A 136,822-nucleotide genomic window follows, 5' to 3' on the forward strand; every position below is an offset into this window, starting at 1 on the left:
ATCCAGAAGATTAGAGAAGGGACAAAGCCAAATTTGGAAAACCTTGGTAAGATGAAATAACAGAAACCAATGAGGCCACTCAATGTTTATAGGGGGCAGAGAAGGATGAACACAGAATAACGCAGAGGAGTTGGGGATGGAGAAACACAGCTCCCTGAGCACTGGCTACGCTAAGAGTGATGAAGATATGAGAACGTAACAGGAATAGTGTCCTCCAGGGCACAATAAAGAGGCAAATAAATCACTGATCTAATTTACATTGAAAAGTCATTTCTTTGGGGTCTACTGCAGGAGACAGTTCCTACCGTTCTCATTCCAATACAGATTTCCTTTGGCATTACACAGCTGAGATGTCCTGAATGGAGGTTTTCACCTGCTGTAAACATCAGGACATCCAGGATGTACAGCAGTGTCAAAAAATAGTGATATCCCTGTGGTCCAGCTCTAGCACTCAGGAAGACTTAGCTCTTCCTTTTCATTAAGCAGATGAAGCTCCCTGTGGTGAACAGCTACTCTACAAATATCCTCAGAGAGAAATGAAAAAATAATTACGTCTTTGTGCAGACATGCAGTGTAAAAACCACAGGTGCTTTTGTGTACCTGCCTGAGGGGGTCAGATCCTGTGGGACAGATGCAGCCATTCAAGGGCTCTGTAAAGCCTGCACAGCATGTGGATGTGCTCTACTGACATATCCAAACCGGAGTGACCATGCAGATAACCTGGAACTAATGTGTATCTCTCTGGGACAGAGACACCCACTGCGTGGCTACATACGTTTGTAATAAAATCTTTGTAGATTCCCTATATGCTTCAGTCTTGAAGATTAAATGCATTCTCCCAGCCCCATCAAATGACATTGCAATTCTTCATGCTCTTACTTAATTTTCCATTGGAAGGCACAAGTATTTCACAGCATGTTACAGTTCCTTATGCATAATACAGCATGAGAAAGAAAAGGGGCTTTCCCAGGAACTTGGCATCCTTTTTAGTTACCTCGGTGAATGATATCCCAGATAATGTTGATATGTTCCAGGTGTCATCAGGCTGTCCTAGAAGTACTGGTTATCAGCCATGAGCTTCAGTTTTTAACACATTGTGTTTAAAGAATATGCTCAGAATCATCAATCCTAATTGCAGGAGTGTATTCCCCACACAACCAGTGAAAAGATCGAAGAAAAGGAGACTGAAAAAAGGTAACTAGTCTGAGGTACCACTGGGATTTTGAGCCCTCTTTGTATTTGTGAGTGTATAAATTAAGTCTGGCTTCCCAGAAAAGTGTCCGTATTGCTGCAGGAAACTGAACAGAGAGTCACCCTCAGCTGGCCCAGATCAGGCATGCCTTTACAGCACTAGAACCCTGAGTATTTATACATAGCGTAAGTTAGTAAACATTTCAGCAAGTCAGCTACTGTGGGGAAAAGTCCTATAAATTTCACCAGGCTAACGTGTTATATATTCATTGTTAAAATCTCACAATGTCTGCAGCAGTTCTTAGAGATTTTACTGAGAGGGAACTCTGTGAGACTGGAGAATTGATACTGAAATAACTTGCTCTAAAATAAGGAGACTTAAATGTAAAATGTAAATGTAAAACTTTACACTTTTTTGAAATCCACGTTTCTTATTTTATCAGGTGCATATTTTCAGTTTCTGTTTTAGACTTAGAGTACGCCATCAGAAAGATCACGCTCAAAGTTGAAGTGGAAAAACGCACATACATTTTTACTTAAGCACTTAAGAATGTGTCGTTCCTTTTCATGGTTTCTTTCTTCTCTCTGCCAACTATCAATTAGCGCATATTGATTGCTACAAACCTGGTAAAAATGTGCAATAAGATAGACTGTCATGCTCACAGCCATTTTCAATCTGAGTCACAAAGAAAAAGGGTTTTCAAATCTTGTTGTGCTTTAGGTGAAAAAGATTCCTATAGAACCGCATGCTTCATATATATTTTTCCAGTCCCATGCATGCATATATTTAGTCCAAGAATTTCCGTAAGTTTCAAGCAGAATTCTCTGGCAAAATGTGCTTTGAGGGAGGAATCAACAATTCCCTGTTTCTAAAGCCTCTGTTACTGACTGTTCTCTCAACTACAGAGCTCTATTAAAGTAAGAGTCCTTCATCATCTGCAATCTGAGAAGGTCAGATACATCATAAAGAATGGTGTTGTAAATGTAAATGCAAGATCATCAAATTTATTACTAAAGAAGATAGTATTATATTAATATCTAAATAGCATATTGCAATAACTGTATATTAATATAGATACTGTGTATGTAAAAGGGGTTTTTTTAGAAATAATTGAGGGGTTTAAATACCATTAGTGAAGGGAACATATGATAATTTCAAGGCTAACTAAAAATGTGTCCTCAGTTTGGTACCTTCAAAAGCAATGCTCATCTCCTTCATTTCACTTGCAATCTTTCTTTGAGTGTGATTACTGTTTGTTGGAGATTCACTCAATAAAATAGACTGAAAGTAAATGGCTCTGAAGGTTTTAAATTACGGCAATTTAGCATTTTCTGTGACTGCATCTACCCTGTGTTCTTGGTCATATGGATTCATCTACTGTCGCTGCCTGCTGCACAACGTTGCAAACATAAAATCAAAATGAAACCCAGACATAAAGAAATACTGTGAAGCATGACTTCACCACTCTGATTTTAGATTGAATTACTGAGGATAAGGAAGGAGAAGGTTGCTTCTACAGTTTTATGGGCAAAGAAAAATTCTGTATTTGCCACCTTATTTTCGCACCAAGGAAAACAATAACACTTTGTTTCAATTTACTTCAAGATTCTCAACCACCCAGCTAACAATGTTGTTCAGAAAAGGAAGGACTGAAACTGGATAGCTTTAAAACATTAGTACTAGTAATTCACACTTCTTGTCTAGTCATTAGCAGAATTAGTAAGTTATCTAGGTTTATTCCTTGGTTAGGTAATATTTTTTGTATGATAATGATTTTTCAGGATGTTATTCTTAATGTCTGTTAAACAAAATGATGCTGTGAAAATTGTTCTTTATTGTTTCATAAATACAGTCCTATTGATTATTTTTTTAACTACATAACTCACATTAAGTCTCACACTAAATCTAGCTGGACTCTTAACTCTTCCTTATAAAATGGTAAAAGAAATTAAGTTATTTTATTATATATTTACACATTGCAAGTAAAACAGGAAAATAATTACTTTCACACAAGGTCATTTTTAACTAATCTCTGTGTAAACTCTCTAAACTGTGTACTCCACTTGTCAGTAAATAGTTGAGAATTTCTCCTGTTTGTAATTTCTTGTTTTCTGTTTGATGATGTATGGGACTGTAAAGGGTGTTAGATAACTGCCTTTTTAAACAATAGGCCATGAAAATACTTGAATGCAAGTAAGCATATAGCCAAATAAAGAATCAAATAAGAAAGAGGGAATATGCTATTATGGAGCAGGCATTATTTCTTTCCTCTCTAGAAACTACTTTTCTCTAGTGTTTTAAGTATAAAACAAATCAAAAACCCCACATCCTCAAAAATATTGTCTTGAAGTTTCCCCTCTTTAATCATATTTTAATGAGTATTCTAAAAATTTCTTTCTTTTTCTAACTATTTTTATTTTCTCAAATTGGAGTGTGATAGGAATAAATCACAAAAAGAAATCCTCATGTTATGGCATTCAGCTACAAATGCCACACCAGTGTGTGCAGATATGCACACAGTTATCCACAGGGTCAAATAACATGCACACCAAATCTACATTTAAATACAGAGAATCTTAGTTCCTGTCACAGAGTATTCTAGATGCATAAAAGCAACTGAAGACAATCCCAATGCAATTCATATTTCACCCAGAAAAGAGAACCAGTATCCTGGCCAATTTCTGAAATGAATTTTCAGCATCTCATTCTTCTATTGATCTCTGAAAACTCTAGCAGAGGGATGCCTGGAGAAACTGCTCCTTGCAAAAAGATGAATATCTCACCTCTGTGAAGGGCAGCAGGTATCTGATCAGCTATACTTGTCTTCTGCCAACACATCTCTTGGCTTTAGCAGCCTAAACTGAGTCCCACACCCAAAGAAGCTGGAAAGCCAAGACAGGACGCAAAATACGGTGGATTGAGTTGATATGGGATAGCAGCTCCCAGTATATCAGACAACTGCAGGCCTCATATTGAGACCTGCTGGGAAAGAGTACAAACATACACAGAGTAAGAAAAGTGCCAGGAAAGATTCTGTGGTGACTCCGGAATTTATTTAGAGTCTAAAGAAAATAAGCGTCAATTAACAGTGGTTAGACTTGGTACCTTATTATCCAAGGTTCCACAAGTATGATCTCTGGCCTGGTCTTTAGTGCTCGGTAGATCTCCATACGAGATAAGTTAATGCAAATTAACTGTGAAGCTATCTGTTAAACTGTGAATGTTTGGGAGAGGAGTGCTACAAAATTATATTTTTGCAGAGAAAATGTGGTAAATGGCAACTATAACTTGTGTTTGCATGGCACTGCCTGCAACAGTCAAAATTACCTGACAGGTAAAAAAAAAAAAATCCTGTCCAGAATTCATATTTGTTTATATGATGGAAAATGAGATATGGAAATGCATTTACTCTCACAAGTCTTTCATGAAACTGTGACAGGACTTTCTGTAACAGCATTTCCAAGACAGTGGTTCCACTACACGTACTTCTTTTAAGCACACACAACTCTATTTATTACTAAAATGCCTTACAATTTAAGTGTTAAATATTGTTAGGTTTCTGCTGAATTCTCAAAAGGCAGAAGATGAAAGGAAATTAATTTTTACAACAGGTGGAATATAAAAATAAAGGCACCATCTTAATTCAATTTTACTGCTTTATTAGTATTTGTTTTTACCCTTTCCTGTAATTATGACAATTACTTTTTTAGTTTGTCTGCTCATGTGTTTGTTAAGTCTGCTTAAGAGCTTTTATCATGGATCAGGAAGCTGTAAACTTGAGAAAAAAAAAAGCATCTGGTAGAAGGAGTGGAGGCTGGAATTCACTGGATAAGGAGTTTCAGGCTGAGCACAGAGGAAAACTAGGAGTGTTTTTGCAGGGTTTGGGCCTCAGTCATAAAAACTTCAGCAAGAGAAAAAATGTTGAGTATTTATAGTTTGCATGTCATGGCCTATGGTGGTTTTGCAAGTGTTCAAATGGCAGAACCAAATGTGTTCGAAGGAAAGGGTGCGTTTCCTTTCTCAGACACATTTACATGTTGTCCAAAGATGAAGGTATCAAGGTTGCATCAGGACCAGCTTAGAGCACAGGAACTAGGCTCCGAGCAACTTTGTGTTCAGCTTTGCAAGAGTTCTTTATACCTCACGCACTAGCATGACATTGGAGAGTCATTCCAAAACACAATAAGCAGCGTGACTTCTTGCTTGTTGCATGCTGTTTGTTCTCTCCTGCTCTTCCCAAGGGAAGATGTTTGGGCAATGAAGTGTTGTCTTTTGGTAGAGTTGGTTGATTATAATAATTTTCTGTTGCTTCAGTGTTTTACTAGGGGAGGTCAAATAAACGTGTGTCGTACTTTGAAGTTCAGGTTTGTGACCGTACTTAAATCCCAGGATACTCATTTCACAGTCTCAAAGTGGTCTCCAAGAACATTCTGTCTCCTGATCAGACAACTTGTATGACAGCATTAACTCCTGCTGAGGTGGAGATAGGGAGTAAAGGGAATGGTCTGCAGGGACAGATGAGTGCAGTTGTCAACACTAAGCTCTGGATGGGTTTTGGCCATTGAGGGAGACCCCATCGTGATGAGAAGGACCCAATCTTGCTTTTGACTTCTTTGTGGGAAGAAATTGTAGACAGCTGAGGACAGGTCTGATGATACACTCAAAATAAACAGCATAGCTGAGGGCTTTTTATTCTAGGTGGATTGTTCTAAGTGCTGAAAAGCCTGGTGACCAAATACATCAGACTCTTGTAGGCCAGCCAGGAAGCAAGTGAAGCATGAATAACTGAGTAACGTGTCAGTGTTTGCCAGCATGGGATGGGGTCTTCTAGCCAATCAAAGCTTACAGAATGCATTACTCATGGGCAATGCTATGTCCGAACTTAGCACAATCAAGGAATGCACAATCAAGGAATGCAAAAGGACTTCTAAATTATAGATTCAGTTGATCAATTACAGATGTGGATCGACTAACTCCAAAGAAGACTGCATTTTGCACTCCTCAGAAAGGCTTTCCTCACATCATGATTCTTGCATGGGTTCTGTTTCACACAGCTGTTTTTCATCGTTGGGCTAACTTTGTCCAAGTACAAAGCCAACAAGACAGAAACAGCAGCATGGTTGTATAGAGTAAGTAACAGAGCTGTGTATCATCTACCTTTCTTTAGTATTTGACTTTATGCCACCTGATGAGTTTATCTTGATGACAAAAAAGATCCAAGAGAGATTGTTCCTGAACTCCACATGTGAGCAGTCTAATAGTATCTAGCAATTATTCGTCACTGCAAGCCTGCAGAGAGGACTCAAAGCAACTTAGTACATTCTCCAGTATCCTTCCCTTTCAGAAGAAACAACTTATTTTCATGGCTGACTATCTCAAGTGCTGCAGGAGGACATGGGAGGGTGTGAACATGCCAGTTGTCTATAAGCAGTCACTTCTATTAATGTTAGTGACATTTAGCCACTCAAGCTAAGTATGTCTGTAAGTCAATGGCCAGGCCTGGGGTCAAGTAATCCAGTTTCTTCTGTAGAGTAAGTTGCTACTTGTTGGAACCCACAGGGGACTGACATGTCGCCCACATCTGAGCTGTGTAATGTCTGCCATTTCATTGTCTTCACTTAACTGATCATAATGAAGACTGACAATTTAGTGATTGGAACAGTTAAATACAATGAACCTGTCAGGATTTTTTTTTTGTTCTAATTCTTTTTCAGCCATGAGAGTCCATTACTTTCTTATTTGCAGCACAGAACTAACTAGTGTTTGGTCAACACAGATATTCTGCAGTATTGTTTTATATTTTGCATATCTTCATTGCAATGGAATAGGAAAAAGTAATAGTATCTGTTTACTAGTGGGTAGTTGCCTCTGCAAAACTACTCAGGAAATTTTTAATGGGAAAACATAACTTGCATCAGCAATATTTCTTAATTGAGGAAAACTGTGAATGGTTAATATGTGATGTATACATTGTTGCAATTCTGTCAGATTATTAAAACAATGCAAACAAAGCAAACAATTATATATTCCAGAAATATTTTTTCTGCATGGTTTCAGGTGTCCATTTCCATTCATATCATTCAATATTATCTCTACCTATACTAAAGGAGGGGCAATATCTGTTTCCTGCAATTGACTGGCACCTCCAATATAGAACAAAGATAAAATTTAATGTATTTTTGAAAAGTTACTACATTGCCTTACAGATCTGTTGTTCTCTTTGAAGGAACCAAGAAGCCTACAGATAAGGGAGAAGAAGTTAACATATTCTATACAGATTTTAAAAATACATTTGACAAGATTAAAAACAAAATACACAAGCAAGCTAGCAGGAAAGGCCCTCAAGTTATTACAATTCTTAAAAAAAAAACTAGGATACATAGAAGTAAATGCCAACTGTCACAGACAACAAGGAGTATCTCTAGGACCCATGCATAGATCCAAAGTGTTCATCATATCCGAAATGACCACAAAAAGGTGTGACTCAGAAAGAGACATGGTGTGTCGCTGATGTGGCTATGCAGCATCACCAGGGCTGAAAATGAACTGCAGAAAAGCCTCAGGAGACTGAGTGACTAAGTATGAAAACAGCAGAGGAAATTACATTTATGTAAACAAATGTAAAATGATACATGAAAACACAATCCTAACTTTGCATACAAATCTAATTATGGTCCCAAATTGGCTGTTACTACTAGGATGTGAGATTTTAAAGATATAATAGGTAGTTATATAAAAATATCAACACAGACATCAAATATCAGTGTTGAATAATGATATAAACAAAACAAAACAAAACAAAAAAAAGGGTGGGAAATGCTATGAATATTTAGGAAATGAATACTGAACAAGACAAAAAATGTCATTATGCCACTGGGTAAAATCAGCTATGTATATTACCAAGAGCATGACTGAAAGGGCATAGCAGAAATGAAAAGGTAGAGAGAAACCTAGCAAAGATAATTTTGAACTACAGAGTGGCCTTTCTATAAAGAAGAGGTAGATTAGGATTCATAAAACTGGTGAGGAGACAGGTGGAAATATGATGAGAGGTCTAGAAATCAAGGGTGGCATGGAGAAGGTGAGTAGAGAATCTGTTCTAAAATATCTGAGAGACATCAAATGATACTACCAGCAAAATGCACTGTAGATACAAATGTCTATGTCATTACAGGTTCTTTTCCATCAGAAGGACAGCTGCAAGCTCTTAAATAATCTTAGACACTAGATGAGCAGTTTTTATGGTACTTGAATCTACTAGCAACAATTCAATGTCTGCCACTGACTGAATCTTCCTTATGTCTAGTAAGACACCTGAGAAACCACATTCTCTTTCTTGACTCCTTGCAGATACATACAACTGCAGACACTTTTTGTCTTGCAACAAGCACGTGAATCACTGTCACATCACTGAGGTCTACAAACTTAAATCCTCTTCCCCTGAAAAATGGGGTGGCCTCAGGGAACCATCCCTGGCCTGTACTGTCCTCAAAACCACAGCCACGCCTTGTTTGGGAGAGTGCTGACTGATAAGGACAAAAAACACTAATAATACCACAAGTATGGATGACCATGTGAGTGCTCAGTCTCTGATGCTGTTTTCTTTCCTAGTACAGATGCAGACACTGACAGATGAAGAGCAAACCAAGGTATGATGCATCTTGGCAGTCCTGGGGGAGCCATAGAAGGCTGTGGTGACTGATCACTTCCTTCTTGTGATTCATGGGTCATTTGCTGCAGAACCATTTAAAAAATCCACAGTGCAGAGGTGTTTTCTGTTCTTGTTTATGGAGCACATAACCGCAAGTAACCTGGGAGGAGGTCTGTAGCGGCTTCATAGGTATTTCTGGTTTAAATTTGTGCCTTACAGACATCTATCGACAGCCAAAGAATGATAGCAGCGATCCTTTGTAACCATTCTACAGTCCAGAGCTGTGCGAATGATGTCACTGTGTTTGGAATAATTCCTAAATCACATGAAAAATACTCATGGGCTGTAGTAAGTGCAGCTGAACTTTGCCAGCTTTCATTTGAGGCAGGCAGAATTATCTTTTCTTTTTCACAGGACTTATCACAGAACCATAGACATGTTGACTGGAAGGTATCTCTGGAGGTTTCTAACCCAGCTTCCCACTCAGCACAACATTGTCAGCCAGGGTTTTGGCTATTTGAGCCTTGAAAACTGTAAGGAGGCTCCTTCATTTCCCTGGACTCACTCTCTAGCGCTGCACTATCAGTCTAAAAAGAAGTTTTTCCTGATGCCCATCCTGAACATCCCAGGTGACAGTTTGTGGTTGTTGAACGTTGTTATTAAATTATCGGATTAGGGCAATAACTTCTTGTAATCTGCTGGCCATGTTCCTCCCAGTGCAGTTTGTCTTATTGTCAGCCAGAACAGTCTTGGCTCAGATGTGACTCCTATTTGTTCCCCGTAACAACCAGGTCTTTTCCAGCAGGGCTGCTACTCAGCCTCTAAGTAAGTGTCACTCTGCTGAAAGAGGAGTGTGTCTGTCTATAAAAATGGACAGGTTGCCTTTTCCACCACATGTTCAAACACTGAATGGGATTCAGCCCTTTTGTGACACAGTTAATGACAAAGTTCAGAAGAAAGGAATGTGAATTAACCAATGAGTCAGCAATTGTGTTTTCATTTAGACAGGACATGCATCAGGAACCCAAACTGTGATGACTTATCGTAGACCTCATCTGGCCTTGCTTTCAGCTGATGGCTGCACAGAAGATGGCTCAGAATAAGCACTGTAATTCTGTTTTCTTAACATGTCCTGTGCAAGAAAACATGGCTTTCTGACAATAAGGTTCCAAACAAGTTGAGTATATTCATTCAGTTCTAACAGCATCCTTTTAAGCAGAGGATGAATTTATCATGTAAAATGTGTGAAGTGGGGTATTCTCCAGCGCCCAAGCATTATACAAATTGCCAGTCTCATGACAAGATATGAGATAGGTGTTCGCTGTCATTGCAATCTGTTCTTTACCTGATTCAGAATTACAAAAGCCTCTCTTTGAGATTGTGAGTATATTTTGTTATACTGTATAAGGCTGTGACTATGCAATTGCTTTGATAGTTTGTTTCAGCAAATACCAAGTAGCACATCTGTTGAAAGCTAGATTTGCTCTTGCAGACCAGTCAAAGACCAGCATACTATTTTTAGCAGGGAAGAAAACAGAAGAACTTAAATCTACAACCCAATCCCTAGGAACTGGAAACTTTTCTGAAGAAAAAAATTCTACATAGAAGATCAGCAACATACTGAAGCCAGCAAAAAAATTGAATACATCCTTATAATACAAAAGCCAAGTTTACCGACTATAAATCTGCAGTGAAATGCCTGGAAAACCACACAGCAGACTTTCAGCTTTGACAGTGCTTTTCTTCCCTTCTGATGGCACTGCTCAGATGCTCCGAGTGAAAAATGGTGTCTCTCCCCTACCAGTTGCCCAAACAGTACTCATTTTGCTCAGACTTCTCCTCATCACTGTAGCAGGTTGCAGAATAAGCTCTTGAGCTCTGTATTTTCCACGTCTATTCAGTTATGAAACAACCAGAAGCACAAATCATGACAACTGAGGACAAAACTGGCCAAGTTTTTCCTGGACAACCAGGTGGTCTCTTGCCCTGTCCTACTGGATGGAAAGCTCTCCTGTGAACTGAGTTTTTCAGAGTCTGACTGAGCTGTGCACAAACACAGCCTGAAGGATGGGATGCACTGTGCTCCCTTCAACACCATTACCTGGGTAATCACACCAGTAGGCCTTGTCCATCCCTCTCAGGAAGGCTGAAATGCCTTCTTTTCCACTCATTTCAGTTCTGTTTCTTTTCTAAACTTCATAACCCGCTTTCTTCTAGTGCATCCAGTAATGACTAAATCAGAGATCTTCCTACAGTCCCTAAAAGAGCCAGCATGGAAGCTAACCTTCTTTTCATGCCACCCAAAACCACTTATCTCAGATGAGCCCAACTTCATACAGTATTGCCTACTCTCTGAGACATCAAATCCCATCTCTCATACATTTACAGCAAAGCACCACAACAGCTTTTGTATGCCATGATCCTCATCCTACCAACCAGCTGCACCAGGGTCAGTAGAGCAGGACCAGGGTGGTAGCACTGCTCTTGCTACCAGTGGGGACCATTTAGCCGGACCTGTGTGGACCCCGCTTTCACCCACAACCTATTGTGTTAACCTCAACAGATTAGTGCATAAATTAGCTCAACACCACCTTATATGCTGAAAAGAAGGAGAATCTTCCTCTGCAAAAGCTTCGATATTTTGCTCCCAATTCCTTTAAAATCTGGTCTTAGCATAAGACATTTATAATTCAGTGCTACAGATTGTATTGATATAGGTGGTAGAATAAGAGTTTTCTGTCTAGATTATGTTTCACCATGAATTTTGCACTGAAATCAGTGTCTGATTTCTACACATTCTTTGGTCCTTCACACTTTTCCATACCAACAAAGGGAAGGGCTGTGGAAAGTAAAAGAAATGAAGAGGTTCCTAGAAGGCAGGTATCTTCTGGTGATGGCATTCCATCTTCCCAAAATACTCAGATAGATTTTTGCAAGTCAAGTGGTAGAAAAGATCAGACATCAAAAACCTTCATCTCTTGTAAATCTTTCCATTTTACAGTCAGACTACACTCCTATGATGTTCTCCTCAAGACAGTGCTGAAAGTGTGTTACACTCATTTATATTCCCCTGATTCTCTACACCAACATTTGTATGGTCTGAAGAATTTCCTGGACTGATGAAGTTGCCCAGGAACAGTTGTATCTTAAAGATGAAGAATAAACACTAAATTTGAAAACCAAACAGAATTTTAACAGAACTAGGTAAGATCAATGCCTTTTTGTAAAGCCTAAGAAGCACTAGAATTCCAATTTTCCTGCCACATACTTCTCAGAGCAACTTTGCCTTACATTGCCATTAGCAAATCCAGATGCTAAATTCATTTTAATGATTAAGCTGAAAGGAATCACTCAGGTATATAATGGTTAGTCATAATTTCTGTTATCTTGACCACACTTCATACCATCATGGATGAACTCCACTATTTGGTTTGAATGGGACTAGTTTAAAGCACCAGAATTAATTGTATTACAAGTTGTCTTTGAGATTCCTTTAGGATCACTTACTTTGATTTTACAAAGGAGAAAATTAAGACAGGTTTTACAGTTAGCATAGCAGAAACCAGATCTAAGGAGCTACATTATTTTGAGGTCAGGTCAGCCACTTCACTTTTGTTAGAGCACAAGGGACAATGTTATCATTGGAAAAAATTATAACATCCCTTCGGAGGACTGGTAGCCACAATAAAAATGAAGCCCCTTTCCAAATTCCGTTTCTTTTCCTGAAACTTGTTAAAGGGGAGAAGGGAAAAAAAAAAAAAAAAAAAAAGGTTTCCAGAACACAGATTTTATACCCTTTTTATCTTGGGGTTTTTGGGTTGATTTTTTTAATTGTGTTTTGTTGTTGTGTTTGGTTGTTTTTGTTTCGAAGAGCAAGATAGTTCTCTCATTTTGTTTTGGACTCTTGCCAACTGACTCTTCCGGTTTTTCTACCTTCTACTCTGCTAATTCCACAGAACCCAGTAGGTGGCCTCAGTGTATAATGTATTTCTTTACTCTTTTTTTTCTAATTCTGCCTTGCTTTCTTCATTGTAACAATTTTACTTTGGCAGGAATGTCCTGTTTGATTACTTCTTCTTAACATTTCAGCATCAGTTGAGTGCTTATCCCTTTAAACATTACTTCTCCTCTGTTGGTGAAAAAATTCATTCAATTTCTAGAGTGCAACTAATGATTTGGAAAAAGAACAAACAAGATCTATACAGTACTGCTCTGGTTTAGAGGTACCACCTATATATTCCTCGATTCTTACTTTGCCTCTCATCTATGTTCCTCAGGGCTTAGGAAACATTTTCTTCAAAGAACATGACATATTGTCCAGGTCCAGACAGACATACTCATATGGGCTGACAAATGTGGCAGATCCCTGTAATCTTCTGCTCTGGATCTCTCGAAGAGCTATTGCAGATTCTTGTTCTCCCACATCTCCACCTTCAGAACTCACTTAACTTTTGAGACACAGTCAGCCCCTGCTTACGAACAAGGGTGTTACCTACATTCGTCATTCTGTGGGAATGCCCTTTCAGATAAAGAGAGGAAGGTTTTTCTGATGTGAAAACTGTGAAATGCATTCTTAACTGATTGAAGACCTTAATTATCCTGTTTCTTCTTCTTGTGGAAAACACTTCTTAGATTCTAGGTAAGCAAGTCTACCTATAGCTGGGATCACTGACACAACGTATTTGCAGCTTTTTGTATTTTCAAAGAACAGAATTAATTAAATGCAAGTACTTAAGACATATTCAAAGTCCTGTATCTACCCATTGTCAGAAAAAAGGAAATTCCAAGCTCCATCAATTAGTGGGGTCACTTCTGTAATATTTTGTCTTGATGAAACTCCATATTCATTCTACCTTGTCAAATGTCATGCAGTAAAACCTGTAACACAAGATCAGTTGACGCTTTCACTGTGACCTCTATACTGAAAGAAATGCCAATGTACTTGTGAAACACATTTGCCAGTGAAGTGTATTTGTCTATAATGGATGTACCCAAACTTTTGGACCCTATTTTTTGCAGGTAATTGATACATAAACTCAGTCTTTGGCTATTACCAGTAAGCTAATAAGACAGACAGTCTTATAGTTTTCCTACCATAATGAGTCCTGAAACCAATTTGGCTAGGATCAAGGAAATATGAAGCCTCCAAATATTTCTGGAATTGCCTCACTATAAACTTTTTCAAAAAGGCAGATTGAAATGTCCTATAATAGATGTGCCTGTTAGCATCAAGAAGCAGATATTTTTAGATTTGTGTTAACAAGGGTTTCTTGAGGAGAAGTTGGTGTCTGGTTCTATCATACGCTAATGCTACTCTCAGCTAAGCTTGGGATCTTCATTGCCCAACAATGTGGCCTCAGTAGTGTCTTCACTTAATGCTTTATTTACATGGGGACGCTAAGGAAAATGTCTAGTCAAGACCAATTAACTAGTTGGTGTACATAAGCGAGGCTTTATCACATTTTCTTTCAGAAGAAAGGCGGTTTCATTTCACAGTAGGACAAGATATGGTGACCTAAGTTACAAGGAAAGAGAGCATCCACAGAGTGGTTTAGTTCAACTTAGCATATGTGCATTAGTTTATTTCATTTTAACATTCCTTAGTGCCCCAGTGCAGGCAAGTCCTAAGAAAACAGCCTTAGCTGAACTGAAAACTTGGGTTTGCATTTGTCCCCTCCATAGCCTGCTCTGCTACCATGGAGACAGACAGCTCTGTTAGAATCTAGTAATCTCATCTTCAAAGAAACAAAAACATTCTTGGTGAAAGAGCCTGTAAAGCTACATTGGCCCTAAACGTGATCCTGCGCCCTTCATTGAAATCCCGCTTTATCACAAAAGGAAACAGAACTGTTCTCTTGGCAGATAACAGTTGCCTTGTTTTCTTCTCATCTCTTTGTCTGAATAGTAATCAGAGCTCCTAAATTATCCGTTGTTCCATGGGCAGCACAGCTAATGGGTCCTGCACAGTGCCCTGCATCTCCCCAAAAGCACCACCATAGCATCCCTGTCCCCTCTCTCACATCCCTTCTCCTCCACAGTGCAACTCTTCCAACCCTTCTCCACCAAGGCAGGACCCCACAATAACTTCAGCTCACCCTTGCATGCCTAGCTCGGGCTCCTTAGTTCACACCCTTGTCTCCTCTCCATAGCTTGGTCTCCTCTGCACAGCTCCTGCTGGTTTGGCGGGGGATTGACAGCACCCTGTCCAGATCACACTGGAGGACTGGCCAAGCGCTGGCTGCCTCTCGGAACAGGCAGTGACTCAATTCTTCCTGCCCTTCCCTCACTTCAGCTCTCTTCTCTCCTACAACTCTTCACAAAAAATACAGAAATGTAATTTCTATGTCCTTCTGCCAAATATTCCTGATTGGATTACCAGCAGGGCAGCCAAAAGACATCCTGGTTAGTAATGTGTCATCGTGGTCAGAAACCAGGCCTGTGAGATGGGAGTCCTGCGGTCTCAGCCCATGCTAAAAAACAGCTTTCCCTCTGCACCCCACAAATGGATTTCACCTCACTCCTAATTTCTTTGTCTATATAACTGTTTAATGTTTCGAAAGGTGTTGGACATTTAAAACACTGGTTGTATATTGGGAGACTGCTGTTCTTTAACACTGAAGAAAGAACAGAGTAGGTTTCCTAACCCTCAAGAGCATACTGAAATGAAGAAATTAAAACTACATTCAAGTATTTGAGGTTATTTGTATTTTGGGGGTATATTCTGAATACTGAACATAATTTAGAAGGAACTTCAGCTATTTTTAAAAAGAAAAGGAGTGACACATGGAAGTTATTTGCATGTTAGCTGGAGAGACATTGGAGGAAATGCAGATTTAACCCTCAGACTGGCAAGGACAAAACTACAGCACATTCCAGTTTCATGAGATTTAAATAAGTCTCCTCTTCACCACAGATAAGCAGACAGAGCTCTCACAAGCCATTGCAGCTCTGTTCCTTCCAGAAGCTGCTGCCAGAAAATCTTGACCTCTTGTTTCTTACTCTCATGAAGGATTCTATAGCCATATGGTTATACATGATTTATCGGAGAAATGACAGTCACCAAAAGGTGCATTTTCACAGTCAGTAAACAGAGAACAAGACTATACAGAAAAGACATAGTTCAAGTATAACAATAATATAGAGTACAGGTCATGTGTGACTATGTGGATAATGAACAAGGAAAATAAACGTAAAAAGAATACATGTTTAAATTAAAAACTAACATTTTACTTCAAGCACCAACAGAAAGATAATCCACACGGGAAGAAAATCTTCCCTTCCTAGCACACCTAAGTCTCAGAGAAGGTGTGCAACTCCAGTAGATGTGAACACAAGCTTAGGACTAAAGGGATATCATCTTGGAAAAGAACCCTTATTATCTCCTTTTAACAATAAAGTTATCTTACAAGTATATCTGTAGGAAGTGCTTGGATACATTTTATTACTAAACTACATTGACCTGTATGAGGTAAATAAAGCTAACTACTGCTGATACCAAGTTATCCTGTATGAGGCAACAAATACATAGTTTCAAATCTCACGTGGCTTTTTGAGCTCCAGTTCATATTTTACTTCTGAGCCTTCTCATCTCTGATGTCTTCCATTCATCTCCAGTTCTGTCAGGCCTCGAGAGATGGTCACCAGCAACTGGAACTGTAGTGAGGTTAGGAAAGGCTGAACACAGCACGACAACAATCTTGCCTGCTCTGCTTTGCACGTGCTTAATTGCACAAATATGAAAGCCCAGGACTTCCTTATTCTATTTGTCATATTTTTATTGGTAATAAACCAAATGAAGGTGTCATTTTATTATGTATTAAATATGTAGGTGTGTACCTTTTACCGTGGCTGCTACAGGTCCTAAACAAACAAAGGAATGCATCATTATATCTATGCAGGAGGAGGCAGAACACACAAAGATGAAGTTCACAGGATACACTGATGAAGAAGAAACAAGAGAAACCAAATGAAAGTGCAAATTTGGTGCAGGGACTTTCTACAAAGGGACACCAGAGACAAGGCGCTGAGAATATGCAGACAAGTAATGGCTGCACTGGAAGGACTGATTAGCCTGGGTATTAGATATGAAAACCAGTCAGCACCGGCACAGCTGTTCAGGAGAGACAACTGCTGGCTCCACATGCCCTTCACAGTCATAGGAGATTTAGCCATATTATTAAAATCGCACACAGAGGAAAATCCTCTACGATAGTACAAATATATCTTATTTAATATTAGATTGTTTTGTGAACCATATTAATGTATACAATCCAAAACCTATGTACTGCACTGACCATATATTCAACAGTCCCTAGGTTTAGACATTTCATGGACACTTACTAAAACAAGAATATAAGTCTAAATATATAGAGATGAGATGAAAACTACCCTTTCCAATGTAATTCTTCATTCCCTGACTTTCAACAGAACAGACTAGACTAGACTGAGCAGAACAGAAGAGCGAATATCAGTTGGAAGAGACCTACAACGATCACCTAGTCCAACTGCATGTCGCTAAGGCTGTTGTCCAAATGCCTTTTAAACACTGACAGGCTTGGGACATTGTCTACCTCTCTAGGAAGCCTGTTCCAGTGTTTGACCACCATCTTGGTGTTGAAACACTGAAACGTTCTTTTGCATGAAATATGATTCATTTGTGGCTTTCTGTGGCTGCATCCAGTGTACGTTGTTAAAAGCTAGGCATATGTAATTTCCAGCAACACCAGTGACCATCACCTCTTCTAACAGCCATTATATCTGAGTTATGGCACTCAGAAAGCTTTTAATTCTTTTGTATTACAGGGTCATCAGAAAATCAAATTGAGTATTATAAACTTTGCTAGGGATCGTGTTAAATGCTTCAGAGGAAAAGTTAAAAAAACAACCTAGTTTCAAAGTGTTTATAGTTCAGTTTTTCACATGGCAAAACAAGTTTCCCAAACACTGAAGAGGTTTACAGGAAAGTACATGAAATAAAAGCCAGTGGGTTTCCTTTCATATCACACCTGAACACTGTGAAGGTAGGATAAATCTTTGGCAGATGAAGAAACATAGGTCAATTTCTCAAAGAAAACAAAACAAGCAAAGCAAACCAAAACAAAACAAAAAACAAAACACAATAAACAAAAAAACCCCACCAGTAGCAAAACAAACAACCAAGCAAGCCACTGAGTGAACTGTTCTTGAGCACTTTGCCTCCTACCCAAATTCCACTCATGTTCCATTACATGCAGGAACAGTCATGTGGAAGTGAGGTACAACAGAAACAGAACTGATGAAGAGGTGGACAACAAACATCACCAAATTGTGAAAACAGACATAAATATTTGAAAGTTCAGCAAGATGTAGGAAAAGTAGATGTATCAACCATTATTTGTATGGGTTTGGAAAGAATTCTGCCTGTGGTCAAGGTACTTCAAACATTTCTTGTTAGAGGAGCTCTGCACTTTACAGTAACTTTTTAGAAAGTCAGAGTGTGGAACTTAATGATTGCCATCATTCAGGCCAGCACCCTCCAAATGCCAAGGAAAAGAAGCCAAGATGGACTGGTGCCAGTAAAATGTTGCTGCCACCTCTCTTCTCCTCCCACCTAGATCCTGTTCAGGCCCATGCAGCAGAAGGCTCTCTTATGCTGCAGTCCTGACCTGTGTAAGTCATGCTGGCAAACCACGTCCCTATGTGCCTTACTATCCCAGCTTTGACTGCTGTTGTTTCCTCTCCTCGCAGAAGCTTTTCTGAGGGGGCAGCGGGCATGTGCATCAGAGGTCCTCCTGTCCCTGTTTTCTAGACTTAACAGAAGGCATGAAGAAAGAAACAGATCCTGTGGGTCTCATTAACAATGCATTCTCCATTCTTATATCCCTTGTGAGGTTCTCTGGCTTTGCTGCACTGGGAACTGATCTGCCGTCAGCCTCTCATAATCTCCTACACATTTCATTGTCCTGATACTCAGTGCCTGGGCAACCTCCTCCATGGAAAGTCTTTCTTTAGATTTATGAGGTCAGTGGGGAATGACTGAGACACAGATAACCATTTTAGCAACATGACTGGAAAGCAAAAGATTGATCTTTAAGATTTAAAGAGGTGAAATAAAAAAAGTTGAAGAGGATAGTAGAGGGGAAAAGAATAAAACAGTGGTCAGCTTGCTGACTAGGCAGGACTGTTGAGGTTTGGGAGTGCTGAAGGTAGTAAAGCACAAAAACAGAGTGGTTAGAAGAGCTGTCTTTAAAAAGCTCTGCATGAGATACAGCCAAATGTCGAAGAGGTGATGCTTGAGAGACTGCTAGAATGACAACAGGTAGTAAATATGGATTGACAAAGGATTTCCAAGCTGTTTCACTGGACGTAGATAGGATTCTCCTGAATGAGGATGGACTGTGATCTGTTTGTGGTAACGGAGTTGAAAAAAGTATGACATCACCAAAGGAAGGGCTGCAGGGAACACAAGGCAAGCCAGGAATTGTGGATGGTTTAAGCCTTAAACATGTGCCACTGTATTCAGTGCTGGTAAGGCCCCACCTTGAATCCTGTGTTCAGTTTTGGTCCCCTCATCATAAGGACATTGAAATACTAGAGAGAGTGCAGAGGAGGGTGATGAAGCTGGTGAGGGGTCTGGAGCAGAAGTCTGATGAGGAGCAGCTGAGGGAACTGGGGCTGTTTAGCCTGGAGAAAAGGAGGCTGAGGGGAGACCTTATTTCTGCCTACAGCTACCTGAAAGGAGGTTGTAGCATGGAGGGTGTTGTCTCTTCTCCTAAGCAGCAAGTGATAGGACAAAAGGAAATGGCCTCAAGTTGCACCAGGGGAGGTTTAGATGGGATATGAGGAAAAGTTTCTTCACAGAAAGGGTCGTCAGGCATTGGAACAGGCCACCCAGGGAAGTGGTGGAGTCACCATCCCTGGAGGTGTTTAAAAAGGATTTAGATGAGGTTCTTAAGGACATGGTTTAGCACTAGAGTTAGGTTATGGTTGGACTCGATGATCCTGAGGGTTTCTTCCAACCAAAATGATTCTATGATTCTGTGATCACAGATGTGGAAAAAGAGATGTGGCAACATGGAGAAGACAGTCTGGTTATCACACAGCCTGTGACACTGAACCCCGGCACTGTGAAACTGGAGGGTGGAAACCTGCGTCCAGGTGCTTTTCCCACACATGGAAATACCATCATAGGGGCACAAACAGGCTCCAGGTTAAGAAAACATTTCAGAGCCCACATTACTGTACCAGATGCCCCATCGCTTTATCAGGCGCCCACTGCTCAGCTGCCACCAAAGACACGCAGACCTTCACCCGGCCACAGGTGCGTGACCGAGCCGCGCGCTGACAGCGCCCCCCAGCCCGCCCCGCCGCCCCCGGCAGGTGCCATTTTGTGGCACAAGCGGCCCGCGCACCTCACGCAGCCTTCGCAGCGGCGCCCCCGGCGCTGCCGAGCCTCCCGGCGCGCAGCCCAGCCGCCCGGAGGGGCTGACGAACGGGGAAAGGTGGTGGCGGCGGCCGCCATGCCCGTGCCCGCCCTCGGCCCGAACACACCCTGCAGCCACGGCCACCGCCCGCGCCCCGCTCCCCCGAGCCGCCCCCGCCGCACTACAGCTCCCAGCAGCCCCCGGGCGGGGGAACGGCGCCGAGGCCGCCGCGGGGCCTGCCGGGAGAGCCGTTAGTGGTGCCGCGTCCCAACGGGCGCCCAGGAGGGGTGTGGGGCTGGTTGTTGGCGTTTGGGGGGTGACGCTAAGCGGCGTGAGCCGGCACCTGCAGCTGCCGGTGAGTTCGGCTGGAGGCAGAGTCCAGCGCAGAGCCACAGAGATGATGAAGGGAGTGGAGCATCTCCCTTATGAGGAAAGGCTGAGGGAGCTGGGGCTCTTTAGCTTGGAGGAGACTGAGGGGTGACCTCATTAATGTTTATAAATATATAAAGGGTGAGGGCACGAGGATGGAGCCAGGCTCTTCTCGGTGACAACCAGTGGTAAGACAAGGGGTAATGGGTTCAAACTGGAACACAGGAGGTTCCATTTAAATTTGAGAAGAAACTTCTTCTCAGTGAGGGTGACAGAGCACTGGAACAGGCTGCCCAGGGGGGTTGTGGAGTCTCCTTCTCTGGAGACATTCAAAACCCGCCTGGACACACTCCTGTGTAACCTCACCTGGGTGTTCCTGCTCCGGCAGGGGGATTGGACTAGATGATCTTTTAAGGTCCCTTCCAATCCCTAACATTCTGTGATTCTGTAACGCAATGCTCATGGCAGAAGGGGCTGCGTGGGGGCTGGCAGCAGGATGCGATGGGGATTCAGCCCCGTTCCTCCGCATCCTGGTTTTCCGGAGCATCAACGGCTCGGCGCACCATAGGAAGGAAGGGGATTGAGTGTGGGTTTTCGGGGCGGGGGCGGGGGGAGGAGTAGGTGCAAACCCAAAAGGGAAAGCCCAACAGCCTAAAGAAAGGAAGTCCGCTTACCCAGTCCCTGTTTGTACTGGGACCAGTAACGGCAGCACCAGTTAGCACAAAGGAGGTTTTCAGCTGGCTCCCAGGTGTGGTTGTATGAGGGAAGCAGCTTCTTCCTTTTGGGGGCTGTGGTGCTTCGGAGATCAATTTTAAAAATCGTTTTTTAAATTTACGATGTCTGTAATCACTTCACAGACATCCTGGAGAGGAACAGCTGTCCATGCCCACGGGCTGTGACTGCATTTGTAAGCATTTGTTCCAAATACAAAGCTCAGGTCCTGGGACCTCCACGGGTACCCACAGCAAACCCTTGCCCACATCTTACGTGACCTGAGATTAGCAGATACATCATGCATCTTTTTGTTTCTCATGGCTTTTTGGTCTTTTTCTAGGAAAGACCAGGAACATGAGGTTGGTAGCTGGGCCGTCTCTTTGGCAGTACCTTCCTGACCACTCTTTTCTCACCCAATGTTATGCCAGACATGAAAAGGCAGTCTATTTAATCACCACAAACAAGCAAAACAAAACTGTACCCACAGGTATTTGGAAGTGCAAATAAAAACATGCAGACAACATGAAAATAAGAACTGAATCTTCAAAGCTAAGGTTTGGTTTTGGTTGCTTGTAAGTGAAAGCCTTTGGGACAACGCTGCACAAGCTGAACAGTGGATTTTCTTTGCTCAGAAAGTTAGTAGATTGTTGGTTTTCTTCAAGAAGTTTGGGTAACCTGTCAATTAAAAGAAAAAAAAAAAGGATAGAGATCTCTGTTAAACATGATGGGAAACTTTTTACCACCTTCCATACCAATCTTCCCTTCTTAATATATTTTTCTGTCTCCATTTGCAGATGCCTAGAAATTTCTCAGTAGAGCTACATGTCAAATTTAAGCCCAGTGAGAAGAGGTTTACTTTTTTAGTTATTGTCACTATGTTGCACATGATACACAGGTGACATAATCCATGGATCACAGTTTAAAATGCAGCAGATAGGCTGATATACATTGTTTTCCAATTCAGTGCTACCTTCAATAATCAATCAGTTCCCCTAATTACACAGTATAAATATGATGTGCCTGTACTCTAATGCCTACAAAGGCTGGTAAGTCTGATAAAACCCTGAGACTTTAATTGTACACAGCTGGCATACTAAGGTGGACAAACTGAAAATATGCACTTTACATACAAAAAGTCTTTTTGAGGGGAAATTCATACAGATCATCCAGAGATCAAAAGGCAGAAAAGCAACATTTCCATTGTTATTCAGAAGCCGATGTAATGTGGAAGTACACCAACTGCATTTGCTCCACTTATCCATCAGGACCATTAAACACAAAACTATTTTCCTAAGTCCCTGAACTGAATGTGCCTGTACGCAATGGGGAAGTAGCACTTGTATGCTTTCCCTGTTCTTACACTGTTTTCCTAAGTACTTGCTGCTGGTTACCTGAGAAGTAAAATACTAGGTTAAATAGATGTTTTGTCTAACACAGTGTGGCTGTTCTTCTGTAAAGAACTATGTCACAGCCAGTACTGTAGAGGTACAAGAATCAGTCGTGCTAGATCAGCTATGTAATTCAGCTTTCCAAAATGAAATGCTTCTTTCTTCAAACTGCTGCTCCGAACAATAAGAACATTCTCCACAATCACTTTATAAAGTGTCCAATAACATAGCAGACTGCTGAATCTCTGAAAAGGGGCTTCTAGTAGGCAATTACTAGAAACACTGGTTAATAGGTACACCTTTATGGATATGTCTTTTTTTATAAAAAACCCTGCATAAAAGGGTTACAATTTGGAGCAGGAAAATCAGTCTGATTTCCAGGACTAAGGGTGCTGAGGGAAAGGGCAATTTCTTCCATTTATAACTTGGGGATAATGTTCACTTGTTATCACTTATTTATTGTGAGAAAGTGAATAATCATTCACTTCATGCACACGATTAGAGAGTTTATATTTGTCTATCACAACCCTCCCCTCTCAACTGTCTTCCAAGCTGTTGAAATGTCTCTTAAGCCAAAGCTATTGCCTACTGTAACCAGCCTGCTCACTCTGCAAACCTTTCAAGTTCTGCTAGATGTTTTCTGAGATGTGGGGGGAGATGCAGGAGAATTAGTCTTCATTCAGCATTGAAGATGTGGGCACACAATGGATTAAATCATGGAGTGATTATTGCTCTAACTTCTTATCCATTTCTTCCCTGAAAAACTAGTACTTCACATGTTACTCTGACATTTTTCCCAATGCTCTTCGAGCTATTTCCCTACTGCAGAGACCATTGATTTGGGTTTAAAAACAAGTGATTGTCAGCCTGACAGATTTTGAAACAAAGTCCAGTCTAAAACCAGGTTCAGTGGTCATTTTTGTCCAAGCATAATTTTCAGTGAATGGGAAGGAGGCTGAGGAAAATGATGTTAGTGGAACTATCCTTCAACTACAAGGAGGTAAATGGGCAACAGTGAAGCAGTTTAAAAATGGTTTTGTTTGGCTTTGAGCATTGGAATTAACACATTACAGATTTCAAGTCTAGTACAGAAAAATATTTCAGAAATTAAAAGAGCACTGTGAAATACAGACATTTTAGAAAACATAAGGAACCTACTTCATATTCAGATAAATGAGAAATGCCACAGTGAGTGCTCAGATTATATCCTGCATTCAAAAGTAGCCAAAAGAAAAGGGAAAAAAAATCTGCCTCTGTAATACTGAGCTGATTTCATAGGATTCTCTATGGGTGAGGTTTCACACTTAGCTAGGTGATGTCTGGAAAAAAGAAAAAAGGCATCACAAAGTCAAAATTTCCTGTGGCTATTCACAGTCAGCCATGGAAAAAAAGTTTTAATTGAGCAATGTTTTTTAGGTTTTTCTGGTAGAAAATACAATGAAAGACAAAGGGCTACAAAAGCACTGTTAAGCTTTTTCTTTAGGGTTAGCTGAGAGTAAAAAATCTCCTGGACAGGTTTCCTTTTTTCACAAACTTGTTTGGTGCAGATGTATTTTAGAAAGTGAGATTTTTTTTATTTTTATCATACCACTTTGTGTTGCTGTGGTATCACGTGCATCAGCCCTTTGTCACCTAACAACATGATGCTCAGTTTCACCCATCAAAAGCCATTTAAGACATTAAAAGCAGAGCTGAAATGTGACAAAAGTGCATTTAAAAATATGACATATATAATTCACAAAAATACAACAGTTTATGTATTAGCAAATGCCATGGATGCATGTTGAGCAAATGTAGGCAAATTGATGTAACAAAATCAAAGTGTAAATATAGTAGTTAATATACATCCAAATGTAACAGAACTTACAAAAGGGTTGGGAAATGTGTCTAGAAGAGGTGGACAGGATTTTTCCCCCCTGATTTTATATCTGAAATATCTTTTTCCTTATACTCTTAACCCTCAGAGCGCTACATAGGCCAATGGCCCCATTAGTAATCAAGGCCTTGAAGTCTGGGACATAAATAGTCTCCCTTGTTTAGATCAGAATTTTACATCATGAAAACAGCAGCTTGCACTGCATGTAGCATCATGTGTACCATGCAGCATAAGTGGACACCACCAAGGCACATCCAGAACCACCTTGTGGAAATCAGGCCTGTATGCCCTGATCTTCTTTTTGGGGAGCTGTTCAATTTAAATGAACTATAAGTGGACCACAGAAATCCAAATCTGTAGATGTGAGAGAGTGACATTTAAGTTTTAACCAAACCTCACAAAGCAAAGGTGATTGAATCTCTGGTTCTTCAGATAACAGCTGGATCACTCAAAGTGGCACATTTGGACTCTTCTGAAGTCACAAGGGCAATGGAGTGAAACCTTGTCCAAGCAAGTACACTCCTGTAAATACTTAATGATCAATGTTCATGAATTTACACAGTCTCTGACAAAATAGTTTCACCAAAAATTTTATATATGGATTTTCTGTGTAGCTGAAGACACGAAAATATGTAAAATGATGGAGAAAAAAGGCAAGATAAAATCCAAAAGCATCAATGCTGGGATTTTGCAAATAGCAGAGACTCAAGGGTAAATGTCATTGCAGATGTAATGGTATCATGATAGAATGGAGACAAAAGTTAATATTAGAGTATCAGCAGTTTTTCCTTTCGTAGCATTTTTCTTTTCAACAATCAATGCCAAGAAATACAACAGCTTTTACTCTTCTTGCAGCCATTTGAAGCATTATTTTAACTTCTGAGAAATACACAGTAAGCCAAAATTGACAAGACACAAAGGTATGTTCTGGCTTTCACAAAGTTTCACTGAGATACAGAGGGTACTTTGCTTCTTGTTGAGAGACACTTCAGAATGGCCAAAAAAAATGATGCTTAATAATCGCATCAGCTGCTATCCTAGAGAGCACAGCACAGAGCTGGAAACTGCCATCTCCTTGAGGCCTACAAAACACAAAGGAATGAAAGTGTGGGCAAGCAAGGGACAAGTTTACCTTTTTTTTTTTTTTTTTTTTTTTACGGTAGTTCACAGTGTTACAAGTATGGAATGAGGCTGAACACTCAGAGAATTAGTGGCCATATGTTTGCGAGTGCATTAGAATATGCTAAAAGTTCTGCACCTCACTGCCTCCGAACTATTTACCATCTAAAACAAAATAAAAAGAAGGAAAAAAGCAGAGAAATTAAGACTAGATCTAGCACAGAATTGTTATTTTCTTTGAATCATTATTTCTTCTCCCCTATCATTTTTCTCCATTGCAGCCCCTACTTTCCTGCAAGGCTGTCCCATCAGGGCACAGATCTGCAGGCCCAGATGAGGTGTTCCTCACGGCCTCACCTGGGACATTCCCTCCAGTGCATGCAGGTTTAAATGAGTTCTTTGTTTTGTGATACCCTGCTGTTTCCATCCCATGTTCTCCTCCAGCCCCTGCCTATTCCTGTATTAGAACACACTCTGCCACCCACTGCTTTCATATACACCCAATTAATTAAAACCTTACTAGCTTTTCTTTCTGTTAGCCTTGCTGCCTCATTTCCCAAACATCACTACAGACCTCAAATCTCTTTTGCTAGTTTCACTTTCCTGCTGTGTCTAATTTTTCCATGTCACAAACCTTGCATTACTCTTTATTAGGAAGAAATTTCTCCAAGTCCCAAATAGTAGGAATCTGCTTCACTCTGTTTTCAATTCAGTGAGGATTGTATTATTCTGAATTACCTTTTTTTTTCCCTAACTTCTCTCTTTAAATCCATCCTGACAGCCTGTATACATCTATATTGTAAATGATGTTTTAGCCCATACTCCACAAGTAACCACTAACAAATATTTTTTTCATGAAGGAAGGAGACAAATCTGTTGCAGGCCACTTCCTCCTGCAGTTCGGGCAGGTTTTCTTAGAAGTCGAGACACTACGAGGAATATATACCACAGGCACTTGGGGAGCATGCACATACAGTGAGCAAAGAGCTACATAGCAGCAATCTCTTTGCAGGTGACTATGGCAGGCTACTGATTATCTGTATTTGTTGTGCATCCAAGTTATAGCTTGTGCATTTGCAAATAAAATCCTACTGAAGGGATAGGAAAACACAACACTACTAGATGAGGCCCTGATTCATACCACCACTTGGACATACACTCAATATTTGAACATCCGCTTTGACACTTCTGTATCACACTAGAATTATTTGCACCTTTTCTTTCATTCACCTCATTGTTCCAAATGAAGTGGATCAGGTCTGGAGGCAGATGAGAGCTCAGCCAGTGCTGCCTGGTTGCTTCAGCTGCCACTCCCAGCATATTTGTGCCAAAGCATGTTTGGGATCAATAGACTGAACACTTCTGGACCTGAGTACCCTGAGGGGATCTAAATGTGCCAATTTCATCCCCATTGCAGGGAGTTCAATGAAGTTCAGCACCCTCGGCAAACGTCAGTTCAAAGAAGTGACACTGCTGCTGCCATCCACTTTTTACTGTGAGGGAAGGCTTCAGCAAAGCCAGATACCTACGCTGTCCAGCATGACTCAAAGCTCTGCAGCTCTGATATGGAAGTTATAACCAGGTATTTGATACATCCTCCTGAGAGGCAGAAAATTGGTTTTTAAGTCCTTCGCACCATCATCATCATAACCCTACTGTAACAGAGACTGGCACACATCTCCATGACGGAGGGGCATACACCACTACTACCATAGCAAACGCCAGTTACTCATAAGAGCTGATGTAGCCACCTACATCCACAAGGAATATTTGGCCTCTGGACTGCATGGGCACATGGTAAATTGATCACAGAGCTGGCTCAGATGAAAAAGCAAGCCCCAAATATTTTCTTGCAGTGTTTTACTCATCAGCTCTGATGTGGTTCACCACATTGCAGTAAAATAGTCAGGGAATGAGAGACAATGTGATGGGTCCTGATGCCAGCTATCATACTGGAAACATGACGGCTTAACAGGCTGTGAACTCTGTGATCTGGGCATGATTCTAAGTCATTATACTTAGTGCTGGTGTGTTCCTCTTCCGATGAGGATGTGTCCCTTTCTTAATTTGACCGGCAAGGGTCATAGCAAGCATGCTATTCAGTGCACCAAGATGCTGGTCATATTTGCTGTATCGGTAGTAAATATCTTGAACAGAAGATGTTAGTGCAGCGCATCTCACCCCCTTATCCTCACTAAACAGGACTTGGCACTCTTTCCAAACATAGTGAATGGAGCACCAGTGGGAAAGCTTGTCACTTCTAGAATTCCTGTATTTTCAATCTGCTGACAGAGGGAACTAGAATTCAGTAAACTCCTGTGAGAGGGTAAATATGACTCAAAGGAAACACATATGGTAAATGAAAATTCAGGATGCAACTCAGTCTTCTGCATTCAGGATGATGATCCTTCCTTTTGACTGGAATCTCTTTTGCCTCAGCTGTTTGTCTTCTGCTGGAGTAAGAAAAAAAAAAATAGTCAATTTTGAAGAATTCTGGTTAAGTGGTGTTTGCCCTACTTCCTTCATAGACAACACAGGAGACATTTGACTTCTATTAGCAAGGCACAGGTTTTCAAACTCAGATCCACTCTCCCGTTGGTAATTGCAATATGGGACTAAAGTTTGTGTAAGCTGCAACTGCAGTGATGTACCTGCAACTGCTAAAGCAGCTGACATGGCCACTGGAAATTTATTCGGATTCTACAAGTTTCACAACAGACATACAGAATGAATCACAGTATATAAGTACCAGCAGTATCACCTGTACTCCTTTTCCTACTTCTTGCCAGTTAAAAGAAAGCAGAGTGTTTACAAGCATATTACACGATGCCGCTTCAGCAGCTGGGGTAGGTAGGAGATAATTAATGCTTTATATAAAAATATTTATCATATTTTGAGTGCTTTGATAGACATTTTAAAAAAATGAGCGAGCTTTTAAGAGTATGGCTCCAACAGCGTGCCATGCTGTTGTTGTTGTTATAATTCTACAGTGCAGATGAGTATCCTAGTCACTATGCAGTTGCATTTATCTAGCTTAGACCAACCCTTATTATCTGTTTGCTTTAGCCTCATTTGTTGTGACACATCCATAATCAAAATTAAATGGTGGTGATGTCAGGTCAATGTAATAAAAAAATCTACCACAGATTCACATGAAGCATAAATAGTAATTTGGTGTGCTACTGGCTACACTGTTTCACTAGAGGTGCCAGTATCTACCTGACAACAAATGCCAGGAGCTTTCTGGAAATTAAGGGAGACGAAAATACAGTACAATGTTCGGTAAAAAACAAGTAGAGACTAGCAATACACTTATGTAGCACAAGTACTACAGACAAGCAAAAATGAGAGCACTCACAAAGTTCCTCAAACTTGTTCTTATGACTTGAATGACCTTGGGTTTCTTTGAAAACGTCCAGCACGATGTTACACAAAACACACAAACAACACCAGTCCCAGTTCTGCACTCCTGGGATTTTGCCAGCACTCACAAATTGGTCCAAAAATAGCATGTGGCAAGAGGGAGACATCCTCATCTAATACAAATCAGGGTAATTCAATTTCTGAACTTGAATCAAGAGTAACAATTCCATTTGGGTCTTCTCTGACCTCAGACTGTGGAAGACACTATTTTAACAGTCTTTAGAAGGTTATCTTTAAGGCTAATTTTAGCCTTTCATCATACAGACAAGTAGAGTTTTATTTCAGCAAGTTTTATTCAGTGAGTTTATTACTTGCAGGAAACCTTTGTACAATGTTGGGAAAGGAGCCAAGTCTCCCACCTTCTAGCCTCCAATCATAAGGTTAGTCTCAATGTTGAATGTTATTGATTTCCAAGTATTACTACAAAGCACATACTTAAACCTTTTTGAAAATTAAATGAATGGGTGCTTTTTACACTTCCTTACTTTGACCAAGCCACTGTAAACAATACAATCCACAACAAGAAGGAAGCAGTCAAACCCAAACTTCATCAGTATCACTGTTTGGCTATCATCAGCCTCCTGGATTTACTGTATTCATACAATAATACATTAGCTCTCACTAAAATGTTCTAATTCAGCAGTTAATTTCTCTCCCATCAATAGCTCTTAAAGGCACAGCAGTCTATAGTCAAGAGCCTAGACCCTGACCCAAAACTCCGTACCTGAAAGAAAGGACCTTTTGACCTCTTTCAACAAGATTTTAAATAGAATGTGCAGGGGAAGCAACACAAGCATTTATTTAAACAGTACAGCACCTTTCAAACCCTGCTGACTATTTGTTCCAAGGCAAGCAAGGAAGTAACCTGCTCTCTCACCAGCATGTATCACAAGTGTTTTTTCCGTCCTTTCTCCTTGAAAGGGTTTGTGCACAGAGTTCCCAAAATTTATTTGGATATCACTGGTTCAAAAGGCTGATTTTTTTAGGCTGCCTAAAGCAGCTCATATTATGAATTGCTGTTTCCTATTCGTTATTATATAGTATTATGTAGCTGTCCTCCTCTTCCTCAGTGCCAACGCTCCCACAGGCCACCTGGGCCAATGTTTGCACCAGCCCTACAACACACCTAGTCCAGCCGCACAAAATCCGCCTTCTCTCAGTCGATCACCTCTCCAACAGAAGCTTTCTCTTTAAAAAAAAAAAAAAAAAAATCAAAATCATCTTATAAGTATTGCTTTTTCTAAAAGGCAACTACGGGAAAGTGGTGGGGAGCCGCCACGAGAGCTTCTCTCCAACAAGCTGCTACGTCCTCCGAACCATTGGCGCTATGCACAGTCCCAGCGAGGAGCACAGGGGGCCGCGGCTCTCCTTCCCGGGGGCAGCCCCGCAGCTCTCTGCCGCCTGCCCGGGCCGGGCGCGGACAACAACCCCCGCTCCGCCATATCCCCCGCCGGCCGGCAGCCCCGGGCGGAGCGCGGGCAGCGTAGCGACCACTGCGTCCCAGCTTCCTCCTGCTGCCGCCAACGTCGAGGACGGACCCCGTCCGCCCCGCCCCCGGGCATCCGGTCAGCCCCGCCGGGGAGGGCTGCCGCCATAAAGGCACCGCCCTGCCCACATCGCTTTCCTCGGCCTGATCTCGCCCGTTTCGGGAGTCGCCGGGCAGGCGGAGGTGTCTTCGCTGTTCTTCAGCCTGGTAGGCGGGCGTACCCGCGATCGCGGGGGTCCCGGTGCTGGGAGCGTTGTGTTTTAGGGGACGGAACAGAGTGCATGGAGGCTCGGCGGGGCAGCCGTGGTTCCAGCCTCCTGCCGGTACCGGGCGCCGGTTCTCGCCCCTGCGAGGGCAGGTCCTGCTCCCAGGGCGGGCGGGTGAGGGTGCAGGCAGCCGGGCGGTGCGGGAAGCCGGGCCTGAGGGGGACGGTGAGCTGTACACCGCTGCTGAAAAACACTCGTGGGGATTTTTTCATGAAGCTAACGGGGTTAGAGGAAGTGTGACGAGTTAGACAGTCCTGCGTCATCCGGGTGGTGGGGAGGGTATCGCTGCACCTCAGTCTGTGGACTGTCTTGGCTGCGGGACCACTATGTTTTTGAGGGGTCACAGCCCTCAAAATTCATGCTTGTCAAACTGTTCAGGTGATTGTGTGATCAGTCTTTAATCCCTTTGGCTAGCTTTGTGGTTCAGATGCTCGCCTCAGTTCTGCCCTTGTGTTTGGTGAGCAGGCAGTCTGCACGTGTACCAACACGTCTGTGCTGGCAAAGTCTGCGCTTGACAAGAGATCTGTCTGATAAGCCATTGTAAAATCTTTAATACTTCAATATAAAAGACATCTGAGATCTTATGTGTTCCAAAGGTATGCTGCGAATAGATCCCTGCTCACTTTAGTTGAGGACCCAAACTTGGCCAAGTGTGTTCTCTAATTTATGGATATGCTTGGTTACAGTACCTGGTGTAATTAGAAGTACTAATGCAGTGAGACGGTGAGAATGGAGGACTCTTGGCCCAGTCAAAGCTGGGTTAGGTGAGAGATATGTTAGTGGAAATTAAGCATCTCACCAAAGTAAGAGAAAGTATCCTGTGGTCTCCATGCCTAAAACAACTCTACTAAAGTAAAAGAAAGTCAGTATTTCTCTAAGATCTAATGTGCCTCTGTTCTATGTGAGATTATTTTACTTAGTAAGTTACTTACAGAAGTTCTAAACTGTGTTTAGGTCAAATTGTATACTATACTTTGAAGGTCTCTTGTTTTTCCACAGGGAATTAACTGTAACATCCCCACCTATTCCAGCAATACCGATCTCCTTTCATGCAAATAGAGGATGTCACGTTAGTTCATAAAGTTAGTGTAATAAGGTTAAACTCAGCAACTGTGGCTTCTGTTTTAGACCCAGCAAATAATTGGTGTTTCCAAAAACTTGCTGTTTTTTTGGTGTACATGAAATTTAATAGCACTTTTCCTGTATAACTCTAGTTTTGCTTATATCTGTAGTAGCTATATAGCTCCGAGAATCTACTACAGGAGATATTGCTATTGGCTGTAGAAAAATGTTTCTCTGCTGGTTTGATATTTCTTCCATTTCCAACTGGTGTTACTGCCTTTCATCTGTGCCAGAACCTCTGTACACATTTTGTCCCAGTTTAAAGGAAACAAACAACAGAAAACATACACACTGTGACTCCTTCAGAAAGAAGAGCTTGTTTCCCTACCCACTCTTTTTAATGAATATTTTTCTGTTACCAGAATACTTTTAAGATGTCCTAATCTTCCTGCCAAAAAAACTTTCTGAAATAACCTTCTATGTTCCAGCAGTGGCTGATTCCTCTTCAGGACTGGCCTTGTTTCCCATTTACAAAAGCCAAAACTCATGATAACACGTGTATGTCCGCATGCTAAATTTCATGAACTTTGCTCAGAGTAGCGGAGATCTAAGTAACTTATCTCTTGGCACTTGTCAGACACAATTACCTATAGACATAAACAGCAAAGTTAACTAAGAAGTGTGGTCAAAGTGGGTATGTGGTGCTAAAGGTTGAAGTGTGAGTACCAGCGTGTTCTGCCTTTAGCTGAGAAGGAAGATATTAATCCTTTGCATCACAGTTAGTCAAAGATTAAAACCTGCTTTGACCAAGGATGCATTTCTTGTGTAGCATTTGTATACTGTGAAATAAATAGCATTTGTTAAAGGACCTAAATACCTGTGTGTTGTCAGCATTACTCTGATGCGTATTCCTGAAGTGGTATGATTCAAACCAATGGCATGTGCTTAATGCAGGGAGATGAAGGAAAGAAAGTAAACAGCTTTGCAATATATTTCTAAATAATCAATTGCAAAAGAGAACTCTCAATAGCGGTATTACCGTAGTTGAACAGCTGGTAGTGACAGCCAGTAAGTTACCTGGTGTGCTCTGGAGATTTCTAAACATATTGTATTCTAAAGCTCCCTATGCTGGCAGCTTTTCAGCAGCGCTGGGGCTGTGACTTGGTCTGTGTGTGATTTCTTGATCGCAAGGAGTGCTTACAAAGCAAAAAATCGTGGTCCTAAAAGGAGAATTTTTCCTAACTTGAACTACAGTTGTTTGATCAAGCCATGAGTTTTGATTTGTAGTTGCCACCCATTTCTGCTTCGGATGCTCAAGGGGCAGCTGTCACTTTTTTAATTCTAGTTTTTGAGTCCTCATTGTGTTGGAGCAGATGTTAACCCATGATGTGAGGGGCAGGGAATATCTAAAATAGATGAGGGGAGCTGTTTCTTGCCTCTGTTGAATGGTAAATCATTTGTGTGCTGCATTCTGGAGGAGAGTGGGAACAACCTGGAGATGATACAGAAACAGCACAGATGGGTCAGAGGAGAAGATGTAAGCCTCTAGGTTTTGGGTTCATTTTGTTTGTGTGTGTGTGTGTTGGGGTTTTTGTTGGGTTTGTTGTTGTTGTTTTGGTGGTTGTGTTTTGGTTTTGTTGTTGGTTGTGGGTTGTTTTTTTTTTTTGGGGGGGGGTGTTTTCTGAAACAACACTCAGAAGGTGGCTAGAGAAAGTATTTAGAATGCATCTGAAAATGCTTTTCAGTTTTGAAATACTGATGTTTGCATTTTCTCTCTTTATGGTTTATTCCACTTGTTAACATTTTCTTTTGTTAGGTATCAAAAAAATAGCCTGAAGATGAACTTCTTCCTGGAAACGTGCAGAGCCATAGGACTTCTTGTTTATTACTTGCTGGAGTCACTAGTGTTCTTGATTGTGCCTAAACCAAAGAAGAATGTTAGTGGTGAAATTGTATTAATAACAGGAGCGGGAAGTGGTATTGGAAGACTCTTAGCTTTAAAGTTTGCCAGACTTGGAGCCACAGTGGTTCTCTGGGACATTAATGAAGCGGGGCTCAAGGAGACAAGTAGACTGGCCAGAGAAAATGGAGCAGTGCGAGTACACTCCTACATCTGTGACTGCAGCAAAAGGCAGGATGTCTACAGGGTAGCTGATCAGGTAAAGTATCTTATTTGTGGCGTTAACACTGTTCTGAATGCATGCACACGTGTATGATGTTTAGTGAGTTTTAATGACTTCAAAGCAAGATATTAAATTAATTAATTCAGAATGTATTGCACGTGCTACCTGTTTTAAGAATACTGGTTTTTAGACTTGACTTGTGTGCCTCTGTTCCTTTAAAAATAAAAGGAGCTGGTTCTTTTTTTCAGTAGCTAATTGCAACTGGATAGCTTCTCATTCATCCAAGTTACTGAGCAAGCACTTACTAATGAAGTGAAGAAAATAAATTTATTGAAGCTAAAGCAGTATTTCAAGTTCTGGCAGCCTTTTACCAAAAGTAAACCCTAAAGATGATACGTTGTAAAAAGGATTAACTGCTTAGGCAATTTTTAAATAATTCCGTGGCTGTGAATAGATTATTTGCAGACTCGCTTTATCACAAGTAATAAATGTACCTTGAAGTCTTAAATATTTCTTTCTTTCCTTTCTGAAGAGCTTTGTAAATATAGCATGTGGTTAGATATTTTGGGCAGACTAGTAGAATTGCCAAAAGCTAAAATTGCTTAACAGTTTCCATTATAACAACCTGTTCTCATTTGCTTAAAATGTTGCTAAACTTAACTGTTGGACTAGAAAGTTTCCACAGTGAGTGTTTGTGTGAGGATGAATTCTCGAAGAGTTGAGCTGTCTTTAGGAACATCTGTTGGCTGAAATAATATCCCTCTTCTGGTGCTTTTTAAGCTCCAGCCTTCTGCCTCTTTCTAGCTGTGCAAAAATGACTAGAGCAAAGTTTGTGATAAGTGAAGCTTGTGCGTGACCTGCAGCTTCTTAATGGCTGGTACTGTTGGTTTTGTGTTGTGATGGTGCTGATCACTGTTGGTCCCCCTGGCAGGTCCGTTACACCAGCAGAGCTGAGCATCTGCCACCCCTGCAGAGCAATCACACGAGTCCTACCACAGGCCTGTAACTGGTGAACTGGGAGGAGTGGAGAACGGAGTATTGCAGTGTGGAGGACACTGGAATGAAGGAGATGAAAACTAACCTTCATTTTGGCTGAGATTCTTTTACTAGGCACAAAGTTTTCAACCATACCCTGCCCTGACTACATGAATTTTCTTTACTATAGTATTGCAAAACTGAAAGTCATCTGTTCACTAACAGCTGATCCACTAATGATCTTCCTGCTGATCCACACAGAAGAAAATACCCTACTACTCTTATTTCAGACATGTTGTGTCCTGCTGACAACTGATGTAGAACCATGCTGAAAACTTTCCTATCTTCTCAGTGACAAAAAGACTTTAGTATCTTTTAGTATTACTTTAGTATTACTTAGCGCTTGGTACCATTGTTTACTTAATGCTGTTTACTTAATGACTGTGGCTCACAGTGTGCAGCCTTTGCAAGATAAGGCAACACAGTTCCAGGTTTTGTTTCCCTCACCGTGATTCTGCTTCACACAATGACTTTCAGTTTTGCAATACTATAGTAAAGAAAATTCATGTAGTCAGGGCAGGGTATGGTTGAAAACTTTGTGCCTAGTAAAAGAATCTCAGCCAAAATGAATTGTGCATGAACCTGAAATACCTGCTTTGGGTACTTCATCAGCCACACAGAGAAACCGGGAAAAAAATCACTTTGATAGGAAGAAAACCAAAAAGCCCTGCACATGTGGTGTCCTTGTTTCTTTCCTGTACCAACAGGATGAAGGACAGCTTTTGGCTGTCAGGAATGATAGCTTAAAATTTCTTTCAAATGTCCTTGTTCCAGAAGTACCAGCCTCAAAAGGAATGTGGCCTTCTCTGAGCTACCCCTCTCTCCCTGAGTTCAGCTAAACTTTAAGAATCTAGGGCTTTGAAAGAGGAAAGTAACAATTATTTTTTTTGTTTTACCCTCTTACTTGTGAGGAAATGGAAGCCCTTCCTTACTATCGTGCTGTAAAATTGCACCTGGACTCACATTTACTTCCAGGATCTCTCTTGCATTATACTTTTTTGCTTATCCACTTTTATTTTCTTGCTTGTTAGTCATGATGACAGTTTGCAGACAGTTTTCCACTTTTCTGAGAATTCTCATTCCTGTGCAGAGGAGCAAGAGTAGAAACACATTTCCTGGTGGAATTTCATGCTGCCTATAAATCATCCAGTGCTTTCTTCCATGTCTTGTAGGCAGTAGGCAGTTACGGCAGTTCTTAGGAAGTAAACACTTTGGGATGCTGTTTGGGAATCATAGGAATTTTTCAATACTAAACTTCAATAAAAAACATAAAGAAACAAACAAGAAATAGTGTTAATACCTGAAGATGTGTAACCAGATCAGCTGTTTGTGTAACGCTTGCCTCACCTAGGCCTATAACAAACACTTGGAACATGCTTTCCTGCCCTGCACAAATGAAGAGGTTTAGAGCTCTGGGAAGTTGATGTTATGCCCCCCAAACACCCCTTAATATCTAGGGAAAAGGTCTTTAGTCCTTGGTCTCAAAGCAGATTGTGGGAGCCTGGGCTGAGTGTCTTGGCTCTATCAAGCACAGGAGAGAGCGGAGAGGAGAAAGGAATTAAAACAGCCAGTTTGCTGAGGAAAGAGCTGCCACATCTAGTTAGTAGGGAAGCGGCATAAACAAAGGTGCTGTAAGGCTGGAATTATTTGTCTGGGTTGCAGGAAGGTACTCAAATCTGCTTTGAGTTCTATCCAAAGTGTGAATAAATTTTGGAAGACTGAGTAGAGACAGGTGGTAAAGGAAGAGGTTGTTCAGGTGTTGACCACTAGTTAGAAATGGGATAATCAAGGTTCTGTTCTTATTTCCCTTCTCCCATCTAACCTGAATGCCTCAATCACCAGGTTCTAAGCTGTATGTACCACATCCTGCACTTCTGTCCACTTTTTGTTCACACAAGAGAAATGGGTATTTGTTATTTGTCCCAAATTGTAGATTTGAGAGGCTGGTCCAGGCTTCTGGAATTGCTAGATCATCTGACACAAGGCAGTATTAAAGCATCATTTACTAATGATTAAATGTATGTCTCCAAATGTGTACTATTTTTAACTTGTCATGAGGGGTATATAGTCACGTTGGTCACCAGGCTAAGGCTGCCTGTGGAGATCACATGGTGCTGCTTCAGCAATATTTGAATTGTTACATGACAACTTTTTGGGAGCAAAATAGACAAGGATGTGTGAGCAATGACTGAGGTTGGAAAGGGGATTTGGCCAATAAAAGCTCTTCTGTATAAGAGGAAATTAAGCTAGAATAAAGGATAAAGTGATAAATTATCCTTTAATTCTTTACTGTTAAACACACTCACCTACCTGGTCTGCTTGTGCTTTCTTCAGTCACCGTAGGCACCCAGCAAAGGAAGTACCATTAAGAAATTAGATTCCATGATCTGTGACCATATGGCAAGATGGCGTAAAAACAACGTGGTTTCCCAAAGCTACTGATCAGCATTTTTAGCACTTTATCTGGAAATCACAAATTAAACAACATATAGAGTACTAATTTCCTTTTCCCAGATAGCTCAGATTAATGAACTGTACTTCAAATACTGCATTAAATCTTTTTATTCTCCTTTTGAGAGCTGGCTCAACATCTTGATATCAGCTAGCCTATAGCTGTTCTCTCAAGTGAGTCTGTTCATGAAAATTCTCAATCTTGAGTTAAAATGAGAACTGTACTTGTTCTTACAAAGCTAAATGTGTAGATATTATTCTTTAGCCAACTTATTTTCTGGGAACCATCTTATAAAGATTCTGGTACAGTATTAGAATTGAAACAAGTACCCTAGAAACAAACTTCTGCACCGTGAGCCTCAAAAGCCTGTAAGGCTTTTGCATTCTGTGAACGCATGTGTCCTAAAATGTTTTGTTTACTTTTCATAATGAACTACTACCCTTGTTACAGTTTTCTCATTTCTTGTTGGTTGAAGTAGACAAGATATTTGAATATATAAAAAGGTGGTAAGGAGGAAATCTATTTTACAAGTGGTCTTTCTCACTACCTGTGCATGTGAGGAATAGTTCTTACCGAAAGTGGCTGTTTACCCATTCAAATTCCAACATACTAAGGGCAGAAAACTCCATCTGCTCCCCTGGAAAGCTGTAAGGAAGTCTGGTTTAATGTGTGTGCTGTGGAATGTAAGTACAGGGCAGCCGAAGCTGATGAAGGATCTGGAGCACAAGTCCTGTCAGGAGCAGTTGAGGGAACTGGGGCTGTTTGGCCTGGAGAAAAGGAGTCTGAGGGGAGACCTTATTGTCGTCTACAACCACCTGAAAGGAGGTTGTAGTAAGCTGGGTATCAGCCTCTTCTCCAAAGTAACAAGTGACAGGAGAAGAGGAAAGGGCCTGAAGTTGTACCAGGGGAGGTTTAGGTTGGATATTAGGAAAAGTTTCTTCCCAGAAAGGGTTGTAAGGCATTGGAACAAGCTGCCCAGGGAAGTGGAGTCCCCATCCCTGAAGGTGTTTAAAAGACATGTAGATGAGGTTCTTAGGGGCATGGTCTAGCAGTGGCCTTGACAGTGCTGGATTAATGGTTGAAAGGTCTTTTCCAACCAAAACAATTCTGTGATTCTATAAAATTACCACTAGTGAAAAACTACTGTGTAATACGTCAGCGTTTAACAGTCACAGTCAGAAAATAGCATGAAGAATCTTGAAATATCTGAAATATTAAGATGCTGTTAAGTAGCTGCTGCCCTGTAGAGTGGGAGAGAGGAATCCCTGGACTCTTGGGATGCAGGTAGTTAATGTTACTGACAGGGAATGCAAGTTTCCTTCTGCTCATCAAAAGACTGAAGTACTGTGCTATGCTGACTTCAGCCTTCAGGTCGAATGGCAGCACTGCTTCTGTGCTCAAGTTACACTGTGGAAAACACAAGAGGATTTGAGTCTAATGGAAGGAGCCTCACAAGTGAAAGTTTAGGTCCTTGCAGCCCTCACATAGATTTGATGTACCCAGTTCTGGTGAACTCACCGGAGGATCCATGTACTGTTTCACTGCAAAGCCTAGAAATGGCCCTACAAACAGAATTGCTCATTGGTTTTAAGCTGGGTTTGCTGTAGCAAAATACTTGTTGCGTTAGTTAGGCTCACTGCGTTAAGGGCTTATCTGGAACAGTTGCAGAAAGAACCAGAGATGCTGAAAGCAGAAGCCTGTGTGGAACTGTCAGGCTCCGTACCTCCAAAAGAAAGTCCAGTTGTAAGCACAGCTCTAAAAAAGGCCTCAGGTGAGAATGTGCAAGAACCTGAGGTGTTTGGATCTGTAATAAGCATAATAGCTTCAACTTAGTTGAAATGTGCAATATTTCTCATGTTTTCACATCTAAAACTTGGAAAGAATGTTTTGTATTTATTGCATAATATCTTGGGGGGGTTTGTTTTAGGTTAAAAAAGAAGTTGGTGACGTTAGCATCCTAGTCAACAACGCTGGTATTGTAACTGGAAAGAAGTTTATTGATTCTCCAGATTCACTCGTGGAAAAAACCATGGAAGTGAACATAATGGCACACTTCTGGGTAATACCTGTACTTTCTATATACATACTAAAACATCCTTTTAACATGTTTTCAGTGTTAATTTTGCCTTTTGGAATTGAGGTAAATATGCAAGGATATACAGCTCCTTGTAAGTTCACTCAGAAATGATACAAGAAATTACTTTCTATGCCTGTGAGTCTGTAAAATAAAAAGAGGGTGGAAGAATGGATCTTTTGGGAACTTCTGGGGTAGGTAGGTGGAAGCAAAACTGCTTCATATTGAGAAATGCTCTTAAGAACTGAAGTTTACTATCTACTGAGTTCTGAAGCTAATCGTATGTTAAAATCCCTCAATATTAATTTATATGAAGCAAGCCCAGCTTAAAAGTTGCTGCTCTAGTAACAGAAGTGTTCAATTCTATTAGAGTTCTAATTGCTTTGTGGTTATGAAAGTTTTAGTAAGAAATACCACATGTTCAGGCAATGCTCTTAATAGTAAGTGGGGATTTTGAACAAAAAGAGTAATTTAATTTGTATTTTTCTTCCTTCCAGGGAAGGTGGGTCACCTATGTAGTGTTCCTATCATAAAGAATTGCAAAGAGGATATTAAAACATGTTCCACTGTCTTCATAAATACTTTTAATCAGAAATATTAAATTACTTAATTAGAAGGAAGACATGAAATCAATATTTTGCCATTTTACAAAATTTGCTGTGAACAATTATCACTTGAAATATTGCAGGGCTGAGCTTTAGGCTGAAAGACACTTAACAGCTAGCTGAAGCTGTATCCTTAGCTTTCAGCAAGTTACCATCTGTCTCTGTTGTTAAGGAGAAAGTGGTGCTGATGGGGCCTGGAAAGTTCCAGTTTAGGAGCTGAGGGTAATAGTTCAAACAACAAACTTATTTTTTTGAGTTTTTTTTTCCTTTCCATTATGGAAGGTGAAGCTTATTTAAACTGTTAAGAAGACTTTGTTTAAAAACAACACCTTCAAAACATTATAGCACTTATCTTACTTAGTAAAATGTTTCATTGCAACTTTGACTTACATTGCAGACTTACAAAGCCTTCCTGCCAGCAATGGTGGCCTCTAACCATGGGCATTTGGTTAGTGTTGCAAGCTCAGCAGGACTGACTGGAGTCAATGGACTTTCAGGTAGCATATTAGAGCTAATGTTCATTTAGACAATGGTTGGATTTAAACTCTGCAATCAATACTCATGAAAAAAAATCCTGATTTTGACTTTCTCGGTCTTTGCATATAAGTAAAGGAAATGGTCATACTTTCAAACCAGGTGATCTTAAACAGACCATTGCTTTCAAAAGAGATTTCCAGATGCTCAGCAGTGATGTGAAGCAGGTTTTTCTGCCAAGGCAATTAGAGAATCTAGGAGCCATATAGAACTTTGGAAACTGAGAACTTCAATGTTCTTAAAATGAACCTGCAGGTATTTGGTGGGCAAGCATGTTCCCAAGCTAAGCATGGTCCTGTGGAAGTTTCCCTGATTAAAAGAACTACTGAAATCCAGATGTGGTAGAGGCAGATGTGTGAGATCTCATTTTGCATTCTCTGTCTCTCAGCTATTCATTCAAGAGGACACCTACAGTGATGGAAGGAGATGAGGGCAATGATGAGATGTGATGAGATGAGGGCAAACACAGAAGGCATTTCTGGAAAATGTATGCGAAAGGGGAGGAAAATGAGATAAGGTGACATAGCAGTAAAAGAAATCTAGCTTCAGGGCAATGATCATGAAGACAAATTGAGTTTCAAGTTGAAATCACAGTAGAGAGTCTCGAAAGCTTGAGTTTGCATAAGAAGCCAGTGCATGGATTCAAATGTAAAGTCTGGTATGAAAAGATAATTTAATTTGCTGTTGTTAAGTAGAGAGTGGAAAGGTGATAGCAGGAGTGCAAGGAGAAACCCTCAGAAAAGTGGAAAACTGTCTGCCAGTCTAGAACAACAGTTAGCTTTGGAGAGGGAAAGTAAAGGAGTAAATAACATCAAAGACAAACTTTATTAGTAACCTAATCCTGAAAACAGTTCCTACTCTGCAAAGTAGTTCAGTATCAGAGAGTAATTTCCTGCTGGTACTGTGTATATGTAATTTCTGTACTATAGTGCTGCTGTTGTATACTGTAAAAAACCATAAACCTGTGACTAGGTAGTTTACTTACTAGAGCATAGTTTCATCCCTCTATCAAAAACTGTTACTGCTCCTGTGTACATGTTCAGTGGTAGGACTCACTTGAACCTCTTTAGTAAAGTTTAATTAGTAAATTAAAATATCTAACTGCAATTAATGTTTTATTTATTTTACAGATTACTGTGCAAGTAAATTTGCAGCAGTTGGTTTTGCAGAGTCAGTTGATTTTGAGATGAGAGATCTGGGAAAAACTGGTGTTAAAACCACAATTGTATGTCCTTACTTCATAAACACTGGAATGTTTGATGGCTGTGGAACCAAGTGAGTAAACTTCTAAGGTTTCTGTACAACTTGTGCATTTATTGTGTTATGTACTTGCATTTCCTTTATGAAAATCACAAGCTAGGCTTTTCTCTGCTTGTGTTATTTTCAGGATGGCTGTTAACGGTGCTGTCCAGTGACTGGGTAACCCATATGGTAAAGCCCTTGGTACTTTACTATTCATTTAAGCTGAAATGTGGAATTTAATTGGTATCCTTTCCTCTGTGGAAGCTGAATGTTCTAGTTGTCCTCTCTGGTCTCTAAACCACCATTCACCTCCTGGAATCTGTGGCATAGCTCAGCTCAGTATGCTTTTATAATGACAAAATTTAGGAGCTGAATAAAAGCCTAGTGTGTCTTCATACGAGGACTATGGATTTGTCTTGAGAGATCATACAAAGAGAAAATAATAATGGCCACTCACTCTCTAACACAATGAAGGTTCTGTTGTTTGTAGGATTTGTGGTATTTATTTATTCTTTTAGTTGACTAACTGAAAAATGGGGACTTACTTTGAGCAAAATGTGAATCCCAAGCAATTTGTGCTATAGTAAGAAATGTTTTCCAGGTGGCCAAGACTGATTCCTGTTCTGGAGCCGGAGTATGTGGCTGAGAAAATAATGACTGCTATTCGTCGGGACCAAGAAATATTGTTGCTACCACGCAGTCTTTATTTTTTACTTGCTTTCAGAAAGTAAGTTATGTCTGTCTTTCTTTTCCTCTCTCTCTTTTCTGTCCAGGGATGTTTCAGCTACGTTTTTGCCTAAAAGTGCAAACCAGGCTTCTGCTTGTTGGTGTGAATTTTTATTAAATTCTGCACATTTCTGGAGTTCTCCTTTTTTGTTTCTAGGGTTCAGTTTGCCCTTGGGCCACAGAACAATGACAGAAATGTCTAACTCCCACTTGCTGACTCCATTGGGGTCCAGTTTTACTGTGGGCTGTAGAGTCTGGGGCTTCTTCTCAGTAACGGTGGATCTGATGTCTTGCCCCAGCATTATGACACTTGTGACTCTGTTGCAAACCAGGTTGGGAAACTGGTCTGTCCAATAACTCAGGCTGCCAAATGAGTGTAATGGATATTTTGAGAGGACCAGTGGTACTATATTCTAGAAAATATACAGTCTTTGACAGTATTAGGTAAAATTAATTCTGTGATAAAACTGCACAACTCTTCTGATGTCTGCTTTGTGTTGGTTTTGTTTTTTGGTTGGTTGGTTGCTTTCTCACTCTCTCCAACTCCCCTACCTTACAGTCTCGTACCAGTGAAAGTAGCTGTTCTCTTCGCGGACTACTTTGGCTACCTCCATATCATGGACACCTTCAAAGGTCGAGCAAAGAAGGACTGAAGAAGTGCAAAAGTCAGAGACCAGCTACTCTAAAATGGACATTGTTAAAGGAGGTGGTGGGAAAGGTCTGCTTCTCTAGCAGCTGTGAACTTAAGGTGCCTCACTTCTCATTAGTAACAATTTCTAAGGAAATTGCTTTTATTTGGCTCTTTAATCAACAGCTTTCACTCAATTTTTTATTTTATATTCAGGGAACTATTTTCTTTTCACCTCATTATGGAAATATATTAATTGAAATTAATTAATTTGGTTATGTCTGTTATAATGCCTTAAAAATGATCCTGCATCACAAACTAATAATTAGCAGCTCTGGGGGGAGACAAGGCCAAGAAGACGTGTATTTAGCTGGAAGCCAAGAAAGCCTCCAGTGAACCTGACTTCTTGCTGCCATTCACTGAACCACGAGCAGGGGGCTGTACTGCTGGTGCCATTACCCATTCCCTGGTGAGCTGAGGAATTCAGGAGTTTCCTGAAACAACAGATTTGAATTTGTACAAATGGAAGTTTTGTGAAATAAAAGTATATGCTGTGTTGGGCAAAACCAATGAAATGTATTAAATTTTTAGAGGTGGTGATCTGAGGACTCACAGATGACTATGGATGCCAGGGCAGGGTTGGGGAAAGATGTAAATTATGTATTTGTGCTGCTAATCTACTTTTTGTCTAATTTCTTTTAAAACCTAATACTATGACTGCAACTTTGTAGTAGAGTCTTTGTATGTTTTAAGAAAAAAAATTCATTTGTCTTCTAAGCAAATAAAATAAACTTATATTTTTAAATCATAAGCTTGCCAGTATAGGTGGGTGATCAAACATCTTGACAAGTAAGACAATGAGCTACTAAGAGCAAAGGTATTACATTACATAATCAGGGCTTCTCTTGGGGTTATTTCAGAAAGGAATGATGCTGATAGAATTGGAGTGAATTGGATCATTACAGCCATAGCTTGATGAACAGCATTCTGTTTTGCCACTCCGAACTGGGTGGCAGATTGCCTTATTTATGTCTACAGAGACTTGTTGGTTTTGTTTTGTTTTTTCCCTTTACTCTTAGGACTATCAATTTATCTTGGACATATGTTGAGGAGACCTTGCCCTTTTTGGCTATGGCTGCTTAGAAAACTAAGCTCCCTTGACTTGGTAAACCCAAAACAAGAGGAAGGAAAATTATACCTTAAATCTGTGTCATTTATGCGCATGCTGTAAGCTCTCCTGATGTCGCAGTGTTCTACTGGCACTTGGTAACATCAGCAAGCTAGGACTAAAATGCATTAGTATGGAACTGATTGAACAATAGTAGAGATAAAAGGGTATAGGTTTTGAGGTTGTTTTTTTTTTTTCCCCCTTTTTCCTCACCTCTCTCCCATGTTGGCCTAGCAACTGCCTTCATTTTCCTTGTCCATACAGTTAGTGAGGTTTACAAGTGGAGAAAGGTTTACACTTTACTTTACAACTTTACTACTGACGAGCAAGAAACACTGAGAAAAACAAGCCTGTTAAAAATAGCCTTACCTTTGTGATGGATTGAGTGTTAGAATTCAGACTGATGAAGACAAGATTTGTCTTAGTGTCCTTTCAGATCTGCAGTTTTTCTACCTCAGAAATTCTGCTCATTTTACAGTATACTTCAGGAAATGAAAGTCACTAATTAAAAAACAGATATTGCCTAAATGTGTTATCCATATGTGCTCTGTTCACAAAGTTAACCACCAATAACTGTGTGCTGTATCTGTGTGTTGCAGACTCCTCACATTTTTATACTAACAGAGCACATGTTTCCTCATAACTGTGGAATACTAGATGTGCAGAATTCTGGAGCAAAGGAGAAATGGATTGTGAGAGCAAGTAGCTTTTTATTCTTGGTGTCTCTGTGAACATGTTCTGCTGAGGGAAATTAAGAGCAGTGAGTCTGGCTGTGGGGTTTGTGGATTCTCAGCAGGTTCAGGTTTGTCACAAAACTAGGAGGATTGTACCTGATAATGTGTGCCAGAGAAGTCCATCTCCATAGGGACTTTACTACTTCACAGAATCATTGAGCTTGGAAAGGACCTTGGAGCAAGGTCAATTAGAGCAGGTTGTCAGTACTGTGTTTGGTTAAGTTTTGAATATCTCTAAGACTGGAGACTCTGCAAGGTCTCTGAGCAACCTCTTCCAGTGTTTGTTCACACTCAGTTTAAAAACAAATAAATTAATGTTTAAATTGAATGTACTTTTTTTCCAATTTGTGTCTATTGAGTCTTGTCCTTTCACTGGATATGACTGAAGGTTTTCTCTAGACTGAGCAGTTCCAGCTCTCTCACTTCTCCTTGTGTGACAGGTGCTCCAGTACCTTAACTGTCTTAATGGCCCCTCACTGGACTCACTCCAGTATGTTCCCATCTTTTCTAGAACAAGTTCTGTAGTAGGTTGAGTGTATAAACATACAGAGCTTCACTAGAAAATCTCAGCTAGCTCGCTGCCCTGGTAGGGGTATATAAACATTGCTTTTGTGCTGCCACCGCTTTGAATGTTATGTTACTGCCAAATTACCTTGTGTGACTGGAGGATCCTGTTGGTGGTTTTGATCTCCCACATTTCCTGAGATGGCATAACAGATGTAGAGTTGTATCCAGGAGATCAAGCAGTGCAAATCATTCCCCTGTATTCAGGGGTGAATGTTAGATCTTCAAGTGACATATGAACTTACTGAAATAAAAGGCGGCTTACTTCCAATATAACAATGATCTTGACTGATTATTTTCCTTATGCCCAGAAGGGCTCTTTCCTCCTCCTCTCAGCAAGTAAACACCTCACAGAAGGGTTGCTGTGAGATGCAAACAAAAAGATAGAACAAGAAATGTCCCCAGTTGTGACAGCATCATATCTGACAACAGCAGGAGACTGCTTTCTGAATTACATCAGGAAGCTCCCACAAAGGAATTCTTGGTTTCATGACCATTGGTTGAAACTTTAAATTGCCTCTAACAAAATGACTGGGTCCCAAATTTGACTGTGATGGCTGCATTGGCTTGATAATCACTGACACAGTGCTTCAAAGACAGTCCAGAACATGGTATTTTGTTGTCTGTTGTGTTTCTTTTCCATGTGAGTTTATATTCCTGGGGTAGGAGAAATCTTACTATCCTCTGATGCTTCAAAGCACAGTGAATATAATTTTTCTTGGAACTGGATCCTACAAGTCTGAGGAGAAAAACAACAAATAAATAGAAGCTAAGATACATGCTCTATTATTTATTTTTATGAGTTTGGAAATCATATCCAGGAGCACTGTGCAGCTGCTTGGAAGCTGATCTTCATGGTCTAATCTCATTTCAGGAAGGAACCAAGCAGATACCTCTTTTCTGGTAACTTTTCTTCAGGGTAGTTGATCTTCTGAAAACACAGATGTGCCCTGCATGCTTTGCTATGCAGCTGTCCAAAAACATAGGCTTTGTGAAGTAAATCGTTAAACAAAATGATGTAGCTTCTCTGACCAAGTTTTTCTTTGCTGTGACCAGCAGGAGAGACAGGTTTGGGGATCCACAGCTATCACATATTCCAGGAGAATGCAAAACTACGGACTCTGGTGAGAATTAAGAGAGTCATTGATGCTTCAATAGGTGGGGGAGCATTACAGTCAGTGGCTTTTGTCCACTCTGTGTATAACACACTGTCTCTGTAGGCCTAGGTGTCTCCAGCTTGATAGGTCTTTTCTCAGCTTGCCAAAGCCACCAAGCCCACAGCCTGAAGTTGTGCAAATAGCACATACCTGAGGAAAACACAGCTTTGTCTAGGGAAGAGGGGTGGGAAAAAAAAACCTTTACACTTTCTTCCCTTGCCATCAGCAATATCCACACTAGGAGTAAGAGTGTCCTCATGATCTAGACACAGATGATACACAAGAAAAGGGTATGACAAAGTCATAGGCTACATGCCAAGGTGCTTTGCAGTGTTGGGTCTGCTAGGTAGTTACTTCTTGATCAAAACAAACCTTGATTATTTGTGTAGCTGTGTCAAGAGATGTTATTCTTATCCAAGGTGGTGAATAACTACATCTATGGGAACATGGTTCTGCAGGACTTGTACTGGGATGGTCTTCCAGACTTCCTGCCCAGGATGGAAGAACTACAAAAATTACCTAGGAAATGCAAAGTCCTACGACAGGGTCTGGCATATTCTGATGCTTCCTCTTCTCCATGTCTTGAGGTCCAGAGGCAGCATCCCTGGCTGTGGCACAGAAAGAAGAATCAACAGAGACAGAACGTGAGCAGCAGCAACAGCACTGTCAGTAGATGCAGACAGCAGGTCTCATAGCCTAGATCATGGCACCTTCATAGCATGAGGTTTACGGTGCCAATAGACACAACTTGTTTGACAACAACCTCTTTTTTTTTTTTGCTGTTGTCTGTAGAGCTTGCTTGTAGAAATTATCTCCACCTAAAGCAACAGGCAAGAATCTCTTATCTTAATATCCAGAAAGGAGCACTAAAAATACACATATATGAAGGGAACAAGCTAGGAGAGATGTTCAGGGATCACACCATTCCTTGGCTGAGGATTTTGGAGGAGATATAACTGAACAACAGTGTAGGCCTTTACAAAAAAGTATGACTTCTCTTAACTATTTTGAAGCGCCTGATCTGGTCATTTTGAAATCCAGGAAATCACCCTGAAGAAATCTGCTGTGTCTGTTCTTACATTCCTACACATAAAACATTAGAGCTTCAAGGGTGACTAAGGAAGTGCTGCACTAATTAAGGCTTCATGCCCATGTATTCCATGAAATCTGTTTTGGGAGACACCCTTTGCCACAGGACTGGTCTCCAGATTTTATAAACCTACAGATATTTTTAAAGAACATTTTCACATCAAAAGATTTATTAAACTTTAAACTGTAAAATAAATATAACCTAAATGAAGAATGACTTGAGGTGAGGAAGAGGCTCAGAAAAGGCAGTAGCTGAACTAGTTTCTTGCAGAGAGTATTTGAAGTCAGAGGGTGCTGAAAGGTTGTGTTTGTTCCTAATTTGGGAAGTAACTACCCTTCTTCTTCTTCTTCTTTCCCCACTGTGTAAGCAAGCAAGAAGCTTTGGCTTGTGACACATTGATAATATCTGCTAATCAGGGGCAGAATGGTCCTGCATCTAACTTTCATCAACCAAATATTCATGGCACTGTGTCAGTAGTGACTTACTATTATAGCACTTCAAGAGTTCTGGAAATTCCTTGGCTCTCATCCTGTTACCACTCCCAAGTTGGACTGTAAGGAGGCTTGGATGGAAAATATTAAGAACCTTTGTATTTTGTCTGCTTAGAGAAAGGAGTGCTATAAATTGACTGCTGTTATCTTTGAGCTTTTTAAAGACAACTAGTAAAATGGAGTATTATCCCTTAAAAAATAAGATTGCTCTTAACAAAGGCAACTGTCTTACGAGAAAAAAAAATAATAAAGATAATACCTGTAAACCTACATACACATATGTTATACTTAAGAATAAGGTAAATAGAATGGCAAATAGCTTCACTAGTCTAGAGATTTCCAACATGAAAATGGTTGATGTTTTAAAAATGAATTGAGGTAGAAAGACCAAAAAAATGGCAAATCAAAGGGAGTACAATGCTGATAATGCTTGTTTGGCTCTAAGATTTTTATGTGCTGTCGTGCAATGAAGCTCGCAGCTTAGCAGTGGCTTTCCACTGAGGCTGGAATGGTGTTAGAGTACACAATATTACATGCTGTTTAGAGAAGTATGTGTAGCTTTGCATTAGTTTTTCTGCAGATATATGGACATCTGCATTCTGCACATGGTGATGTTTTGGAACATTACCTCTGCATGTAAGAACCTCAAATAGCATCAGGTCCAATGTCTGCTATTCCAGACAATGGAATATTGTTTGATATTAAAGTTGTGGGATGTTCATGGAAAAATATGTGAAGGAATGCCTTTGAGTAAATCTGGTATCTGTTTCTCAAACAATGCGCTTATCATAGCACTAATTTGAAGGCTTATTGAGAGAGAGTAAGCATGATTATACGAGCAAACCTGGCTCATATTGAGATTCTGCCATGTCCTTGGACCTTCCCCCCCAAAAAAAGTTAATAACAATCAAACTTGTTCCAAAACCAAGAATAGATGGAATTACACTTGTTCATTTAGCTTTGTTCCTGCCAGGTGACAAACCCTCTGTCTTTGCTACAACGAGGAGTTACGCATACATAACTTTGAATAATCCTTTCTGGCACTGTTTTCTCTACCCTACATGACTGAGAATTTAACCATCACTGTGCAACCATTGGTTTGCAGGAGGCTTTTGGCTCAGAGGACCGTGACAAAGATGATAGGAAATATCTGTTGGGAAAGGGTGATGTGATCAACCAGCTGAGCAGGCCATGATGCTGCTACTCTCCACAGGTGAGGGAGGAGAGCTGAAATTGTGGTTTTCTTGAGCCAATCCCCAAAATATATATTAAGCCATATAACAAAAAGGACAAAGTAAGCAACATCCAGCAAAATAATTACCATTGTAGACGAAGCTTAGGCTTTTTCCTTTCAGTTATTAAATCCTAACCTCTTGGTGGTGGGCAGTAACTACCTGTAACTATATTTCCTTCTAACTTCAGCCAAAGGAATTATTGCTGGTTAGTTGCTTAGTAGTACAAATCTCTACCATGGCACATGGAGAACAAAATGCATCCTGGTTCTTGCCATGGTTCACAACAGAGACTTGGGAGATGATCTTCTCACAATGTCTGCCTGCTTGTCAGTAGGGTTGGTTTGTGCCACTGTCACTGAGAACAGGCAGCTGGCTTACACACTACTTTTCTTTGACTATTAAGGGGAAGAAGGTACCGACACTGAAAGAAAGAGTCAAAAAGGTCCATTGATCAAATTAGTTGAAGGTTATTGTGGCAAACTAACATTGTTCTGTAGCCCTCAAACAGCCCCTGTTTGTATATGACATTTAGACTTGCCACACAGTGATGATAGGTTCTCCTTGTTTTTCTCCCTAGCATGGACATGTGCAGTCTCATGGCAATGTAGAGCCTGGCAAAGTTTTCTATGTGTTTTTAGTTTTTCTGCTGTCTTCCTCCACCACCACCAATAATCCAGAAAACTGTAATTTGAAACAGCAAGATTTTAGAAAGATTTCTAGATCCCGTATCTTTTGGGGAACAGTCTCTTTGGTTGGAAATATTCCATTATTTTCCATGTTACCAACTGGAAAACAGTGAAACATGCCTGACCAGTATTTCTCTAGTTACATCACAAAAACTATTCGCTGTTTGCTTTTCTGCTAAAGAAAGCTTTGCAGCAGTGGCTGTGAAAAGCCCTATCATGAATGAGAAGCTTTCATTAAAAAAGAACTTGACAGGGATTGTTGAAGTCACAGTAAAATCTGCAGTCACCTCTCATTGCAGCAAATCTAGATGTGCAAGCAGGAAAATTCTCCCAGCTGCAGAAGACAATTTTCTTGCCAGTCTGCCTCGACAGCTCACTGTTGCTTTAGAAAAAAAGAGCCAAGATATCACTTTTAGTGCTTCAGCAGGTGATTCACCAGCAGCTGAGTCATCCCTGTCCAAGGCGAGCACATCCAAAACCCAGCGAGGGCTGGATGGCTGGGGAAAGGAAGAACAACAAACCTTCCTCCACTAATTCATGCCATCTGGGAGGGACAGCCCATAGGCCTGCAGCTTTATTTGCAAAATATTGTTTACAATTTTTATTCCAAAGTCTGCAGGGAAAAAGACTTAATTTTTTTTAATAGCTCATCATCGTTAGCCAAACTGTTGTTCTGGATTCAGCTTCAGAAAACAGGAAGCAATACTCATGAGACTGGTGTGTTGGTTGTTTTTTTTTTTCTTTTTGCAGACTTTTGTTGTTAAGAAGTCAAACAATTAGATGTGAAAACTGGAACTGAATGCACTGTCATGCATTTGAAGTCTTTTGGTGTTAGAGGTCTCTCTGGTGAGCCACAGAGGATATGAGCTGTCGCAAAGTCTTGACTCATCGCTGTGGTTGGTGGTAACCCAGGCTTAACATGGGAGGTCTCTTGGCCTAAATGTTCAGAACTGAGCAGAAGGGCAGCAACCACAAATGGTGTGCGGTGCCTGTAGCTCACATGTCCCAGTGCTTGCACAATCACTTTGCTTAACCATGAGATTACATAGGATCAGTCATTAACCCCACAGAAGCTGTTCCCTTTAACCTGCTGGATTAGCAAATTTTAATCCGATCAGTGAAGGATCCAGCAAATGTGAGAACTGGTGGAAGGTTGAAGATGAGACTGCCCCTAGGCAAGAGGATGGGATAACAGCAGCAGGGTCTCCCCATTTGACAATGGTAAGCTGTTAGATAGCTCAGCCCTACAATTTAACCCACCTTACAACATTTTGTTGCCTGATATCAGATACCACTTTAAAAATTAAAAAAAGTAAATCAGTAATAATTAGTTGCTTTCCGTCTGCTGCAACCAACAATTAAACACTAAACTTTGCAAGATAAAGGTACACATGGATTATTCATTAACCCACAGTGCAGGAAAAGCAAAGTCATAGACTGTATAACACTTTAGAACAGTCAAAATATGACTCAAAAATCACTTTGACCTGTAGTTTCTACAGAGGAAGACCATTGACCACACTTCCACTCTGACCATGCACCCTGGGTTGAAAACAGTTTCTACCATCAAATGGGGGCGTGCATCTTCTTGTCTTCTCAAATGACAGGCAAACTTTGGCTTTATCTCAGGACAAGAAAACTGCACTAGAACTAGGCTCTGGTTTCCCAAATCAGTTCAGTTTGTGTAAGGGACCACGAGCGGATGCAAAATACTTCCATATCTTTTTTTTTGCCCCCACTTCCCAAGACAGAAGGACTCTAGAGTTCAGCATGTGGTGCAGGTTCTTGAAGAACTTAAATGAAGGTATAAAAGCATCAGAAGTGTGATATTAACAGTTAAAGGTCAGGATTTGAGATATACCCATTGGCTGGGCATTTCTACACTGTGAGTATAGCCTGTGACATACCCAGAGAGCCATTTCTTTCCACAGGAAAGAAATACTGCCTGAAATCACAGCTTTCCATTCTGAAAACCTCGTCAGAAACTCATAATGTTTGGGCCTAGGTCTATGAATACAACAGTTCTGTGGGAACGCCACACATCTACAACAAATAGGGCACATACTGCAGTGTTCCCCATCCATGTGCTCTAATGGAACATGGTGATCGAGGCTCCAGACTTTGCTATTCACTGACTTGGGAACATTGATACTACAGGTGCACATGAACTTCCAGAAGTTATTCAAGAGAGTGAAGTATCTGTGGCCTAGGTCTGCATTTTCTTTTTAAGTCAGATTCCACATTGGCAATAAAACCCCTCTTCCTGAGGATTTTTTTAGATAAAAATATAGTTCTGTTCTTAAATACCAAAACAAGTCTGCAAATACTCTCAAATATTTTTTTCCATTTTTCCCCTTGCTTGAATTATCCTCACAAAAGATACTTAGCTTAATAACATCCAAATAGTTTAAACAGGTTTTGAGAGCTAAAATATGATTGCTTCACCAGAGGAAAAACATGCACATGATCATACACATGCAGTGAATACTGACATAGAAATACCTACTTTGATATGTGCTGGTTTCCTCTCAGGTTTTGTTGTGGGTTTGCTTGGTTTTCACGGGAACTAGGCCTAGAAGTTTGAACAGTGCAACTATTGGTTTAGGTTTACCTGGGAAATGACACATTCGTAATAGGGTTGGGGATGGCCTCTTCAGAGGTGCCATTAGCTGCCATTCCTTGCATTGTTTTCTCCAGCACAGCTGTTAGAAAGAATGCGGTCTGTGTGAGGAATTTGTAAGTTGTTTTTCTGCTCTCGGTTAATAAAATCATAGCAGTCCTTAATAGCAGGGCAAAATTCAGAGCAGATAAGGAACACAGAGCTATTGCCAGGTGTCTTTTTTTTTTTTTTTTTCCCTCTCAAGAATTAGACTTTTGTAGTACCCAAAGAAGAAAATTACCAGTTATATCATCTGGCTTCTTGGGAACAGAAAAAAAAATGCTTTGGTTGCCCACTGCTGTCTTTACTGAATCAAAACACACTTTAACTCTGCTAGGCAGCCAAAGGTTGTGGACACTTTGATTGTCTATGGGTGAAATGATGCTGCTTGCTACATCCCCAGATGGGTTGTTAGGAGCAGATGACCCACCTGCTAATAAGCAGGATGTCACACTTGCATCTCTCTCCAACAGCTTTGATTCTGTTTAGCAGCGAGAGAACACTTCAAAAGGCTGCTCTCCTCACTTACAGCAAGTCGTGACATTCTGAGGTTTATTTGGAAGAAGAGTGATGTCTAAACTCCCTGACACAAGCAATGCATTTTCTCACATGTAAATAGTACTTGATAGTTTAAGTGTTTCTCATCTATCTCACACAAGTCAGCCCAGGAGGGTTCAACACTGCAGCCTGGACCTTACCAACTGCTCACAGCTTCTCTCGGAACGAGCAGTGAGATCAATGAGTGTTCACATGTACAGAAGTTGCTGGCTCAGATCTTTAGGACAGAGATTGTATGAGCATGGATGTTTCTCAATACATCAAGACTATTTTATGGATGCAATAATGAATGCCTTTAGTAGTTTATATTAGTGGAAAATACTGTTAAAAGAAATAAAAGAGAAATTAAAATACAATGAGGTTATTGAAGGACAACTAGTTGGTGTTATTTATTTTTAAGTGTTCCAATTTTTTAAAGAAATTGCTCGTAGAAGGTTTTTTTTTCTGTTGTCAGAGTTGCCAAGCTTTAAAAATTAGCAAATCGAATCAAAATATGCTTCTAATTTTGAGAACCAAATCAAAACGCCTTTTTAACAAAAAGCACATGACTAGGGAGAAAAATGATATTGTTTCAGCTTCAGAAACCAGGAAATTATAGCACAGTCTAAGGAATACATATATTAAGAAACATGGAATTAAGCTGGCAAACAGATGATACCCTCACAACCAAATGATAATATTTCAAAATAAAATTAATTTCTATCTCATTTTGCTAACAAACTCTTATTCCAGTGGCTGAGGTGGTGACATCTAATATTATTTCACCTGAAAATAAAGGCTTATTAAACCCTACCTAACAAAACAGAGTAGTCAGCATATGCTGGGGGTTGGAGGTAGAAGTGATAGGTTGAAGTGGGATGATGGCAGGGAAACAAAGGGCTGATTTACTCTAAGACAGGAGTGATTTATACAATCCTAAAATTATATTTGGCCTTTTGAAGGCAACCACAAGGCTGATGTTGCCCTTGGTGAAAATGAGTTTGACACCCCTGCTCTAAGAAGAGCCATGCTTAGGACCTGCCTTCATAATATGGTATGAAATTGTTATTCTGGCAGTCCAGTAAGCTGTGTTTCACACTTGGAAAGTGCTACCTGCCCAGAAATAGCAAGACATATGAAATGACCGCTGTAACAGAAAGGGAACAGAAAAAACAGTCTTCTTTCTATCTCTCTTCAACAAAATCTAATCTCTGTGCAACTCTCCAGGGGTTCAAGGAGGGGAGACTATAATTTTTTCCCCCTTTGATTATGTCATTTTATGGTCATTTGAATAAATACTGTGGGAGTCAACATTATTTGTGAGCTATCTGACAGGCTCTGTGTCACACAAAATCCAAAGCACATGATCCATAATGTCTCATCCAAGACCCGTTGTGAAGATACGGCATATCCCAAATCCCACACACATCTTTTAGTAGAGAAAGTTATATAGGGAGGCAATTTCAGGGGGGCAACACAAAAACCAAACACACAAAAAAACAAAACGAAAAACCCACTCCTTTCTGATGTTTCAATCATCTCTCTTTGCAGAAGTCACATGTAATTACAAAAAGTGTCCAACTTCTGTGGTTCTCCATCTTTGGGGATACAGCAAAATGACTTGCTGTCCAGAAATGTTGAAATCTGTGTTGAATATGGGCTTTTGAAAGAATTGTGTATGCCAAAGCATTCACTACCCAGAAAAGCGCTTATGCATGTGAATTTAACATAGTAAATGGTTTCCCTTGTTAAGAACTCCAGAAATTACTGTGAGATTGGAAGCAGAGTCCTAGGACACTTTCTAGTGTGGTGACAATTTCCTACTCCAGCCCACCTTGGGTTTTTATCTCTGGTGAAATGGAAAACAGTAAACCAAGCATAAAAATAGCTTGCCTTTCTTTGGCTTTCATTTCAAATTGTATTTTTTTTCAAGTTTCAAGGCTTGGATGTGTAGCACAGTATCAATCCCTGCTTTAAAAACCTGGAGGAGGAGCAGCTCCGCAGTAAGTGCTGCTGCTGTGCTCCCAGTGGAGCTGCTCTCTTTGGGTGGGAAACCTCCCAACACCACCGGTTCTGCTCCTTCCCTCCAAAACACCATGTGAAACAGATAGCTTAGTAAGTACCAAATTATACTGCACTAATAAAAATAAATTTCTTGGCAAAGTATTTGATTTGGCTCCATCTAGTTCAATGAAAAGCAGTTGATTAAGTTAAGTCAATTTGCCTACCTAAAACTTGCTGAATATGTTCTTGCAATGTCACATGTTGAACGTCCTTTTAAAGGCTTGTGCAAGAACATCTGCAAACCTCCTGTGTCAGAAACATTTCATCAAAAGCATTAATCCTTTACTGAACAGAAAATGTTATTTCTCTTGGGTTGGTGCATAATCTAGCAATGTGAAAGCTGAACTGGAAATAAATCATGAGGAAAAACTTGCACATAAAATCCTTCTGTACAAGTGAATAGCAATTATAGACCTGATTGATAGAGGATGAAAACAAAACCATAAATGAAACCATTAACATTTTAAACTAGCAGATTAGTCTGATTTTAAACACAGCGTCAGCTTCTCACCACTTTACAGAGGCCATGTGATAGCAATAATCAGCAACAAATGACCCCACTAGCACATTCAAAAATGACCAGCCTGTATTTCCAATACCAGTACAAAAATCAGGCAGATCTCTACCCATTTGGGTCAAACAGAGAATGAGGTTTCCCTGCCACAAGGAGCAGCTGTTTGCAAACATGCAGCTTTACAGCAGCTTTTCCGGCAGGCCGATCTCCTGCAGCTGCCAACTGAAGGAAACCAAGAGAGATACTGATGCTCTCTGCCAACTCCTGGCTGGCAGTTTCTCCACACTGCAGAAAACCAAAGTATTTTGTGAACTCTTCTTGTCCCACAGCAACCCTAAAAGAGCTGAGGTGTTAAAGTATTTATTAACATAATTGATTCTCAGGGTTTTGAACATTAAAATTTAAAGGGCAGAAACCTGAAAACTACTTTTAGTGCACAGGTAGGTAAAAACCTACCACTGAGATTCTTTTCAGTGCATTTCTACTCCTCATACACACCTGCTTGCAGCACTTAATTGCAATGTGATCACATATAGGACTAAAACAACTGGCATGCTGTCAAGAAGGCTATTTAAACTGCCCAGCTGGAGATGTCAGGGAATCATGGCTCTTTCTAGGTTTTATCTGCTATTAGCTGCCAGGTACCTTGAGAATCACTGCCCTTGTGTACTTACAGCTGTGAATACCTAAGCCCCTTTTCTGGGAACTGGAAGCCTTGCTTGACCTGTGACAGCAGCTGTGGCTTCAGCATTTTGCCCTCTGCCTTTTGCTGCTCAGACACCCTACATTGTCCCTTCCAAACCAGGGGCACAAGTGGGGCTGCAGCTGCACAGTGAAGTGCCCAGGGGTCCAGTTAGGCTGAAAAGCACTGGTCCTCCCCTTCTCACCATTTTCCCTTCACTGTTTTGCAGCTGGATACATTCCCCGGGCTACAGCCCTACACCAGAGCTGACTGTAGGAGCATAAAGAGGCACCAGCTGGAGAGCACAATCAGGGGACTTGGAACAGCAGTTGCTGGAGGGAATCACTGATAATGTGACCATAAAGTAACACCCTGTAGAAAAATTTCCTTCTGCTCAGCCACACACTACCTGACTTCACAATCACACCCCAGGGCTGATGGAATGAAATGTTTGTTCCATGAATCCCAGCAGTGCTGAGGCAGGGACACACCCCCAGTCCATCAGCAAAACAGAACGTGAAGCACCAGGGACTTCTGCTGTCAGAGTGTTTGGCACCCACAGGCTCTAGATGTCTGAACATAGAGACAGCCAACAGGTGAACAGGCCCTTCAGGATCTACGTTCTAAATTTGAGAGTCAAAGTGGTTCTTCCATCCTGTATAGGACCAGCCCAGGACCTTAAATTTTAATTTTTAAACTAAAGCAGTTCCTTCAATAAGTTACCTGTCAAGTAGAAAACTACTAAACCACAGCATCTCTTAGACCAGGGTTGTCAAACTCATTTTCACTGAGGGCCACATCAGTAACTACTCCTAAATTGCAGTCCTAAACTTACATTCAGCCCTTTAAAGGCAACCACAAGGCTGATGTGGCCCCCGGTGAAAATGAGTTTGACACCTGTCTTAGACCATCAGTAACATCTGCTCAAATCCATTCACCACTGGGAAACCGAGAACCAAAGTACTGAAGACTGTTTTGCAGAATATGGCAAATTCATTACACACACCCTGCTTTAGGATCTGTACCTTTATTTTTATTCCATCCTTTTGTTACTTATGCATTGAAACAAGCATGGTATTGCTAACATATTCCAGTGCAGGAACTTTCACTGTTTAACAAAAATCAGGAGAAAATACCACAAAACTCCTGCCACCCTGCTTTTTACACAGAACCACATTTACTGATCGCTTCAACAGTTGCATGCAATGTTAGAGCCAAGGATTCCTCACAGGTCCACAGGTTTCAAGGCAAGAAAAATTGAGACGCACATGCAGCACAGTAAAAAAATAATACCAACAGGCTATTTATGTGAAAACATTGCAAAATCTTTTTTGACAAAACTACTGCAATCTTTTATCATCAATGAAAAATGTTCAGATTCTTCACAGGCTTATGAGTGTGTGCAAGCTTGAGTGGACATTCCTTATTTCTACTGTTAGTCTAACTGGTCTCACAGCTCTGAATTGCATTTAGTATATTCAGTGAATACCTCTTTTCTACCTTAAGCCTAACCTTTCTTGTTTGTCATTACACATTTCTTATTCCTCTCACAATTGTTTTCCATTTTTACAACAAGTTTTTAACCCATTGATACAACAGAGAACAGTATTATCTATATACAGAATGCTGATTTTTGACAGACACTAATTCAGTTTTTGTGTATGTATATACAACAAAAATCTGACCACAACCGATACAGTTCCCATACTGTATAGTGTGCAGCTATTTTTAACATCATCCAGCATTCATATTCAACTGCTTTTACTGAAAAACAGTTTAAAAAAATTCTTTTCACCCCTTCCAATAACTGTAAATTTTAAAAGAGAGTTGCTTTTTTAAAACAAATTTCTGTTGATTTATTACTTGTTATTTTAAACCTACTGATCCATAGCAGAGAAGAAATGGTGTTTTGCAATGACTGAGGTAGATTATTCTTATTTTACAGGGCAACGAACAACACTGGTATTTCCCTGGCACAAAGGACATGTTTTGTGCCAGGAAACAGTCACATGAAGTGTTAAACAAAATATAAACATGGTATAGTTAAGGTGCTGAAGTATAGAAGTTTATCAGCACCTTTCCAAAAGCAAAGGCTGAATTTAAAAACCTTTAAGAAAAAACAAAACAAACCCTAAAAAACAAAGCAGCACCACAATAAAAATATTGAAGAAGGTGTAAACTTAAAATACTGAGCAGTCAGAGATAAAGAACAGCTAGTCAAAGATACATGCATTTCTGTTCCACTGAGGATGTTAAATACAAGACAACGTCTTTGCTAGAAGAGAACAAAATATGTAGTACAGAGAAAATGCTAAAACAGAGGGTGATATTTGTGGTAACGTTTATCATAAAAGAGTAAAAATGTTTTCCAGGTAAAATAATAGTTTGCCATTAACAGAAAGTCTTTGTTACATAGCAGCTTCAAAAGGTGGCACATAGCTTGTATCCACTGATGTGACCCAAAAGAAATATGAAACAAAGAAGAGACAAGATATTTTTTAAACTGAAAATTTAAACTATGTTAAACAGCAGGGACTGAGCAATTTTCATTCTTGTTTCAAGCCTATGTTCTGCAAAAATCACTTAAATATCAGGAAGTGTTTCCAGCGCACAGCTGTTCATCAAATAGGTAAAGAGGTAGCCCAAGGGTAGTGGGACTTTCAAGATAATAATGATTGGAAGAATAGTGCAATGCAATACAAAACCTAATTCACCAACAATTAAAGTTTTTTAAAAAAAGCACCTCCAAACAACAACAATAGCAAGTTGTGGACTAGTTCCAGAGAGATTTAATTAGATTAGTTAGGGCTGGGACTCCAGACAGAATCTGTTCAAACATTATTAAAAATAAACAAAACAAACAAAAAACCCCAACAAACCAAAACAAACATGCAGCCCCTGAAATGGGAAGTCTTGGAATATGAACAATCCTTTGGGGTATAAAGGACCTAGAAGTTAATGCAAATATCACAATTCTCTTAGTAAAAGGGAAAAAAAAAACTAGATACAGAAAACAATTTTCAATTTTAAAATAATTTTCTTAGGAAAAAAAATGCCTAGCTTCATTGACAATAAAGATTTTACTAGCTTTAAAAAGACACCACCAAAAGAAACTTCTGTCTTCTTGATGGAAGAGCCATGCGACCCAACTTGTATGGACTTTTCAGATATTATACAATAAATTTAAGAATTACTCCCACAGATAGTTTCAGAAGAAAGTATTTCATGTTAAATGGCTCTCATGTCTCTCCTCAAAAGAGATTTGCTAGGTAAGGAACTGCTAATAATAATTAGGCCATCTGCCACATCACTTCAGCATCAGAAAGACATGAAAAGCAGTAGCAGCTCTCAGCCTAACCCACTTCAGTGTTAATTTTACTGTTCCTCCAGTGCCCCAGCTATGCACAGCATTTACAGACTAAAGCGGCAGGTTGCTGCTCAAGGAGCCGATAGCCTGAATTAAACATGATGCATCTCCATACAAAAAATGAGGCTGGAAAGCTGTTTTGAGAAAGGACTACCAGAACATTTTTAAAAAAAAGGGAAATGCTTTCACTATCTATGCAATTAGCATTTTATATAAATACACATGTAGTCTTAGAGTTTGCTGCTAGAGTAGCCTTTTTATTTTTAATCACAGGGAATTAGCTGCAGAAGCGTATTTTTTGGGCTGAAGGGGAAGATAGTGTTGTAAAAAAGACACTTAGAAGAAAAAGCAAAACAAAAACCACAAACCAAACTAAAACCAAGCAACCAAGCAACAGTAACCAGCACCCCACCACAGTTTTATAACATATACACGAGCAGGGAAAATATTGCAGCCAAAGCTAATAAAAATTAGCTTGTGAAAGAGACAACCAGGCAAAAAGCTATTAGGGAAGATAAAGCTGTAGAATGAAACGTCCAAGATAAACTTTCACCCTCGGGCATCTTGGCAATCACAAAGTTGCAACACATGGTGGGAAGCAATGTAATTGATAAAAGCAAGAGTGTAATATAGAAATCAGTAGATGAAACAGTATTGTACCTGTGGGGGGAAAAAAAGTAATAGAATGGTGTCCACAGGGCAGAATATCCCATCAGTGTGAGGAAGATGAGGTTGAGCTTATTGAAGGAGATGCTTAAGGGAGAGACAGGCAAGGAACTTCAAGATAGCTGCATTCAGTTAGCAACTCAGTTGTCAAAGGGAAGTAATAGTGTGATTTGGAAATGGTTATAAAACATAGAAGGCCTTAAAACGGAAAATCCTTAGAAAAGAATTTTCAGAGAGGAGACAAATCTAAAGGATGGAATGAAATTACTTTTTCTAAATCTGATGAGTCCTAGCTACTACATGCATATCACGTGTATAAAAAGCACACTAAGGTTTCCTTTTAATGATCCACCACACTTAGTATAAATTAAGTACTTCCTGCTTTTTTCTATGAAATAGGCTGCAACAAAAATTAAAAAAGAGGTAGTAAAATTTTTTTAATTTTTTTATTATTTTAATACCTACAGAACTATTTCCTCCAGTTGACTCATTCTTGCAAGAGAATCAAATTGATACACTGCAAGAGTATATTATTTTTCCAAACTTTATCACACACAGCTTACTCTTTTCACAGTTATTTTAGAAGACTGACTTTTAAGATGCAACTATGTTTGACATAAGTTAAGGGCTGTCTCCAAAAGCATTAGAGCAGAGTAACATCATATACCTTTAATTCATCCTATCTGTTCTGCAGAAGTTTGAGGAAAAGCTCTCCTATACACATCCTTGGTATAAAAGTTTTATTAGAGAACCATGAAACAGACTTCAAGCTGTAGCACATACAGCTCCCTGCCTCTCAAAGCTTCAGCTATTAAAACCCAAAGTTCTCAGGACTCCAGAGCTAGATGACTTCAAACACCTTCAACAGCACAGACTCATCCCAATAGTGGCAGCAGAAAATGTGCACAGCCAAATATACAAAGGCCTTGTGCTGCAGGGTAACAGAAAAGGTAAGATGCTATAACACACGGGAGTCTGGACGTTCCCCTGGGCCAGGCAGATAGTCTGTAGCGGCTGCTCAATGCTCAGTTGTGATCGGACAGCCACAATGAAAAATGCTCTTTCAAGGACCATATTCGAAAGCTTCTTGGGCTGCACAGAAACCTCTCATTTTCCAGTAGTGACTTAGTCTCTTGTACTCCTCTTCTGTTCGTCAAGACAGCAGCAGTCTTTCCTTTCTCCTGCATGAATTCTGCTCTCTCTGTGGAAGAGACTAAAAAAAGCTCACAAGAGCCAGTAGTGGGTGAACTCTGTTTTCATACAGTCTGTTGTGCAACAGCACCATCCAGCTGTCAAACAAAAAATAATGAAACAGTAATGCCACTATCTAGATTTGGTTCTTGTACCACAAGCAAAATGAAGATTTACACCTACTACACAAACCAAAAACAATGGGTCCCTTCCCTTCCCTTCTTCTGAATTAATTAGATTGGTCCGTTGTGTTATGTTTTCTGGGTTAGTACACTGGAGTGTGATTTAGCAAAACTAAGAATTCAATCCGGTTTATTTCTACCCAGTATGACTGGCAGGCTACTGCTTACCTCAGTGTTTCAGTGAAGTGCGGAATATAAGCTCTCAGGTATGAGGAAAAGACCATTATATTTGGCTCACAACCAAAGACAGTTAATCACACTACAAAAATTAATGGAAAGAACCTCAACCATTTCATACATAAGAGCCTATGTTTTAGCTCTCATAACTAACCACTCTTGAGCTTCAGTTGTGAAAGCAAGAACAGCAACCTTCAGTGAGGGGGGAAAAACACTGAAAACTCAGACTTAACTAATGGATTACTCTTCAAATGCATCATGACATGAAGTAGACTTCTTGCTTTCCATGATTTTTTCATGAAGTTGACCATTTACCTGAAGTAAATCCAGAAGGTCACTCTTCAAATTGTACTCAGCTCTTCACTAAACTCAGTTTTGTTCTAACACCCACAGGGAGCTTACCATGTCCACAGATGATCAGGAAGTCTAATATTAGAATACAGTTCTTGCATTGCATGTGCCTTGGCCTCTCCTGTGATTCCCCCATCCTTGCACTGTTTGATACCTGAAAGCAGGGAACAAATTAATCTCCTTTTCTGACTTTCTGAAGTCCAGCACTAGTTCTTTACGAACACTTTACAAAGCAATACAGGATATCCACTGAAGTCTAAAGATAGGTCAATCATTCTTTAAAAGAAAAGAGCAGCAACTTTCCAAGTAAATACTGGCAGGAAAAAATTGTAAATGCAACAATTAACCCAGGAGAAAGCGCATTTCTACACTCAAAACATGAAAGGAAAACCTAGGATAAATGAGGTGACTTCAAGGAACTTGAGCTTATGCAAGAAAGAATCAGCATAATCACATTAAGATGCTGTTTTGCTTGCATAGAACTACATACGTACAGTAGATTTTAATATAGGCCCAGAACATAAGAGCATAGAAACTGGAAAAAAAGCAAGCATTAGAATAGTAGCTAAAGCATATGAGCAAAGAATATGCCCAAAGATACAGCAGAGGTGCCAAATGACAAACCTGTGCCAAGTGGGAGAGAACCTGCCCTCAGACCAAGTAAGGCAGCAAAACCAGAAGAATCCAGAGATACAGAGCCCTAAGGAAAAGGGGACAATCAGCTGCCCAAAAACTGCAGATGAACAAGATCAAATAGAGGCATGGCCAATAAGGAAATATTACCACTAAATTTGTCTAGTGAAAGCAAGTTCTCCTTTCGCAAAAACAAGGAGAACAGAGAACACAAAACCTTCAAGAGGAACTGTATTGAAGTAATTGCAAGACATCATTAGATCAGAGACAGAACAAAGCTACTAGAAAAAAAAGTTGAAATGCAAACAGACCAAAATGCGCAAATTGGTAAGAAAAAAAAAATGGTGCCAAATGTACATAGGAGGGTATTGGAAGAAGGTGGCAAGGAGGTGGTGGGCAAAAAAGAGCCTTTCAATCTGGGTGTTTATTCCCTGTTCCACAAAAAAGTCAGCAAAGTTTTAATTCAAAGTACAGAGAAAGTAATGTAAAATAATGAATCTGATGATCTTGATTGAAGAAAGTCCATTTCCCTTGCCAGGAAATGACCTAGAGAATTTGTGACATGGCTTGGAGGCTGCACAGTAATGCCCATAGAACTGCATACTCAAAAGGCATAGAGCTACACACTCATTCCAATAACAGAACAGCTACAATCAATCAACTTCAAAACTCAGATGTATAAGGAAGAAAGAGGAAAAGCAGATCTCCATTAGTTACTAGTCAGGTCAAATAACAAGGGGGACAGTGGAACAGCATAAGAATCCCACTAGGCATAGAAATAGGCTTCCCTTGGAAAGAAAGAAGACAAGCCAGACACAAGGAGAAACAGGAAGCCCTGAAGTCTTTCCAAAACAGTCTAAATTGAGAGGCAACACTTTTACACCATCCTCTATGAGGTCAACCAGAGTTCTGCCAACTTGATCACAGTAGATCCCTGAAGGATTTCACATGGAACTTGAGCTCATGACAGTGTCTTTTTCATGTTTTTCCACAGAGTGCAATCTTTTAAGCCAGGCCACCAGAAGGTAATAAAGAAAAGGTAAAAAAAAAGTGTTTCCAATAGACTGCAACCCATTTACACTTACTAGTAGTCCAGTATACCAAGGAAACAATCTTAAGATTAGAGTATGTATTCAAACTGAGCTTTGTAGTCTTGAGTGAGTAAGCATTTCCAAACCCAGGGCTTCAGCTGTTCAGAGAGTCTTAGATAGATGTACTATAGTTAAACCTGCCATGTCACTCAGAGTATATGTTTACATGTCTACAAGCCATTCCTGCCAGCAAAGTATCCACTTACTATCAACAGAAGGTACTACTCAGTTCAGACCTGAGGAGTTCAGTTCTATCTTCATCAACCTCTATAACCTTGTAACAAGCAAAGCTTGCAGATCTGATTTATTGCACACTTCTGCTGTCACTGATGAGTGCAGTTGCAAGCCTAATGACAAGCTTGTTGCAACTGGAACTTTAGTGCATGAACAGTATTATTTAAACCAGGGACACAGAATACAACTCCTGTGAAAATAGTGATAAGTTCACACATGATCACTTCATAATATTAGGCAGAATAGCAGGATACAAGAATCATGTTGCACATACCAGCATCTTGACCTGCTCCATCCTTAGAACTACACTGCAACACTCACCAGCTCCCTCCTTTCACACAAACTTTGAGTCCCATTAGTTTTATATTTAGCATTACACGGCAAGTTACATTCTACTTCCAAAGTGTCTAGACATAAATTGTGTTGATAGCCATGTCTTCCAGTGAAAGGCCATGTTCCCATGACAGGGAGTATGAATAAAGCCAAGAGGTTCTCTCTGAAAAAGCTCACACATTTCAAAATTTAAGAGCTTATTTTAATCCAAGATATGGCAACTGTAAAGTCCAGTTCATAAAAGGGCCACTTGCTCCTGCTAAGTCTTCATCTGCATAGTGAAAACAGTCAATCAATGCAAGTCCTAGTCAGTAGGGCTTCCCCATTGATTCCAAAATTTTCCTTCTCTCTTCTGCTGAGGGCATCTCTGGCTTCACACCATTTCTTTTCCTTTGCATCATGATGCCATGCTGTAAATGGAAGAAAATGACCATGAGAACACACATCTCTCAGAAGTCTCTGCCTCTGAGCTCCAAATGAGTAAGATTCTTTAACAGAAGTACTCTTTATATATCAAGAGCCAGATACTAAGTCTCATTATCTTCAATTAAATTCTAGTATATTTAATTATCAGCTATCTCATAGTTTACCTTACTACTTCAGAAGACAGTGAAATTACAATAGTCCCATTACACTAATTTGCAGTTGTCTGTAAATAGTAGTTTCTGCAATTATTTAAAGGCTAAGCTAAAAGACTCTTTACTACTATAGCATAAGGAAAGAAAATAGCAGAGAACTGCACATAGTTCCTCATGATACTTTTCAACCGCAAGAGAGCAAATAAGGATACCACCAAATAAGAATGAACTATTCCTAAGCTTTAAGTAAACATGACTGAAAACAGATGAACTTGTATCTTACCTCAGAATTTCTTCCAAGATATCCATTCAAAACAGAACTTATGAACTTATTACTAGAAATATCTGATGCAAATTCAGGCACTGCAAGAACACTTACAGTCTAAAAGGGTAATTTTAAAAGTACTTCACTTAGTTCTCCTATGTGCATCTGCTTCAGTCTTCCAGCAATGCATATTGAAACTACCTGGGCCTGTAAGTCACTGTAGAAACAGAAGCAGTCAGCACTAGCTAAGACTGAAGAGTTCAGAAAGCAGTGTGTCAGAAGTAATGTACTGAAAGCAAAGCATGGACTAAAATTTAGAAAAAATCTACTGTGCTTACCCAGAATTTTCTGCAGTTTTTGTACTTCAAAAAATAAGCAGTACACATATCCTTCTTATAGTTGTTGTCATCCATACATTTTCTAGAGGCATCTGTCTCCTTTAATAGGGAAAAGATACTTCAGAGCTGAGGGAAGGTACTGTACTCGGTGTCTAAAAATTCTAACAAGCCCCAGAGTATCTATGAAGATAGGGGGCAGCTTCTCAGATGAAAGAATACTATCAAAGAGAGCAGAAGAACATCTATCACAGAGGATAATCAGTAATTCCAAGCAATTACTTCATTTAGAGACAACAGACATTAGTACTCTTTAAACAGTAAGGATAGAGTCCACAGAATAGTTGTTTACAAAGATACTTGGTATAACCCACAAGGGACTTTAAAAAAAAAAAAAAATTAAAAAAAAAAGAATCAAGCTTGTCTAACCAGGATTTCAGTCTCTGGTTTTACAAACAGAAAACTGAAGAGATCGCTATCACTTTTATTACTTATATTTATGAGGAATTACTGGTGGTTATTTAATACTTACAATAATGGATGATTTTCAGCTTTTCCCATCTTTAGACTGCTTAAGAAACTTTTTTATGCAAAATGCCAATGCAAGAACACTATCCATTAAAAAATCTAAAAATTGCATTATTTAACACTGAAACATACAATCAGAAATCCCAATTTGATCAGCTTACCTCTACACATGGATTTATATCCTGGTCTCTAAGTTGTTGTGCATGCCTGGACATTCTAGACAGACACTCGTACCTTGGCTAGAAACAAAAAAAAAGGTTAAGCATCTACTTTTAATAGTAACTCAGGATTAAGTCTGAACTTCACCATGTAATAATGGACTTCCAATAACACATATGGTCTGATGTCTTAAAAAAAAGCCCCGAAACACCACACCACCACCAAACTTCTTTCGCAAAATGTTAGTTCAAAAGCACTAACAGCAAGGCAACTTCAGCAAGTTTAGCCTGTCACCAAGACTGTTCACTCCCTGATAAATTCCCGCAGAGAATGGAGCAACTGCGATGACTCTCATACCAGTCTGTCATATCATTGAGGAAGTGACTATGCCCAGGAGAAACAGCTCCAGAGAAGCTGTTCACAGCCAACACAGTGCAGGTGCTTCAATTAATAGTGCGGGGGAGCGATACACAAGTAAGGTTTCCCTGATTTGTGCCTACTCCTTAGCTGGATAATATCTGTCTCTTCACTGAGCTTCCTCAGGTATAACAAGGGCCCAACCATCTCCTGTGGTGTTCTATCAGATATTTCACAGACGATCAGCAGTTTCACCCCAAGAAGGGACCAGAACCACTTACACTGTGCATAACAGCTCAAACCACATTTTTTGCCAGCTTAGTAGTTTGACACTGACTCTAAGCCTCAAAGAGACAGGGTTCAGTGCCAAGAACCTAAACTGACACAAGATGATGAGATCAAGACAAACAGTAGACCCTCATTCCCTTTACCACTTCCCATACATTGCCTCTGGCATACATATGGCCATGCAGGTATTTGTTCCAAACAAACACTAAATCTAACAAAAAAAAAAAAAATTAATGTTTACCAGACGACTGAGGCAATGCAAGCAGAAACACAGAACTGAAGGAGAGCTCTTTGCAGCAAACTGAAGTACAGCTGAAAAATATGACTATGAAAGAACATCCTTGCTTGATCTTGTTTGGCTTTTTTTTTTTTTCCCTAAAGACACTGCTTCTAATTCTAAACTTGAACTGTTCATGTTACAGATTGATAACTGAAACTAAGCAATAAAAAGTCAGTTTTGCTTGACATCAGCAAACAACAACAACAAAAATCAAACACTGCTCTTATAACTCACAGATAAAACAATGTTTTAGACCAAGGTTCTTCTTTGAGTAAGAGTAAGCTATTCCAGGTGAAAGCGACATAGGTTTTGTATCCTGTGCACTCTCCTGGTGCTTGGAATTTTTTTTTTTTTTTGCATTCCACATGATAATTTTCTGCAAATGGCCCTTTTAAAGAACAACATTAGGAAACACTTCCCCTTTTCCCATGAGAACTATCCAATGTTTAAGTTAACTTTACAAACTAGGCAAACGTCTGCTTTTTTGGGGGTGCAAGAGGGTTTTACGATCAGGCACTTCCAACGCAAATGGAAACAAGCATGTAGATAGTATTATATAGTATTATATAATATAGTACATAGCTATACTATATGGTATATAGGGCTATAGTCTATATAGTATTATATAGACTTAAAGGAGAGAGAAGAGTAGAAGAAAACAAGAGCAGCATATCACAATGCCTCATCTAAGTCAGTACCACAGACAACATTTTTAAAGGTTTGTATCTGTATTATAACTCTGTTTCATTGATATCAGAGGTCTAAGTACCACTTAAGCAGACATGCCTCAAGGTGTAAGGTAGTAGATTGACTTCAGCCTTACTCTCTGAAAGAGTATTCCCAAGTTGTAGGATGTGTCATCAGCGTTCATCATACGAACTGCAATTAGCATTTTAAGTTTGATTATTTTACAGTCTGCAAACGTGCCCAGTTTAAGGAACAACGCACACAATACATACATTAAATACCTACTTAGTGAACAGGGAGTTCAGGTTCTCATGAAGCTGCTTAGTTCAGAGTAGGCAAATGCCTAAACATACCACCAAAAAGGTCTGATAGCTCCTGCGAGTGTTCCTCTCTCTCTCCCCCTCTGAAGTACTACTTCAGGATCTGAACTATTATCAGCTAGAAGGGCAGGCAGGTCACACCAAAATGTTGCTGTATGACTGAATGAGCAGTTGGGCAGGAAACGAACCTTCCCCCCAGCTCTTGCACACACACAGGCTGCTCTTCCTGCCTTCACATGACAGGTCTGAGCCCAATCATAACCAAAGGCTTGTCTACTCCACAGTTCTTAATTATGCTTTAACACATTAACAGTTGTAAACTGTACCACTGAGAAATACGTTTGTTGCTAGCACTCTTTAAGCCTCAAGCTTCTTCAGTTCATAAACCATCAGGATATTTTTCTATAGGCGTCCTCTCATTGGAAAGTTTGGGTGTTTTAAATGCACGTATACATACAACATTGCTAATTATGCCAGAAGACAGCCTAGCTTATTAAACCTTAAACCCTGGAGTGAAGACCGTATAAAAACCCAACCATTTTTATCACTATTACAGTGGTGTAGGCGGGGGGCGGGAAGGGGCAGCCGGCGAGTCTGGACGCTCGGCACCGCGGAGCTGTCTCGCCCACCTCAGCCGCCCGAAAAGGGCTGGGGGTGGCAAGGTAAGTGCAGAGAAGACGGGGCGACGCCGGCGCCCACCACGCAACCGCTGCCTTCCCCCCGCGGCGGCGGAGGGCCCGGAGGAGCCCCGCGATGCTGAGCGTCCAGACCCGCCGCCGCCGGCCCCGCTCGCCGCCTCATGCAGGTAACGGCCATCGCCCCAACGGCCGCCACTGCGCAACGGCCGGCGCGCGCGGAGCCTTCCCTCAGCACCACCTGCCGCCAGAGAGCCGTGCCCGGGCCCTGCCGCTCCGCAGCCCGCTGCCGGGCCCCCCGCGCCGTCTCCCAGCCAGGCAGGGCTCCCCCAGCCCGCGGGCGGTGAAGAGGGAGCGAACCTTCCCTTCCCCAGCGGCGAACCGTGGAGCAGCGCCCGGCCCCGGGCACGGTAGGCGGACGTGCAGCGCGGGTCGCCGGCGGCGGCACTCACCTCCGTCCCCGGCCGTGTCCGCGGGAGCCCGGGGCGGAAGGGGGCTGCCCGTCTCCAATTCGAAAGACGTCAGCGGCTCGGGCAGCCCGCTTAAGTACGGGCGCAGCCTACCCCGCTCCCGGCCTCGCGGCTCCCCCCAGCCCAGCACCGCCGCCGCCCACGTCCCGGCGGCGCTGAGTGGCAAGGCCGGCCCGCCAATGGCGACGGCATCGGGCCCGCCCCGGCCTTGAGCGGCGCCTCCTTCCACCAACGGGGCGGGCGGCGCGGGCCGCAGGCGCCGGCGGCGGGGCGCGGCCGCGGCCCTGACTGACGGGGGGAGGCGTCCAACCCGCGGTGCGTGTGGGCGGCGGGCGGTGTGGGCGCGGCGTGTGCGGCAGGCTGGGCTGCACCGCAGCGCATACACTACAATGGCTGCTGGAAAGACGGGAAAGCAAACAATTTCCAGGCCCGCCGCGTCCAGCCCGAAATATGGGGAAAAAATTACAGAAAAATCGGAGAACACTGTAAAGGGTGGAAACGGGGCGCAGAGGGGATGCTGAGGCTCCCGCGGTGAGTCTGCTGCGGGTTTGGGGGGCAGGCGCCGGGGTTTAGCAGGGAAATATCAGGGTTATTTAAATTATGAAGGGGGAGGAGGAGAAGGAGGGGGGAGAGGAGAGAGGAGCAGCGAGCAGTGAGGAAAAGTTTGTGTTAACCATCCCTCCCTTCCATCCCTCTCCCCCGTCTCCCGCAGCCCCCCACCACCCCGCGTCGGACCCCCCCCGGGAGGGGAAAAGCAGGGGAGGGGAGCCGAGGCGAGCGGTGCCCCCCCTTCCCTTCCTTCGGAGGGAGAAAGAGATGATTTTCAGAAAAAAAACCTCTCTCAGGAGTTTCCTCCACTCCTCCCCTCCCTCCCCGCGGCGCTATGTTGGTTCGCGAGCGAGCGGGCGAGGCGAGCGGGCTGCCCGGGGGACGGCAGGAGGGCGCGGGGTGCCCGCCGCAGACCCCCTTGGCGGGCCGGGGCCGTGGCGGCGGCGCGGGGCAGCAGCGGGAGCTGCGCGGCCGCCCCCTCCCCTCTTCGCCTCTCCGGAGCCTGTGCTGTGAATGCAGTGACAGCGGCGAGAGCGGCGAGAGGGAGCGGAAGACATTAGAGACCGCGGTGCCGAAAAATGAGGGAAAAAATTAATATAAATTCACCCCCCGCCTCAAACCGGCCGAATTTCGCACAGAAATTTCCCCCGTGGACCCGGCTACCCGTGGGGTGTCCCCCGGACCTGGCGGCCGCGTCTTTGGGGGGATCCGGAGGGACTTTGGGGCACTCGACCCCCCTTTCCCGTCGTTTTTTGGACAAAAGTTTTTTTTTTTCGTAATAAAGAAACGAATTTGCCTGCTCTCCCCCTCCGAGTGGCCCAGGAGCTTTTCCCTTCCCCATCGGTGTGTGTTTAGAGAAAAGTGTGAACCCAAGTAAGTGCTGAGTCGTGTTGCATTGGGGAGGGGGGTTTGCTAACTGAAAGCAGGAGAGATCCGGAGAGAGAGAGAGAGAGAGCAGGGACAGCTTGTTGTCAGTATCATAAACAACCAAAATGGAGGGAGAAGTGAGGCATATAACAAAATAAAAATCAGAAAAAAATGCCAAAAAATACCTAAAAATCGGGGCTGCTCCCCCTTTTCTTCCTCAAGGTAACAGAATAAAACCCGTGTCTTCCCGAGACCGTTTTAAGGTTTCAGGGAGCAAGGAGTTAATATTTATTATTTTTTTTTTGTTGATGAATTCTTTGGAAAGGCAAAAGCCTCTTATAACTCGCCACCGACAATGAGAAAACGTGAAAATCCCTTTCAGGAGAGAGAGGTAGGGGGAGATGATAGTGCAGAAAGTGCATAACTTGGGGGTAATGTGGAGTGATCCTAGATAAGATAAATGCTGTATGTGCTGCTTTATAACTTCCTTTTTAAATGCTTTTTTGTATGTTTGGGGGGTTTTGGGAGACGGGGGCTCTTATTTTTTCCCTCTGTCTCTCTTTTTTTTTTTTTTTTTTTTTTTTTTTTTTTCCGGACCGGAATCTAATGCCTTTGTAGTGTCACTTTCCTGATCTAATTAGGATGTGTGAGGCAAAGAGTAAACCTTTCCGGTTTATAAAGTGCGTTTTCGTTGCCTTTGAATTTCAAGTTTTCCTGGTGGCTCCCTCCTCTATTTAAACCGGATTCTTCGGAGTAGTGTGGGGTTGAGGTAATACTCCATAGGGAAAGCAGGGAGGGCTCAGGGGCAGGGCACCTCGTCTGCGGGTGGTTGCTGATTTCCCTGGCACGTTCAGTTCACCTGTTTGTCTCCTACAAAGAATGCGTTCTGCACTCTCCTCGTTTTATTTATGTAAAATAATGATGCCTCATCTTGCCTCATATTGAAGTTAATGCGAAAGTGCTGCTGATGTTGGTTCCACGTGGGATCAGGGACATAGCAGGGCATTTTAAAGAGACAGCTTCTCTTTTCCTAGAGTTATCATCACCTCTGCAGCACCTCTGCCTCTATCAGAGGGATGGTTCGTTGTTGTTTTTTTTTCATGGGAAGGTATCAAATCGGCCCTGGTCTGATAAATTAAGGCAGGATAGTGGGGGGAAACGTGCAGATTCGTTTGGATCAAAGCAATTCTTCTGTGTGTGGCAGGTCTTCAGTAGAGTTTTCTTGGTGTGTTAATTAAAGTGCTGTGTTTTGGAGAGCGCTTTTTTGGAATGGGTGTTGCAGAAATGAAATAGATTCAGGTTGCTTAATATTAAAACGTGGTGCTGTTCTGCTAGCTATGAATTCCCTGGGAGGAGACCCATGTGCATAGGGCACTTTCACAGACACTTTGTAAAAGTTGTGAAGTGTGTTATTTTTACTTTGAATAAATTCAGTTTTGTTGGCGACACCTGAGTTTGTTGAAAAGTATTGTGGAGCATGTTCTATACTTAAATTTTCTGAACAGTCCCAAAAGGTTTTGAAAACAGTGAAAATAACCGTAGGTTTTAATTGGCCAAACTAGGGGCTTTTTACAAGTACACCTTAGCTGTGTAATTATAACATCACTTGGAAGATTTGCCTCTGGCTTTGTTTAAAAAAAAAGAAAGATCGTCTGAATTGTCTGTTTTTGTGTCTATGTGTGCATGTGTGTGTGTACAAGCTTTTAGCATGGGTTCTGGCTGGTTTTTGCTCAATTTTTAACTTGTAAATGTTTAATTATAGTGATGTGAAATGCTCTGGTTTTCCCTATTATATCCTACGTAATTTAATATTCAGTGGAATATCCTATTTAAAAAAAATAATGTTGCCTCTTAATATGGCAATTTGATGTCTTTATGAGGAGTTATGATGTTTCCTTTACATGTGCCTTGTTTTTGTAGTCTTTGTATTTAACTCTACATTAAAAATTGAGTACAGGTATGTGGTTCAAGAGAGAGAAGGTGGAGTACTGAACTTGTAGGGAGGCTATTTCAGCAAATGTTTCCTTTGAACTTGTGGAAGTTGAGTATCAGTTGTGATAGCCCTCTGTGTTGAATAGCATGTGTTCACAAATGATCTGTACCTTTTCTGCAAGTGTGACAAAAGAAGCTGTTGTACAGTAGTTGTTGACTAGGATAGTCTTGTGGTTAGAGATTTTGGAAGAAATCTCAAAGTTTTCCAGTGACTCACAGTTGTGAAAATTAAATCACATTAAGTACTCTTAGTCTAAAAAAAGGCTCATTAAGGAAGAAAGATTAATCAGTTTGTATAAAGGAATGAAATTGAACATTTTTCCAGAACTGTCTTTTAGAGTTTAGAGATCTCTTTTATAGTCAGCAGGAATTCATACTTTAAATTTCCTTTCCAAATATTTCTTACACCCATCTCTTCTTTTTATTGACTGAAGTAACATTATCCTGAAATGCATAGAAATTTGAAAACTTAATAGCAGTACACTGTGTGTTGGTGTTTTTAATGTACCATGATAGATAGCAGTAGATGTACAGAACTCACTTTAATAAACTAGTTAATGGTACTGAGAACAGTATTTAAGAACTCTTCAAATACTGTGTCTGTGACCATGAGTATGAAGTGTTTAATGTGTTATTACATTTTTACCTAGTTGAGAGCTTCTAAGTCATTAATCCTGTAATGCTGAAAATAGGTGTAGGCACTGATAAGAACAATATGAAAGAAACACATGGTGTGGAGTATCTTTCTTGACTTACAGTTATGTATTAAAAAGTAAATTCAGTGTATCCAACCATAGTACAAAATTCAGGACATAGGGAGGAGGTAAAGGAAAGGGTGTTCTCTCAGAATTTGATACTCCTCTCAACTGGGTTTAATTTTAAGGTATAATCCAGATGGTCATAATAATAGCAGGAGATAAATGTTGTTTAGGATTGTTTTTTACAAACTTACTATCTTTTTTGTAGAAAACTGAATTCTTCTTGTGGGGATGATGTGGTGTTTAACTAAAATAGATCTTTCAAAGCTTCATTCTAAGAGCTAAGATAGTCTTCTCTATTATATGTTGCTCTGGTTCTACACATGATTCAGTATGATTTTTTCAAAATTTTCTAAAGTTAAAATATCTGAGGAAACAAATACTGTAGACTGCTGTTGGTAAAGTTACCTATTTTTTGTAGGTAAACTGGAGATCTGTAAATGTATTAAAATCCTTCTTAGAAACTGATCAATCCTATTCAATAATATTTAAAAGTTAATAACTACAGTATTCTACAACAGTACAGCAAATACAGGAATCTGAATTGACATGCATTCAGCTTTTCTTGAATGCTTGGTTCAAATGTGTCTCTTGATGTGTACTTTTCATTTAGTAATTGTCCTGAAAAATTAGTTTCCCTATGTAGAACTTTGAGATTTAAATTAAGAAACTTTTAAAAAGTTTGTGTAACTCCAAAAAGCTATGCATACAAAATGCAGCCACTTCTAATGGTCGGCCACCTCTGCAGCTACTCAGTCAAAATGGTGCCCTTAAGCCTCCTCCTTTGAGGGTAGTGCATGTGTTTTAAAATTAATGGGTTAAAGAGGGCACTGCTCAGGTTCTAAATAAACCACTGTTTGTAACTGTTCAAGGTTATTTTGTTAAAAAGAGATATTTTATTTCAGAGTGTAAACCATAAGTTTTTAAAATTTTGTATCTATAACCTCTTACATCTTTAAAACCAGTTTTTGTCAGCAAATACCTTTTGGGAGGGTTCTTGAACGAGTTTATCTGTTTACCAAGGGGAGATATTCCCAAAAACATGAAATATGTTAAAGCAATTAGACCATTCTCAAATCAGTGTAGAGTTAAAACAAACTAGCAGCCACCACCACCAAAGTGACAGAACACTTGCTTTTAAGGAGATGTTCTCCAAATATCTGCTAGTAGTGAGGATTTAGCTTGCCTTGCTTTTGAAAGAAATGTGCAGTATCTATCCACTGAACTGTTAAGCATCTTTAACCAATTATCAAATGTTTAGGTAGCATTCAAAAACTATTTAAAATAATTCAAATGTTAGAACAAAGTAACATTTTGTATTGATCAAATGTAAAATGTTGAAATTTCTGAAGTGTAGGGGATTTTTTTTGCATTTATCTGAGCATTTTGATAATGGAGTTTTGTGTATGTTTCCTGCTAATAAAAAAATCACATCTAGAATTTAATTAAATTTATATTGATTTTTAAACTGTGCGAACTTGTAACTTGAATGTAAAACATCGATTAACTCTCAATGTAATCACTTATACTGCTGCCTGTATTTTTTTTTTATTTGTTCAAGGAATATAGTGACTCTTTATCTGAAACTGAATAGATTAGTTATTAATGCATTTCAAATGAACAGTTGTCCACCAAACATCAAATGCAAAAAATTCTAATTGTATGCAAGTTATGAAAACCTATTATTGAGCAAAACTGGTGACCATTACTGCAAGTTCAGTTTTACTTTTGTTTAGTTTGGCTTGTTAAAGTATTTTTTGTATTTTTGTATCTATTTGTATCTATTTCATTATCAGTGTTCACCTGTTATTGTCTCATCTTAGAAGGATCAATCAGCAAAAATGAATAGAATTACAAGGGGTTTTTTACATTTTTGAGAAGCTATGCTTTTAAAAATAGTTATGTGATAACAATTAAAAAGGATGGGGCCTTCTCATAGGGTATATTAAAATTGTTAACATTTAAATGGACCCTGCATGTCTTATAAACAGTTACTATGGAATCATGTTATTAAAATTCGTCACTGTACATAGCGGGGTTTTGAGGTGACTGTGTAAGTACATACTTGACAGTGGAGAGTGGGAAAGCTTATATAGTTATTCTCATGTTGAAGAAATGAATCAGTTTCTGTTATAGCCTTCTTTGCAATAACTTCTGTCCCTTTCCTAATTCACTGTATATCCAGAGCATAGAGATACTTTGTCAAATACATTAAAATACGTGGCCAGAGTGATGGGCTATTTTACGCATGCCCAACCCTGGTGGTTTTGATAGGCTTACAAGTGGGCACAAAGAGAGCAGAATGTGGCCCAGTGTGCATAATTTTATTTTATTTGTTTAAAGGAAGTGGAAGAGACAAAAAAAACCCAGGGCTGAACTAGTATAAAACCAGAAAGTGAGACAGACAAAACAAATGAATGTAGACAAGTGTGGCTATAATACACAGAACAGTAACTCAAAACTCTGAAGTAAAATAGCTCCAATCAGCTTTGAGAAGTCAAGTGGGAATCAGGAAAGTAAAACCTAGAATTGCCATCAGATGTAATTAAGAAATAACTATGTAAAGGAACTTGGAAAAATGCAAAAAGTGACTGTTACAGTAAACTGAACTGCTATAATCTTCTTTTGCACTTAATGTGCTAAATTCCTCTCTCAAAGGAGAATATCCCTAGAAATCAGATTATAAAGTGTTTAAAGGGAATTATTTGTCAAAGTTTTTTTTTTTTTTTTCAACTGAAGTTAGAATAATAATAATCTCTTCCATACTGCTGTAGAAAATACTTTGTTTGTTATCATATAACCATGCAGATTGAATATAGACTTACATATTGTACAGGTAATTCACCTGATAGCCTGACACTGTGTATCACTGACTTTTACCCTAAGAGCTTTTCTTTGTCGTTGTGGGTCACATTACACTTTGGAGACTGCCAAATCTGAAGCATTTCTTGTGAAATAAGATGTACATGTTTGATTTTGTCGTATGCACATTTGCTGTGAATTGCCAAGTAACCAAAAAGCAAGGAGAATGTCAGAAAATTTATCTTCCCTCTTCATTTATTGAGTATGTATTTGTATATTACAGGGTATCAGATTTACTGGTGCATGAGTTCTCTAAAAAGCCCTCAGAATCTGATTTCTGAATTAATGAGATCTCATTACACTAAATGTTTGAACAGCAGAAAGACCCTGTGCATGCAAATCAGATTTTACTGTCCCAAGTGCTTGTCACTTCTAATAAAACTGTTTATTGTGTAGTATACGTATTTATCGTGAATGCTACATTTATATGTAATGTAGATACGCACATGCATTTTAAGGAAACATCTGGCTGTTTAGGGAGAATGTCATGTCTTCTGAATCAGTTGTGATATAGGAACTTTATTTTAAAGAGACCTTTTTGAAGAAAAGGCAGAAAGATTCTGGCAGCTTACTATTAAATTTCAATCAAGCCTATATAGTTAGTAATAAAACATTTACAAGTTTGTAAATGTTAAGTTTCTTCAAACTCTTACTGTCACGTGTGGAATTTTCATTTATACTAATTGTGCATTTACTACAGCTGCCTACATGCAAGGCTGAATAATAATATTGTATTTATCACACGGAACTATAGGTACAATATAAATATGTAAAAGTAAGAATTGCCTACAGCTGTTCTTATGTTTTCATAAATGATACACCACAAAGGTGTAAATTTATGGTGCTAGCTACCTGTTATCAAGTTACTGGTGCTTTTTACCCTCACAATCACGTTACAAAGAGTGAGTATTAAGCTGGAATAAAACAAGTATAAAATCCTGTCAGAGTTTTGTGCTCTGTTTAAAAGCTAAACATAGACATCGTTCAGGCTTATTTTGTTCACTGGAAGTTATTGTGGTCAATACAGTCATAATTTGTTTAATCTACAACACTGGGAAATGGTGAACCACGTAGTTTAGAGAAGGGTTTAGACATAGATGATCACAATAAATGCCAGTTAATTTCAGTCTGTAGATTTTTTTTCCTCTGTGACTTGACAGTTTTCTTTAATTCTTTCGAATACTGGGATAGTGTTTAGACTAAATCACTTCTAATTATGCCCCAGCATAAACATATAGCTTATGGCTATATTTTAATCAGTTTCAGAAAAAGTAGTAAAAATATTATTGCATCTCTCAAAGGTTGGTGTTGCTACATGGTATTTTAAATGGTGTTTAAGTACAGTTATAAGCATACCAGTACAATGAAATCAGCTCCTTTTCTAAACAACAAAGTTACATTATTTGTTACTTAAGAAGTCACCAAGAAGCATAATATGTTAATTAGCCTAATTATTCAGGCTGCTTTTAATATGTGTTGAAATTGCTTTTAAAAGTATATATGCAATATTTATATCAAACTCGTTTACTTTCTCATTACTTGTAAAATGTTCTCCCACTTGTAATTTTAGAGGGTTTTTGTCTTAACTGCACAAATCTACCCTTTTCTTTTGAACATGCTCTTCTCTCAAACCAGCAGTTCTTTTACTTACTTAAAACTCTTCTGTTCTCTGAGAATGAATTAGTGTCCCATTAAGTATTGATATTGGTCATTTTTGTACTACAATAATTGTGCTGAGGAGCACTGTGGAATTAGCTTCTGATGATGATGCTACAAGTGTAGAAAAAATGTGTCTGGAGTAACACAGAAAACTTAATCATAGTGTATGGGGGTGATGGGAATAGTTTCAAACTGGATGAATGTTAAAACAAGCCTGTGAGGAAAAGAAGTCAGGTTTTGCAGCCTTGTAGCATTAATCAAACATGTGGTATTACTTTTTCTCATAAGAAATACTCAAATGCACTCCTAGCATCAATTGCTGTAGAAGGCAAACAGAAATTTAGGTTACACTTTCAGAAATTACAAACTATGAAAAAAGTTGCTTGGGGAAAAAATGGTTTTAGAGGTCTGTCCTGTAATATAATATTATTTTACCTTTGAAAACTTGAACACTTCAAAATATTTGAGAACAAGTAAGTTAAGATCACCTTGAGTAATACATTTTGGTTTCTAGTACAGTTTTTATTTATGCATCATGTAAAACAAACTTCTTACTCTTCATTATAGTTAAATATTTGTACTGAAAGGAAAGTGCATTTAAGCAGTTTCTAACTGCATTGATTACTCATTCGATTGGAGTAGGAAGATGCTTTAGTTTGGGGAGGTCGAATATGCATTATTTTTTTCTGTTTTTCTGTAGTTTGCCTAATAAAAATAATGAACATAAAAGGAGACTAGATCTTTCTTCAAGCCTTGAGTAAAAAGGGAGGTGTGGTCAGGAAGGGGCTCTGATGACTTAAATCACTGCCCCTCAGTCTTTCAAAATATTTAAAACCTATGAATTTGTGATTTCAGTCACATAGTAATGTACCTCAAAACTGATCACATATTCAGTTATCTTGAAATGAACTCCACAATTCTTTGTTAGACAAATTGAATTTTTTGTCTGAATAAGTATTTGAGTATTGTGCTGTTTGTTGCAGTTTTTATCAGGAATCAAGCCATAGAAAGTCTCTCAACTCAGCAAAACCCTCAAAGACTCCACGAATGCCCTACACCTCCCCTATTCCTGTCACAGGTCTAGTTGTTAAACTGTGGTTGGAGGTCAAATAATCCTTTCTGCTAAGCATCTGACTTTTATCATAAAGGAGGTAGTTTGATATTTGGTGGTAGTTTTAGCATAAAGGTTTTAGGTAGGTAGCTTAATAAAATGCTTGAAGTCAGGCAGAAATTTGCTGTCAGGTTGCAAGTGCTCTGTAACTGTTACGTGAAGTAGCGCTTAGGTCACATTTGTTTCACTGAGATATTAAGACTCATAGTTTGAAGAAGATAGAGCTTAACTGATTTGTTAATTCTTCCTTCCCAAATATACATAAAAAATTGCCACCACTTTTGCTGCCGACAGTGCCCTGAAGATTATCCATCCATATATATAATCTCTGCCTCTCCCAGCTTTTTGTAGCTTAGGCCTTTGTAGGAAGGTTAGGAGGTCTAGTGGATGGAGATCATAATGTATTTGTATCCCTCTTATGAATGAACTGTTACTTAGCAACTTGGTAAATTCATGATGTGATCTTGTGTTTGGGGGTACATCTGAGAGAATATGTAGTCAAAAATATGTATGCTTCCCCCGCTCCCATGCATGGCAGAGCTCAGGCCTGAAGAACAAGTATTCTAGCTTCTTGCATTGGATATTTTTAGACTACTTATGTGGAGATAAAAATTTATTCTTCCCCCTCCTACCTTGTTGCATTCATCAGGTGTTTAGGAAGTCTGTTCCTTGGTATTTTTTGAGTGTGTTGCAGTGGCTGGCAAAGTTATTAAATTACCTGAACTACAGAATTTGTAGATGGAAGACAGAGATTTTTTTCGTGTCTGATCTCGACCAGATTATTTGAAAGTTTCCTTGACCTCTTCAATAGTGCTTTACTATAAATCAGAACAAATCAAATTGAACAAACAGTCAATAAAAATGCATGTCCCAGGTTCCTCTGGTAAAGCTTCCTGAAATCCAGTTGGATGCTGACAATTCTTTTCACTGTGACCTTCAAGATACTGATTTCTCTACTTCATGTTTTCCAAATATCATCATTTCCATCAATCAAGTTCTAGACAGGTCATTAGTAAATGTACAGTACTAACTGTGTAGTGTGTAATAATATTTTAAGCCTATCTCAGAATGAGAGATCGACGTTAAAACTGAAATGCTTCTGAGAAAGCAAGTGGTATTTCCCCCTCTATTTTGATGTTGTTGTAACATTCAAGATTGTTTCAGGTGACACTCATGAAAAGGGGTGATCTTTCAGGCTGTCAAGAATCAAGCTGTTGAGGGGTTTTTTTTATAGGTTAAACCCAGTATTTTTTGTTTTAGCATCATTCAGAAATTGGTGGTCATTAGGGAACAGTAGAGTCATGTGTTTCTCAGCAGGGGAAGCTGCTTAATGATGGAACTGCAATGTCCTGAATGTGGAAGAAGCAGACCTGCAGTGCAGGATTGGTCTCTTTCTACCATGTGAACACGGAACTCTGGCTTTTAGAAATAAATTAATTATTATCACTCGCTGACTTTTTCATTTTTTCCTGCAACATCAGAAATGGATACTTCAGGATGATTTTTACAAGTCTGTCAACTTCGAAGGGCAATTAATGTAACCACATAAGAAGTTAGAGTGTTTGAAAAGGACAAAAATCCTTTTAGCAAAGACCTTGGAAAAATATTTAACTGTCTTGAAAGCAAAGAAAAATATTTACTAACCTGATGATATTTTTCAACCAAGTAAATAATATTTAGATGTTATGGGAGATTCATTTAGCAATAGCTTGGATCTGTCAGTAAGGGAATGTGTGTTATAGTAATATATTTCTGAAAATAATACATGTACACTTTGAACAATGTAGCTTTCAGTAATAAAACCATCAGTACTTGATCAAAGCAAAAAAAAAAGTTATGTCTGCGTGCATCCATAACTAAATAAAAAGCTCAGGTACCTATACATGCATAGTTATTCAGAGCCCTGCCATGGTTATTTCGGGGATCTCTACAAACACAGAGTTCTTCTACTACGTTCAGATAGTGCATGATAAAGTGCTTTCTAAGGTTAGTGAGTTTGTTGGTTTTGTGGGTTTGAATTCAGAATTAAAAGTGATACATAGAAAGGTGATATGGTACTGACTTAGTAACACACAGTATTTTAGTTCAGTGTTGTGTTGAAAGTGTGTATTAGAAAACCTGAATGTAAATGTTACATAGCTTTAGAGTTGACTTTGTAGTAACGTGGGTTGTCCCTAGGTAAACAAGTGTTTTGTTTTGTCAGAATTACCATTTCCCTATGGTGTATTTGCCTTTAATTAAATTCTGGTCCATCATTTTTTTTGTTTCTTGTTATTTGCATGGAGTTGCTTCTTCCTCCAAACAAATACAAACAACATTGTCCTCCTGCTGTGATCATTATGCATGACATCTCTGACTCAGCAGATCAAAAGTTATGTTTATTGGAAAACAGAATTAACATTTTATACTTTTTTTCAGACCACTTCAAATAGCTGTGTCAAAAGAGATTATGCTTTTAGCATGTTAATCCACTAAACCATCATCCATCATTCTCTAAGCAATGTTTTTCTTCCAGGTAGCTACCTCTTACTAAAGTCTATCTGAAAGGTTTCAGGCTATCACAGAAGTACACCCATAAACTTGAATACTTAAGAAGAGAGGCTTCTTTAATAGAGTACATAATACATCATTATCAAGTTGCAGCCTTTTTTCCAAGAATTGTTTTATATGTCAGCGTGGTTTGGCCTGCTTTAAGGCATTCTGGTTATTCAAGACAAATTGTTTATTTAAAATGGCATATGGAAACCCTTTTATCAGTATGTGTAGAGTAGCAATTCCAAATTTTGATGTTGTGATAGCCAAATACCTGAATGGAATGCTATACTGATTATGGGAAAGATAATGTAACAGGGGGTAAGAATTTATGCCAGCTGGAGATTTTGAGATTAATCTAGATTAGTAGTTTCAGTTGCTAATCTTGCCCCATGTTCCTCTATCACTTTGTTTTCTGAAGTTGTATTTTCCTCATTCAGTTTTTGTAACTGTATACTGTCACTGCATGAAGAGTCACACAAACGTGGGAAACAGCAATTCTGACTTGGCAGAAAATTCTGTATAGTGCGAAAAATACAACAGAAAAATATAGTTCTGCCTTATCTTTTGACTTGAAAAATCTTAGATGTTACTCGTAAGAACAGTAAATATGTGTGTGTTAGTCTGAAATTTGACTGTAGGTTGACTGCCACTGTGTACATCAGTGACTAGATTCTTTTAGATATTAAATATCACTATAAGGAGTTTGCTTGTACTTATCTGAATTACAGTGCAAAGTTTGCTGAAACATCTTAGCAATAACCATTTTCATTTATCTTTACAAATGCTAATTCAGTATGGTACAACACGAATTAAAAGTTTAGTTAGTTGTTACTACTTGATACTCTATTCTGGCTAGTTGTGGAGCTCTATTTAATGTTATCTGACAGATTAGAGTATTTAACTTGAAAATGTGCTGCTGCTCGACTGGCGAGCTGGGACATTGCCTACTGCGATTTGCTACTGGCAAGAAGTCTGTAAAGACCATTTTAAGGCAAGTTTGGCTATACTTGAAACTAGTAGGTGAGGTTTGATGCAGTGCCTTTCTCCTTTAGACATACTAAAACACCTTTCTCAGTTTGGGCCAATATATTTTTGAACTAGAGAAGTATTTCATATAATCTCAGACTCCTTGGTTTTGGTGACATCAGCCTTATACCTTGAAGTATGATTCTGTGGGGTTTTTGTTAGGCTGGTAGTCTATGGACACATATGACCAGAGCATAAGACATTGTGTTGTTGATCGATTCCATGTACAACCATCTGCAAAGAACAACGCCATTAATGAGACACTGGGAAAGAAGATAGTGTGTGATAAGGAATAAAATGAAGCATCATAAGGCCTACACTGAGGATGGGGTGACAGTTCCAAATAAGATTATCCTCACAGTGTTTTACTGTAAGGCTGTGTACTGTTTGTATGTGATAATACTTCCTATGTAGTGCCTTAGATTATGTTAATAAATAAAGTGTTTTCAACAAGGAGTTTCGTGTGTCAGTAGACCTAAGTGATGCATGGAAGTAACTATGCTAGTCTTATGTAAATTGTTTTTAAATAGACCGTTGAAAAAGGTGGTGTTCCAAACAGTCACAGTTTAAAATCCTGATAAGGAAGGAATTGTTGTAAAGTGTTTTGTTCGGAAGCTGTACAGTGGATCGTCTTGGCAGATACAGTTTGTCATTCTTCCAGGGCTGGATTTTCACTGAGCAATTAGATAAAGTTACCTACATTTGAACTGGTTCCTGAAGTTAGCCTGACTGGACTGAAAATGATAATGCTGAAAACCAGTTCATAAATCACTTTGTGGAGCTGGGTTGTTAGCTGCGTTAGTAAAAAATACGTTCTTTGACTCACCAGTTTAAATTAACAAAAAAAAAAAACAGAACACAACAAACAACTTGGAGAGTTTTATGTGTGATTAGGATAGTGTATTACTCAATTGATATGTACAGCCAGTCCAGAAACAGAGTGTCTCTAAATTCAGCAAGTGGTGTGTGTTGCTCTAAAGGCAGCAAGTGACTCATGTGACTGTCTTAGCAGCTGGGCAGCAAGATTAGAGAGCTACTACGGACACATTCCCTTACTGAGAGGTCCAGGCTATTGCTAAATGAAATTGTACTACAGACAACAACTGAATAACAGGCACAAGAAAATAAAGTAAATAAGTGTGTCATCAGGTTAGTGCAGTAGTTATTTCAGACAGTCATTAAAGTGACAGGGGAAAAAAACCCAAATTTTCTAAGATTCATATTTAGAAGATTTTTGCTCTTTTTTTCAAAGACTTCATATGAGATTACCTGTTAATTGTCCCTTTCAGTTTGCAGATTTGCAAAAGTCATCTTGAAATAGTGTTTCTTACATAGCAAGAAAAAAAATGAGAATGTTAGTGAGTGAAGAATCTTATTCCAAAGAACTCATTTATTTGCAAAAGTACTAAAAATATGCTTGTATCATGAAGTATTTTGATTTGAACTGAAATTGGCAAAGCGTATACTTCTTGGTCACTTGCTAATTTGAAGACTTATTCATGATGTTATTCCTCATGTATTTCCTAATTGTAAGAATTTGTGAAGTTCGTTCCAAATTGTCTTTAAGTTTTCTTGGCATGCCAGGATGGATTAGTGGAATATGTATTCTTTTATTATTATTTTTTTTTTTAAACATGTCCCTAATTTTTTTTTTTTTTTTTTTTACTCACATACTTGCTTTTCTTAAGGAAGTTGCTAAACATGTGTGGAAGTTTTGTCCTTTATTTATTTACAGTTACACATTGATATTTCAATTATTATTTGTGGATTTAAACTCAGAAGTGTCACCCTCTCAAACATCTCCTTAGGACTAACTCTCACAAGAACTCCTTTTAGTCTCGAGGACCAGACGCCTGACTGTTGCAATCAAGTAAATTGATACAGAAATCAAGAAGACAGGAATATGAAGCTCCTTAGTGCTATTTTTAGTGTTAACTTTTGGACCATAATTATATTTTGAGGATGTAATGTACTGAAGAGGAGCTTTTATATTTAAAAAGCTAAGACAAAGCCAAGTCAAGCCCATGATAAATTCCCTATAGTAACAGAGGACCAAAAGAATGTGTGTTAGGAGCCGTCATCACTGCATCCCACTGCCCTCAAAAGATTAAATTCTTTGTTTTTCATGCTTCAGGGTTCCTGGATTTCTGCTTTCTCTGTTTTCCAGTCTAGTCATGACTTGTTTCCCATCTTGTTACTGTTTCATGTTTATTCCAAATTTGTGCAGCTTTCCTCAACAACGGTTTTCATTTATATCTCTAAGAAAAAATAGAGAGTATAAATAAGGTTGTCCAGAGTTATCAGTGCATTTGAAAGCTGCCTTCTCAAGGTGGTCCATCATTTTAACAATACTTCAAAACACCTTGTTGATACAACCCTTTTATTTTTGCATGTGTTTAGATTTCTTCATAATCAAGTCTCTTATTGTTTAGTATTTTGAAATCTTTAATTTCTAGGAAATGTTCAGTTTGTTTTTTATTTTGATACATCCTCTTCTGAATGTTTCTCTAGTCCTTTTTTAATTACCATTTTCCTGTATGAGATTGCTTTTCTACTCATTTTTCAGTCACATATTACTCATCAGTTGAAAAAAAAAAAACAAGTTTGTGTTTTTATTTTGACATTGGTTAGTCTGATGATGCTCTATGACATCGGAGCACTGGGAAACAGAGGGATACTTGTGTATTGGTAAGCAGTTTATAGGTAATGTGCTAGCAGATTGTGGCCAAGGATATACCTGCAAAATATGTTGATCCTCTGACTACTTGAATGCTTCAGGGAATTCTTGTGTGCTGTTCTTAACGCATTCCTTGAGATGAACCATCCGAAATGTCCGTCTGCCAACAGAGTTTCAGGTCTTATGTCTTGCTGCCCTGTTTTGTGCTACAGCAGCTTCTTGGGCTCAGACTTTTGGCCTTCCCCTTGGGAAGCTCTCTGCCATAGTGCAGGTTGTGTTGAACCGCTTCCATTCCTTCTGTGCTCTGTTTGTTTAGAGCACCTTTTGCACAGCTGGAAGAATTATATAAAATAAACAGCTATCCTGAGAGGATATTTGCATGAACTTGGACTTTGGCTTGTTTGTTTGTTCCTTTCAGAATTACGCCCAAAATTTCTTAGCCACAAATTTGTGCTGCTCTGTGGGAAGTATCTTCTTATGGATTCTAAGGAAGAAAGCAAGCTCTTAAGCTACCTCTAGACAAAATTACAATATTTTCTTTAATAAATTTGGTTTCCAAATGGCCAAGGAGAAACAGCCCAGCAAGATAAACCAAAAATATCTTGTATTTTTGTGAGATTGCCTCTTGTAGGCAGGTGTGGTTTAAGAAAGGAGTAGGTGAGATTGTTGCTCGATATAGTCATTTTTCCCCTGCTCCCTCATGCCATTCTGTTCTTAGGATGGGGAATTATCATGGTGTTTGCTTCTTGGAGGTGTCAGAAAATTGTGGATGTTTTGAATGAAGTTGAGGTGCTATTTCTTATGCTATTTTTTTTTCTGGTGAGAATTTCACAGTGTTATTGTGATGGTGTGTGCCACCTGCCTAATATGCTTTCCTTTGCTGGGAAGACATACAACTAAGAAGAAAAAAGGTTTAGGGGAAATTGGTAGGCTGTGTTCTCTGACATAATTTCTTAGGGCTAGAGCTGTAGTCTCACCGCTTTCCTTACATCAGAAGAGGCCTGCAAGTTGGCTAGAAGTTGTACGTCGATCAGAAGTGACTCTTTAGCTCTTCACTTTCAGATGTGATATTGGAGTGACAAGCTTCCCGGTGAAGAGAGGAAATTTCAGTAGCTGCCTTTAGGAAGAGAGAAATCTTCGTTCTGGTATCTGAGAAAGCAAGCCTTGTGGGGCAAGCTGAAAAGTAAAGCATGAGAATGATTGGAGCCTAGATAACTGAAGCACTCTTCTCCAGTAACTATAGATACTGTGGTCTTTCACAGGAGAGCAGTGACAGGAAGAATGTTTGTTTCTAAGCACTGACGACTGGGTAAGAATAAATAGAACTAAGGGAGGGTTTCAGAGTTGTATTGCTTTGTTCATGTCTTTAAAAAAAAAAAAAAAAAGAAAAGAAAAAAGTAGCATCCATTTTTAGGATTCAGTGTATTAGAGGCTGAAAAAGAAAACACAGCAGGTGTTGGTCCTTCCTGTGACAAACTTACAGTGTTACTCGAAGGAGGAGAACTGAGACGGAAAGGAAAGGAAAAGAAAGGAAAGGAGAGGAGAGGAGAGGAAAGGAAAGGAAAGGAAAGGAAAGGAAAGGAAAGGAAAGGAAAGGAAAGGAAAGGAAAGGAAAGGAAAGGAAAGGAAAGGAAAGGAAAGGAAAGGAAAGGAAAGGAAAGGAAAGGAAAGGAAAGGAAAGGAAAGGAAAGGAAAGGAAAGGAGAAAAAGCAGCTGAAGTACTTGCAGTTGCATATATACACCCTGTTTAATTTTGTGTGTTAATTTAACAACAGTGGCTGACACTACTGGTTTTAAATAAAATAGTAAATTCAGTTGTTCCTCATTTACACAAAGCCAAATTGTGTTCCTCTCAGTCATTGCTGTAGGCACTCCTCTGCTATCCTGCTTTTCAAGCCCTGGATCACTGAAGGCAAATACCCAGTGGGATGCTAGTTCAGAGCTGTATGTATCCCGCAGATGGGAGTTCACAAGCCAGTTTGCTGGCTGGAAACTTATACATGGATCTTGACAATGGAACATATTTATACAGAGTTCTGGTATGCTCTCTAGCACATTTGATGTTTTGCCTCAGGCTCTGGATACTTTGAGAAACCCAGCCCTACAGCCACAGTTCATACCCTCGTGGAATACCTCACTACTTAGACATTGTTCTGACCCTTGTGATGGAGAGACACTACTTGCCCAACCTGCATCATGAGGCTCATACTCCAGACACCTTGATGCCAAAGCAGTAGAGCCTGCGGTGCATGCACAGGATAAAATGCAGAGTGAGAATAGAGTAAACGGCTCTTACTTTTTTTTTTTTTTTTTTTTTTTTCCTGAGGGTTGTTTTTATTAGAATCAAGTTTCTGTGGCATTTTTCAGGAGAACCTGTTTTGAGATTACTAGGCTGAGCTTTTCAGAACCATTGTCTTCATAATCTGTTTAGAACGCAGCTTTTACTGCCGTCTACTGCAGCTGCAGGCACTAAGTATTTCTGCAAATCACTCCTTATAGACCTGTGCCAAGGACCTGGAAAATTAATGACCTCTTCTGTAATGTTCAGTTTAAATGACAGCAATCCCTATTAAAATCTGAGTTCTCTAGGACAGCATTCAATTATCTGACTCAAAAGATTGGTTCCTGAATGACTAAAGGACTCGTGGAATAAGTAATCAGGAAATTGGACAAATTTGGTTAGGGTTCACGAGAATTACAGTGCTACAACTATCCCTGTCTAATTTCAAATCTCCATCCCAAAGGATAGGGGCTCAAAACTCTAGGAAAAGGAAAAGTCTGACGGAATCTTTTGACACAGGCAAAACTTTTTTATTTTTTACATAAACCTTTAATTTTTTGAAAGGGCTGTACTGTTTTGAATGAATAAAAAGTGAAGAAACAAAACACTGAAGCAGACACTAACTTGTAAAATTTTAGCCCAAAAAACAGCAGTTTGGTAAAGTCGTAAGTTGTCGTATGTAGAGAAGTTTGTCTTATAAAGGCAAGTGTTTGGCAGCGTGGTGAAATGTAATCCTACTCATTGTGCCAATACTAAAATACGCTGGATTTCAGTTAGCATTTGTACCTACTGACAGCAGTGTTGTTTTTTGTGTAAATTAACAGAGGAATTGTCCTGTTGTCAGACCAAGTGTTGTTAGAGAACTGTTACCACAGGTCTTACCAGGCCAGTCAAGGCCTGAGATGACCAAAACTACTTTTAATTAACCTGATAAATGCTGATCAAATTCTATGTTTGCATTTTATTTAGTAATAATAATTACATTTGTGTGCATATTAAAGCCCAGTGTTCTGACAGTGACAAAACGAAAGGTGTGGTGAAAGACACAGGAGCAGGGCAAGCACGTAGAGATGGCTTTCCCAGAGTATTCTCCTGGTCTTCAATAGTTCGCTTGTCAAAGTCTTCCTCAGCCAGACGTGGTGGATGTGAATTTACTAACCTTTGCTGGACTTTTTCCGTGAACTTTTTGCTGTGACCTCTTGAGTATTTTTAAGTCTCTCAACACTCTATTATAAGGACTTCCACAGCAGAAATGCTTGAAGAACAGGTACGTTTCCTTCTTGAGCCTGTGTTCTCATTTCATTTCACATCTCCAGCTCTTTTCTTGGACAAGGCAGTAACTACCGGTCTGTTCAGCTTCGTCTAGCAGTCTCCAGCCCCTTCACTGCAAGTAAACCTGCGTGCCATTCAGTTGCATCTCCCTTATCTACGTGTTTATTGATTCCGTCAGAGAACTCCACTTGCTTTGTGGAGCTTGATTTCCTTTTCTAAAAGTTCTGTTGCCTCTTCACCAATATGTTGCGTTTGTTCCTGTGTCCTCCTACCATTTACCCTGACCTGCTGGTTGTTATTTAAGTTTATACTGACTTGCCTGATGTAGATGTCAAACTTACTGTAGTACTTCAGTGAACATTGCTAATTGTTAGGAAAGAAATAAACCAGGCAGCAGTCTGTGGTGTGTCTGTCTCCTGGATGTAGTACAAAAGATATATGTGGAATGGTGAAAATACAGGACAAGGTGATTAATATGAAGGTAGTAGTGAAACAGCTTCCATGCAAGGAAGGCCTAAGTAAGCTTTGATTTTTCAGCCTGGCAAGAGACTACAAAAGGCAGAATACGGTAGAGATTTCATAACACAGACAGGGGATCATAAAGGAGTCATGAGTGGGATAGGTGGGATGAAGGAGGAGCAAAATCATTAACTAGGAGGAAAGAGAAATAGTGGGAGAAGGGTTCAGAGCAAGCTAAAAGAAAGCACTTGTTAATAAAATGTGAAATTAAGCTATGGAACTCTTTGCCATGGGATGTTGTGAGTAAAAAAGCTTACATGGGCACAAGAGGGGGCTGCCAAATTAGTGGAAAAGAGGGCTATTAAATCTGTTTAGCTCAGGAAGGCCCAACATCACAAAACACTACATGCTGGCCTTCCTCGGGATCTGCTGTTGGCTGCTTCTGGAGCAAGGATGCCAGGCTGGATGGGCTTCTGCTGTGACCCACAGGGACCATCGTATTCCAGTGAGTATTCAGGGACCTGAAACTGGAACAAATCACCCTGGCTGAGCCAAATGCCTTCCTGTCATAGAAACTATGTCTGTCTCCGTCAACCTGTATAGATCCATTTGCGAACTAGTTATATTTTTTTCCTCTATTGAAGTCCCTATCTTTTGACATGTAAACTTAAAGCCAGTGGTTTGTTGTCTAGGAATCCTTTTTATTTCCAACCTAAACTTACTTTTGATAAGTTTACACTTGTTCTTTATGCCAGCCCTGCTGATTGTTTAATTAGTGTACTTATTAAGCCCTTTTGGGTTTTGTTTCTGGTTTTGTTTGGGTTTTTTTGTTTGTTTGTTTTGCGTTTATTTTTGTTTTGTCAGATGTTTTGTTGTGCTATCCCAAATTTTTTTTTTTTTGTGAATATGTAATATCAGATTTATACATGATATTCCCAGCAAGTTCTTGGTAGTTCGCTATAGTGGCATCCATATGTCCCTTTCTACACTGGAACTGCAGCTGCTTTTTTGAACCATTGTCTTTTTTTTTCTTCTGAACCAGCTCTCTTTAGTGACTAGCTGCTTATACGACGATTATACACAAACTTCTTCCTTCTTTGCTACTTCCACCTAACGATTCGTCACTTTTCATCAGAAACCGCTAGTCTCTCAGTGCGATGCTATGTTCTTTGCTGTTACTTTTCATCCCATTTCTGTTGCACCTGTCCTTAAGATTTTTTGTAGTTTTTCTCGTGTGTTATTTTAGTCTGCACGGTACTTCTGGTACATCCTAGTTTCATATTTTCTACACATTTTGGTAGTGCTCACTTAAAGGCATAAGAACAAATTCTAAATGAAAATGTTGGATCAAAAAAGACTGAAGACCAGCTTTGGCAGAAGTCCATAAATAACATCCTTCCACCTTTTAGTAAAAAATCTGTTGTCATCTCCCCTTGATCTGCTACTTTTCCTGCCATGCTATTCTTGAGCTAACCCCTCTCAGCTAAACCAGCCTCAGATGGTAGCATGTCCGATTTCTTACTCAGTGAGACTAGAACTGTTGTTCTTCCTTTGTATAAAGACTGTTTTGTCATGTTGAAGGGAAGCTGGATGTTTTACATGTTTTCAGCTTCTATAAATTGTGTTACGTTTTACTTAATTTTTCTCTTTACATTCATGTTTTCATTCTTTCTTTGAATACATGCTCCAAGCAAGAGGCCATGCTATCATCATGAATTGTATGTCCAGGTAACTTTTCTCCACCTTTTCTCAATATTGTAATGAGGCAAAAAGTGTTTATTTGGCTTTGATGCTTTCTGAGACTCTTCCATCTCCTCACATGGCAGTATTACTTCCTGTTAAAACAGAAGATAGTAGTTCAATATGAAAGGTAAGGTTATCTAAGTACAGTGGATACCTCTTTTAATTCATCTCTCAGAAGCCCCTGTGTATGTCTCTGTGCTTGGGAGCCATCTCTGGTAGAGGACTGTAAACTTCTGCCTTATTTTCACTGTAGTGGGAATAGTGAGTTGAAACAGCTGCCCTGTGCTTCTCTCTTGTGACTCTAGATGTTTGGTGGATTTAGTTCTGACTGCATTTATTTGAGGAAACATATGCACCACTATTAATACGAACTTAGTCATTTCGCACCTCTCATCACCCCTGCTAAGGTGAGAGCATCTCACAGTGCCATGATACTCCATTAGTGCTTTGTGCTCAGTCTGTCCTGCCAGGTTGCTTCCCCTTGCCACCCTGTTGAATGCTGGGTCTGTGAGACACAGGTGGTGCCAAATCCCCGGTGTAGCTTGGGGCTGAAATTCCTGCTGCTTCTGACTCTGGACTGCCGCTCAGCCTGGTTAGTGCCAAGAGACCATGGGAAATCTGTCAGTGAGGTTCCTCCATGATTTCCAGTTTGGGCTAGAGCTACAAGAATCCCAACCCGCTCATCCCTGTACCTGAGATGGTCCTTCCTGCCTCCTCTTGTGCTGGCACTGAGCCACTCCAACAACAGACTGCACAGAAACGGTCAGCACTTTTTCTGTAAGGTTAATTTGACTGCTTTAGCTACCTGACCTGCTGCACTGTGTGGCCAGACAAGCACCAGTGCAAGAAGGAAAGGAAGGAAGCACCATGCCTTGAATTGTTTCAGTGTGGAGGCACCCGCAAAATAACCAAGCTGACAGAGTGACAGGCTGACAGAGTGCTGTCCTGTGCTGTCTTCCATATGACAGCTGGACAGATGTGTCAGTCTCCAATCCCAAAGTGTTGGCTGAGGTGCTGTGCCAGACCTGGTGCCCCTCTGCCTCCCAGTTGCTCATGGACGCCTGAGCCTGGCTGTCACTGCACAGCCCAGCCTCCAGCAAGGAGATGCCTCGTGTCTGGGCACCTTCAGGTGCTGGCTGGGTACAGACGCCTCTGCCTATGGTTGAACCAGTAAACAAGGTGCTAATTCTGGAGACAGTTGCTTTGCTTTTGGGATTGGGTCCAGAGATGAGAACATAACTGCTAAAGCTACTTGCCAAGGCAGCTATCAAATCTGATGAGGGATCAGGCCCTGAGGTTAGCTGGCAGCAATTATCTGTACCATAACTATAGCTGTGCTGAGTGATTCTTCAGTGTTTTGTGGTGTGGCTTGTTGTGTTGTTTTGTTTTGTTCATTTGTTTGTTTGCTTTAAAAAAAAAAGGTTATGTCTCACAACTGCTGGTTTCTGTGGCCCTGTAATTCAAGGGAAGTATCAGCCCTCATCTTTGCAAGGACAGCCCTTTGGGTACAAACTGTAAAGTTTTGGTGACAACTGTGGTAACAATGAGACTGAAACATAGATGCCTGACATGTTCTCATGTTGCCATTTGGGATACAGGCTCCTCTGAAAGTACCTCCCTGCTTTGGTAAGGAAACAAAAATTATTTCAGAAAGGAACATGTTCCCCTCCACAATGCTAGTTGTGGTTGCAGCTTGTGCTGTCTGGTGGGGCTGGGAGGGAGCAGTGTGTTTGGGGAGAGGGGTGGAAGATCATAATCTCTACAGGTCAGAAATAAGTGTATTTATTGTGTGTGGTCGATAATATGTAACAAGTGCCGTTTAGTAAGATGAGCTTCTAGCTCTCTCTGCAGGAGAAGGGGATGCATGGTTTTCTTTATGCCAGCAGATTGCTGCGATAGGAGAGGAAGCAGGGAAGAAATGTGATTTCTACAGCCAAGTTTCTGTGTTACTTTCTCATGTATTCTTAATGATGGAAATTTGGATGGGTGCTGTGCTGTCAGATCATACTGCTCAGCGTTAGCCGGTCATGAATCCCCACTTCATGTTCACGGTATTTGTTTTTTTCTTAAAGACTGCTCGTTTATGCAGTTACAAACACTGGTGGCACGAGTCTCCACATCTCCCTTGCCTGCCCTCTGGTACTCAGATTTGGGTAAGCAGGGCAGTTGCAGTTTGAAATTTGTAGTTGTAACATTATCTATTAGAAGAAAAAGAAAAAGAAATCCACTGAAACAAGTAATGTAGACCACATTAGATCTGCTTCAGATAAGTCTGTCCATTATTGTGTGCAATTAGACCAAGTGTTTTAAAGGATTAGTAGATATTAGATTTTAAGAGATTCGTTAGTGGTAGGGAGTCAGACTGACAGTGAATTTTAGCTTCAAGATGTAAAGATCTCTTATTAAAATTTATCCAGTTGTTCAGCTTTTCTTAGCAGAAGGTTCATAGGTCATAGAAACAAGTGTAGTATGAAATTTCAAACGCAGTAATCACCTGCTTTCAAAGAAAAATAGTAATATTCCTTCATTTTAGAAGGCAACACAGTTATTTGACTACTGCTTTGTGCTGTCAAAATATGCCTGTTTGCATTCATATGTACTCTAAACTGTTTTGATTTTTTAAATTTTATTTTTAATTATAGAAGCCTGTACAAGCTCCCAAGGCTTTCACTTTCTTTCTAGCCACTTTTTCCTAAGAAAAGGTGACCATACCAAGACTGTGAATAATCCTCTCTGTATTCAAATCTGTTGGACAGTGAATGTTTCCTTGCAGTTTAAGACTGCTGCTTTGCCTCTGCTTTGCTTTGCTTCACTTTTTAGGTCCCCTTCTCCTCTTCCTGGGATTCTCCATTTGGGGATTGTTTTACCACATTTGTCACCTGCCAGATAAAGTGGGGGTGGAGGGAAGAGGCTGCTTTCTTATAAAGGTTTTGTCGAGAGAGCCTTGTTGTTGCTAATCCACCTGGAGTTTGTTTCCTCTTCCTTAATCTGCATTTGTCCCTATCTCCGAACCTCCTCACCTTCATCCCCATCACTCCTCCCGCCCCGATCTTTGTTTGGCTTGGGAAGAAGCAAGGAGGTGTGGTTAGATGCCAGAAGAGCTCAGTTATTACTTACACAGGGAAACTTCATCCTGTCCAACAAGTATGCTATTTGTAGCCTTGAGGGATATAGCTTAAGGGCACAGAGTTTCCACTCAAAATTTAAGTAGATTAGATTATGTATACATATTTGTTGTGACTTGGCAGGTATCCCAGTGCCCGAGGTCTTAAAACGTGTACTTTGCTATACTGGAGGCAAGCTCAACTGCTTGTTTCAAAAGATGCTCTGGAGAGATGGGAGGCTGCTTCTTGGAGTTCACAAAAGTGTTATCCTCTCTAGATCTGATTAGACATGGGAATTCTGACTACTGTTCTGTCTAGTCCTGTATTTTGTTCTTGATATTCGCTGCTATCAGATGCTTCAAGGGGTGGTATAACCGTAAGATAGAGGAGGAGATCCTCTCTTACTTAACTCTCTGCTGTTTTGGATTTTGTCCTGAAAAAAGAGGGTTGGTGTTATTTTTTCTGAAGCCCTTTTGAAATCGTATTGTAATTCTGGATGATCCAGTTATCTATGTAAGTCTTGTCATGTCTAACTGTATGCTACCTTCTGGCAGTAAATCTCACAGGCTAATTCTTTGCTGTTACAAAATAAAGTTTTGGTGTATATTAGTTTAAACTTTGCTATGCTGTGGTTTTATTGAATGTCTCTAACTGTCATAAGAACAGTTGAAACCATCTGAGCAAGTTACTTCACTGCTAATTATTTTAATAGTTGTTTCTTGTCATCCTGTTTAAAAAAAATGTTAAAATGCAGGCCTCAAATTCAGGTGCTGCAGATATGCTGGAGGGAACTGTGAAGTTAAAACAGCTGTATTATGAAATTCTGTTTGGTATGGCACTTTTCCTTATAAGGTCCAATGACCAATTGTTTTGATTATTTAGAAGGAAAAAATTCCATGAGAACTGTTACTGAAAATGACTAACTTGGCATTAGTGATCCGTCGTTCTCTTAGAGCATTTGATGCAATACTGAAGTTAATTAAGATAGCTGAAATATCCAGTTAGGCACTCAAGCTGTTCATATGTGACCTATTTATTACATATTCTTGTAAATTGCTAATGATATCTGTAAATAAATACTCCTCCTGTTTGTAGCGTCTTATTAACATCCAGACCTTGGCAAATAAAGAACAGCCTCTGTATCTAATAGCAAGCTCGAACACTTGATTCACAGTGCACAGTGACCCATGGGCTTTTTCAGTGAGGAGCTGAAGTGATTCCCCAGGTTTTGCTGTTAGAGCAGCGAAAGCTTTGAAGTAGGAGTGTGGTGCTCTGTTTGCCGATGGATGGTGGAGAATCCGTAAGAGTGGTTGGGCTGTGCATTAGAAACTAGAGGTGGTTGGGTCAGGTTGAAAGACAAAGGCATGCTTGATGGACAGGTAGGCTGGATTTAGTTAAGTGGTTTTGTTTCTTTGTTTAAGCAACGATTGGGGGTTGATAAAAAATGCACTAGCTGATATGCAGTAGATATGAGCTGCTTTTGCTCAAAAATTGCAGCGAGGTATGTGAGAGAGATGGGTTCAGGACTTAGCAGATCTGAAATGAATGTTTACCTGACCTGTTCTTTTGGCATCTCAGTGTCTTAGAGAAGATATACTTAAAACCAGTTACTACTGTTGCTCAAACCCATTTGTGTTATCTATTAGTGTTATTGTGTTATCTAGTCTCTTAAAGGCAGAGGATGAGGAATCATCTGTGGGGATTTTTTTACCTTCTGCATTATATTCTTCTTGTATGTTGGGAAAAAAAAAAAAAAGCCCCAACAGAAAATGCATGCAAAATTTACTGCATTTTCTTTTTTTAAATTCTATTTCCAAGTATGGAAACATAGGATTTACTCAAGCAGATAACAGGTAGAGTCGTTCCTTTGCAAACCTTAAAATGAAGGTAGTGAGAAAGAATGTCTAGGCTGTTGATCACTGGGAAATAATTAACAAAAACAATTTACTATGGTTAAGTCCACAGCAGGATGTTACTGTGAACACACTTCAGTTCCTCCTAGAGCATCTTATGTCCATTCTGAACTTAAGTCTGAAAGCTATATCAAAAAGGACTATTTACTGTAGTAAGTGCAGTAAATGCTTGTGGTGAGTTAGTTTCTACTGTAAGGGTTTTTTTTTGATTAATTGCTTATAATGTGCTGGACTTTGTATTTCTTCCCACCTGGCTCACTACCCATGTCCTTCTTTACTCCAGGATCATCTTGACTGGAGGTAAATGCTCCTCTGTGTTGGCAGGTAGCCAAGAGTGCTGATCTTTGTGGTGTGGGCTGTAAGCAAGTTGGTTGTAACAACTGATTAGTTTTGAAGAGTCTGCCAAGACTCCTGTGGCCTCCAGTTCATGTATGTCTGACCCTACGCAGATACAAATCGTTACGGAATGGACAGGTACAGGTCACTGCCCACCTAAACGAAAGCGAAAGAGCACACCTGGACCTGGCCTCGGGGATGAATCAACACAAAGGACCACAGAGGATGTAGCGGAAGACAAAGAAACACAACAGGATGTTTGATTGGTGCCCTCATACATTCTCTGAATTGTGGTTTTGCAAATGACATTGCCACCGAACCCCAGAGTGATTTACTGTTTTTCCCCTGAACGGTGCACGGTGCCACAGGCCTGAGGTAACCGGGTAAAAACCCAGCAGATAAAGGTCAGTAGCCTCACCTATGCCATAGTGGCCAGCCGAGCTGGGCCTGCTGCAAGCACTTTTACTCATCAGACGTGAACAATACCCAAGAAACAGCTACGGGATCCTGCAGAGGCTGGAGGAGGAAACCAATCCAGTAAGTATTGCATGCCCAATTGCACAATAACATCACAGGAGGGTTTAAACTATTTTTTTTCTGGAGCAGAGCTCTCTCTGGCTCAGGTAGCAGCCTTCTCCTTGCCATTTAACTTAGCTGTTCTCACACTTAGATCTGACGCTTGTTGTATTTATTTGTGGGCTCCACATCCACACAGATGCACTCTCACTGGCCATCTTCAAACTCTGCACTTGAGTGACTGTCTCTACATCGTTTCTCTGGCCATCTCACTCAGAGTAATAACCTTTACTGTTGGTATTCCCAGCCCCAAATTTTTGCATGTCAAATCCAGCAAATTTTGTTCAGTGTTCTCTCAGCCACCCTTGCCTAGTTATCAGTCTTGCTGTACTGAAGGACTTCTCAGAAATTTTACTGTGTCAGCTCCCTTGTACCTCCATATCTTTCTTTGCCTCTTTCTCTGTGCTCTCTACCCTCTGTGTAAAGATCCATCCCATGAGGAGTGGCATCAAGTTATCTTTGCTCAGTCTTTGCAACTCTGGTCCCATGGCTGCCTTTTCCTACTTGGGAAGCCTGGAGATCTCTAGAAGGAGAGAAGTGACCCCACTTTTGGTGTGCATGTCACCACAGATTGCGCTGCCCGCTCCCTGCCTGCCCTGGGGAGCCCTCGGGCTGCAGAGAAGGCATGAAGCAGCCCAGCCCAGCTGGACACAGCAAGGAGCGATCCTGTCCAAGCTGAGCTGGAGCCACAGCACAGCTCACCCCCACGCTCCACGGAGCTCAGCTCCTCACATGGGTTGAAGGGGAGAGAGTTTGGAGGCAAGAGGGAACCGTGTGTTCAGGGTGATGCACAGACATAGAGGATGGACGGGGTTACACGGGACTCTGTTTGCTCCTACAGCTGCCTGCTCCCCTGCCCATGCGACATGTCCCTTCAGTTTAGCAGATGTTGGTTTGTCATCCTGTCAGTCAGTGTCATCCGTTGCATCTGTGCTGCTGGCTCAGGGCTTTGTAGATTCTCCAGTACCTGACTCCACAAATACAAGACCTGTTGATCACACTTTTTGATGCTTTTGCATTTTTCATGTTCCTTTTTTTCTTTAACTCTTGCTCCCCTCCCTGAAATGGCATCCTCTCAGTGAGTCTCGTTTTAAAGCTTTAATGGTGTATTTCTTTGCTGTGCCAAGTCCCAAATATGAGTTGCACTTTTCTGTCTCTTTTTCCCAGCTGATTTGATCTCCCCTTCTTTCTTCCTCGGTAATCACAGCCTTCCCCAGCTTTGGTTATGCTGCCCCCCTGCTCCAGACCTTAGTCATGCTCAGAGTGTTTATAAATCTTAATGCAGCCTCAAATACAAAGCTGTGCTGTCATTGAGTTCCAGTAGTGTGATCAGTCTTTGCTAAGGGTGAAGTGCACAAGGAATTTGGAACTGCTGTACTGTTCTAAAACTTTTATTTAGCAGAGTGACCTTGTGCATGTGTAACTACTGCTACAGAATTTTCTTGATTTTTTTTCAGTGTATTTTACAGTAATTCATAGGAGCTATAAGAAATGTGAAAAGAGTGTGTGGGAGGGAGGTTTGACACAAACATTGCAGGTAAAGGAAGTGTTGGGTTCTTTTCCTTTTTTTTTGTTTGTTTGCTTTTTGTTTTGTTTTCTTTAAGGAAAGACTCCTCTAGAACTCCTGGATGAAGCTTGTTTTTAGGTAGCTTTGCAGTGTATTATCGCAGTTTGCCTGTTGTCTTTATAAATGAGGCCCATCATTCTCACAGGAATTTGCCAGGGAGTAATATCCTTCAGAATAAGGACATCTAATTGCATATGTGAGCAGTTACAAATGTAATGCGTACTGTTTTTTTCTTTTTTTAAAAAAAAAGGCAACGACAAAGGCAGAACCCTTTATACTCAAATGCCTATCCAACAGTATCTGACCATTTCAAGTTTTGAAACAATAGCAACCGACTTACCCCATTACGTATGTCCCAGAAAAACCTCCAACAGCATATGTAGTCTGTGGAAGTAACTTGGAAGGCATCTTGCAGTTTCGGAGGGAACACAGTAAAAAGAAGAGTTGGGGGAAAAGAATCTGAATGTGGTCATGAGGGAAAGAAACTAGTTAGAAGTATTAAAACAGTTTGTAATGAGTGGGGTGACTAGTAACTTTTTTTTTTTTTATCTCTCTTAGCACGTAAAAAAGCTGCAGCCCATATGAAGAGGGGAATTATTAGCTAAAAGATAGCCATCAGATTTCAGAAGATAAACGAAAGGTGGATCTGAACCGTGAAATTGTCAGCTCAGCTCAGCAGGAGGTTGCAAAGGCAGAGCGGTGAAAGGAGGGCTTCCTGGAGACCTCCCAGAAGATTGAAATGGATTATGCGATTCTGGAAGGGGACAAGAAACAGGCAATACAAAGGTGCTAAACATAAACAGTTGTACCAAAACCCTGGTCAAGTACTTTACTTCCAATACCTTAAAAAACATACATGTTCCATATTGAGACCACTATGTCAGTTTAGCTAATTAGAAATGTTGCCTGACAGTATTCAGGATCTTGTGTATATCATCTAGAGGAGCATTTCTTGCACAACCTACTTTGTTTTTAAGGTCATAATTTTTTCATTGAAAAAGCACCATCAGCTAAATCAGTAAATAAATCAATTTTCTAAACACCTGTCTGAAAAATAATTGAACACACAACTGTTGTAAAACTCATCTCTTTACAGCTTTTTAAAAATAAAGTTAAACTAAAACATATCTTTTGATTGCAAATTTTTGTTTGCCTGTAGCTACTTTCCCACAATGTGGAAGGAACTCAGGCGTCCTATAGGAAAGCACTTAGAGGAATATATTTTCTGGGACTCAGAAAAGCATCTCCATTTCAAGTTTCCATCTGCCCTCCAGGATTTTTTCCCATAATGTGCATGAAACATTGATGCATACCATACAGTCATAAGACTATTTTTATTCCATCTTTTTTGTCACCATCTTCCTTCCACCTTTCTGGAAGCCTGCCCCATTGGCAGTCTGTAGCTGTTCAAGGCAAAGTCTTGCATGTGTTTTTCTCCCATCCGTTAATGTAGGCTTGGAAATCAGAGAAGGAGAGTCAACTAAGTTGCTTTAAAAGAATAGAGAACTCTTAAATACCCTGGTGTCTTGGACTGTGGAGCACAAAAGTTACCTTGCAGGACACAGGTGTTTCATCGTAGACTACGCATTGTTAGTACTGGTGAACACTTACTGTGATAAACTGTGTCCAGCAGGACTGTGAAGGAATATGCCATCGTATTGGTACAATCTTAAGCCTGTGTGCTTGAGAGGTAGAGCTGGAGTAGAGTAGGACAACAGGTGTGCGTCTCACCACCTGTGGCTGTGCCAGCCGGGAACCCTATCCCTTCAAATCTATCCCTGACCTCTTGTGCATTGACAGATGTGGAGAAACCCACTCATGCTGCTGTCAGCCTTCCTGACTTCGTTGCCCTGCCAATAACAAGCTGATTACCTTGCGATTTAATGGTAAAGTTGTTTGGTGACTACGTCATTACGATGTTTCATCAGGATGACAGGACCTCCCAGATTGGTATTCTGTTGGTGCAGCTCCAGGGCAGAATCGGTGTTGACTTCAGGCAGGTTCTGCTTTTGCTGCCTGAAACTAGTAGTTGCTGCCAGTTACATGAATCCAAAAATTGTATTCCAGGTGGCTGTTCTGGGTACTAACTGCCTGGCTTCATCTCCCTCTGCCGTGTTCAATCGTGCAGCTCTAAATGATGCATGACTGCTTCTAATTGTTCATTAATCTGGCATCAGATCTCAAAATGTGATTAAGATGTGCATGCCAAAATGCTTTGCAGGACAAACAGGAGCAGAGCACTGTAAATGAACCACACAACGTGTCGAATGGGAGATGGAAGCAAATGCAGAGCTATGTACGTACCTCATTAACAAGGCTGTTCTCGTAGCAAAATGGCACGTAAACACTCTGTGAAGTCACTGTGATCAGAGTAAGCTGATCAGGTGTATGCTGACATCATTGCATAGACAAAGTTGGTATGTATGGAGTCAGTAACGGATTCAGTGTCTGCACTGTGCAGGTTCTGAAAGGCTTGCTGATGACAGCTTTGAAGAGGGATTTGCTTTGGCATTACTCTAAATATTCTGCATCTTTAATTATCTTTTCCTGAGCCTTTTGGGTTTTAGCTCATAAAGTCATTGATACACCAGCATCACGGCTGGAGCAGTAGTAACAAAGGCCATTGTGACTAAATGTGACACTTTTTACTTAACATAAGGTTACAATAATCTATGAAGTATTTTCTTCTCAGATAACAGCTGTTCCTCAACTATAGGGTTTATTGGAAGATTAGCAGCTGCTTGGAAATCGGGCACGCTTGCTTACTTATCTTTTTGGGGGGACTAGGATAACAGGCAGAGGAGAGAAAACAACCAGAATCAGCATTTTAATTGGAATAGCTCCAATAAATCATACGAAAGTCCAAGGTTATGAAAAAAGCAGTGCTAAATCCTGTCACAGTTTTTGCCCCCAGGCAATGTTTTTCAGGCAGCCTGATTCAGGGCAGGACTGGGCTTCCACTACGTTCTTTGGACTACTGCACAGTTACCACCTATACCTGGGATGCAGTGTATGTGCTGGGGAGACTGCCCTTTCTTTGTCACTTTATTTCTGCCTTTCATGTGTTGTCTTTTTGTCCCAGATGTGAGCTTCCCAACCATCTAACTTAACATCATGAGGGAAATCTAACCCTTGTGAATGGTCTTGTGCTAGTACAGTCCTTGCAGCTTCTATGTGGTGTTGCAATTTTTTTCAAATATCACCTTGCCCCTTTTATTTGAGCATATTAACTATTATTTGAGCTTGTTAGCTAGAAGGATAAGTACTACCCTTTTTTTTTCTTTCTTTTTTTTTTTTTTTGTTTTGGTTTTTGTTTTTTTTTTTTTTGTTTTGTTTTGTTTTCTTTAAACATCAGACAAAAATTGAGGTAGAGGATTTCTCCATACCCAAGTGATGAATCACTGGTTGGATTATTGAAGTCCCATGTTTTCTGACTTCTAGTCCAACTTTATTTGACAGACTTTGCTATTTAAAACCTGTCCCTGCCTTCTGGCACCCTGTTAATTTCTCCAGCACAGCCAGTTCCTTTGTGCTGTCTGCCTAGCATACCTTCAAGTGAAATTACTGAACTCTTTGGTAAGTTTTACTTTCTCAGCTTCAGTGAGGAGCGCAGCACAGAGTGGAGTGACAGGTGGTTGCCTTTTTCTATACTGTTCCAGTTCAGATCATCTCTCTCTGACCAAGCAGAGATCACTAGCTGCACAGGATTGTGCTGTGTGGTGATACATGTGAGTGGAGTTTATCTTGTGTTCAGTGATGTCATTGCGATTTCCATCTAGCAGACTGGAGCACCAAAAACCCTTGTATTATACTTGACTGATTACTGAAACTGTTAAAAATATCTTGTGTTATGATTCATGTTAGATGACTCTCCTCAAAAAAGCAAAACTTGTAACTTCCTACCCTATCTAGTTGTGTTCTGCAACCTAATTATGTTGTTTAAATGGTACATCTTAAAGTATTCAGGTTTAGAGAAATCTTCTGACATTTAAGTATGTAAAATCACAGTTTTAGAGGTATCACACAGTATGTTTGGGATTGGAGGGGACCTCAAAAGAGGTGATCTGGGCCAGGCAGGCCTGCACTGAAACCTGTACCCAGGCAATTTTGGTAGACACTATGATAAAACATATAATCGGTGGCCACCTGAGTAGGTATGATTATTTGGTAAGAGTCAAAACAGCATTTTAAGAGACTCCTGTCTTAAGGAGTTGGAGTTCTTTGAAAGTATCAGCAAGAATTAAAGATGCTGTCATTCAAAAATCAAAGTGAACTTTATCAGTAAGGCTTTTTAAGAAAACTAAGGAGCCATAATGTGAGAGGGAAGGTCTTCACATAAGTAAACAATGGATTAAAAGGTAGGATCAAAAGGCAGGAGGCAAGAAGGCCATGAAGAACTGAGCCAGCTGTTGAGAAGAGTAGGAGGATATTAAAGTGCTGAAGACTGTGCAACAAAACATGTGATGAAATTCAGTGTAGATAAAAGGTGAAAACTGAGGAGCACTGGCCATAACAATCCAGATTGTATATAAGATTATGAGTTTCAGCTCAGTATTACCATTGAGGCATAAGATTTGGGGATTGTGATTCGTGATTCTGTGAGATGATGAGCTCATTGGTCACCACAACACAACCCAAGTGTTAAAGGAAAGAAATAGAAAACAAAATTGAGAATGTCAATATGAGAGTGTGTGGTCCAGTTGTGTACTGAGTGCTGTGTGGACTTCTAGAGCCCTGATCTCAGAAGAGATTTATTAGAACTAGAGAAGGCTTAGAGAAGGTCAGCAAGGATGATGACCTCCATGGGGTGGCTTCCATATGAAGAACACTTCTGTAAACTGGGACTTTGGTCTGGGAAAGGAATGAATTGAGGACAATGTCATGGAGATCTACAGAGGAAGGAAGAGGCAGGCTAACTACTGCCTTTCAAAACAGGTACATACACAGTTAGGAGGGAAGGCAGATTGAGAGCCTTCGAAAGGAAAAGGTTCTCCATAAAATCATAGTGGATTTTTGGGACAACTTTTCAAAAGTATGCTGTAGACACTAGAAACTGATACTGTTTCCAGGGGGAGCGTAGACTATTGCTTGGAAGGGTGATGTGCTGTAAGTTAAGTAACAGAAACCACATATTGTTCAGGAAGTCCCTGACATCAAAGTAGCTGGAGGTCAGAAGACTATTGGTGAGAAATACCACACATTCATGACCGGCTCTGTACTTTTGGCTATTACTGGAGACAGAATACTGGTCTAGTTGTACCATTAATCTAGCCTGCACACCTTATCTCATTTTAAGACATTTTAAGATGTCTTCAGACAGAGGAAAATCATGTTCCTTACAAACATGAATTAATTGCTGATCATATTATTGTATAATCTCATAGACACCTTCAGGATGTGTGTTTGGTTTTACTTGTACAGGATTTGCTTTTGATTTTGTTATAAAAATGACATGGTCCTGTATGGAGGTTAAATGGTAACCAAAGTTTGCTTTCAAAGAAGAATCATCACTGTAAAAATGGATGCAAATTATTCATGGAATCACCGAATAGTTAGGGTTGGAAGGGACTTTCAAAGGTCATCTAGTCCAACCCCCCTGCAATGAGCAGGGACATCTTCAACTAGATCAGGTTGTTCAGTCTGGCCTCAAATGTCTGCAGGGATGGGGCATCTACCACCTCTCTGGGCAACCTGTGCCAGTGTTTCACCACCTTCATTGTAAAAAACTTCTTCCTCATATCTGGCGTCAGAAAGAGGGTCGTGGTGTGATTCCAAAATACATGAAAGCACTTTTGCAGGTTTTAAACATTCTAACAGTAATTGCAGTATCAATGTTATTTGTACCACAGCCTCTCCAAAGTTCTTAGAAAAACATCTATGGAGTGCCATAGAGGTTCTTAAAAAGCTCATAAAACCATAATCATCAGATCAGTTAACTCTAGGCAGCTCTTGTTTCCTTCAGTTTAGTATATAATCAGGAATCCTTTGGAACATTTAGTAACCAAAACTGAGCACTCAAGACTTAAAGTGGACCAGAGTAATTTGGAGCATGGAAAGCTCACAGAGATGCTGGGTAGTATTGTGATTTTTGTTTTCCTTTAAATTACAGACTATTAGGTCATGATAAAACAAACGTTGGTAAGTTCATGTTCTACTTTTCCAGAAACTTGGAAAAAACAAGACAGGCATGATAGAATTTTTCTTCTATATTCTGAAAAAGGTTATGTAATATTCCTTCTAGTGTAGCATATTACAAGAATGAGTTATTTTCTAAAATTAAAAAGCTGCTTGTCCAAATTTCATTACTGTAGTACAGCTTTCAAGAATTGCAAATAGTCTTATGCTCATGAAAAAAAAAAAGTTGTCAAATCTATATCAATAGCTATTTTCATATTATGGCTGCTGTCCTGCAGCAACCTAGTGGTTCTTCCCTCCAAATGCTTGCTTTATTAATTAATAAAAGGTATGTATAATTAACAGAAGTTTCCTGTGTATTTACTGCCCAGGAAAAAAAAATAGATTTAATCATATTAGTGCCTTTGTTTCCCTTGCTACCCATATTTCACACTAGTTTGAAAGGTTCAGGGTTTTTTGCTGCTCAACTTTATGCAGTTTCAGTAAGTTTCTCTGTTTCGTGGATGTTTTCCAAAAAAAAAAAAAAAAAAAAAAAACAACCAAAAACAAAAAAAAAAAAAAAAAAAAAAACAAAACAAAAAAAGCAACGAACAAACAAAACACAAAGACTTTTTTAAAATTTCCCATTGATGAAATATCTTAGTAGTTGTATTTTTCTACCTTCTAGATAGTATTCTTTGTAGCATAATCATTGTTCTGCACACAGTAAATATTAGTAATGTGCTGCCCCTAACAGTAGACTACAATAGCTGCCTGATTTTAGTTTCAGTGCTTATGTTAATTCATTGTGTTCTAGATGTTAGGCTGTTTCCCCAAGGGGGAAAGTCTTATGTGTTATTATCTCTAACTCATTCGTATGTTTATACCTAAGATCGTTGGATAGATATTTTCACTGTTTTGCCCATATCATTCAATTTCCCTGCAGCAGCTTTCACGGGTGGTTCTGCTGCCTGCTTGGGTTTGGTTGTGTCCCCCTGCAGCCTGTGCGCGCTCTTGCTGCTGTCCTACCACGCTCCCTTGGCCACCTCTTTATACTGTAGGCTAGGACTTGGATCCATGGAGAAGGATTTCTCTGAACTCAGCTGCTTTGCTATAAAAAGTCCTGAAGTTCACGATAAGATAAATACACCCTTGTATATATTTGAAAAAAAAAACCACCAAACTCTGTTCTTTTGTGGTTAGTTTGCATATGTGTGTGTGCTCCCCATACATGAAACACTGCTGTACAGTATGGCCAGTGCCTACATCTTTGAATGGTTATTTACAATAACTGCCGTCCGAAAACGCAAAAGGCCAAGTGGATTCACCCACCTCTCAGTGCGGTCTCATTCCCCTGGAACCTCAGCATAGACGCTTTTAACTTTTGACATCTCTCTGTCAGCCTGTGAGAGAACAGGAGCTATAAACCCCGGCCGGTTCCTGGCTGCTGTCAGGTTCTGTACCTGTTGGCTCTCTCCCTCTCGCTGCCTGCCATAGGAAAGGCCACAGTGGCTGGAGGCAGGGCCCTGGGGCTTGAGATCTGTCCCTCCAGCCATTTGGCAGTGCTATGTTTAGAGACAGTTGTGCCAGGTGTCTTCTTTGTTTAGGGGAGAAACGTGTGCATACGTGTTGCTTGCTGTTCACATCTTTCAGATTACACAATGAAACAAGCAGAAAATTAAATGAAGTATTACTCTGTGAAAGTGCAGGCACGAGCTGCTCCTGGCCTAGGGAGGCTCCCTTGTCAAACCCACCTTTTGATTAAGTCTCATCCTAGCAATGCCCATTCTTCCTCCTGCTTTGTCCTACAGCATCAAAGCCTCAGTTTGAACTTCCAGATGTAGCAGAACTCAGGCCACTGACACCTCCCTTTGTTGCCGCTTCTACCTCTGGCCGCATCCATCCAAGAACAAATGGAAAATCAGCATCTTCGTACCAAAGACATGATTCTGCTTCTGAACGTGGGCATCGAACAGGTCTCCTTTAAAGAGTGTTCAAATAAATGCGGATCAGATGGTCTGCCAAGATCAAACAGTTCTTGTTCTTGATATAGACCACTGCATCAGTCAGAAGACTGACTTGACTTTAAGAAGGAGAAAAGTACCCCTGAAGTCATCAGTACTTCAGTTAAGCATGGATTTTTCTTACCCACTTGACTGTTTCCATTGATGGGATCACCTTCTTCAGCTGAGATCTTCTCTTACTGAAAGTTACCTCTCTGTAAGAGAGACCTCTGGAAGTGCCGTGTTGGCAGCTTGTGCTACCTGCAGCTGCTTTGAGATGAGTCTTCTGTTGCTAAAAGTCTAGCATTTTTCTACAAAGTCTAACCTGGAGTTATCTGAGTGTTTGGAGAGTTATCAAAATTAGTGCCTCATGGATACTGGAAGGTCTGATAAATTCTAAGAATTATAATCTGACAAATTATAGAAGTCATATTTTGTTACTAGTTCCCAAGTGGGTTTGGGGCATGTACCTGTGACACTGCTTTTTGCAATGTGATGTGGAGGATAATTTGAGGTTTGTTATTCTGTTAACATTTTTCCTAACTTATGTGATTGAGAAGAAAACTTAATAATGCTATAGCTATAAGTAGTTAGGAGAAGAATGGTATATCTTTGTCCAGTGTTCTGCCTCAGAGATTGTCTAGCATTAAAAGGCTTCTGAGAAAGGTGGTCTAAAAATCAGGATTATCATGGGCAACTTTTGTATTCTGTGCATAACAAAAAGTCTGATTTATTGTCACAATAGCTGATGTATTGCCACAAAGTATAGGAATTTTCTTAAATTTTCTGCTTTCACTTAATCCTGTCAAATGTAGCAGATGTTTTCATTATTCATACAAACTTTTCCCCTTTTGTGTGTATGTTGCTAAGCCCTTTGCTTAATAATGGTCTTGTAGAAGTCAGTATCCTAGCTAATTGTAGGTATAGCATTGCCCTCATCTGGATCCACTGCTTTGTGATTTTGCTGTATTCATAAGATAATAAGAGTAACTGACTCTCCTCCTTTATTCTCTTTAGCATTTTAAATCCCCCTGGCATTTACCTTGCTTATTTACTTGTTCCAGGTGCTTCAGTTGCCCCTGACAAGGTCTTTCCATGCCTCTGATGGCCCATCTCTGAGGGCATCTGCTTTCTGCTAGAGTGACTTCAGATGTGTGGTGAGAATTGAGCACCATAAGCATTTAAGAGAAAATATTGAATACTGCTAAGAGGGCATTATAATATTTTAGACAGATTTTTTTTTTTTCCGAACAGGAAATAGTCTGTAAATACCAAGAGTGGAGGGACTAATTCCACAAGGACTTAGTTCATTACATTTATGTGGCTGTCTTAAATATAATCTACTTATTGTGAGTTACATTAGTAAAAACACCTGGATAATGAAGTTCTTCCTTTCTGCTGCAATAGTGGAAGATGTTGAGATAGGCGTCACAGGGTAAATGATTTAGAAAGGACTTGCTGGGAGAGGAAGTGAGAAGTCATCAGCATTTTCTTCCTGAAACAAGGTGATTTGGGGACCTTTGAAAGAGGAGGTGAGGGTTGTTCCCACTCTCTTGCTCATTAGTTGAAAACAGTTTTCACTTTTTCTTTGGGTACTGGAGCTGTTTCAACCTCCTGCCTGTATGTACAAAACCTCAAATAAATGCTCCTCAGCTGTCAGAGCTTCAGTCGGTTGCCGTGAAGCACTTTTGCCTTCGAGAGCTGTTGAAGGATGCGGGTTTGCTCGCGTTCATGCTTACCAGCAGAGGAGGCTGGGGCTGTGTGAAACTGAACTCAGAACCAAAAGCAAGAATGCTTTACTGGAGTGAATGGAAAGGGAGAAGGGAAAATGGTTTGTCCGGGGGGAAATATTACATTACTCTGGGGTTCCTGCCAAATACCTTCAGCCTGGTATGCCACGTGGGGTGTGTGCACTGTATAGGGCTTTGCCTTTACATATCTGGAAGAGTTGGAGGGGATAAAACCACCCCTGTATAATGAGGCGTTGAACACGTTTTCCGCATATACCTGTGTCATCCAGGAGGCCTTTCAGCAAGAAAAGGAAGACATGCTGCAAATTTACAAGAGGATGGTGGCAGGGAAAAGGGAGATGTAAGGGAAATTCCAGAAAGGCCCTCTGGATTTGCTCAGGCACACCTAGACTTGCCCTGTATTGCGATTTACCTGTAGCATGTACATCAAGAGGCTTTATTATTTTTTTTAAATTAATTTTATTTTCCTTTGCAGGTCACGTTTTAAGCTGCTATTTCCTGTATAATTAAGCAGAATGAAGGCATTAGGTTCTAGTAAAGTTGGGCCTAATCCAGAAATCTTCTCTTATTCAGTCCTTTCTGAGTAAGAAACTCAAGTCTGGCCCCAGCATTTAACATGTTTCACCGTTATTTCTAAATTATTTGTGGTCTGTGATTTTTTTTGTTTGTTTGTTTTGTTTTTATCTTTATTGAAAACTCCTTTGCTTTTGTCTAATTTTATCTCTTTATGTGTTACTGTCCAGCATAGCATTAGTTGAAATGATGTAAGTATACTGCGAATTGAAGTGTATGATTACTACTGATAATGCAAGAATGATTGATTCCTACAGTTTACAATTAACAGTACATAATGTTCTGTGCATGGGTTGGATCTATCCCTTTTAACTTTTCCTTTCTGATTCTTTCCAACCCCCCCACCTTGCCGCATCCCAGCCTTTCTGAATATACTGTTTTCGCTGGAGTCTAGTCCGTTCTTCCTTTTGTTTTTCAGACCAGTAAAAATGGGAAGTACTGGATTCTGGTTTCCTCCAAGAAGAGTCAGCGGAACTGGTTAAGACCAAAATCTGAGGACTTTAGTGGGCAAACATCAGGTGTGCATTGAACAGAGGCTGCTTTAATCCTGCTTTAAGTATATGCTTCTTTAAAAATAGTATTATATATGAGCTTTTTTGTAATGTGTTTGTTATATTTGATACTGCATATAATCATTCATCTTGCAGTTGTGAAAGCACCAATAAGAATGAGGATTTTAAGTGATAATATGTTGAGACACAAATGGGCAATATTATTCATAAAATTCTTTCAGCTGGTCTTTGGAAAGTGTAATATTTGAGGATCAGTGGGTTAAGTTTTATCTCCATTGCTCAGTCTATGTATCCACAAGAAAAAAAAAAAACAAGAAAAAAAAAAAAAAGGTTATTTGCTATTAAGAGATCAATACTGAAGTTCTTAATTGCCTTATCTGTTGAGAAATGGTACTGAGATAATAGTGCGTACATGTTTTTTTAATAAAACACTGCCATTGTCAAAGATTGGATCCACACTATATGTGTTCTAATGATGTGTTTTTAAGGACACTTAAGCAGTTCAGAGTCAGCTTAATTAGTTTTGATTATGGAGCAACAAAACCTGAATTCTTCATCTGTGTCAATGTTCTGAGTTCCATCTGGTACAGCAGCTAGCTTACCTCACGTTTTGGAGAAGGTAACAGTCATGTTATATTGGCCTGAATATAGGATGGCCTCCAGTCTGAGGTGTGATCCTTGCATTGAGAAAAGGAGTGAGAAGTTGTCAGAGTTGTTAATTTAACAGTTAAGCCTCATATGCTGTTCCACAACAAACACTGCTTTTGGCCTCACACCAGACCCTGCATATCACCCTTCTGCATGGCCGAATATCCTGCATCTCCCCAGCCTAATGCACATGCAGTTCCTCCCCACCTGCCCCCATCTTGTGCCCTTAGATGTTCCCAGCTCCCATGAAGTGCTCCCTGCACCTCCCTGCCCCCACAGTCTAGTTTTGTTCCTTATCCCTCCTCATGGCAGTTCATCCTTCCAACACACATCCTTCTAGCCATGCCTGCTTCCCTTAGCATGGAGGCCACTTGCTATTGAGCTATGGACCCAGCATGGTCAGCTTCACTGCATTCCCCAGCAGCAGACTTTGGAGGCAGTTCCCTTGCCCTTTGCCACCAATGCTGCCTGTCCCCCTTGGGCTAGATGTGTATTTAGCAGGGAGGCGAAGGGGTCCGTAGCCCTTTCTTACCCTGTGAGGCCATAGGTGCTCCAGGCACGCAGCAAGGGCCACAGCTTCTGCGCTGTCGGCTCCATGCGGCAGGTCTCGTATAGGTGCCCGTGCGGTATAGATACACACTATGTAAGCACAGAGTGGGTTGGATTTTTTTTCTCCCTCAGAACTTTATTGGTGAGTAGAGATTAGGCTAAAACAAGATTTCATTTTATATTCAGGTCAATATGTGTAGAAGACCAGTGTGTTCATTTACAGGGAAACACAATTAATTTTATTATCTGATTCTGATTAAAGCATATCTTGAAAATCTCTCAATCTACAAATTTATCACAAGTTCATTGTGAATCAGACTCTCCTTTTGTTTATATTGGTGACTCCACTGAAGTCTTTGGCACTGGTCTTCATTTACTTTTATTGCAGAAACACTTTGGTCTCAAGTCTCCAAACAACTGTTCTGTTTTTTCACTTATGAGCTAGAAAGCTGCTTGTAAGACTGAAAACAAAATTAAGCTGATTCTTTGAAGACCTGTGCTTGTTCCCACTCACGGAATTGATGTCTTCAGGCTTCATCTCATGAGTGGGAATGAGTCGGAAACAAATCTGAAATGATAAGAGTCCTTAAAAAAACACCTTTCTTGTCACTGGGTAGCTTTAAAGAGGTTAGTGGGTCCATAAAAAATTTGGGAGAATAAAGGTGGTCTTAAAAAACTTCTCGCTTATGGAAGGTAACATAGTTTAACCTCCATTCAAGGACTCTAGGGTAGAAAGGCAGCAGATTTCCATCTTGGTGTGCCAGTGTTTCTCTCCTCTTATAAAGACAAGGGAAGAATTTGGGGGAGGAGGAAGGAAGAGCCATAGACAAAGACATACTCTGTGTACACATCTCAAATGGAAATCTCAGTCTGAAGCTTTCATAAAATACAGACGTTAAAGAGGTGCATCCTTTTCTCTCCGTCCCTGTTCCCCAGCCCTCCTGTCCAGCCATGTGTAGAGAACAGCCCCTCCTTTCACCCCACTTTCTTCCAGGGCCACACGAGGGCTCTTTCAAGGACAGCTTAGTTGTGCCCCCATCTCACTTGGGCGCTGCTCTCTGCTCCCTCTCTGGAGCAGTTGGCTCCCTCCACTTCTGCTGAGCCTCAGCAGGGGAGAGAGGACAGCTGAAAGTGGGCAGCCTCAAAGCTGTCCAGCCTCCCCTCGCTGCTGGTGGGGAAGAGTCCGGTCTGTGTGTCAGGGAGGAGACATTAGGCTGAAGCAGCTGCAGCCTGGTGCTCTCTGCCCAGCACCTGGCCGCTTGGTTCCACCTGTCCCAGCAGCTGCTGCCTTCCCCGGCCCTGCTGCCAGGGCCTATGGGGGCGGCTGACCGCCACACCCTCAGCCTGACCACTGCTCCTGGCCTCAGTGCCGCCCAGCCCAGCCACCTCTTGTGCAGCTGCCCCAGCAGCGGCCAGAGAAGACAGCAGCTGTGAGCCACGACACCAAGGCAGGGGGAGTGCTGCTTTTGAGGGAGAAAGGCCAAATTTTAGGGCTTTCCTGTCCTGCCTGTGGCTTGCATTGAGTGCTGCCCTCCTGCCATCTTCCTCCTTCCTCCTCCACAGAGCTCACACTTGACCTTTCCCGCAACAGGTAGCACTGCATTTGGTATCTAAAGTAGCAACTGTGCTCCCATGATGAGAAAAGGCTGTCAGCTACCCCTGACAAAGGAGGGCTGTTAAGTGCCCTGTAATGGCAGCTGCCCAGTTGCTACTACACGTTACCAGATGATGAATTTAAAACTGTTTGCCAGGAAGTCATACACAAGCATCGTGCACCCCCTTTAGCTGAAAGCCTCTGGTTTAGTTCACAGTTTGCAATGCCCCAGAAGAACCAGCTAAGAGCCTCTGTCCTGAGCTAGGCTAAACCTCAGTGCTTACAGTGCTCACACCTTGCAGAATAGCGTGAGGATGGTGGGGGTCTCCAGTGCTGGGCTGATAAAACTCTAATCTGTGTAATCTATCCCTAATCTGTGGGATTTCTGTTATTAATATGTCAAGTGTCTGTTAGCAGAATTTCACCTGGCATTGGCAATCATTGACAAAACATACATTTTACTAGAGTAGATGTGCGGTAGTCACAAGGAAGAGGTACACGTGAGAACATGAGCTTTGACCCCCCCCCAGACTGTCAGCATGGGTACTACTGCTTTTCGCACAGGTTCTCAAACATTTTGAGGCTTACAGATTTTCACTTTGATCACGCTGTGTGTGGATGTGTGTGTGTGTGTGTGTGCCTGTGCAAACGCCACAGGCATGGCTTTAATTCCTTGGAAATACAAAGCTGCCAAAAGCCATCTGGGTAGGTAGGCTCTTTGCCTGATGCCTCCCCTAATCAGACAGAACCTTGCTGTTCTCCATCAGTGCTTGAGGGGAAGGTTGTGAGATGTGATTTCAGGGCAAATGTGGATCTGTTCATCCTGAGCAATGCATTTTAAGAGTTGCAGCAAATAGTGTAAAGAAACCTACAGGTATTGCATTAGACCAGCTGAACCTAATTTTATTTTTAAGTTTTATTCAGAAGCATCACATAGCAAGTAAACTTCAAAATCTAAGTTTAGTTACAAACTAGTTGTTTCTTATTTTTTTTTTCCAGTCCCCTTTTGCTTTCTTTTACGACCACATGAAACTTGAGAAGCCATCTAAAGCTAAATCATTTAGTGGAGTTGGGCAATTCCCAAGTGTCCAACAAGAAGGCCTGGTTTAGGCTGCGATGGCCACTGTCATTCCTGGTGATTTGTCAGAAGTAAGAGATACCCAGAAAGTCCCTTCAGGGAAACGTAAGCGTGGTGAAACCAAACCAAGAAAAAACTTTCCTTGCCAACTGTGTGACAAGGCCTTTAACAGTGTTGAGAAATTAAAGGTTCACTCATACTCTCACACAGGAGAGAGGCCCTACAAGTGCACACAACAAGACTGCACCAAGGCCTTTGTTTCTAAGTACAAATTACTAAGGTATTAAACTCTATTTATCTTTCAGATTATATTATCTATTTTATGTTGGCCGTGTTAAGCCGTGTAAAAGTATATATTTGTGTACACCTTCAGCTGATTGCAGAGAGGATGTGTTAATTAAAGTAGCCATTGGATTGTTTCTAGAATTCTAAATTACCTAAGTTTGCAAGCTAATGTCTTTGATTTTGTTTCTTAATTTGTTTTCTGCTTTTGTTTTCTGTTTGTTTGTTGTTTTGTTTTGTTTTGTTTTTAATGAGCATAGAATTTTCATTTGTATAAGGAATTGTCATGAGAAAAGAGAGTATGGACTGAAATTTTTTTGGCTTTGGACTTTTACATGAGTACTTTCATACTTGCCCATATACCCCTGTTACATTAGCTAAAACCCACCAAAACTAAAGTGTCAATTTAAGAGAAATGGCTCGCATTTTGCTATATTTAAATTTGTCGAACTGTCTTTGTAGTGTCATGCTTTCAGTTAAAAGGTTCTGTTGCAAAGCAGCCCTTAGCATAGTATTTATCTGCCATTAAAAAATGAGCACGTGTGTTTTTTGATCAAAATAATTACTTACAGAATATATCTGTGTTTAAAGGCATATGGCTACTCATTCTCCTGAGAAAACCCACAAGTGTAATTATTGTGAGAAAATGTTTCACCGAAAAGATCACCTAAAGAATCACCTACATACACACAATCCCAACAAAGAGGCCTTTAAGTGTGAAGAATGTGGAAAGAACTACAATACCAAGCTTGGGTTCAAACGTCACCTGGCTTTGCACGCTGCAACAAGCGGTGACCTCACCTGTAAGGTATGTTTGCAGACGTTTGAAAGCACAGGAGTGCTGCTGGAGCACCTCAAAACTCACGCAGGCAAGTCATCGGGTGGAGTGAAGGAGAAAAAACACCAGTGTGAACACTGTGATCGTCGGTTCTACACCCGAAAGGATGTCCGTAGACACATGGTAGTGCACACTGGAAGAAAGGACTTCCTCTGTCAGTACTGTGCACAGAGATTTGGGCGGAAGGATCACCTCACGCGCCACATGAAGAAAAGTCACAACCAAGAACTTTTGAAGGTCAAAACAGAGCCAATGGACCTTCTAGATCCCTTTACCTGCAATGTTTCTGTGCCTATTAAGGATGAGCTGCTTCCAGTGATGTCTTTACCTTCCAGTGAACTGACATCAAAGCCATTTACAAACACTTTGCAATTAAATCTCTACAACACTCAGATTCAGTCCATGCAGAGTTCTGCATCTGCACACCAAATGGTTGCCACATCGTTACCATTGGGAATGCCTTGTCCAATAGATATGGAGTCTGTCCATCCTTCTCACCAGCTATCATTGAAATACCCGCTCGGTACTACCTCATACGCAATTTCTATGCCTGAAAAAGAACAGCCATTGAAAGGGGAAATCGAAAGTTACTTAATGGAGTTGCAAAGTGGTATGCCTTCTTCATCCCAGGATTCTCAAGCATCTTCGTCAAAACTAGGGCTGGATCCACAAGTAGGGCCACTAGATGATGGGTCTGGGGAGGTTTCCCTTTCCAAGGGCTCTGTTCCTATTAGCGAACCTCTAAGCACCCCATCGTTGGACTTTTCTCAGCTGTTCAACTTCATACCTGTAAACGGCCCTCCCTATAATCCTTCTGTTTCGGTGGGAAACCTCGGAATGAGTTATACACAAGAGGAGGCACATTCTTCTATGACTCAACTTCCACCACAAACCCAGGATCCACAAGATCCTAGCAATAGTATAGGTCTTGGGTCTCTGCACTCGTTGTCAGCAGCTTTCACAAGCAGTCTAAGCACAACCACCACCCTACCGCGATTTCATCAAGCTTTCCAATAGGATGTACAAAGCTGGCTTGTTGCTGTCTATTTGTAGAAATGCCTTAGGTGACCATTTTTAACTTAGTGCCTACTATAAGACATTATAAATTCTCTGCTTTTTTACAGTACCAATCTCATGAAGCCAGTAAGAAATTTAAATTAACTTTTTAAAAAATGTTTTGAAAGTGTTTATTCTCGGCTGTGTTTACTTTGTTTTTTGTTCTTTTGTTTTGGTTTTTTTCTTTATTTTATTTTTTAAAACAGTCTCATTGTATTGTTTTCATTTTCACTGCCAACTGACACGTTTTAAATGTTCAGTACAGAGTCACCCCAAGCAAACTCTCAACACTCATCCCTTTTTAAAAACTTTTTCAACCATACCAGCTATTCCATTTTGTTGAGGTCTGTGGTAGAACTACCACTTTTGCCTTTTAATATATTTTACTATTTGCAAAGAATCTAGTTAAAATATGTATCATAAAGATGCCTGAAGATTTGGGAAAAAAATTCTGGAGTCCGTTTCCAAACAAATCTTCTTCCCGAATAGTGACACATCTGATCTGTTCTATAATGATGAATCTAGAATAATGACAAATATAGAATTCAGATTTTTCTGAAAACTTGTGTGTGTATATATAGAAGTCCATATATACACATGTACATATATATAGCATTTTGACTTGTATTAAAGTCATTATAAAAGATGTTAAGAATTTTGCCATTTTCTGGCTTAAATTTTTGTGGCCTGTTATGGTTAACAGAAGAAAAAATTAGTTTAATTCTCTAAAATCATGGCTGAACAGAATTTGAACAGAGAATCTCTGCTTGTGTAAATGACATGTTTCAAGTTGAATTTGGAACTGTGTTGTGCTTTCTTGACTCTGGTAGAGGGAAACAGGCAAAATTAATGGCTGATCTTGAAATATAAAAGTGTTGTAATGTAGTAATGCAGAATATTTTGTCACAGTTTTTGTTTTTATTCTTAGCTCGCTGTTTTTTCTCTTTAGTAGCGTAGAGGGAGTACTGCATAGGAATCTTCCGATAGTATGTTCGCATTTGTAGGCATCAGTCTCCTCCCAGCTGCCACCGCCAAAGGGTGGATCAAGTCCAGCCAGAAAGTGTTTATCTGTTTTCAATTCAAAACTAGTGTGCAGTCAGAGAGTGAATGTAAATTTGCAAATACCAGTTTTTTTGTTTTGGTTTTGTTTTTGGTTTTTTGTTTTTGTTTTTTTTTATTGGAATGATCTTTTCAGTTGTGTTACATGGTGTGTTATGTCCTCCTAAGCAACAAGTTAGATGTTAATCACACTTTCTACACCTGGGTACTTGGTTAGGGACTTTTTGCCCGTTGCCAAGATTTAAAGACAGGACTCTTAGGAGTGAAGTAAAAGCATATTGCTTACACCACTTTTACCTAATGCAATACATTCTATTCCCCAACCCCTAATAACCAAAAGAGGAAAAAAAAAATAACCCTGTGATTCATGCAAGCAAACTAGATTTGCTGTAATTCAACAATAACCTTCTTTTCCTTGTCATTTTTGAACAAGGAATTAAAAAATAGAAATCAAGTGCATTAATATCTCTCAAACGACAATGAGGATTCATGCAAGGTTTTAAGTGGTTAAACTAAATATACTTCACAGAAACAAAAGTTGCTCCCATTTAAGGAGCTCATGCTCCGGATGTTTTATCAGTAGCTCCTGCTTTTTTTTTTAATTCTAGGAGCAATATACAGGTGTAGTTTTACTATTTTATACATATGTGTATTTAAATTTTATTACTGAAAGAAAACATTTTTATAAATGAGTGTTCCAAAGGCATTAAAATAAGGATGTATTAATAAGGAAAAACCTTTGAAATTCTGCAAACTACTCCTAGATTTTGGGTTTAGGAGCAGATCGCAAAGTGGGCTTTTAGCTCTGCTTCATGACGGCTTCTTCTGGTTTCTGTGAAACAGATTGCTCGCTTACTTACATCTTTAGCTGACTGATTTGTTCAATATTGCTTTTTTTTCTCTTCACCTTTCTAAAGGAAAGAAAAACACAGATGAACAGAGCACAAGATGAATGCAACCAAATGTAACTCTAGTTTAAATCAGCAACCATAACGCATCTAGGAAGAAGTCGGGTTTATTCTCAATCCTTCAAATCAATCTGAGATTAAGATAAACTAACTTAATTTCTGCAGTGGGTTATGTCCCGCGTGGAGCTGAGCATCTGCAACTCCCCCTGCAGCAGAGGCAAGTTGCAAGTGCTCCGCATCCCGCATCTGGCACACGAATTTCCAATCCCTAGCGACTGCGTATCAGTCTCAGTTGCCAGTTACAATTCATTAAACAAACAAACAAACAAAACAAAACAAAGTACCAACCAAAACCTAACAGACACTTTGCCAACACCTGTTTCTTAGCGCGTAGCCAGAATCCTTACTACTGTGTTCGTGCCTTAGCTTCCTGAAAAGGGATTGACATTTCACTTTGGAGTTAGACCTACATTTCACTTGAGAAATAGGGACCTCAGACAAGATATTGAACCTCATTCAGTCAGAGCTTCAGTGGGGGGCTGCACCGAGTGTGTTTGCCGCTGAACAAGGATGTACGGTAACATGGAAGCAGACTGACACTGTCAGCAATACTGCCCGCACCACAGTGCTTTGGAATATCACTTAGGCAGAGTCAATATTGGCCACTACTAAACCGTCAAGTTTTTAAAACCTGTTTTCTCGATGTCAGATGGGTTCTCAGGGGGAGGGGGGAGGGCTGGCTGATCCTGCACCACTCTTTGTGCAACTTCTAAATTTCTACTAAGGTTGGGGTTTGGGTTTGTTTTTTGGATTTTTGTTTGGTTTTGTTTTGGTTTTGGTTTTGGTTTTTCTTTTTTTTTTTTTTTTTAATATATATATTTTTGTGTACTTGTTGCTTGTGCTTTATTTAGTAGTAAATTGTGGAATAGAGTGATTTATTGTTAATTTGGCAGTAGCGGTTTTTAAAAACCATATACTGACTGAAACATGAGCCAGAGCTGATTGCTTTATTAAGCTAATAATGAATGTTAAGAGTACATATTTTCAGGATCATTTGCCTAGTGAGCTAAACTTGTATTATAGGCCAATATTTTTAAAAATAAAGCTTGGTCAACCTCTATGTTACACATATTACAAGATATAGCACTTTCAAAAAGAAAACCCTAAACCTTTTAAGAAAATTTCTTACAGGTTATGCTTTTTATTATAAAACCTTTTATTATAATTTGTTTCAAGTGCCATTAGATTACATATATGTAGGCCTTTGGTATAATGCTTTGTGTACAAAATGGTAGACATTGTAATTTTAAACAGGTACATTTTTACAGTGTTTTCTTATCAATTTGCTATATTGCACAGAACCAGTGTGTCTTTCTTAAGGGTTTTACAATGGTTTTTACTAGGTTTACATGTTTCAAACTACACTGTCTTCTACTGCCATTTTGAATACCAGTCAAAAAAAAATTAGGAGTTTGTCCTCACCTATTGCAAACTGTGTCCTCTGGAGTTCTGGATGGTAAACTACGACAAAATCGTTTAACGTGCAGTATTTGATACAGATTTTTTTTTTATCATATCCTCTCATCGCTATGCTGCTGTCTGAAGTTAACTTAGGGCCTGATCCTGCGCCCGGAAAGGTGGAGGGGAGCAGGATTGCATCCTTCGTTATGTCTGTCTCATACACTGGTTTAGCAGCTCATCCTGTATTCTTCTCAGTCTATAGATAAGCCTCTGAAACAAATGTACTTATCTGGTAGGTAGTAAACCATATGGGCGTAGCTGCCCGTCCTGCATCCTCCCAGTGTACAGTTAAAACCACAGGCTACTTAGCATCGTGCTCAACGTACGAGTAACGCCCCAGTAGTTCAAAATGTGTTTGGATAGTCCCAAAGCTTTTATGCAATAAGGGTGTCTTACTTTTGTTGGAAGGCAGTGTCTTTTGATAACAGTTATCTAGCCCTGGAAGTGACACAGAACTATTGCTAATCATATGTAAACACTTTTCAGTATAAGCTTCAGTGGTACAGTTGAACCAGAGTGAATGTTTATCTCCTCAGAAACACTCCTGCAATATTGTTATATTGGATCATGCTGCTAATGTAACTTGGGATACAACTCCTCTCATGGTGCTACAAACCTCCCTGTCTCATTCAGATGTATTTTTACCCATAGAAAAAAGGACTATACTAGACCTATAGTTGTATGATATATTTTTATACTGTGACTTAACTTGTCATTAATGAACTTTGTGCAACACCACAATGTATTCATATGCACTTGCAAAAGTAAAATTTTGGACATACAAATTTAAACGCTGACAAGCCCAGCTCTTGTTCACAAAAATAGATGACTGCTAGTTAAAATTTTATGTGGGCTTTTTATATGGTGTGAAGGACATACTGTGTATTACTAAAAGCCTTTGAATTTAAACAAAACCTGGGAAAAGTATATTGGGGAATTATGACACACCCAAACCTGACTTGGATTGCTGAAATTATATTTTTAGCTAGTGGAAAAATTGTTTGGACTTGTATGCTAAAATGTTTTAATGATAAGAGTTTTGAGTCAAAAATAGAGAAAAAAGAAAAAAAAGAACACAGAAAACCCTGCATTCCAGACTGAATTTGTATATGTTTCTTGCATTTAAAATTTGCTATCCTGTGATATGGGAAATTGAGTTGCTTATCATGTATATGTACTTTAAAATGTATTCACAAACTACTGTTGTATTTGTATAAAATATAGACAAAAAGATTGCATATATATTTTTGTGTATAAGCTCTGTAAAATAGCAATCACATTATGAAGCTGCAGCAGAACTTCATTTTAAACATTCACATCCAAAGAAACAGACTATTTATTGTCCACATACCCTGATTAAAAAATATACCTTGCTGCTATTAAACAATAGTGCTGCAGCTTCTTGTGGCCTACAGTGTTATGTTTGCTGTACAAAAATATGTGAACTCCACAAAATATATCAATAAAATTACAGAATGGTTTTAGTTAATGAATCACTTATGCCTGGCATTTCAATAGACAAATCTTGATCTGCGTGTGCGGGATTGCAATAAGTAATTACAGAATACGTCCGGTTTTGCTGAGTGTAGTTATTTTGAGTTGCAAAGGTATAACTGTCTTTCTAATTCATGACTGGTAAAATGTCAGTTTTTCAGAAAATCTTAAAGCATAAGTATCCGTGTTTCATGATTTCACCAAGGAACAAATTGGATGATGCTACTGCGTCTGTGACAAGAAAGATCTGAACTGAAGGAAGCAGTTGAGTTTGCCATCAAATTGTGCTTTGAAACGCTGTGAGACACTGGAAGGTGAGTTTGGGGTTTTTGAAGTGGGACGGTTTGTTTGGGAGGCGTAGGTGTGTGATTCTCCACCATTTCAGATTGATGCAGGTCATTGACATCGACTGTTGTAGTTTGCAGGATAAACTGTAAGGGCGTGTGTGGCATGTGGGTTGTCTCTCTGAAATACTTCCAGGAAAAGCTGTGTGGCTTTGTTCCTTTTCAGAATATATTTTGTTAATATCTTCAGTGTTATCTGTATGTTCCTGCTTTTGGGTCCCTCTCTTTTCCAAGTCTTGACTTCTTAGATTTCTTGCTGTAACCCAGTTTGAGAGAAATGATTGCTACAGAGAGTCATTGGCTTTCACCTTCTCAGTACACAGACATTTTTCCTTTCCTGTGATCCCTACCCCTTTCCTTTGAGATGACTTATCACCTCTGTGTCACAGGCTTCTAACTTGCTGGAGAGGGTTAGCCTTGTTATATGGAAAGTCAAAAGCTCTTCAGATTCTCTCCGATTTGAAATACTCTGCAGAACCATTTATTCCCCCACAACCCCCGGGAGAAAACCACCCGTTTGTCTCTGTTGTAGCTGGTCTCACCGACCGTTACTGAATTAACTACTGTCCTTCCAAACAGACACCCTCTGGAAACTCTGTTGGCCTCTGTAATAAGCGAAATGCGATCACATGGATGCTGTCTATGTTATATCCAGAGACCTCTTGGTGCAGTTGCTCAGAGCTTTCCTTTTTAAATTCAGAGCCACAGGCATCTCTTCCCTTCTGTCTCTGCTGTAACCAGCCCTTTCCAAAACTTGTGGAAGAAAGTACAGAAAAATGGTCCTTCGATATCCTCTATACCTGGTCTTGCTGTCTTCCAGGCGTGGAAAAGAGAGAATATTCCGGGTTCCCCTTCACTGTCCTTTTCCCTCCCACATATAAGCATGCCCTAGGATAAATATTTTTTTTTTGACACAGTAATCCAAAACTCTGATGCAGAGCTGCTGCTGGACTAGCAAGAGCCGAGCAACTACGAGCTGTTGGCTTCCCCGCTTTGCAAATCAAAACATTGTATTAAATCGGATAGAAATTAAGTGTCCAAGTGGCAGTTGCCATAGTTGGCACAGCAGGGGTTGGTGATCACAACCAGGCAGCAAGCAGGACAGCAAGATAAGCTCTGTTACAAAATTTAGTCTGTGCTTAGAAGTTTGAGAAGTGTGCTAGAGGATTAACTGCTGCTTACCATTATGATCTGGGGCCTTTAGCAAATAGACGGCAACACTGTATTTCTATGTCTTGAACAACGGTGGAGATAGTGGCTGTGGAAATGACAGACCCCAGCAGTAGCGTGAAGCTTCAAGTTCCTGCTCACCTGCCATATCCCAGGTAATTTGGTATAAACTTTCTCTGCTCCTAATAAAGGTGTAACATCTTGCCCGGTATTTAATTATATGTATTTGTTGTAATGGTCTGTGTGTCCTCAAGAAATGAACATTTTTAGATAAATAGACAAATACCTATTGTAAAAATATTTTTAAAATATAATCAGTAGTTGTGTTCTTCAGTGTCATTGTCATACACACAACCTTGTCCCCTTCGGGGACATTTGTGCCATAAACCCACCAGATGGTTTGCTTCAAAGGGGACTGAAGAACCATCGGCTCTTGGCTGAGCACTCTACAAACAGGACCAGTAATGCACACTGTGGTGGGGCTGACAGGTGAATTGATCCTCGATCATTTCCCCTTAGTGTGGATTTTCACTGTTGCACTGAACTGCCAGATACAAAGAAGAACAGTTCAGTATCATTTTCATGTAAATCAGTCAGATCTCTGCTTGTGTGTAAAACAGTGCAGACAACCTGAATAGTCACTGTTCGTGAGAATCAGTGCATGGCTTAAACTATTGTATATGTGTGTGTATATATATGTATGTGTGTATATGTAGATATTTATGTGTACATGTGTGTATGCATGGGAGGACAGCAATCAAACCGTGAAAAACTGAGAAATCAGTTTTGTTTTGGTTTACTTCAAAAAAGTGGAAAGTGTTTGTGTTTCACAAGTCCAAAGTGAATCATGCTGTTTGTAAAGGTATCTCCTAGTTAACACAGCATGTGGTTTCCCGGGCAAGTTGGACAAGTTTCTTCCAAATACTTGATTAATCTGTGAGAGACAGCAATTTATCTGAGGGGCGCACAGACTCCTGCCAGGAAGGTGTTTGTCAGCCATCCTTGTGTAGCATGAGATACAACTTCAGCAGAAAGTTCTGTAGGCTGTGCCTGTGAAATTAAGTTCAACCCTGGCTTACTGCTTTTGTGTTGAATTGTTACGCACAGGGCCACGGGTAAATCCTAAAGTTCCCTCACAAGTATTCACAGTGAAAATGAAAACAAAATACGGGCTCTGTATGGTTAAGGGGCATGCCATAAATGAACAACGTCTGAGCTCTAACATAGGAACATCACATATCAAACATTAATGACAAATAAACACAGACTTAGCTCCCAACCTCAGTGAAGTCTGTCCTCACCTAAGAATTGTCTCCCCTTATTTTGTTACCATCTGGCTCCTTACGCCGATGAAGTATTACAGGATTGCCTCATAGTTCATGTGCTCTGTTCAGTTTAGGCATATTTTTCTTCAGCGGTGTTTCTACAAGAAGCTTTTGCTTATTCACTGATGGAAACCTTGTAACAATGTCCTTGAACTGTACAACCCATTTAATCAGGCAGGTTTAAAACCCTGTAACTTAGGGAAACCTCTGGTAAGTTGCTATGGCCCACCAGAGTGCCCAGGCCATCATTTCGGAGCCACCAAATTCCGTGGATCCTCTTGCTCCTTCCCTTCTGCAGCTCTCTGAAGATGTGGCGTTTGCAGGGAGCCACCACATGTGCTATGACAGTGTACACATGGAGTGACAGAGCTGGGCGTGATCTCTGTTAATGGGATCGAGTGAGCTGCTGGGAGAGACTGACCCTGTCACACTGCAGCCCACGCATCGGCACTCCGGCTGTGCCCCTGGGAGAGCAGCCACCTCCCGATGCTACAACAGCACCAGCGTTACCCTCTGGCCCTTTGCTGTAGGTGATTCATTATTCTCGTTAAGCATTGAGGCTGTTTTCTAGTCCTCAAGCCACACGTCTCAAATTCCGCTGTTACTTTTTGTCATCTCCCTGTGACCCAGCAAAGTGAACTTTGCTCCAGGGGCAAAACTGCAGAACTGATCTTGGACAATTTTGCTGAAAGTGGTAAAGCTGCCAGGATAGGTACCCGTCCTTGCATGACCAGAAAGTATTGCTATGCGTTAGAGTCTGCATTTCACATTTTATTATCTTGATCCCTATAGTTTAGATTCTCTTGGCTTGTCTCAAGGTGCCGTTTTGCAATTGCGGAATTAATCTACAGCAGCTGGTCCCACATTATCCCTGGTCCACCCTGGTCAGTGGTGGTCACTGAGGCCCCAGTAAATCAGCTGTGAAACCTCAGCTGCATTCCCAGTGCCTCCAGTTAAAACCCCAGTGTATTCAGGTAAGGAGCGCCTTTAGTTCGGGCTCTTGAACACACAGAGTAAGGAAAAAAGCATCAAGCAGCTGTTTGGCAACGTGTGTTTGAAACTTGGTCTTATTATTTACAAACTAGGGTTTAACCTTTTAAAATGTTTATTATTATTATGTCAGCAGTAAAATAGCATCACAATTCTTGCAGATGTATTCATTCTTTGTGTTTGGGTTTACCTCCGACTGCTCTGACGAAAACTTCCTTGTATTTGCTATTCCAAGGTGTCATTTGTCTCACCAAAACAAACAAATTCTGGAACATGAACTGGATTCTTTTCTGGCTTGTGCTTGTTAATCAGTGGCCTGTCTTCAGAGCAAGCCTGTGTATGGACAGGCTTCAGATAACAGTATCGCTTACAGTGGTGCGATCGATCATATCAGAACTGCTTTCAGGCAACTCTGGTTATCATTGGAGGTCTGTGAGGTGTGACTGGAAGCAACATTTGGACCGTGAAACACAATATGCGTAAGGAAGAATGTAGGTTCATCATCAAGTCCTAAACTGAGATCGCAGGGACTGACAGTAAATGGAGAAAAAAAAGAAAACTTTCATTTGAAACTAGGGAGAAAACCTCTGAGAAATCACTGAGGCACAGGCTAAGGAACTGCGTTGTTTTGAGAGTAGGACTGTAATTTAAGTACTCGAGATAAAATGGACTCCTTTAGCAAGATTATAAAGTAATAGAAACACAGTGCTACCTCTATATTGTAAAGCAGTTCTTAGAAGCCACTGGACAGCCAAGCCTTCAAGGGTTTGTTACATAGTACACCAACCAAATGTACAAAGGCATAAAGTAATGATTGTGGAGAAGAATACAACTATACACTCTTAAACTCTCTGAAATTGGTTTGAATCCCCAGTTCTGTTCTTCACCTGTTTTAGACAAAACAACAGGGATGCACCTTGATGACAGTGAAACTCTGGTGTTTGGTATGTGTGCTCTGTTGTGGTGAGTTACATCCATATCAGTCCTTTAAGGCCCTTGGTATGGGGGCTGACTTCTGTCCAGCAACTCCACGAACAGCAGTAGTAACTACCACTAGTGGCAAACAAAGAGTTCCTATATTCCTCATGTACAAGTGAAATATAAACAGGTGAACCAAGCGAGACTGATTCTGTATTCCTTCTCAGCTGGAAGCACAGATTAGGTCAGGCAGCTGTTGCAGCATCGGATGCAGAGGCATGTTTTACTTGCAGAAATAAGACACACAAGCCTGGAACAAAAACATCACTGCTGCAGGTTATGGTAGCTGTGACCTGTTGCATAGCTATAACATATTGCAGCCCTTGGGACACAGACTGTGTGTTTCCCTCTTGTAAGTTCCTGTTGCATTCTCTGCTGGTGACTTCTGCTTCATACAGCTTCCTTTTTCCTGGTGGAAATAGCAGTGAAGGAGGGAAGAGGCAGCTCGTCCCCAGCACCCCTGCTCCCCTCCAAAAATGGTTCCCCACGCCATGCTGTGACCCTCTCCTCCAGCCTGTGGCAGTGCTGGAGCTGAGCAGGGCTGTGAAGTGCGGCAAGGGTGTCCTACAGCGGTTGTACCTCGCGGGAAGTCGCTGGGTCAAGTCATCAATGGGTTACGGGAAAATAACATGTATTAAAAATAAAAGCCCGCTTGCTTTGAAATCTGCTTTGGTTGCGTTCACACTGAAAGACACCGGATGTCCCCCGATCCAGTCCTCAGCAGTCAGCTTGAGACAGGACAGTAAGTTACATGAAGGCTGTTTAGATCCCCAAATACACCCTTCTTCCTGTTCAAAAATTCAGTGTATTCCCCAAGAGCCACACATCCTGCCTGCCATGACAGGGGCAAAACAGCAAGGTTTCTAACAGAAAAAATTGCCAGAAAAGGGACAGCTGGAAGGAGTGGAGATGACAGGGATTTTGATAAAAGTAATATGAAAGGTCTGCTCTATCCTTCCAAATGAGACTTCAACCAAAGAAATTTGGGAACAGCCCTAATCCTAACCCTCTGCTTGATGAACATAGGTTTTACTGCTGTGTTCTGTAGCATTCACAATCTCCAGATACACTCCTGTAGTTGTGAGCTTAACAGGTCCACGCTCAGCCCCTTCATCCATGTATCCTTCTACCTGCTCCTTTCCCACAACCAGCTTTCCCTTTGAACCCTCTCTGCCACCTTAACCTGCTGAAAATGGGTTGTAACGAGTATGCTTCTCCCATGAGAAGGCCAAAGTTCTTGGAGAATTCATAGCAGGGATGTCTCTCTGCTGCCTTTGTATACTATATGGCACAGAAGTTCTTGCAAGAAGTGGAGCCCTAGCAGCACTCAGAAAATAGTAACAAAAAATTATTTCTCTCTCCAGTATAGATTCATCTGCTTACCACAGCTTTTCATTTCCATCACACCTTGCCTGCCCAGGAGACATTCCCTGCAAAGATCAGAAGCGAAGACTTTTTCATAGAAGCACAAAAATCACACTGCTGGTCACAAAAGGAGTGTAAAATACCTGTTATCTCCATGGTTTACTACACTAGAGCTCCTTTGGTCCTCCTGCCAGCCCCAAAGCATCCCTTTGGAGCCTGATGTGGCAGGAGCGCCCAGGCCAGGCAGCTGGTCCGCAGGAGGGGATGGCAGCTGGGTACCACCTGCCCCACTTCTGCAATGGCACCAGAGGAGTCCAAAGGCCTCTTGTACTCTCAGAGTCCCTTCTGGGAGCGGGGAGGAAAGAAGAGCCTGTGTTGGCAGGCATCTGCAGGGCCTGTCCCACGCAGGGCCACTGAGAGGCCCTCTGGCATCCCTGACTCTTCACACACTCACTTGTTAACAGCTCCTACAGTGCATATTAGCGCCTATTTACCCAGTTCTTCCCCAGCCTATCTGTTTCACACTGAGAGGTGATAACCCTAATTCCCTGTTCTCATTCACCTCTGGTCCAAGTTTGCTTCCCTGTGAATTGCAATGGCAAATTTCTGCTGGTCATCCTAAGCCTCAGTGCCTTGGAAGATCCCCATTGCTGTTTTGCTACAGAGTGCTGCCTGAAACCCTCTAACTGAGCTGATCCAGTGTTCAAGTAGGGTCAGAAGATGCCTTTGGGACATTTGGGTTGTCTGTTCAGGTGAACAATCAAACCCTTCTCAAGGTGGAGACCACTCCAGTTCTGCTTGCACACGTTCTAGGCACCCCTGAAACCTCCCTCAGCACATCTGCGCTGCATCTTACTCATCCAGAGCAGCAAAACAAAGGGAACACCAGGAAAACTCTGCAGGAACTGCCTGCGGAGCCAGTGCTGCCCAGAGGTAAACTCTGAAGAAACAGGCACTGCCAGTCTCTGAAGTCCTGTGGCAGGATCCGTGTTGGCAAAGCTGACATCCGGAGGAAGGTTCTGAAGGGTGAGGAGGTGGAAAATGGGGACCAAGCTTTCCAACATGCACAGAAAGATCCTTAGTGGAATATTCAAAAGCACTTAGCTGCGTAGGTCCCATAAGGGTGCTCTCATGCATGGTTAACACAGCAGGGACCCAACACCGATGCAGTTAGCACTGTGGGTATGTGAAAATAAGGTCAGAAGAGCAAAAGCCTCTCTGAAAAAACACAAGGACCACCAAGGCAAAATTATGTTACTTTCTGCCAGAACAGCTCCATAAATTTTGCAATAAACCTACAAAAGACAATCCAGAAATAAAAGACAAACCTGTAGTAACTGCATGGGGTATGATGGGAAGATAATAAAATCTTTATCTATAATTCCAGTTGTTACATCCAAAGGATGATACAGAGCAATCATTTGTCTTTACGATGCTATTAAGCTTGCTGTCCTGCATGGGCAGAAATGAGCAACCAAACCAGTCCCCTTGTGCCAGTCATGTTTAAGTGGCATGTCCCTACAAACACACTTTTACATTTAATTATGCCTACCATGGGCTCATCAAATGCTAGCACTCACCTCTTCAGCTGCTTTCTCTGACAATTACTTTGAGCTGTTTAACAAATCTGATGATGATCATTCCTGCCTGGAGCCGTGGGGAAATGCATTTGCCAATCACTGCTTTATTTACTCCTGGGGCATTTTGCTAGAGGCAATTAATGGGCAGAACATCTTTATTTTATCTTAAGATGAGAAATTATGTGAAATACGTGTGAGTTAATTTTTTTTTAGCTTTAAGTCTGTTTGCCTTGACTTTCTAGAGATTTGCTTCAGGGTTGGAGAAGAATGTTTCCAGGTGAGCCTGATTGGATTCAGCTAGTTGTGGCAGATGCAGTTCATTTGGGTGTGGGAGGGAGAATGGTGAAGAAAGGATAAAAGGCTTTGGAAGCCACTATGGCATCCTTTCTGTCAGGGAAACTTTCTGGTCTTCTGTCTTAGTAGCTGCCTTTCATTTTTTGTTTTTTCCATCTTATTATGCCATCACCTCTTCCTCTGAATTGTTTTCTTCCTTTCGAGTTTTCCCCATCTGCAGATTCGCGACCCTGCAGCAGCCCCTTAGTTATCCCTGGCAAAGACAGCAAACATTTCTTGGGGGAAACTCTTTCAGCCAGGACCCGCCGCTTGCCTCCACGCCTGGCCTGGTGTTCCATTGACTGGGACCAGGTCTGTCTCCTGCAGCCGCTGGGCTCTGGGGGCTTCGGTTCTGTCTACAAAGCCACCTACCACGGTGTAACCGTGGCTGTGAAGCAGGTGAAGAAGAGCAGCAAAAACCGGCTGGCATCACGACAGAGCTTTTGGGCTGAGCTGAACGTTGCCCGGCTACAGCACGAGAATGTGGTACGTGTGGTGGCTGCCAGCACTTGCGCCCCAGCCAGCCAGAACAGCCTGGGCACCATCATCATGGAGTATGTGGGCAACATCACTCTGCACCATGTGATTTATGGCACTGGCGATGCATGGAAACAGGATGATGAAGGAGGATGTGGAAGGAAGGCCCTGAGCATGCGAGAGGCTGTGTGCTATTCTTGTGATGTTATGACTGGCTTAGCCTTTCTTCACTCGCAGGGCATTGTGCACTTGGACCTGAAGCCTGCAAACATCTTCATCACTGAGCATGGAGTGTGCAAGATCGGAGACTTTGGGTGCTCCCAGAAACTGGAGGAGGGCTTGTCCCAGAGTGCCCACGTTTGCCAGCAAGGGGGCACATACACACACCGTGCCCCTGAGCTCCTCAAGGGAGAGGGGGTCACGGCCAAAGCTGACATCTACTCCTTTGCTATCACCCTTTGGCAAATGGTCATGCAAGATCAGCCCTACCTGGGTGAGCGGCAGTATGTACTCTATGCTGTGGTCGCCTATAACTTACGACCTTCGCTGGCTGCTGCTGTTTTCCATGAGTCGCCAGTGGGCCAGAGACTCCAGAGCATCATCAGCTGCTGCTGGAAGGCAAATGCAGAGGAGCGCCCTGGTGCAGCCCAGCTGCTCCCCAGCATCAGAGCCCTCCGGGGCAGCCCCTAGGAACACTCAGGACTCTTACCCCTTCTTTTACTGTCGACTTTCCTTTACCTCCATTTTTCCTCCAAACATAACTAATCTACCTCCTATGTAATCAAAAGGCTTTGTTGATATTTTTTTTTCCATAATTTTAAAAAAAGGAAATGGCTTTGTTATAAGAAGGTTATAAATAAAGAAAGAGGTTTAACTAAAGCGTGGGGTTTTACTGTGGGAGGGGGTAGAGGCAAGGATCAAGATGCTGGCAAATAGGACTTTCTCTGGTTTAGCTGTTGCGTGCTGCTTTGCTCAGAGAGAAACAGGGGGAATGTGATGTGGATAAAAATACTTGTTTCTATATAAGTACAAAAAGGGTGGCTTTTGGAAGGTTCTTTGTACATAATACCTTTTGATATTTCTAAAATGTTCATATATGAGTAGTTCTTTACACTAGCTAGGTTTGTGATTTTGAGCTTTTCATTTACCAAGGAATGAGTATGCATCACAAATCAATGAATGCAGAAAAATAGTGTGTCAGTGGGGTTTTTTCTTGTTCTTAGATGTACTTAATTTCGGTAGGTATGCTGTTTCTGAAATGGAAAATGCCAACTGCCCAATCTCAATTGAAAGGAGGAGTCTTTTTGTCAGTCTGAGGCTACTAAGAGTAGGAAAATACATTAACAACTTGTGCTTTTGTTCAACTTCCATGCTGCTAGGTGTGTGGCAACCTGCTAGTTGGCATATTGTAAACTTTAGTATCTGAAATATTATAAGCACGTCTTGTGTGGAGTGACAAGTACCCAGGTTTTTGAGGTACCAGAGGAGTTTTTTGGGTTTTTTTGTGTGTGTGTGTGTGTGTGTGTTGTGGGTTTTTTTTGTTTGTTTTTTTTTTTTTTAAAAAAAAGGTAAAACATGGAGAGAGGATGTATAGATAAAAACACCTCATAAATCAGGGTAAGGGGGGGGGGGTATTTGCCCTTTGTAATGCATGGGTCAGTATTAGACAAGATACTGGAAGTACTGAAGAGGAAGATTGCTTGAAGCAATAATAATGATACTCTGCAGGTGCTCAAAGCATACACTGTTGAACTATCCTCTGTGCTGCTTCTGTCTTATCTACTGTATTTCCTAATTGGGCTGTAAGATGTCTCGGTGAGCAGCTGCTGTAGGCAACGCTAAAGACAAAGAGCACTGGTCCCCGGTTTATCAGAACTGATAATTATAGATCTGTCGATCTCAACCCTTATCTGGATCTCCGGAGATCCGACTGCTGTAGCTGATATTGTCATTCTGCTCAAAGACCCTGCTTCTTTTTAAGATGGGAGAAAGAGTGATGTTCCAGTTAAATTGTTTTTCTTCTTTCCCCTTCCTCCCTCTTGTTTCCATTCTGGAAAAAAAAAAAAAAAAATCCCAAAGGAATTGAGCCAGTTTCCTGATTTCTGACCCATATCTGTTCGTAGCTCCATGAAATCCTGGAAATGAGCAACTATGTGAATTTGAGATGATTCTGTAGGTCTTTATGGTATTTGTGTTGGTCATTGAAATTAATGGTTTATAAAGCATATCTAAGCTTAACTATTTCTTGCTCTTCTGTCCCTCTTAAGTGGAACTAAGAAATGCTGTCTGGAATCAAAAAACCTAAGGTAAATACTAAAATAGATTTCCTGTGTTTCTTCTGTTAAAATAATTATGTTATAGGATCAGAGCTTCCATTTTTCATGTTGCATAACTTCTTCTAATAAACAAGAAATAACTTATGAAAGTTGTAAGTCATTACCTTTTACAATTATTATCTGAGGACATGCAAGATAAAATGTTGGATTAAAGCCATTGGCATGCCTCACCTTAACATCAAGCCCTACATAAAACTGTTTCTCTACTCTTCAAAAGAATATAATAAAAAATGGAATCAAAGTTTGTTAGTAGTTCCTTGATGTTTCTGTGTTGTATTTATTTTGCCAATCTAGGTAGCTGTTGCTTAAACTGCTAGAAAGTTGATATTTTGTGCTTAATGGTACTTTAGCATCAATAAGTGCTGCTTGAGTGTTTGTGAAAAATCAAGCACCCTTCAAATTCTCTGTTATACTTGACAGAAGAATACTGCATGGCCAACACCTCCTCTTGAAGCATAATCAGCTCTGCAGATGTCTCTGTCAGTTTTACTGGATGGGAATGAGAATGAGAACTCTGCACAGGACTCAAGATATAGGCACATCATAGTCAGCTGTCACAATGATGTTCTCTGTTTTTATGTAACTTTCTAAGATTTGCTTTGCTGCTTTTTGATTGTTAACGAGCATTGAGTTAATACTAATCAAGAAGCATCTCAGGCCTGATAGCTCAGAATCCATCGTCTTACAATATAAGGATTATTTTGCTTGTTTCCCTCAACTTTACATCAATTTACCTTGAATTTCATTCTGCAGGTTTGTAGCTGGCCCTTGCACTCACTGTCCTAAATCACTCCACCAGCAGCAAAGTTGTTTATTTTATGGCTCACCCTCTTGCATGTTGCTTATGAATGTGCTGAGCAGCACAGAACCCAGGGAAACATCACTGGGTGCTTCCTCTAGTTGAGAGAACTCACACTTTGCTTTTATCCTCTGTTCCTGCTTCTTGACTACCCAGCCCAGGATTTTCTCTCTTAAACATAGCTGCTTAGTACCTTTTAAAAGTTCACAATGAAGGATTTTTCAGGTGCCTTTGGAAACCCCAGGGAAACATATCAACCAGCTCCTTATCCACATGCTGTTGGTGCTCCTAATGAATTCCAATACACTGCAACACAACTGTGAAGTACAACTCCTTCCAGCCAAAGCAATATTTGCTCCTTCTAAAGAAATCATATATCTCTGTGTTTGTTAATTCCTTTAATATAGTATTTGCTAATGTATCTTGTACAGCCAAAAATCATATCATTAAGTTATTTCTTAAAGACTTCCATGAAATATGGTCCTCTGCAGAAAAGAGGCCCAGGACACCTGGTTGCTTTTCAAGGATTGCCTTTTTCAAGCTTAAGATTGGTCTGTCTCAATGAGTAGGAAATTGAGCGGAGGTGGCAGATGCCTCCAAGGACAAACAGCTCCTGATGAAACTCTAAAAAAATAAACATCCAAGAGACACCAAGGGGAATTCTGGAGCAAGGAAGAGTTGCTGTTGGAAGAGAAGGATCACAGAATGGTTGGGGTTGGAAGGGACCTCTGGAGATCATCTCATCCAACCCAGTTGCTAAAGCAGGTTCACCAGAGCAGATTGCACAGGAATGTGTCCAGGTGGGTTTTGAATGTCTCCAGAGAAGGAGACTCCACAACCTCTCTGGGCAGCCTGTTCCAGCGCTCTGGTACCCTCAAGGTAAAGAAGTTTCTCCTCATATTCAGATGGAACCTCCCATGCTTCAGTCTGTGCCCACTGCCCCTCATCCTATCGTTGGGCACCACTGAAAAGAGTCTGGTCCCACCCTCTTGACACGCACCCTTGAGATATTTACAAAAACTGATAAGATCCCCTGTCAGCCTTCTCTTCTCCAGGATGAACAGACCCAGCTCTCCTCATAAGATGCTCCAAGCCTCTAAGCAGGTTAGGGAACATTCAAACAAACAAGACACATGCAAGTTCATGGATCCTGATGGAATGCACTCACAAATACTGATGGAGCTTGCTGATGTCATTGTGAGGTCACTCTTGATTATCTTTGGAAGGTCACAGTGGTCAGGAAAGATTCCTGAGGACTGGAGCAGAGCAAATCTAACTCCTATCTGCAAGATGGCCAAAAAGGAAGATCTGGAAAACTACAAGCCAGTTAGACAAATAATTCTGGAAATCATTGCCAAACGTGAAAGACAAGTAGGTGATGGGGAGTAGTCAGCATGGATTTATGAAGAGGAAATCATACTTGACCGACCTGGTAGCCTTCTGCAATGAAATGACTGGCTGCTGGATGAGGGGACAGCAGTGGCTGTTACTTATCTTGACCTTATTGAGGATTTGGCTCTGTTTCCCATTACATCCTCATAGAGAAACGAAGGAAACACAAGCTAGATAGTGGAAAACAGAAACTAGCTTAGCTGCTGGGCTCAAAGGTTTGTGATCAGTGGCATGAAGTCCAACGGAAGACCAGTCACTAGTGGTGTACCCCAGAGACTGAAACTGGGCCCAGTACAGGTTAACATCTTAATTAATGGCCTGGATGATAGGACAGAGTGCACCCTTAGTAAGTTTGCAGATGATACTGAATTGTATGGAGGGATCAGGACCTCAGATGGTTGTGCTGGTAGGGACCTCAACAAGCTGGAAGAATCTGCCGATGGGAGTCAACACAGGGAACTACAAAGTTCTGCTCCTGGTGGAGGATAACCCATGCACCGGTACAGGCTGGGGGCCGATGGGCTGGAAAGCAGCTTGGCGGGAAAGGACATGGAGATCCTGGTAGACCCGAGTTGAACATGAGCCAGCAATGCACTCTTGTGGCAAAAAAGGCCAACAGCATCCGGGGGGGCATGGCAAAGCGTGGTGTGCTCTTCCAGATCCTTGCCAGAAGAGATGATTCCCCTCTGCTCACTCAGCCTGGTGAGACACATCTGGAACTCTGGGGCCAGCTTGGACTCCGCTGGAACAAGAAAGGGATGTACCAGACCAGGAGCAGAGTGATGGACCATTAAGTTGATGAGGGAACTAGAACCTCTTCATATGAAGAAAGGCTGAGAGATAGGATTGTTCAGCTTGGAAATAGAAAATTCCAGGGGCTCTTACCAGTGTGTATAAATACTGATGGGAAGCAATAAAGATGTAGCCAGTCTCTTCTCAGTGGTGCCCAGTGACAGGACAAGATGTAATGCAAGATAAAACATTTCTTGTTGTGAGGATAGTCAAACACTGGAACAAGTTCCCTAGAGAGATTGTGGAGTCTTCATCCTTGAAGATATTCAGAACCCAGCTGGACATGGTACTGAGCAACCTGCTCTAGTTAACCCTGCTCTGAGCAGGGGGTTGGACTGGACAATCTCCAGAGGTCCTTTCCAACCACAGAAGTTCTGCAACTATGATAACATTTATAGATGCTTGAATTTCAGGGAGCTCCTGAGTTCTCCTACAAAAATGTTTCTAGCATGAGCCTATTTTGTGTTTCCTCCAGGGACAACACATATGCAAAGAACACACTTTGATTCCATGCAATGGCTTTGTTGCCTTGGGGGAATCAGGTTTCAATGATTAGGGCTGTTTTGTTTTGTTTTTCTCTTAAAAACCTGTCATCAGTAGATCTACCAGTGAGGCTTGACAGAATTCTTGTTCTTGATATCCTGAAAATAATAAATTATGAGGTTTATGTTAGTTCCTTGAAGTTGTTTTGTTTTTGTTGTTGTGTTGGTTGGTTGATTGTTTTTTCCCATCTATTTTTATATTTAATCCACCAGAGTTTCATCCTTTCCATTTTCTTCATCTGGACATGGCTTCAGGTTTTTAAAAGATGCCTTCTTGCTTCTCAAGCTGGCATAAAAGCTAATGAGTGTAGCTGCACATTGCTCTTTAACTGTCACACTTGCATACCTTTGTATAAAATATTAGCAGAAGGCACATGATGGTAACAGAGCAGTTGCAGACAATTATGTTACAACTCTTAAGGGATTCTGTTCATCCAAATGTTTCCCTAGGTCATTCTAGAAGATCATTTTGTTCTTTAGAACTCCTTCTTCATATATATGTATGCAGCACAGGTAGCAAGCCATGGTTATAAATCAGGATAAACTTTAAGGGCCACTTGTACCTTGTTTATTTATTCTCTTCATTCCTGGAACTGATCCTCAGAAGCTTGATCAAACTAAACAGAAAATTTATTGAAGGCCTGGATAAAGTGCTACAGCCAGGTAATTGTAGTTTACTGACATCTTACTATGCTTTCTGAGCATGAAACACTTGTGAAGCCAGTGCCAAGGATCCTTTGTATGGCTGCCCCAATCATTCAGCCAACCAAATATGAAAAGTAACATCACTGTTTCTTTCTGGGGACTAAATGCCTTGGCAGGGTGTATATAAAAGCATAGTGAGTTTGAAAGGCTGGACTAGATTCACGTCCTGGTTGGCTCTATAGGGTCTAGCAAATTCAGAAGTATAGGATCCAGTATTGCACAGATTCGGATGATGCAGCATCAGTGCCAGTCTGGCCATGGTGGTACTGTAATATTTCTTTGGGCTGTGCCCTTCAGGCCTCCGCCAGCCAGGTATGCTCTATTCAGGGCATGAGTTATCTGATTATAAGAA

The 136,822-nt window shown here is 40.5% G+C and overlaps 4 protein-coding genes across 15 annotated transcripts; 3 read left to right on the top strand and 1 right to left on the bottom strand.

Annotated features, from left to right (window-relative positions):
* Positions 1 to 30,703: 30,703 nt before the first annotated feature.
* SDR16C5 (short chain dehydrogenase/reductase family 16C member 5) lies at positions 30,704 to 45,120 on the top strand. Of its 2 annotated transcripts, XM_082046634.1 has the most exons (8): positions 30,749 to 30,827; positions 33,426 to 33,485; positions 33,765 to 34,107; positions 39,486 to 39,617; positions 40,635 to 40,734; positions 41,902 to 42,046; positions 42,615 to 42,740; positions 43,299 to 45,120. In XM_082046634.1, coding segments are annotated over exons 2-8 (942 nt in total). In that variant the 5' UTR covers positions 30,749 to 30,827; positions 33,426 to 33,483; the 3' UTR covers positions 43,393 to 45,120. The 2 variants fall into 2 exon arrangements, with proteins under 2 accessions (XP_081902761.1, XP_081902760.1); XM_082046635.1 differs by lacking the exon at positions 33,426 to 33,485 and having other exon boundaries at positions 30,704 to 30,827.
* An 18,801-nt stretch (positions 45,121 to 63,921) lies between these two features.
* Positions 63,922 to 70,275, bottom strand: CHCHD7 (coiled-coil-helix-coiled-coil-helix domain containing 7). Its single transcript, XM_082046620.1, has 4 exons — positions 70,058 to 70,275; positions 67,041 to 67,118; positions 66,355 to 66,453; positions 63,922 to 65,583 (listed from the first exon to the last, which is right to left on the bottom strand). Exons 2-4 carry the CDS (start codon positions 67,092 to 67,094, stop codon positions 65,482 to 65,484), a joined length of 255 nt encoding a protein of 84 aa, XP_081902746.1. The 5' UTR covers positions 67,095 to 67,118; positions 70,058 to 70,275; the 3' UTR covers positions 63,922 to 65,481.
* Positions 70,276 to 70,411: 136 nt separating this feature from the next.
* PLAG1 (PLAG1 zinc finger) lies at positions 70,412 to 121,483 on the top strand. 11 transcript variants are annotated; one of them, XM_082045075.1, is made up of 6 exons: positions 70,412 to 70,606; positions 97,167 to 97,756; positions 99,921 to 100,148; positions 110,222 to 110,321; positions 114,106 to 114,464; positions 115,058 to 121,483. In XM_082045075.1, exons 5-6 carry the CDS (start codon positions 114,223 to 114,225, stop codon positions 116,319 to 116,321), a joined length of 1,506 nt encoding a protein of 501 aa, XP_081901201.1. In that variant the 5' UTR covers positions 70,412 to 70,606; positions 97,167 to 97,756; positions 99,921 to 100,148; positions 110,222 to 110,321; positions 114,106 to 114,222; the 3' UTR covers positions 116,322 to 121,483. The 11 variants fall into 11 exon arrangements, 10 of the variants coding, with proteins under 10 accessions (XP_081901201.1, XP_081901203.1, XP_081901205.1 ...); XM_082045077.1 differs by having other exon boundaries at positions 97,333 to 97,756; XM_082045079.1 differs by having other exon boundaries at positions 97,588 to 97,756.
* Positions 121,484 to 129,550: 8,067 nt separating this feature from the next.
* MOS (MOS proto-oncogene, serine/threonine kinase) lies at positions 129,551 to 130,725 on the top strand (the record flags this gene model as incomplete). Its single annotated transcript, XM_082045200.1, has 1 exon — positions 129,551 to 130,725. The coding sequence occupies one exon, from the start codon at positions 129,551 to 129,553 to the stop codon at positions 130,592 to 130,594; it is 1,044 nt and encodes a 347-aa protein (XP_081901326.1). The 3' UTR covers positions 130,595 to 130,725.
* Between the last annotated feature and the right edge of the window lie 6,097 nt (positions 130,726 to 136,822).

Source organism: Streptopelia decaocto (assembly GCF_964273445.1).
Source record: "Streptopelia decaocto genome assembly, chromosome: 2".
Lineage (NCBI taxonomy): Eukaryota > Metazoa > Chordata > Aves > Columbiformes > Columbidae > Streptopelia > Streptopelia decaocto.

What these genes read in the sequence shown, in the direction of transcription:
- SDR16C5 (XM_082046634.1), top strand. An exon ending in TCTACAGGGTAGCTGATCAG is followed by an intron (nt 34,108 to 39,485) that starts GTAAAGTATCTT and finishes GGTTTGTTTTAG; the next exon opens with GTTAAAAAAGAAGTTGGTGA. An exon ending in TGGAGTCAATGGACTTTCAG is followed by an intron (nt 40,735 to 41,901) that starts GTAGCATATTAG and finishes TTTATTTTACAG; the next exon opens with ATTACTGTGCAAGTAAATTT.
- CHCHD7 (XM_082046620.1), bottom strand. Translation starts at nt 67,094, where the DNA reads ATGTCCAGGCATGCACAACAACTTAGAGACCAGGATATAAATCCATGT. An exon ending in ATATAAATCCATGTGTAGAG is followed by an intron (nt 66,454 to 67,040) that starts GTAAGCTGATCA and finishes TCCCTATTAAAG; the next exon opens with GAGACAGATGCCTCTAGAAA. An exon ending in AAAACTGCAGAAAATTCTGG is followed by an intron (nt 65,584 to 66,354) that starts GTAAGCACAGTA and finishes TTCCATTTACAG; the next exon opens with CATGGCATCATGATGCAAAG.
- PLAG1 (XM_082045075.1), top strand. Translation starts at nt 114,223, where the DNA reads ATGGCCACTGTCATTCCTGGTGATTTGTCAGAAGTAAGAGATACCCAG. An exon ending in TCTAAGTACAAATTACTAAG is followed by an intron (nt 114,465 to 115,057) that starts GTATTAAACTCT and finishes CTGTGTTTAAAG; the next exon opens with GCATATGGCTACTCATTCTC.